Below are 103,472 nucleotides of genomic sequence, written 5' to 3'. Positions count from 1 at the left end.
ATCTTCTTCAATTTCGGAACATTATTAATCATCATTTTCTCAAGGAAGTTGAAGGCAATAAAGCTCACATTTTGTGGAAGGACACGTAGCACTACAACAGGGTTCAGTTTAAATGATGCCTTTAACTTCAGAATTAAATTTAAGACTATCATAGTGGTTGAGCTGAAACTTCGTGTGTGTGTAAGTTTCTGTTGGGAATCATCGTCTGTAATCCGCTTTGGGAATTAAATCTCATAACCTTAAATCTCATAAACTTGACCAAATTCTGAGACATTGTACTTGAATTATGTTACCGTAAAGATGATCCTGAAAGTTTACAGAATGTTGCATTGACATGATACTGTCGTCACCAGACACAATTACACCAAAACGTAACAACCTGACTCTCCTTACTTGATGGGAGACTTGTTTCCCCCGGGCCGTAATACTGCGGTTTGATGAGAAGAAAAATAGACAAAAGCCGAGGGTCTCAGCACAAATGAAATGCTATTCATTTTCTATTTGTTAGAGCGGGAAGTATCTAATCTAGCATCAGAATAGAGTTTACAAACTCAACAAAGACCGTTTATAAACTAAAATAGACAGTTGTGAACGACATGGTCCATACCCAAGCTTAACAAATTCTTATGCGAATGACATGATTGTCCTAATAAATATCTCTGTACATGGAAAAGCCCTGTTTGTATGCCGTGATTATATGGAAAAATATATGAAAATGTAAACTTGTGTGCACATGTAGACCGACATATAAATACAATTTGCACATGGGTAACCGTTACTTCGAATACAAATGTATATTTTCTCATGCATATATTTACATTGTCATTATGAGTTACGTATTACAACTAACAGTTTCGAAGTAGTTATCGCGAGTAGATGTCGGTTCTCAACAGAATTCTTCTAGATTGACAGCACAGGTCCATCTAAAGGGTTCACAACTTATAATATATATAATCGGGAGAGGTCTTCAAGACAGCGGCCAAATGACCAGTGTGACTTCTTGACAAAGAACATAGGTATGCCTTCCCCCTTCCCCAAACTGAGAGGGCATGGACTTTTGTCACTGAGCATGGTTTGTGTCATTGGGCATTGATGGTCTCATGGGACATGGTTGTTGAGAAGGTGCATGGTCGGTGTTAGGGGGCATGGGTTGTGTCCCGGTGTCGGATGTATGACATTTATTGTTTTCCTGTGTTTTTTACTTGTATGGATAAATCAAGACATCGGAAATGTGTCAATGATTTTACATACCTTTAGACAATGGGTAACAGATGTATAGTTTCAAAACTGTCAAACATGAATACGAGCGTTCTGAAAAGTTAGATTCGCTCTACTTTAACGCCGCTTGGAACAGTATTCCAGTTATGTCATGGCGTGTCAGCTCAATTTCGGAAGAAAGCTCGAAGTGAAGCAATCAGTAGGCTTCAGACGTTTACCACTTTGATGAAACCCAGGAGCACGGGTATGGTGCTTACAAACCAAGAAACATAATCAGGACGAACAGGGATTTGAAACCACGATCATAGGTTTCTGGCGTGCCCAAGGAACGCAACTCTCGAATTGCGGCGCCACAGACGACTGGGCCAACCGTGCCCCAATATAGCCTTCTATATGCTACAAATTCTGATGTCATGAAAACAATTGCCATTCATCTAAACCATGTGCTTGCGCTACGTTACTATAAATTCTTTATTTGACACTGTCATATGACACTTTAGAATTACAGTGAGTGAGTGAGTGAGTGAGTGAGTGAGTGAGTGAGTGAATGAGTGAGTGAGTGAGTGAGTGAGTATGGTTTTAAGCCGCAATATCACGTCGGGGGACACCAGAAATGGGTTTCACACATTGTACCCACGTCGGGAATCGAACCCGGGTCTTTGGCGTGACGAGCGAACGCTTTAATCACTAGGCTACCCGACCGCCCCTGTTCTATTACAATTGTACTGTGGACCATATGGCCTAAAATATTGAATAAATCCAGTTGTGTTCTGTTCTTCTCTGGTTGTGTCACAGGACCTTGGAGGTGCCATGGGATATGAGTTGTGTCACTGGGCATGGGTGGAGCACGGGGAATTGATGGTGCCACAGGAAGTGGGTGGAGTCTTGGGGCCTGGGTGGTGTCATGTGACACGGATGGTTTCTACAGAGAGACACCACAAACTCTAGTGTTGTACCTGTATTTTGTTCATGCTCTTTCCGTTATTACCAAAAACGACATCATAAATAAGAATCGTATGAACTTTATTGGACTGCAAAGATGAGGTAGAAAACATATTGTGTGAGAAGCATCGAGTTCCCAAACGTCTCTGGAAAGCAAAAAATACTCAAGTAAATATATGTACGACATAGAGTTTTTAATGAAATATGAGCGTTATTATTGAACGGTAATACTTCCAATGTATTGACCCTGAATTATTATTGATTTTAACCAAATTTAAAAAATATGGTTTAAAATCATATACATAAAAAATAAAAACAATTCAGAAATATGCACCATCTATTTTCCATGGTGGTGACCGTGGTGGTGGCCATGATGGTGGCCGTGATGGTGGCCGTGATGGTGGCCGTGATGATGATGATGATGGTGCCCAATAGCGCCTTGAAACATGGACACGGCAGCTGCAAGAAAAGAAATTAAGTATAAATTAACTGATTTTAATTAACTAAAACAGACATGACCCACGTATAGAGATTTGATAATTTACTTAATATAATTAATATCGGAAGCAAGCGGGATTTGTTTTCCCACGGGATGTCACTTTGCAGTTTAATATGTTCACAGGAGAATCATCCTAGAATGCATGTAAAAAAGAGAAAAATAATATTTTTTATTTGAAACCTATTACAGAAAAAGGAAAATACGAGTGTTTTAACGTTAAGTTTTTAGTGAGTTTCGAAATGAGGCAAACCAATCTAACCTATGCTTAGGTGTCCTCCATTACAGCGATGTAAGAATGACAAGTAATGACAACACAGTCTGGATGTACTCACCAAGCAGGAGAGAAGCAAGGACGGCTGTCAAATTCATTGTGGATATGTATAGTAATACAAGTAGATACTGAAAGGTTGGCGGATGTTTTGTAAATTGCTTGAGATGTCATATATTTATACATTCGTTACTATAGGAAATTAATATAGACCTACGTGACAGATACTCCGCCCCCTGGCGGGAGAGTTAAATGTTGCCTCAGACCAAGGTCGTGGTCCTGCTGAGAATGGGTGTAGGCACTGACCACAAACAGGGACAGATAATGTCGTGTTTTGTGCATTGTCTTCCTGTATAGTTATGTTCGCGTTCGATGAAGTCACTACCGGAAGTTAATATTGTCCAAGATGACAGGCACTTCGCCCCCTGGCGGGAGAGTGGGCCGACTAGAGAACTTTGCCCTACATCAAGGTTGCAGTTCTGCCGTGTTTGGGTGTAGTCACTGACCACAAACAGGGGCTGATAATGTTGTGTTTTTTCCTGAACAGGCGTGTTCGTTAAATTAATCAAAGGAAGCCGGCTGCGTCCAATTCACTACCCTTCACATCAGACCACACTTTCCTTATAAATTACTTGTGATGGCGAAATATTATATTTTATCATCCAAAACTGGCTCCCACAGGAGATATCGCTTGGATTAGATCAAGCGATATCTACACTGTAGATATTGCTGCAATGAAATTACATCACAATGCTTTGCAGATCATTGTGACGTCACTGGTTACCATGACGTCACAATCAAATGACATCACTAATGGCTCTGCTACTGAAGCTGTTAGCAGTACTTTTTACGCTGACGACGCTGCTAATTACTGTCTACAAATTGAAAAAGTTGGAAAAATGATGTTGGATGATAAATAAAATCTCACCCGAGTGTCTTTTGATATCAAATATATCAACACTCGTTGATAAAAGTGGCAAAAATCCTCGGCAAGCCTCGAAATTTTATCAATTTAATCGAAGGAAGCCGGCTGCGTCCAATTCACTACACTTCACATCAGACCACACTTTCCTTATAAATTACTTGTGATGGCGAAATATTATATTATATATACACCGTGTGTCCCTCCGTTATTTTCATTGATCCCGAACAGTGTATGGTTTTGAAACGTGTATGTATGCCATTAAATATGTCACTCGGTAAACAAAAACAAGCATGTTTCTTTTTCAAATTGAATAAAGGATACGATGTTTAAACGTTATATGGGAATATAAGATAGCTACGCGATAAATCGCAAAGAGCAATGAAGAACGAAGTGTGTTTCTTTCAAAATAAAGCATTGTTCTTTCATGACGTCATTTCTGGAGATTCGAATATTCGCTCGGAACTTGATGACGTCATATATTGGACGATGTTATTTTGGAGTGGGGAGGGGCTGGTGAGTTGTTCCCCATAGATGTTTCTGGGCTATGCAGATAAAAGCAGTGGCTGAACGATCGCATCCAAAGTGGGGGCAATATGACAATCGGTATTAGGAGAAAAGGTACAGATAACCGACGTGAGTTAATGTAGTAACACTTATACATTTGTTTATGTGTTTGGGAATGCCATCGGTGTTGATTTTGGAAAAGGTTTACGACTGAGCATATTTCCCAGAAGAATATATCTTTTTGTTTGTTTGATCAGAATATATCTTTTAGTTTGTCCGAGATTGCAGACGAACGGAAAATCAACCAACTTCCCCTTTACATTCTTGCTATATCAATTACATGATTACAATAATTAAGCTGGGGTAAGAGTATGCGGCGTCACGGCAGTCATCACTTGTTTGTGAACGATCAACGATCAGTCGGCTGCGAGTTCGACTCCATGCATGGTTGTGGCCATCCATCACAGAGGGGAGTTTTCACTGGTGGTAGCGATAATATAAAGAGCTCCGCGGGGAGTCATCTTTATTAAAATTATAAAAGTGGTCGTTTTTTATCGTACAATAAAACACTGCAGTGAGGATAAACCACTCGGGGCTGCGCCCAACATGGATTTTTCTCCCTCCAGAGTTTTGTTGTAAGATAGACAACTCCAACTCGTCTTGTATTTCTTAAATATAAAGTAAGTGATTCTTATTTGTTCTAGGTGTATATAACACTCAGCTCATTTTGAATTTTGACCACCAAGAAGAAGAAGAACAAAAAAGCCTCGACTCTGTGCACTAATGAAATGCTATTTAAGTTCTGTTTGTTGGAGCTGGAAGTACATCTTCTATCATCACAATATTGTTCACTGATAAATGTTTTAAGATGGTAAGATTTGATGATGACATAAACATATTAAATTTGTGGATTGCTAGATATTCATAAAATTGTACCAGTAATTGTATAAAGGAATGTATAACCATTGCAATAACTGATATTTGTGACAGTTGAGTAAGTAAGTAAGTAAGTAAGTAAGTAAGTAAGTAAGTAAGTAAGTAAGTAAGTAAGCAAGCAAGCAAGCAAGTAAGTAAGTAAGCAAGTAAGTAAGTCAGCAAATGATAGCCATCTTCTATTAATGGCAGTTTAAAGATATTACATAATCTCTCATTTCTAGCTCCTCCAATGTGCCTGACATTTTCTGTTCGTAGTTTATGAGAACCAGAATAAAGCTGAGCAAGAGCACGTCTATGTTTGAAATGGTTGACTACATGTATACGCAATTTATGGTTCATTTTCCATATGTACACGCATATTACATAATTGTCCTTGACATAACATATGCTATTTTCACTACTTTGCACCAATATGTAACATATATCTTCTACAATCGTCTCGTACAATCTGTACAAAGTACAATCTACATGTGTGTTACCGTTTCTTAGTGAGTGAGTATGGTTTTACGCCGCTTTTAGCAATATTACAGCAATATCACTGTGGGGAACACCAGACATGGGCTTCACAAATTGTACCCGTGTCAGGAATCGAACCCGAGTTTTCGGCGTGACGAGCGAACGCTTTAACCACTAGGCTACACGACCTCCCCCTAAGAGTGTTAGCACATTCGAAACAGTTATCCCGAGAAGATGTTGGTACTCTGCCCGATACTGCTAGATTGGCAACAAAAGTGTATCTCTGGGTTCACAACGTTTCTATTCAAAGCTGTCTTCAAATCAAGACAAATGCCAAATGGCCAGACGGGCAATGTCACAGGGCATGCGTGTAGTTACTGGACATGGGTTGTGTCACGAGACAAGACAGGTCATTTTTGTTTTCTGTAGAGAGTTACTTAAACTCTAGTCGTTGCAACTGTATCGTAATTGCATCTTGTTCATATTTTTTTCCGTTATGACCAATGACAACATCAAAAATAAGAATCATGTAAACTTTATTCGATAGTACAGCTGAGATGGAAAACATATTGTGTTGGATGATGCATCAACATATTTCGGTGTGTTCCCAAACGTCTCTGGAAAGCAAACAATACTCACGTAAATATGACAAAGTATTACTTAGTGAATAATTAGAGTTCTTATTGAAGGTAAAAACATAAATTTATAACCTTAAATATACAAAAAAAATAATTTCAAAATGAAAATATTGTTTTAATAATTAAAAAAATATACACCATCTATTTTCCGTGATGGTGCCCGTGATGGTGCCCGTGGTGGTGCCCATGGTGGTGTCCATGATGATGATGATGATGATGCCCATTAGCGCCTTGAAACATGGCGACGGCAGCTGCCAAAAACAATTTGGTCACTTATATTTTTCAATTATTGTGTTTAAGAAATCACACATTCCTACTTTAATGAGCTAAAAACAGACTTAACCTACGTATAGAGATACAAAGACATGATAAATATAGCATAAGGAGCGAAACTTGTTTCCCCGGGATGTCATTATGCCGTTTTAATATGGTCATAGGAGAATAAAGAATGACCGTGAAGAAAAAGATGAAAATGGTATTAGTTCTGACATAGGAAGAATCACGTGCATTTACATTAAGTTATTGGTTAGTTTGGAAATGACACAAACCAGCCTAACCTTACACACGGCTCATTTGAACAATGCATGTGTAACGCAAGGTGTCCGCCATTACAGTGATGTAAGAATGATAAGTTATGACCACGCAGTTGGGATGTACTCACCAAGCAGGAGAGGAGCAAGGGCGGCTGTCACATTCATTGTGAATATGTATAGTAATACAAGTAGATACTGAAAGATTGCAGTTGGTGGATGTTTTGTTAGTCGTATAAGATGTCATATATTTATAGGTAGGTCACCAGCGGAAGTTAAATTTGATCCACGTGATAGGTACTCTGCCCCCTTGCGGGAGACTTCGCCGACTAGACAACGTTGCCGTACATAAAGGTCGCTATCCTGCTGTGATTGGGTGTAAGCGCTGACCGCAAACAGAGACAGATAATGTTTTCTTTTTTCCTGTGCAGGTGTGTTCGTGTTCTGTGAATTAATCAAAGAGAGCTGGCTGCTGATAGTATCTGATCACTAGAAACTTTAGTGAGAAATTGTTTAAATAAAAACAGAAAGAGGGTGCACATGACAATGAGAAGATTAAGATATGACGTGTTTTCTTATGCCTGTCCGTCCGTTCATTAACTTAGGATTTCTACTCCGAAAAGCTTAATCTCACCATTCGTACAATCACCATTTCAGAGTGATTCATACGAGTCATTCGTATGCTTATGATAAAGTCGCAATCGTACAATCGACTCTCCTTTGTATATGGAAAGGGTTTTGTCACTTTGATTTAAGACACGTCATCTTGAGGGCATGTCTTGCATGATAATATGACTCCTCCTCCTTAAAATCAAATTGGACGATATTGTAATGATGAAAATTAAATTGTGAAGAATCTTAAGAAACAACGTATATATGCAGAGCTACAGATAAGCAGCTTATCTGCGTAAAATTACCCCCCCCCCCCCCCCCCCTCCAAATATTCAAAACCAAATTACTTTCAATTAACTTGCGTACAGAAACGCATGTATTAAACGGAAAACTCAAATTTATAACAACAGCTCGCCTAAATACCCAATGAGGCTTTTCCAGCATGCGTACAAAGGAGCTAATTTCAGAAACACAATTACGAGCTAATTTACCATCCGAGTCAAACATATATTTGGAACAGTTATATACATCGAGAACATTGTTTTATGTTTAATTAAATCTTAAAATGTTACCTAATTTTGGGAAAAACACAATGGAGTGATGAATAAATGAGTGAAGAAATATTGGTTACCCAATGAAACATGTAATAACACAATTAAAAACGAAACCCTAGAGTAAAAACTCAATTGCTGAAAAGTTATCTGGAGCTCTGTAGATGTAATATGATTTTGATTTCTTTATAGAATTGAAGGACCGTGTGATTTGACTATTATAATTTCATGGAATTCCGTGTTTAAAAATATTTCATTGCTTCTTTTCTTGGAAAGAAACATATTTTACAATTTAGGAAAATTATTAAGAACCATTTTCTGTTTATTAAAGGCAATAATGCTGACATTTGTTTGGAAGGACATGCATCACTGTAACATCGCTCAGTCAGAATCATGCATCTAACTTGCCATAGTCGTCGAGCTGTTACTCTGTGAACATTTGAAGAATCTTCTTCAAAGAGACTATACGACCAAGACAGATAAATCTCGATGAGATGTGTCGGACTTGATTTGTTCATAGAATGGAAGGACCATCATTTGACAGTTATCATTTCTTGGCGTCGAGCTTAAACATATGTTGAAAACACAAATCTTCTTCAATTTCGGAACATTATTAATCATCATTTTCTCAAGGAAGTTGAAGCTTCACATTTTGAGGAAGGACACGTAGCACCACAACAGAGTTCAGTTTAAATTATGCCTTTAACTTAAGAGTTAAATTTAAGACTATCATAGTAGTTGAGCTGAAACCTCGTGTGTGTGGAAGTTTCTGTTGGGAATCATCGTCTGTATTCCGCTTTGGGAATTGTTGGCCATGTTGGGAAAATACATTACCTTAAATCTCACTGCTTTACCAAATTCTGAGACATTGTACTTGAATATTTGTTACCGTAAAGATGATCCTGAAAGTTTACAGAATGTTGCATTGACATGATACTGTCGTCACCATCACACCAAAACGTAACAACCTCACTCTCCTTACTTGATGGGATACTTGTTTCCCCCGGGCCGTCATACTGTGGTTTAATAAGAAGAAAAAAACAGACAAAAGCCGCGAATCTGAGAACAAATGAAATGCTATTCATTTTCTCTTTGTTAGAGCGGGAAGTATCTAATCTAGCATCAGAATAGAGATTACACATGCAACAAAGACCGTTTATAAACTAAAATAGACTGTTGTGAACGACCTGGTCCATACCAAAGCTTAACAACGTCTTATGCGAATGAATAAATATCTCTATACATGAAAAAGGCCTGTTTGTATGCCCGTGATAATATGGAACAACATATGAAAATGTATACTTGTGTGCACATGTAGACCGACATATTAAGACAATTTGCACATGGATAACCGTTACTTCGAAAACAAATGTATATTTTCTCATGCATATATTTACATTGTCATTATGAGTTACGTATTAAAGCAGTTACGGCGAGTAGATGTCGATGCACAACAGGATTCTTCAAGGTTTACAGCACAGTTCACAACGTATTATATAATCTATTGGGAGATGTCTTCAAGACAGCGGCCAACTGACCAGTGACTTGTGACTTCTTGACAGGGAACACAGGTATGCCTTCCCCCTTCCCTAAACTAAGAGGACATCGACTTTTGTCACTGAGCATGGTTTGTGTCATGGGACATGGTTGTTGAGAAGGGGCATGGTTGGTGTTAGGGGGCATAGGTTGTGTGTCGGTGTCGGATGTATGACATTTATTGTTTTCCTGTGTTTTTTCACTTGTATGGCTAAGTCAAGACTTCGGAAATGTGTCAATGGTTTTACATACCTTTAGACAATGGGTAACAGATGTATAGTTTCAAAACTGTCAAGCATTAATACGAGCTTTCTGAAAAGTTAGATTCGCTCTACTTTAACGCCGTTTGGAACAGTATTCCAGTTATGTCATAGCGTGTCAGCTAAATTTCGGTAGAAAGCTCGAAGTGAAGCAGTCAGCAGGCCTCAGACGTTAACCACTTTGATGAAACCCAGGAGCACGTATTGGGCTTCACACATTGTACCCACGTCGGGAATCGAACCCTGGTCTTTGGCGTGACGAGCGAAGGCTTTAATCACTAGGCTACCCGACCGCCCCTGTTCTATTACAATTGTACTATGGACCATATGGCCCAAAATATTGAATAAATCCAGTTGTGTTCTGTTCTTCTCTGGTTGTGTCACAGGACAATGGAGGTGCCATGGGATATGAGTTGTGTCATTGGGTATGGTTGGAGTCACGGGGAATTGGTGGTGCCACAGGAAGTGGGTGTTTTTCTTGGAGCCTGGGTGTTGTCTTTGGGCCTGGAGGGTGTCACGGGACACGGATGGTTTCTACAGAGAGTCACTACAAACTCTAGTGTTGTACCTGTATTTTGTTCATGCTCTTTCCGTTTTTACCAAAAAACGACATCATAAATAACAATCGTATGAACTTTATTCGACTGCAAAGATGAGGTAGAAAACATATTGTGTGAGAAGCATCGAGTTCCCAAACGTCTCTGGAAAGCAAAACATATTCAAGTAAATATATGTACGACATAGAGTTTTTAATGAAATATGAGCGTTATTTTTGAACGGTAATAATTCGAATGTATTGACCCTGAATTATTATTGATTTTAACCAAATTAAAAAAATATGGTTTATAATCATTTACATAAAAAATAAAATCAATTCAAAAATATGCACCATCTATTTTCCATGGTGGTGACCGTGGTGGTGACCGTGATGGTGGCCGTGATGATGACCGTGATGATGATGATGATGGTGCCCAATAGCGCCTTGAAACATGGACACGGCAGCTGCAAGAAAAGAAATTAAGTATGAATTTACTGATTTTAATTAACTAAAACCGACATGACCCACGTATAGAGATTTGATAATTTACTTAATATAATTAATATCGGAAGCAAGCGGGATTTGTTTTCCCACGGGATGTCACTTTGCAGTTTAGTATGTTCATAGGAGAATCATCCTAGAATGCATGTGAAGAAAGATAAAAACAATTTTTTTTATTTGAAACCTATTACAGAAAAGGAAAATACGAGTGTTTTAACGTTAAGTTATTGGTGAGTTTCGAAATGAGGCAAACCAATCTAAACTATGCTTAGGTGTCCTCCATTACAGCGATGTAAGATTGACGAGTAATGACAACACAGTTTGGATGTACTCACCAAGCAGGAGAGAAGCAAGGATGGCTGTCACATTCATTGTGAATATGTATAGTAATACAAGTAGATACTGAAAGGTTGATGTTATTTGATGTTTTGTGAATGGCTTGAGATGTCATGTATTTATACATTCGTTACTACTGGAAATTAATATAGACCTACGTGACAGATACTCCGCCCCCTGGCGGGAGAGTTGAATGTTGCATAAGACCAAGGTCGTGGTCCTGCTGAGAATGGGTGCAGGCACTGACCACAAACAGGGGCAGATAATGTCGTGTCTTGTGCATTGTCTTCCTGTATAGTTATGTTCGCGTTCGATGAAGTCACTACCGGAAGTTAATATTGTCCCAGATGACAGGTACTTCGCCCCCTGGCGGGAGAGTGGGCCGACTAGAGAACATTGCCGTACATCAAGGTTGCAGTCCTGCTGTGTTTAGGTGTAGGCACTGACCACAAACAGGGGCAAATAAGGTTGTGTTTTTTCCTGAGCAGGCGTGTTCGTTAAATTAATCAAAGAACGCCGGGTGCTTCCAATTCACTACACTTCACATCAGACCACACTTTCCTTATAAATTACTTGTGATGGCGAAATATTATATTATATATACACCGTGTGTCCCTCCGTTATTTTCATTGATCCCGAAAAGTGTATGGTTTTGAAACGTGTATGTATGCCATTAAATATGTCACTCGGTAAACCAAAACAAACATGTTTCTTTTTCCAACTGAATACAGGATACAATGTTCAAACGTTTTATTGGACTATAAGATAGCTACGCGATAAATCGCAAAGAGCAATGAAGAACGAAGTGAGTTTCTTTCGAGATAAAGCATTGTTCTTTCATGACGTCATTTCTGGAGATTCGAATATTCGCTCGGAACTTGATGACGTCATATAATGAACGATGTTATTTTGGAGAGGGAGGAGTCTGGTGAGTTGTTCCCCATAGATGACTCTAGGCTACGCAGATAAACGCAGTGGCCGAACGATCGCATCCAAAGTGGGGGCAATATGACAATCGGTATTAGGAGAAAAGGTACCGATAACCGACGTGAGTTAATGTGGGAAATAGAAAACTTAACCCACCTACTCATAAAATGAACTTGTCCGACATTGCCGAGGTCCGATTCTCAAGCCCCTCCCCAGCGCGTGACACCTTCGTTACCTTCTCGGTAACATCGCTGCCTTCTCGGTAACATCGCTGCCACCAATGTGGGCGCGGGCCATTAAAATAACCTTGGAATCTGCCCTCTAAGCACAAATGTGGTTATAGTTATTCTTTTGTTTATGTGTTTGGGAATGCCATCGTTGTTGATTTTGGAAAAGGTTTACGACTGACCATATTTCCCAGAAGAATATATCTTTTTGTTTGATCAGTTTGGTTCGAGATCGCAGACGAACGAAAAATCAACCAACGTCTCCCTCACATTCTTACTGTACCAATGACATGATAGTCCTAATGATACAGAAAATCCAATTGCCAAACAAAGATAATAATTAAGCTGGGGTAAGAATATTCGGCGTCACGGCAGTCATCACTTAATTGTGATCATAACGATCAGTCGGCTGCGAGTTTAACTCCATGCATGGTTGTAGCCATCCATCACAATGGGGAGATTTGACTGGTGGCAGCGACAGTATAGAGAGCTCCGCGAACAGGATATTGCTGTCAAGAGCTGGTCTGATACTATTCAGGGAGTCATCATGATCAAAATTATAAAAATGGTCATTGTTTCTCGTACAATAAAACACTGGCGTGAGGATAAAAAACTCGGGGCTGCGCCCCACATGGATCTTTCTCCCTCCAGAGTTTTGTTGTAAGACAGACAACTCCCACTCGTCTTGTATTTCATAAATGTAAAGTAAGTGATTCCTGTTTGTTCCGGGTGTATGTAACACTCAGCTAAATTTGAATTTTGACCACCAAGAAGAAAAAGAATAACAAAAAAGCCTCGACTCCGTGCACTAATTAAATGCTATTTAAGTTCTGTTTGTTGGAGCGGGAAGTGTTTTCTATCACAATATTGTTACCCGAAAAATGTTTTAAGATTGTTACATTTGATGATAACATAAACATATTAAATTTGTGGATTGTTAGATATTCATAAATTTGTACCAGTAATTGTATAAAGGAATGTACAACAATTGCAATAACTGATATTTGTTACAGTTGAGTAAGTAAGTCAGCAAGTGATACCCATCTTCTATTAATGGTAGTTTAAAAATATTACATAATCTCTCATTTCCAGCTCCTCAAATGTACCTGACATTTTCTGTTCGTAGTTTATGAGAACCAGAATTAAGCTGAGCAAGAGCATGTCTATGTTTGAAATGTATACGCATGTTGAGGACATGTATACGCAATTTATGGTTCACTTTCCATATGTACACGCATATTATATATAATTTTTTGACATAACATATGCTATTTTCACTACTTTGCACCAATATGTAACAGATATCTTCTACATTCGTCTCGCACAACATGATATGTATGGAGAAACATATGTAAATGTGTATATGTGCACGTGTAGACTGACATACAAGTACAATCTGCAAGTGTGTAACCGTTACTTAGAGTGTTCACTTTTGTCCTGAGAAGATGTTGGTACTCTGCCCGATACTGCTAGATAGGCAACAAAAGTCCATCTCTGTGTTTTTATTCAAAGCCGTCTTCAAATCAAGACAAATACCAAATGGCCAGACGGCAGTGTCACAGGGCATGCGTGTTGTCACTGGACATGGGTTGTGTCACGAGACAAGACAGGGCATTGGTGTTTTCTGTAGATAGTTACTTAAACTCTAGTCGTTGCAACTGTATCGCAATTGCATCTTGTTCATTTTTGTTTCCGTTATGACCAACAACAACATCATAAATAAGAATCATGTAAATTTATTCGATAGCACAGCTGAGACGGAAAACACTTTGTGTTAGATGATGCATCAACATATTTCGGTGAGTCCCCAAACGTCTCTGGAAAGCAAACAATATTCACGTAAATATGACATAGTATTACTTAGTGAATAATTAGAGTTCTTATTGAAGGTAAAAATATAAATTTATTAACGTAAATATTTAAAATGAAAATATTGTTTTAATAATTCAAAAATATACACCATCTATTTTCCGTGATGGTGCCCGTGATGGTGCCCGTGGTGGTGCCCATGGTGGTGTCCATGATGATGATGATGATGATGATGCCCATTAGCGCCTTGAAACATGGCGACGGCAGCTGTGCAGAAAAAAACAATTTGGTCACGTTTATTTTTCAATTATTGTATTTAAGAAATCACACATTCCTACTTTAATGAGCTAAAAACAGACTTAACCTACGTAAAGAGATTTAAAGACAGGTAAATGTAACATCAGAAGCGAAACTTGTGTCCCCGGGATGTCATTGTGCATTTATAATATGGTCATAGGAGAATAAAGAATGACCGTGAAGAAAAAGATGAAAATGGTATTAGTTCTGACATAGGAAGAATCACGTGCATTTACATTAAGTTATTGGTTAGGTTGGAAATGACACAAACCAGTCTAACCTTACATATGGCTCACTTGAACAATGCATGTGTAACGCAAGGTGTCCGCCATTACAGCGATGTAAGAATGACAAGTAATGACAACACAGTCTGGATGTACTCACCAAGCAGGAGAGAAGCAAGGACGGCTGACACATTCATTGTGAATATGTAAAGTAATACCAGTAGATACTGAAAGGTTGCAGTTGGTGGATGTTTTGTTAGTCGTATAAGATGTCATGTATTTATAGGTAGGTCACCATCGGAAGTTAATTTGATCCACGTGATAGGTTCTCCGCCCCCTTGCGGGAGACTTCGCCGACTAGACAACGTTGCCGTACATCAAGGTTTCAGTCCTGCTGTGATTGGGTGTAGGCTCTGACCGCAAACAGAGACAGATAATGTCTTCTTTTTCCTGTACAGGTGTGTTCGTGTTCTGTGAATAAATCAAAGAGAGCTGGCTGCTGATAGTATGTGATCACTAGAAATTAATGAGAAATAGTTTAAAATAAAAACAGAAAGAGGGTGCATATGACAATGAGAAGATTAAGATATGACGTGTTTTCCTATGTCTGTCCGTCCGTTCATTAACTTAGGATTTCTACTCCGAAAAGCTTAATCTCACCATTCGTACAATCACCATTTCAGAGTGATTCATACGAGTCATTCGTATGCCTATGATAAAGTCGCAATCGTACAATCGACTCTCCTTTGTATATTGAAAGGGTTTTGTCACTTTGATTTAAGAAACGTCATCTTGAGGGCATGTCTTGCATGATAATATGACTCCTTCTCCTTAAAATCAAATTGGAAGATATTGTAATGATGAAAATTAAATTGTGAAGAATCTTAAGAAACTCCGTATATATGCAGAGCTACAGATAAGAAGCTTATCTACGTAAAATTTTGACTATTATAATTTCATGGAATTCCGTGTTTAAAAATATTTCATTGCTTCTTTTCTTGGAAAGAAACATTTTTTTCAATTTAGGAAAATTATTAAGAACCATTTTCTGTTTATTAAAGGCAATAATGCTGACATTTGTTTAGAAGAACATGCATCACTGTAACATCGCTCAGTCGGAATAATGCATCTTACATGTCATAGTCGTCGAGCTGTAACTTTGTGAACATTTGAAGAATCTTCTTCAAAGACACTATACGACAAAAACAGATATATCTTTATGAGATGTGTCGGACTTGATTTGTTCATAGAATGGAAGGACCATCATTTGACAGTTATCATTTCTTGGCGTCGAGCTTAAACATATGTTGAAAACACAAATCTTCTTCAATTTCGGAACATTATTAATCATCATTTTCTCAAGGAAGTTGAAGGCAATAAAGCTCACATTTTGTGGAAGGACACGTAGCACTACAACAGGGTTCAGTTTAAATGATGCCTCTAACTTCAGAATTAAATTTAAGACTATCATAGTGGTTGAGCTGAAACTTCGTGTGTGTGGTAGTTTCTGTTGGGAATCATCGTCTGTATTCCGCTTTGGGAATTGTTGGCCATGTTACGAAAATAAATTACCTTAAATCTCATAAACTGCTTTACCAAATTCTGAGACATTGTACTTGGATATTTGTTACCGTAAAGATGATCCTGAAAGTTTACAGAATGTTGCATTGACATGATACTGTCGTCACAAGACACCATCACACCAAAACGTAACAACCTCACTCTCCTTACTTAATGGGATACTTGTTTCCCCCCGGCCGTCATACTGTGGTTTAATAAGAAGAAAAACAGACAAAAGCCGCGAATCTGAGCACAAATGAAATGCTAATATTCATGGGGAGCGGGAAGTATCTTATCTAGCATCAGAATATAGTTTACACACGCAACAAAGACCGTTTATAAACTAAAATAGACAGTCGTGAACGACCTGGTCCATACCTAAGCTTAACAACGTCTTATGCGAATGAAATGATTGTCCTAATTAATATCTCTGTACATGAGAAAGGCCTGTTTGTTTGCCGTGATTATATGAAAAAACATGAAAATGTATACTTGTGTGCACATGTAGACCGACATATAAATACAATTTGCACATGGATAACCGTTACTTCGAATACAAATGTATATTTTCTCATACATATGTTTACATTGTCATTATGAGTTACGTATTAAAAGTAACAGTTTCGAAGTAGTTATCGCGAGTAGATGTCGGTTCTCAACAGGGTACTTCTAGATTGACAGCACAGTTCCATCTGAGGGTTCACAACGTATAATATGATGTATTGGGAGCGGCCAAATGACCAGTGAATTGTGACTTCTTGACAAAGAACATAGGTATGCCTTCCCCCTTCCCCAAACTGAGAGGGCATGGACTTTTGTCACTGAGCATGGTTTGTGTCATGGGCATTGATGGTCTCATGGGACATGGTTGTTGAGACGAGACATGGTTGGTGTTAGGGGTCATGGGTTGTGTCTCGGTGTCGGATGTATGACATTTATTGTTTTCCTGTGTTTTTTCACTTGTATGGCTAAGTCAAGACGTCGGAAATGTGTCAATGGTTTTACATACCTTTAGACAATGGGTAACAGATGTATAGTTTCAAAACTGTCAAACATTAATACGACCTTTCTGAAAAGTTAGATTCGTTCTACTTTAACGCCGTTTGGAAAAGTATTCGAATTATGTCATGGCATGTCAGCTCAATTTCGGAAGAAAGCTCGAAGTGAAGCAGACAGCAGGCCTCAAACGTTAACAACTTTGATGAAACCCAGGAGCACGGGTAATGGGCTTCACACAATGTACCCACGTCGGGAATCGAACCCTGGTCTTTGGCGTGACGAGCGAAGGCTTTAACCACTAGGCTACCCGGCCACCCCTGTTCTATTATGATTGTACTATGGGCCATGTGGCCCAAAATATTGAATAAATCCAGTTGTGTTCTGTTCTTCTCTGGTTGTGTCACAGGACAATGGAGGTGCCATGGGATATGAGTTGTGTCACTGGGCATGGGTTGAGTCACGGGGAATTGAGGGTGCCACAGGAAATGGGTGGTGTCTTGGGGCCTGGGTGGTGTAACGGGACACGGATGGTTTCTATAGAGAGTCACTACAAACTCTAGTGTTGTACCTGTATTTTGTTCATGCTCTTTCCGTTATTACCAAAAACGACATCATAAATAAGAATCGTATGAACTTTATTGGACTGCAAAGATGAGGTAGAAAACATATTGTGTGAGAAGCATCGAGTTCCCAAACGTCTCTGGAAAGCAAAAAATATTCAAGTAAATATATGTACGACTTAGAGTTTGTAATGAAATATGAGCGTTATTATTGAACGGTTATAATTCCAATGTATTGACCCTGAATTGTTGATTATAACCAAATTTTAAAAATATGGTTTATAATCATTTACATAAAAAAATAAAAACAATTCAGAAATATGCATCATCTATTTTCCGTGGTGGTGCCCATGGTGGTGACCGTGATGGTGGCCATGATGGTGGCCGTGATGGTGGCCGTGATGATGATGATGATGGTGCCCAAAAGCGCCTTGAAACATGGACACGGCAGCTGCAAGAAAAGAAATTAAGTATAAATTAACTGATTTTAATTAACTAAAACAGACTTGACCCATGGATAGAGATTTGATAATTTACTTAATATAATTAATATCGGAAGCAAGCGAGATTTGTTTTCCCACGGGATGTCACTTTGCAGTTTAATATGTTCACAGGAGAATCATCCTAGAATGCATGTGAAAAAAGAGAAAAATAATAATTTTTATTTGAAACCTATTACAGAAAAAGGAAAATACGAGTGTTTTAACGTTAAGTTGTTGGTGAGTTTCGAAATGAGACAAACCAATCTAAACTATGCTTAGGTGTCCTCCATTACAGCGATGTAAGATTGACGAGTAATGCCAACACAGTTTGGATGTACTCACCAAGCAGGAGAGAAGCAAGGACGGCTGTCACATTCATTGTGAATATGTATTACCAGTAGATACTGAAAGGTTGATGTTGGCGGATGTTTTGTAAATTGTTTGAGATGTCATGTATTTATACGTTCTTTACTACCGGAAATTAATATAGACCTACGTGACAGATACTCCGCCCCCTGGCGGGAGAGTCGAATGTTGCCTCAGACCAAGGTCGTGGTCCTGCTGAGAATGGGTGTAGGCACTGACCACAAACAGGGACAGATAATGTCGTGTTTTGTGCATTGTCTGCCTGTATTGGCGTGTTCCCGTTCGGCAAAGTACTCAAAGCAAGCAAGCAGGTCATATCGTGAATTTACATGCAGAAGCTGGAGGAACCCAGGTAGCCCATCTGTGTTGTAGTAATGCCGCTTTCAACACTATTCCAGTCATATCACCGCGTGTCATCTTTATGAGTCCTGCTGTGACCGCAAACAGGGTACTGATCAAGCCTAGAGGCCTAAGAAGTAGAAACAATATGTCCGTTACACCACGGCGAAGCAGCTTAATGTGGGAGGAAATCCCGAGGTGATACAGGTTGAATTTGGAATTCGAAGCCACCACCGTACATTTCTAGCACACCTAGGCGAGGAAACTCTGCATAGCGAATCAGGGCGCTGCGTCATGAATATAGACAAGTTCTATGTAAATGTAATGTGATAAACAAATATAGTCTGCTCCACCCCCATGGGACGTATAATATAGTATAGTTTTGCCCTGAACTATACTCTGCAAAGTAGGTAACGCTTAAGTAGTAACATCTATACAACACCATCCCAAGTGAGAGTCGGGCGCCGAAACACAACAACATAACACTGTAGCACCATGCACCATTACAAGACTGTAGAACAGTTACACGACATATGGGACAACAGGTGACCTTCCCAGACCCGTCCGACGTGTCAGTACTAGAGCTCAGGACAGCGTCATACGGCTACGTCACTTACGTGAAAGAACCAGCACGACCACGGCAATACCAGAATTGCGTAGGATATCAGCCCAGACAGTGAGGAACCGTATAGGCGCTGAATGTATCCGCTCTAGACGACCAGTTCGAGGTGTCATTTTGACGGACCTACAGCCATCTCCTACACTGGTAGAACAGACTTGGTGCAAGTTCTGGGGAATCTAAGGGCACAACGTTATAAGAATGAGATTCTTCAGCCACACGTCCTTCCCATTTTTTGCCAGGAATCACAAAATCCAGGATCCGCGAGCATGTCAGCAACAACAACAGAACCTCCGACAGTTGGTCAAGGGTGAGTGAACATTCCCCAAACCACAAATCTGACTCGGATTGCTTCCATGGGACGACGATGCCATTTTCAATATATTTTCAATATATTGTATGGTCACCATTAGAGTCTCTTCAGTCATGTCTGGAATGTGTATGGGAATTGCATTCCCTGAAGAAACGTGTTGTTTCCATAAGAACTTGAACATTATAGAGAAACACCTTTGTCAACACAATAATTGACAACAATATATATATACTGAACAACAAAAGTTCCTGTGACATTGAATAACATTCAATGCAAAGTTATGTTTTTTACCAAATCTGAAACAATTTCGGTTTGCAACAGATAAAATACTCCTGTAAGTGTTCAAATGGTTTAATTTGCCATACTGACTTCAGAAAATGCGTGATTTCATTAAAAACATGAACATGCCAAAATGTCAATTTGCAAATCAATAGCGTGTGTGTCCACCTCTGGTTGCAATACAAGCAACACATCTTCGTCTTATGGAATGGACCAGGCGTCGCAGAAAGTCCTGTGGGATATCTGTCCATATCTGCTGGAGCATGTTTCGAAGTTCCTGGAGTGTCTGTGGAACACGAGGTTGACGTCGGAGGCGCCGATCCGTCTCATCCCACATGTGGTCGATTGGTGAGAGATCAGGGGAGCGAGCCGGCCAGGGGATGACATTCACGTTGTTTTGTTGAAGAGAATCCTGAACAAGTCGAGCAATATTAGGCCGGGCGTTGTCATGTTGAAAGGTAATGCCTGGGCCATGACGACGCAAAAACGGTAGAACAACAGGGCCGATGATCTCGTCGCGGTAGCGCTGTCCATTGAGATTTCCCTCTACCAGTATCAAACGGGTCCTCTGTCTTGCTATAATCCCACCCCATACCATAACGCTGCCGCCCCCGAACCGATCTTCTTCCATGACACAATGATTGACGTAACGTTCACCTCGACGTCGATACACTCGAAACTAGAGTCGTCAGTGAATAGACTTGTCCCCACTGCATGGCCGTCCAGCGTAGACGCTGTCTCCACCACTGTAGACGTGCTTGACGGTAGTTTCCTGTCAAAATGGGACGTCTGGCGGGTCTTCTGGCGACAATCCCTGCACATCTGAGGCGACGACGTACGGTTTGTGAAGATATTCGTCGAAGGCAAGGGATGCTTCTTGCAGTCACTGTTGCTGGCTGGAATCGATTTCGTAGGTGTGTTGTTTGAATCCAGTTGTCTTGTCGATTAATGGTTACGCGTGGCCTGCCACTCCGAGGATGGTCTCTGACTGCATTCGTCTGTTGTCAACGTTCCCATAAACACCAAATGGTGTTTCTGTGGACGTTAAATTGTCTTGCAACATCACGTTGACTCGATCCTGCTTCAAGCATACCCATGGCTCGCAGACGCTCATTTTCGGACAGGCGTGGCATTTCGTAATGTTGAATAATTGCGTAATTTTGTTGTTTTTCTGAGTGGTTGTTGTCAGCACGATGCTAAACAATGCATATGAGCACATGTTTTATACGCATTCATGGGTAGTGAAATGCATGGGGCTTGCATAAAAGTCAACTTTTGCATGGAATGCATGCTTTTCTGTAGCAGTTGCGTGACTTGATTCCATACATGTAGTACAATATTGAAAACCAAACTTTACTTGTTTGAAAAATACACTAAAATACTGGTGTCACAGGAACTTTTGTTGTTGAATATAGTTCACCAAACCCAAAGCGAAGCCACATAAGGATGACCTCATCCTTTCGTTTGTACCTGATAGCTTACCGTGAAACTTAATTGATGGTTCACTAAATGCATGTGTAGTTCCATTATCCAACGCTTGCCAAAATTAGTTGCAGGAGGGAGAAAATGTCATCATTCAATTCCCTTGGACAAGAGTGTGATATCAATATTGGTTCTGCAAGAGAATACTCATCTTCAAAACTCATTACCATTCAAACCCACATTTCGGGCGTGGACATCAACACTGTCATATCTTTGATATTTTGAATTCATAAGAGGTGAAAAGAGGGTTTACGTCGCGTTCAAGATTGTTGCACTTATGCAGGACTTGCACGCACTTGTGTGTGTCTGCTTGTACAAGTCTGGACTGATGCCGGTTTTGTGCTGCTTGTGCACTGAGATACCAACCCGCAGATTATTTTTAACATTTATAGTGAGTGAGTTAGTTTGTATGGTTTTACGCCGCTTTTAGCAATATTCAAGCAATATCACGGCGGGGGACACCAGAAATGGGCTTCACACATTGTACCCATGTCGAGAATTGAACCCGGGTCTTCGGCGTGACGAGCGAACGCTTTAACAACTAGGCTACCCAACCTCCCCTTTTAACATTTATATTCCACTGAGGCCTAGTATACTGACTCCGAGCCGACCAGTTCTTCTATAATTCCGTTAATGCCGAGTGCCAGGCAGGGTAACATTATCCAACAAGGGAACATCTTTTAAATGTTTTTGTTATGATGCAGGTATGATGTTTGGGATCAAACACCGACCTTCGGTCAGACGGTGGTCTTACAGGAATCATATACACGTGCATGCATGTGTGTGTGTGACTGTTTGTACAAGTCCGGGCGTATACCGGTTATATAGCGCTAGACACCATGTCGCAGTTTAAAACGTATACCCGACACATTATACTGACACCGGCCGATCAAGCCTTGTTTTCTCCTCTTAATTCCGAGCGCTAGGCAGGGTAACAACAACTACCACCTTTTAACCGATTTGTCTTTGTGGTATGACGCGACCAGGGGTTCGAACCATCGATCTTCCTCTGTCCTGGCAGACGCTGTATCCACTAAATCACGAAGGCGAATTGATGAGATAATAGAATCAGTAAATACTAGCTCAAGCTAACGCATTACTAGGGGGGAGATTTTTATTCATAAGCAGACGCTCTAGCCATTAGACCATGAAGGTGGTCATGTCAATAACGAATTAGAATAACAACATAAGTAAGAATCATATGAACTTTAATCGATTGCAAAGGTGAGGTAAAAATGCATATTGTGTGAAATGCATCAAAATACTTCGTTGGGTCCCCAAAGTCTCTGAAGAGTGAGCGAGTGAGTATGGGTTTACGCCGCTTTTAGCAATATTCCAGCAATACGAGTATCACGGCGGGGGACACCAGAAATGGGCTTCACACATTGTACCCATGTCGGAAATCGAACCCGGGTCTTCGGCACGACGAGCGAACGCTTTAACCTCTCTGAAAAGGAAAATCAACTTATGACACACTATAAGATAATGTACCTTTTTAAAAATTGAGTTTGAATTGAGTAATAATTTCAATTGATGACCTGAAATTATTTTTATTTAAATATATAAATATATATTTTTTAAAGTTACATGTACACACCATCTATTTTCCGTGATGGTGCCCGTGATGATGATGCCCGTGATGGTGCCCATGGTGATGATGGTGATGGTGATGGTGCCCACTAGCACATTGAAACATGGCCACAGAAGCTTTAACAGCAAATCAAACATAATCAGACCACAAAAACAGTAACGTATTTCGTTTATGGTTTCGGGGTAGACGAGCTGGTGAGGATGTTAACATTTCTGTTTTGGCTGACTCTGTTTTAGCAGATTAGGGACATTTACTGTGTCTAATATACATTGAAACGACCATTCCCGCAAAGATAGATACGTGTAACACAGAGGAACGTAGAGATATTAGCTAGTTCCAAACTGACCTTTTAAATCTTGTACACATGCCAAACATTCTCGAGATCATTTTGTCATGACCATGGCCTGGCATTAACACAGGACCTTCAAATAGCCTAAAATGTAGAAACTTGAATGTACTCACCAAGTACAATGGAAGCAAATACGGCTGTCAGATTCATCGTAAATTTCGAACACCCGTCTGTACCGAAAGCTAAATGTTGTCAGATGGTCTGTAGATTGTATCACTTGTATTTATACGTAATTCTTTACGGAAGTTAGTACTGAACCACGTGACAGGTATATGTGCCGCCCCCTTGAGAGACAAGGGCGCCTCGAGTCCCACTGAGATTGGGTGTAGGCACTGACCACAAACAGGGCAGTAAATGTCGTATTTTGTACACTTTCTTCCTGTATAGGTGTGTTCTTGTTCGGTGAATTAATTACTCAGAGGAAGTTGACAGCTCCTGGCATGAACTTACACATGTACATGCAGAGGAACATAGGCAGTCAGTTGTCTTTGTAGCTGTATCGCCGCTTTCAACACTATGTCAGTTGTATCGCGGTGTGTCAGCTTGATTTGGGATGTTAAGTCCACAGTTATGCAGATGTCCGACGTTCATCACTTTTATGAAACATGGTGCTGACAAACCAAAAACATAATCAAAGCGAATATTGATTCGAACCGCCCATCGAAGACTGCACCAAACCATGCCGGCGCCATAAACGACTGAAGCACCCGTGCCCTCGAAAAGTAGCATTCAGGAATAATATGAGTGAGTGAGTTAGGTTTAACACCGCTTTTAACAGTATTCCAGTTTCACGGCGTGTCAGCTTAACGTGGGAGGAAAGCCCGAAGTGATGCAGGTATCAGACGTTTACCACTTCGGTGAAACCCACGAGCACGGGTATGGTGCTGACAAACCTAGAAACATAATCGAGGCGAACCGGGATTCGAACCCACAATCATAGGCAGCGTCTATATAAATGTAATATGAACTCGAGTTCAACATTTGCCAACATAGTCATACTTTTTAATTAATTTACTAGTATATCCTGTCATCAGCAAGCAAGCAAAATTATGGGTCAATGATGTGTTTATGAGAAAGCAAAAGATTGTTTCTCGCCTGAAATATTTTATCTCTAAAAACAAAATTGTATTTCTTCAGTCTTGTTTTGAATTTGTATGGGTAGTGCTTTCCAATAGCAAACGTGTTGTTTCCATTACAAAGACAACGTTTTAGGGGAACAACTTTATCAATAATTGACTGATATGTATGTTTTGTCCACAAAGACCAAATCGAAGGAAGACCCCACCCCTTTCCTTTACGCCTTATGGCTCACTGAAGGCATATGTTTTGTTTGTTGTATAACGCCGCAATCAGCAATTTTCCTCAGCAATATGTAGGCGATCTGTAAATAATCGAGTCTGGACCAGACAATCCAGTAATTGACTTTATGAGCATCGATCTACACAATTGGGATACGATGACAGGCATCAACCAAGTTAGATAGCCTGATCACCCGATACCGTTAGTCGCCTCTCATGACAAACATTGTCGTCTTTCCTGCAAGCCTGGGTTGCTGAAGACCTATTCTTATCCGGATCTTCACGGGTAGAATGCTTATGAGGATGAGAAAATGGCATTGTTCAATTCTCTTGGATAGGATAGTGATAACAATTCTAGGGAATACTTATCCAACCTACTATCCCAGCGGGGACGCAAACATTAACTTCCCTTATAGATGTTGAATTCTTAGCGGTGAAGTGAGGGCGAATATATACATACATCGTCGCGAGCGAGGTGTGTGTGTGTGTGTGTGTGTGTGTGTGTGTGTGTGTGTGTGTGTGTGTGGTAGTAGTAGTAGTAGTAGTAGTAGTAGTAGTAGTAGTAGTAGTAGTAGTAGTAGCCCACTGAGATACCATGCCACAATTTAACATGAATACCCACTCAGACACAGGCAGCAGGCTGATATATAGCCATTGATGTTATTTAGTTTTCAATTTACTTTCTTTTTGATAGTTCTTGACGGCGGGGGTGTACTTGTAATTCCTAACGTTCCACCAGTAGTTAACTCTTCAGAAAATTAATTTTGTATATAGCAACAGAAGTATGACTCATTTGCACAACATTCTGTTTTGAAAATGCATTCGAGCAATTTGTTTTTTTTCACTTTGTTATGATTCTGACGATATCTGAAGAAACATTAAGCCTTTCACCAAAGTATATATTGTAATAGAAAAATCAAATTCAGATTTGCTGAAAAATATGTTCTTTCAGCACCAAACTACATTTCTATTCCTGGAATATATTTCCTCCCTCCAAACATCATGACAATCTACTTCAAATGCGATGCTTTACAACGCCATGGCTAAAGTTCAGATTCCTTTGTACAGACTGATGAACAAAATAAAGATGACCAGGGCGTCTCCAAAAGTAACAATCATCAGCAAACGTGGAAGCACGAACGTTACAGGCAAATCACAAAATACCATGTAATGTTTAAAATAGGGCTAAAGTCACGACCTCGCGCAGTGCCATTTTCTAAGGCTCTCAAGTTAAGAAGAAAATGTTTCATTTAAACATTCTGCCTCGGATTTGTTAAGAGGCAGTACTTGCCTCAATACTATGCGATTGGCTTTATCTATTTCATAATATATGCATATCATGAATTCCTGATTAGCAACATTTGTTTCTATTATTTCACTAAATTGTATGGCATCTATGAAGGAACATTGATTAAATTTGACACTTTGGCTTGTTTTTGTAAGGACGACAATGGCCCTTCTTGGATCACACAATTGAGACTTATGTCATTTCCTTATAATGTAATATAAAAGATTGAAATTGTACACGTGAAAGCTTAAAAACGGTTTCTTCTGAAATCTTCAACCCCCTATCCTATTATGAGCGGGGCATATGTGAGGTGTTCATTACATCATACTTACACACGAGCTGTCAAGAATGGGTGTGACCTTTTAATGATGCCAGATACAAGATATGTCAAAATATGTTGTAACATGTTATAACAAACAACAACTAAAACAAACTGAGTGTTGAATGTTATCGCAATTTACAAATTTAAAATTGCTTTTGCACATATACCTCCACGTTCAGGGACATGGGAGAAACTGTCTGGTTCGCAATTCTTCAATTAATGAAGATAAATATCAGGGCGTTCTGATAAATAATTGATATCTGGCCCAACGTGAAAAGCATATTCCCCAAAAGTACAATTTACATCCTTAAAGACAAACAATGAATCTGCTAATGTGTTCTTGACGAGTCAGTGTAACACATGACCTGGTTATACATATCCCAAACAATACTGATCAGAAATACTTTCCCTTGAAAAACAGTTTACTGTGTCATGTTTCTCTTTCGCCATATACATGGTAAAATTACAATGTACATAGGCCAATGTCCGCAATACAAACGAACACACTTCTTCTTTTTTCACAAATAAGAGATGATAAGCTGAGTTTGAATTCGCGTTCAATGTCATTGATAATATAGCGACGTGCATGCATGTGTGGGTGTGGCTGCTTGTACTAGTCCGGACGTGAACCGATTTTATAGTGCCGAACACAATCTTGCAGTTTAATATGTATACCAAACACATTATACTGACTTTGGGCCGATCAATCCTTCTTTTATCCCCTTAATTCCGAGTGATGGGCATGGTTACAAGAACCATTTTTTGACGTTTTTTGGTGTCCCGCTCTCCGGGCAGACGGTCAATCCACCAGACCATGGAGATGGTCATGTTAACGAATAAGAATAACAACATAAGTAAGAATCATGTGAACTTTAATCGACTGCAAAGCTGAGGTAGAAAGTATATTGTGTGAAATGCATCCAAATACTTCATTGAGTCCCAAACGTCTCTGAAAAGGAAAAAAACAAACTATGGGACATAGTATTACATAATATATCTTTAATTGAGTTTTAACGGAGTAAAGATTTCAATTGATGACCTGATACATATAAATAAAACAAGATACAAATACACACCATCTATTTGCCATGATGGTGCCCGTGATGATGCCCGTGGTGGTGCCCGTGGTGGTGACCGTGGTGATGATGGTGCCCATGGTGATGATGCCCACTAGCACATTGAAACAAGGCCACAGCAGCTTAAACAGGCAAATCAAACATAATCAGACCACGGTAATTAGTTTTTTGTCGATGTTTTTTTGTGTAGAAGAGCTGTTGGGGCGTTTTTAAATTTCTGTTTTGGCTGAGTCTGTTTAAGAAGATATAAGGACATTTACTGTTTCTTTTCTACAGGGAAAGACTATCACAGCAATGGGTTAATACGTGGACCACATAATCATGTAGATATATTTCCTGGTTCCAAACGGAAAATGTTGGAATTTAAATATACTCACCAAGTACAAGGGAAGTAAAAACGACTGTCAGATTCATCGTAAATATAACACCCGTGTGTACCGAAAGCTAAGTGTTGTCAGATGGTTTGTAAGTTGTATTACTTGTATTTATACGTCAATCTTTACGGAAGTTTGTACTGAACCACGTGACAGGTACGTTAACATCGCCCCCTGGCGAGGACATTGCGGTAGATCGCCGCCGGAATCTTGCTTTGATTGGGTGCAGGCACTGACCACAAACAGGGGCAGATAATGTCGTCTTTTGTACATTGTCTTCCTGTATAGGTGTGTTCTTGTTCGGTGACTTTGTCAAAAGAATCTTCTGTCTGATAAACCAGAAAGATTGGTACATTTGTAGTAACAAAGATTCACGATCTTATTTGTGTAGGAAAAAGTATTATGCACTGAAGATAAAAACTGCCGGGCAAAAGGAAGTATACACCCATGTTTGATTGTGGCTAAAACAATCAAGAAATGTTAACATTCAATGGTGATATATTTGACACGGGTATCACAGCTGTGTTTTGGACTTTAAGTTTGCAGTGTTTCGGCGAGTGTTTTCAGCTCAGTAACGTTGAGGCGCAATATGAATATACTTGTGTCCTAACACCAGAGAGCTGAGATGGCGACTTATACAGGAGCCCACTAAAGTCGTCATGGTCCTATTCTGTAACGTCATGCCCATTGTTCCTGTCTATGCGTCATTAGAGGTGGGTTTTGGCTCCGTCTTTCTAAACATAATCACACTAGTTTTGGCCCTGTTTCTTGATTTCAGAAGCTGACGGCGCGCATAGTTACATATCACACATGGTGTCGCAGCACAAAGAGAGTACTGAGCCAGGCTCTAGATTTTCGAAATGATTGGTTAATAACTTCATATCTTACGTTTAAAGATACGATATCTTAAGTTTGATAAAATACACATTTTCGAACTATCCTTAATTTGACGCATATCGTACGAAGCTGCGATACCTGTCGTAACTCTGGCAGAAACCTCATTTGTGTCAGAGATTGAAAAGCGGATGCTTCTCAATGATGTCACTGGGATTTCCAAGCCGCAGACAAGAACAACAACGTGTAAGAGTAATCTAAGGCGTAACGCGGAATTCATTATCGGATGATGGTTATCCTAGGATTATTTTCAGTCACACTGTTTCACTCACATTGTTCTTATGATAAAAGATGTCATGACAACCTTAACACAATACAGAAAGACTTTGACGAGCGGGGGACGGGTGGCCCAGTCGTCTAAGGCGCCGCGATTCGGTGTGCAGAGTTGCGTCCCTTGGGCATGCCAGAAACCTAGGGTTACGGGTTCGAACCCCGGTTCGCCCCGATTATGTTTCTAGGTTTGTCAGCACCATACCCGTGCTCGTTTCACTGAAGCGGTAAACGTCCTGCATCACTTCGGGCTTTCCTCTCACATTAAGCTGACACGCCGCGATATAACTGGAATACTGTTAAAAGCGGCGTTAACACAACTCACTCACTCACTTTGACGAGAGTATTGTAGTCGTTATATAATGAGCCAGTGGATATGTCATACAACCGACTCACTACATGTAATCTCTCTCATGTCTCAAGGACAGATCGTACGCAACGTGTTATGCATCTGCGCAACGTTTTCACACATCTTAACTTCCGGTGTTTGAATACGTGTATAAAATAGAAAACGAGTTCACCACACCCTCACCCCCCACCCGCTCACCTCTCTGGATACGGGTATTCAAAGCGTTATCAGCAGTGTGGTCACATATCTTCTCTGAATCTTGAGTGAGTGAGTTGGGTTTAACGCCGCTTTGAACGGAATTCCAGTTATATCACTCAGTCGAATCAGAATTGACTGTCGTGAACCTGGACAAATGACTCGTAAAGAAAAGATAATAGTCTGAGATAGCACAAATCATTCTAAAACAAGAACGTAGCTAGTGTACGTTCCTTTGGATGATAAATATGTCCAGGGCTCGCTAAATCCAGTGTTTATTCCTATTTACCATAAGAAAACGACAAAACTCGCGTGATAAGAGTGGAGTTTAGCGGAAGATTACAGGAGTTATTCCCCTTGGTTTCACATGTGTTCAGTGGAAGATTACAAGAGTTATTCCCCTTGGGTTCCCCAAGAGTTTGCAGTGGAAGATAATATATAGGAGGTTGGACCTTTGATTTCAACTTTAACTATATTTATCTCCATCTTGAAGAGTAATCGGTATTTAACGAGCATCCGGTGAAACCAAGGGTAACGGGGAGGGTGCTGACAAACCTAGAACAATTGATGTTTGTGCATGCATGCTTGCGCGAGTGTTTGTGTAGACGTGTGCTTTTTAGATTGTGTACCAGTGTCAAACTGTATATTAAATGAATGCCTGTACGATAATAGAACATGTATTGTGAACGACTTTTGTCCAATGAAACATCTTTGCTTGATCACGTGGGATCTTTTTTTATTCAGATACATGTACCAAAGGACCTTGCGCTGCCAGTATACTTCATGCAATGGGGTCGTTAGTTGTACCATAGATATTACAAGATGGAAAACTATTCGTCTGTAGGCCCTTGATGTTCAGACAATGCACTGTTGCCAGTGAACTATCTCAGCTAAAAGTTATGAAGACAATTTAAAGAAACTTTGTTTTTTCGAACTCGTTAGGCTATAATTCACTTTATCATACCCCTATGTCAGAATGATGAGATCTGATTGGTCCACGTGATCTTGATAAAATACTGCGTTTCCCGCCTTGGAGGGGGTATAAATCTCTTATGCCCCGCCACGAGCAAGTCCGGCTGCACGTGGATTTCTGAGGCAGAATAAGTCCCTTATACACCGCTTCAAAACAAAAAGCCGCACGCTTTCTCCGAGTGAATGGAAGTTACCTCAGCTCAATCGAAAAGCTGTTTCCTGTCAGTATAGAATTTGTTTGAATTCTTTTACCCTCGTTAGGTTTTATACCCCCGCCTCCGGCCTCCAGCTAGTGATATAAAACCTAACGCGGGACGCATAAAACCCCATGTACCCCGAGTGATCCTGCTACAACTTATACTATAACCTGTCAGAACCCGTGTAGACAGTATTCTCTATTACCAGCACACCGCTTATGTCGAACAACGGATAACTCAACATGTCTTTGAGGGTCCTCATGACCTCGAGTTGCATGTTCCAGGAAGACTAGATCAGTTCAAAACCACTTCATTATGCGATGAAGATATGTGGAAATTTGAGACGATCGTGCCGGTTTCACAAGTGTCAAACCAATTCGACAGTAAAATATGTTTAATACAATGTTATTATGATCGCCGTCTTGCAACATATGTTTTGTTCTACAAACAGGGAACCCTTCGAGTGTACAGAAGACACAATGATAACGAAACGTTGATATATTGTCAGTATTTATTTCCTGTGAATTGTATTCATAAATATTTGAAAATATGCAAAACTGTCTGTCAGGTTCATTGGTGTGTATGAAAAACAAAATCTGAAAGAGAAAGAAAAAACAAGCAACGTATTAAAATGTAGATTATATTTGACAATTGACTCATCAGCCTCGAAACCCTATCAGCAACATCATCATCATCATCATCATCATCATCATCATCATCATAAAAAACACATGTATTCTAATAACATGAGCAGTCTTACGTGTTTTTAGTTAATCTTTTTACGTGCATGACATTCAAAATTTGTGTCCATGGATTTTATTCAAAAAGAGTCCTTATTTTTTAATGATAAGTGACTGATTGTAATGGTTGCAATATATCGTAGAATGGAATCTCAGGCTCGTCTTAATTCTGTTAATTTGACATAGTCCCAGAATTATACGTACCTATGATCGTTTCACCCGAGTAGTCAACTGCCTGAATCCACGGCTTTCCTCCAACATTGAACTTACTCGCCCTGATGTTCACTGAAACACTGTTCATAAGGGCGTTGAAACCAGTTCACTCACTCACTCAACTTATACATACCTGTTGTGAATTGGTTAAGTCTTGCTGTAAATCTAACAGATCGGTGGATGCTCGGTCTCTATTTGCCATGGTGACCATGATGTCCGTGGTGTCCATGGTGACCATGATGGCCATGGTGGCCATGGTGACCGTTGCTTCCCTTAACCATTGCTATGGCAACTGAAACAAAACAGCCAAATAGAAATATACTTAGTTTACATAATATAACATGTTGGTGAAAGAGTATTTCAATGCAATCGGTAACAAAAAACACTTAAAAGAAATGGATTTGAAAACAGCGGTTAATTTCAGCCTCGTAAAGTTGAGCGTTGTCAGGTTAGGGACCGACCATTTAATATCCTTGGGGTTGAGTTGGGTGTAGGTGTGTGGGGGTAAAATGGGTTGGGTTATATTCTGTTTGCGCCAGGAGATATTTTCGGTCATTGTGTCAAGATAAACGATTTTTTTTCACAGCAAAAAACAACAAGTGGGGCTTCCGTGGAAGAATATAGATACCAAGCCAAAGACGCCTGTCATAAGATGTGTGACTAAATGGATCGGGTGGTCAGTCTCGGTTTCTTGGTTGATTTCGTGTCATCGCACACCGACGTCGAGGATGGTTGTCCATAACATCAACCTGTGGATTGTCTGGTCCAGATTCGATTATATAATGACCGCGGTCATATAGCAGGAATATTGCTCTGTGCGCCTTTTAACAAAAGTCAACAGTACATAACACGACCGGTCCCTTATTGACACAGGGAGGTTGGAATCCACATACTGATGTTGACACCACTTAACAAATAGCAAGACTATCCTAAGGTCATCAATAAAATCACAAAATAACAAAAGACCTAGGGCTACTCACGTAGTAGAAGAGGTGCAAAAATGGCTGCAAGTTTCATGGCTTGATTTGTTGTGTGTGGACGATAAACGTTGTCCTGCTGTTTGGGTTATGCTGTGTCGTGGTATCCTTTTATTGTGTCATTTACCGGATACGGTGCTTTCAGACGTGATCCCACGCCATTGGACACCTGGGGCTACTTCCCCTGGTTCAAGGTAGGTTACCTTGCGTCGTGCTGGGATGTGTGGGCGGTTGCACATTCATCACAAAGACATTAAACACAAAAAAGGTTGCCTTGTTGTCGTCAGTTTTGAAACCGCGAACCAACAGATCAACACAAATACTGTCACACTTCAATACCTCTTCTCAGCTGGAGGCGTATTTTGTCTCCACAGTATAGCGGAACAACAAACATCTATCTTATGTATATAACGCCTTGTGTTTTTGAATCCAGCTTGTTCAGACTAGACTGTATCTAATGCATAAATGCTATCGGCTATTTTGCCTGCTTGTGCTGGACGTTGAACGTTGGTGCTGAATTCGCAAACGGGGTTCTTAACACTCCTTGAACTGGTTCCACGATTGGCCCTTTTAGCCAACAGGCGCTGACCAAAATGTGGAACAAAGCTGTATGATATCCAGTTATAATAGCGCATGTGTTGCGTTTAAATACGAATGTAAATATGCAGGGAGACGTTTCGAAAATCGAAAAATTGTTTGAGCGATGAAAAGTAATAACCAACTGCTAAGCTGATGTAATATTTTTCGAAAGCAATTTTCTATCTCAAACAAACTTCACGTAGTCCGGTTTCTTTTATGTAGCGATATTGACGACCAATCGCAGATGCGAGAAACCGGCAATCGTTAAGGTAGACAAAGCTTTCTTCCGACTTAATGTCCTGAACATGTTATATCAAACAAAAACAAGGATCGAATGATAACTTGATGTTTTATTTGACAAATCACAGAATTGAACTCTTCTGAACGTGTCCACTCCATTAACTGGCTGACATCTAAGAAACAAACAATAATTGATTAAATGTAAGATGAGCTTTTAATGATATTTAATTTTAATGATATGCAACAAAGCAAACATATCGTAATAAATTAAATTCGACACCGCGTGAGCAAGACATAGTATGCTTCTCTCAAAAAAATTACCCAAAAAGTAAAAATCTATTTCTTCAAATTTATCAAAGTGAAAGTATTGGAGATTTACTCCATCTAACCGAAGCCTTCATTCAGCTTTCCCGGAATAACACGGGAGGTCACGAATTCAGTCGCCGGGATGACACGAGTATTCACAAAACTCACAGCTTTAGCGGCTAATTGTATCCAGTCATAAAAAAACAACAATGGTGTGTATGCAATGAATGAAGAATCTACCTATTTGCCATGATGATGATGATGATGTCCATGGTGTCCATGATGGTGACCGTGGTGATGGTGGCCGTGGTGATGGTGTCCGTGGTGATGATGGCCATGGTGATGATGATGATGGTGATGATGACGACGGTAACTTGAGCTTGAACGACGCCTGTGTCGTCGACAACGGTGAGCCACAGCTCCCTCAAACATCACCATGGAAACTAAAACAAACATGAAAATTGATATCAAATTTTGGTAAGTGCTGTGTACGGCATCTGCAGGCAATGTGTTTGAGTCTTTCTCCTGCCACATGCCACTGTTGAATCTATACATTTCCTTACCTGACTCCAATTTCAGATTCCGCAAGGTAAAAGAACGATTTTCACACGAGACTAAATATCACAACATTAAGTCAGTATAAATAACAATACACTAATATTACACTGGGTACACGTTTTTATGTTTCTGATGATGGCATGCAGAAGCGTACCAAATACGTTTCTTCTGGAGAGTAACCATTTGTATGATCTGTATAATGATAACAACAGTATTTGAGTTCTTTCGCGGTTGTCAGCTTTCTGTGGGAGGGACGCCCAAAGTAATGCCGGTCTCAGACGTTTACCACTTTCGTAAAACTTAACTGCACGGATTCTGAAACACAGCTGTCAAAACAAGGGACAAACTTCTGCACATAGAGCTGAATAAAGTTAACTAATGTCAGAGTTGTTTCCCCTTGAGGATGTACATCGAGATGAAATAAACATAAAAATGGTTAGAATATACTTACCAAGCAAAACTGCAACAACAATGATTGAAAGCTTCATTGGGGGGTCTAGATATATCTTTTGGTCTCAAGATGGTAAATGTAAAATAGGTTTAATAAGACTTGAGTTTCAGGAGGGCTGATGGAGGTCGTTGTGTGATATTCAAATCTCGTTGTCTTATATTTATACCTAGTAAGGAGGAAGTCACGATTGTCGCCGATCTGTCGTTGGGATAAATAATCCCTGAATATTAAACCTCACACTGGGCATGCTGGGAAAAACTCCTACACATTTCTTAAAACTTATTGTAGTTTATTGAGATCAAAACACCATCTAAATAGACATGTTCAGAGATGTGGATGGTTTTTATTCATATTGTCACACCAGATCGTGTCTCCATATTAAACAATCGCAGCAGACGGCTCAGAACGTGTTTCCCGCCAAATTATTGAAGAAGCAGACGACTCAGCGGGGACAGGATTAGCCCAGCTGGGGTCACTTTGACACATCACTGTAGTTTGGGACAGTCTTCCTTGAACATTGCCTGTCGGCGAAATACAAGAACTCAAATGTTTCGGTCAGTGCTGCTTCATGCTAAATCCTGTCACGTGACGCCTCCAAGTTTCATAAATAACCCGTCAAGTCACTGTCTGTCACATTTCCTTCCATCAGCTCCTGGTTAATCGTCAAGGATGAAACTCGCAGTCGTCTTCCTTTTGGGTTTACTCAGTAAGTATGAATGTTCGGTCAGGTCACAATTACTCATACCTGTCTTAAGAATCTGTTCCAAACAATGATCTTAGCGCTGCGATTGTCACAAGTTGCAGTGTGGGAGTTAAGATCGTCTTAGTGCTAAGGTTGATTTGTGGAACGGGGCCTTGGTGGTGGGGAACTTTACCCAACCAATCAACCACTAAGTCCCTGTTTGGACTAGATTATTTAAAGGCCGCCTTGATATACTTGCGTCATAACACAACATTCAGTCAATAGTTTAATATCAAACGGAGGGTGTCGAGTGTTCACTATAACACTGTATACAATAATTTAAAATAAAAACCTATGTCCTCCAATTTTATTGCCACTTATTCTTTTAGTTTCCGTGGTGATGTTTGAGGGAGCCATGTCCCACCGCCGCTGTCGTCGACACAGACGTCACCGTCATTCCAGCAGCTCAAGCTACAGTCATCACCATCATCACCATGGTCACCATCACCATGGACACCACGGTCATCATCACCATGGACACCACGGTCATCATCACCATGGACACCACGGTCATCATCATGGTCACCATGGACATCATCATCATCATCATGGAAAATAGCAATGGGTATACAACATGCAATGGGGCATTCTCCATTTTCCTATTTGTCATATTTTCATTTCTTTTAGGATAAATAGTCCGGATCCGTTCACTCAAAAGCTTCATTTTGAGCCCGAATCGAATGGCTTGACGCTAAAAATAGACGTCGAATCTAATAATTATCCTGAACGAGAGACATTCTGTGCTACGTTGGTGATCAGAGATTGTTGGTGACATCACTTCCGAAACCAATGTTTCACGCGAATTTATATCAAATCCGAGATATTTTTTTCATTGGTTGTTCTAATGTATTAAAATTATCTATTTAATTACTTTGAGGGCACACAGTTCATTTAATTTGTTTTTTAAAGGTTGACTACTCTGAGTGATTATTTATATTTCGAACTCAGCGTGGGTAACATGTATTGATAGAACATTTTTCGTGTCCTGTATACTATATTTCATTTCCTTTTCAGGTGGTTCTGACATCTTGCCAAGTGTACAGTGTACCTTGACTGTCTACAGCCAATAAATATATTAAAACATGTTTTCTCGAAAATTTTTATATGCTTATCAAGGAGTGTGAGTGAGTGAGTTTGGTTTTACGCCGCTTTTAGCAATATTCCAGCAATATCACGGCGGAGGACACCAGAAATGGGCTTCACACATTGTACCCATGTCGGGATTCGAACCCGGGTCTTCGGCGTGACGAGCGAACGCTTTAACCACTAGGCTACCCGACCGCCCCGCTTATCAAGGAAGAAGCGGATGGTCGGGGGTTCGATCCCCGGCCGCGTCATACCAAAAGACGTTGTAAGATGGTACTTGTTGCCCTGCCTAATGTTCGACATTATGGGGCTAAAACAAGGACTGGTCGGCTCGGAATCGGTATATACTGTGTCTGAGTTGGGTATTCATGTTAAACTGCGGCATGTTATCTCAGTGGGCTAGCACAATGAAATCGGCATTAGTCCGGACTAGAACAAGCTTTAAGCAGCCATACACGCATGCACGCACGCATGCGCGTCGGTATATAAGTGCCATAATCTTGAACGCGCTGTTAAACCCCATTTCACCTCACCTCACCCAATGGTCTTAAAAGCTACAATTCGCTATGAAGAGTCCACCGGCTATCAGGATTCGCTGGTTCGAATCCCAGAGTACCTGGCCTATCTGCATCTTGCCTCCATTTTGGATTTTCTTCCTGTTAGATTATACACACCCGGATAGTTGTCCCCTTTCAAAATCAGATCTGGACTTAAATGGCCCCCTCTCAAAACGCACACCCCCTCCCCCCACCATCCATCAATACTTCGACTTTGACTATTAACACTCGCTACATTTCCTGTGGCCGTTCAGTACTAAATATTATAACGTCAAAGATGTCCTCTATGTCATTCATTTCGTAGTCTGTTATAAAACTCATACAAAATATGTTAATTATGCTTCAGCATGCACACTGTCCATGTTACAAGGCAGACATTGTTTTTTATATCACGATTATAAGCTGCTGATATAATCCGCCTCCGTGGTGTAGTGGATAGAGGGTCTGCTCGGAAAGTGAATGGTTCGATTCCCCGGCCGCATCATACCAAGAGACCTTAAAACATGTACTTTTACCCTGCCTGGCACTCTCCATTAAGACGATAAAACAAGGACCGGTCGGCACGAAGGCAGTACATTGAGAGGGGTACCCGTGTTAAACTGCCGCATGGTATCTCAGTGGGCTTTTAAGCCAGCATTAGTCCGGAAGAGTATAAGCAGCTATAAGAGTGCAATAAACGTGAACGCGACGTTAAACACCACCTATGGTTGGGTATGAACCCATGAGTAATAACTGTGCTTTCACTCCAGTCCATGTTAAAGGATATATTTCCACTTTCCAGGTGTGATCCAAATGCAGCTGTAGAGCGGCGTGCAGTAAATAACTGTCTGTGACCACTACTACTACTACTACTACTAGTAGTAGTAGTAGTAGTAGTAGTAGTAAACGGAGAAGAGACGGAACTCAGTTTCCCCGCCGGTCTGTACGCATGGGCCGAAACTTGGTGGACGATGTGAAGCAACTTGACAAGGGCGTTGCCAACTGTGTTCCAATTAGGTCCCAACAAATATTACCCACACGCGCGTTTTGTTGTTTTATCGATCATTTATTCAGCCTTGTCGCTTGAACAACAAGCATGTTCTATTTCGTACAAATTACGTCCAACAAGTTGTATACGTCAAAATTTGACCGTCCACACGATGTAATGTATACAACTAGTTGTACCGTGTGAATGCACCTTTACAGGATATTTTGCAATTCCTAAACAAACAAGCGTTAACGTCTTTATCGTATGATATTCTTAATCTATCGTCACAAACGGTTTTAAAGCTTTACGGGTTTTCCTCGAACTTGCGATATAACTTTAAAATATTCCAACTGAAACTTGTATTTTTTTCTGTGACATAAGGCCCAGATTGGCAAAAGACACTTGCTCTACATAATTTTTCAAGGTCAGACAAAGTCTTTTCGCGGCAATCCATCGGTTAGCCCGCTTGAGTTATTGCCCTTTATCAAAGGGAAGCCACTCTAATCTGATTCGAGAAGCTGTTTTCGAGTCTGCCTGCACACTCAGGCGCAGTGGTAACTTAGCAAGTAACTCTGGGTAGGAGAGTGGTGTGCCTGGTCATTACATTGTCATAACGTTACAAACTTCAGTCAGATGTCCCACACGGGGACCATATGAAACAAAGTAAGGTATGTATGCAGACATAGTTTGTTTTTTTACAGACGCCATGTTGAGCCACCTCGATCAACACAGTAAACTGTTTTACATTCGCCCTGATTCGGGAAAGGGTCTTAAGCTGCTGAGGTCTACAAGCACAGATTTTAATACGACATAGAAACTTATCCCCCAGCGTCCTCGCTAAACTGCTTCGCAAATCTTAATCTCTCGTCCAATTCGCAGATAACCCTAGTGTGTTTTGAAATGTGATGTTGTCCCACTGTAGAGTAGATACCGAGCGCGTTAGCGTATTAGAGACCCAGCGTGCAAGTGAGGAAATATCGATACGTTTCTGCATAGATACTTCTTTTCAACATACACAATGTAATGAAGTTTGTTTTTATAGTGGCAATTTAGACGTTACGTGCTCTATTTTGGTAATCATCATAACTGAAATCTAAATCCTGCAGAATTTGAAGTAATCGACCAGTAGCTTTAATTATTTATTAATGTTGAATTGCCACACAGATGACTTTTTAACGGGGAAGAACGGCTGACACAACGTCAGCTTCTCCTTCCCACTCTTGAAGAGCCAGAATCCTTTTCGTATTGTACAAGAATGCCAGAACAACAGAGAGATTTAGTCTGTAGGTACAAGTATATTGCAGGAATTCCCAGCTAAAGTCTGAAAAAGCACATCATGACCCCCCAATCCTCACACGTTGTATCCTGGGACAAGCATGTGGTACTGGGGATTACATCTGCCCCGACATTTCCACGGAGTCTTTCATAAAGAAACTCACTGTGTATTGATGTAACATGTTCGGTGTGTTGAGGGGTATTGCTGTTTTAGCATCTAAACAATTCTGCCCAGGAAGTTCCCAAGGGTTATTCAGAGAGAGATTCAGTGTATTGGGAACATACCCATGTAGCATCTGTACCAGTGTGTTTTAGGGACATTGCTATGTTGTGGTGGTTGTGGTGGATAAAAGAGTTGATCTTCAGCAACCCATTCTTGTCGTAAAAGGCGACAAACGGGATCGAGTGGTGAAGGTCGCTGACTTGGTTGATGCTTCAAAAATGGCACAAACGCACATGAATAATCTTTCACTGGGCATATTAAGAACATACCATCCAGTTGCACCTGGCACCTTTGATTGGTGAAAGGTAGACCATGTAGGCCTTTGTTTAATGAAGAAAGCATATACAACTTTGTGTGTTATTGGATAATTATTTAATTACGACAGAAATAGTGAAATTATCAGGGCAAACCGGTTTTCTAAGTTGAGTTGTGTCCCTTAGGAGTTGCGTCCATCGTTAAGGTAGACAGGAACCCAGTCAAAACGCTCATACAGTTTCCAGCAACGATCTCTCGTAATAATAAGCCTTTATCTGTTTAAATGACGGGGTGTTCAAGCATTTCAAAGCTTTCTTCCGACTTAATGTCCTAAACATGTTATATCAAACAAAAACAAGGATCGAATGATAACTTGATGTTTTATTTGACAAATCACAGAATTGAACTCTTCTGAACGTGTCCACTCCATTAACTGGCTGACATCTAAGAAACAAACGAAAATTGATTAAATGCAAGATGAGCTTTTTTAACTTTAATAATATGCAACAAAGCAAACATATCGTAATAAAATATATTCGACACCGCCATCTCAAAAAGAGTACCCTAAAAATAAAAATCTATTTCTTCGAATTTATCAAAGTGAAAATATTGAAGATTTACTCCATCTGACCGAAGCCTTCATTCAGCTTTCCCGGAATAACACGGGAGGTCACGAATTCAGTCGCCGGGATGACACGAGTATTCACAAAACTCACAGCTTTAGCGGCTAATTGTATCCAGTCATAAAAAACAACAATGGTGTGTATGCAATGAATGAAGAATCTACCTATTTGCCATGATGATGATGATGATGTCCATGGTGTCCATGATGGTGACCGTGGTGGTGGTGGCCGTGGTGATGGTGTCCGTGGTGATGATGGCCATGGTGATGATGATGATGGTGATGATGACGACGGTAACTTGAGCTTGAACGACGCCTGTGTCGTCGACAACGGTGAGCCACAGCTCCCTCAAACATCACCATGGAAACTAAAACAAACATGAAATTGATATGAAACTTTGGTAAGTGCTGTGTACGGCATCTGCAGGCAATGTGTTTGAGTCTTTCTCCTGCCACATGCCACTGTTGAATCTATACATTTCCTTACCTGACTCCAATTTCAGATTCCGCAAGGTAAAAGAACGATTTTCACACGAGACTAAATATCACAACATTAAGTCAGTATAAATAACAATACACTAATATTACACTGGGAACATGTTTTTATGTTTCTGATGATGGCATGCATCAGCGTACCAAATACGTTTCTTCTGGAGAGTAACCATTTGCATAAGCTGTATAATGATAACAACAGTATTTGAGTTCTTTCGCGGTTGTCAGCTTTCTGTGGGAGGGACGCCCAAAGTAATGCCGGTCTCAGACGTTTACCACTTTCGTAAAACTTAACTGCACGGATTCTGAAACACAGCTGTCAAAACAAGGGACAAACTTCTGCACATAGAGCCGAATAAAGTTAACTAATGTCAGAGTTATTTCCCCTTGAGGATGTACATCGAGTTGAAATAAACATAAAAATTGTTAGAATATACTTACCAAGCAAAACTGCAACAACAATGATTGAAAGCTTCATTGTGGGTTCTAGATATATCTTTTGGCCTCAAGATGGTAAATGTAAAATAGGTTTAATAAGACTTGAGTTTCAGAAGGGCTGTTGGAGGTCGTTGTGTGATATTCAAATCTCGTTGTCTTATATTTATACCTAGTCTTTGGGATAAATAATCCCTGAATATTAAACCTCACACTGGGCATGCTGGGAAAAACTCCTACACATTTCTTAAAACTTATTGTAGTTTATTGAGATCAAAACACCATCTAAATAGACATGTTCAGAGATGTGGATGGTTTTTATTCATATTGTCACACCAGATCGTGTCTCCATATTAAACAATCACAGCAGACGGCTCAGAACGTGATTCCCGCCAAAATATTGAAGAAGCAGACGACTCAGCGGGAACAGGATAAGCCCAGCTGGGGTCACTTTGACACATCACTGTAGTTTGGGACAGTCTTCCTTGAACATTGCCTGTCGGCGAAATACAAGAACTCAAATGTTTCGGTCAGTGCTGCTTCATGCTAAATCCTGTCACGTGACGCCTCCAAGTTTCATAAATATACCCGTCAAGTCACTGTCTGTCACATTTCCTTCCATCAGCTCCTGGTTACTCGTCAAGGATGAAACTCGCAGTCGTCTTCCTTTTGGGTTTACTCAGTAAGTATGAATGTTCGGTCAGGTCACAATTACTCATACCTGTCTTAAGAATCTGTTCCAAACAATGATCAAAGCGCTGCGATTGTCACAAGTTGCAGTGTGGGAGTAAAGATCGTCTTAGTGCTAAGGTTGATTTGTGGAACGGGGTCTTGGTGGTGGGGAACTTTACCCAACCAATCAACCACTAATTCTCTGTTTGGACTAGATTATTTACAGGCCGCCTTGATATACTTTCGTCATAACACAACATTCAGTCAATAGTTTAATATCAAACGGAGGGTGTCGAGTGTTCACTATAACACTGTTTACAATAATTTAAAATAAAAAAGTATGTCCTCCAATTTTATTGCCACTTATTCTTTTAGTTTCCATGGTGATGTTTGAGGGAGCCATGTCCCACCGCCGCTGTCGTCGACACAGACGTCACCGTCATTCCAGCAGCCCAAGTTACAGTCATCACCATCATCGCCATGGTCACCATCACCATGGACACCACGGTCATCATCATGGTCACCATGGACATCATCATCATCATCATGGAAAATAGCAATGGGTATACAACATGCAATGGGGCATTCTCCATTTTCCTATTTGTCATATTTTCCTTTCTTTTAGGATAAATACTCCGGATCCGTTCACTCAAAAGCTTCATTTGGAGCCCGAATCGAATGGCTTGACGCTAAAAATAGACGTCGAATCTAATAATTATCCTGAACGAGAGACATTCTGTGCTACGTTGGTGATCAGAGATTGTTGGTGACGTCACTTCCGAAACCAAGGTTTCACGCGAAAGGCGTTTCGCGGAGATTGCAATCATTGAATATAATTAACATTAATTATATCAAATCCGAGATATATTTTTCATTGGTGGTTCTAATGTATTAAGATTATCTATTTAATTACTTTGAGAGCACACCGTTCATTTAATTTGTTTTTTAAAGGTTCACTACTCTGAGTGATTAATTATATTTCGAACTCAGCCTGGGTAACATGTATTGATGAAACATTTTTCGTGTCATGTAAACTATATTTCATTTCCTTTTCAGGTGGTTCTGACATCTTGCCAAGTGTACAGTGTACCTTGACTGTCTACAGCCAATAAATATATTAAAACATGTTTTCTCGGAATTTTTTATATGCTTATCAAGGAGTGTGAGTGAGTGAGTTTGGTTTTACGCCGCTTTTAGCAATATTCCAGCAATATCACGGCGGAGGACACCAGAAATGGGCTTCACACATTGTACCCATATCAGGATTCTAACCCGGGTGTACGGCGTGACGAGCGAACGCTTTAACCACTAGGATACCCGACCGCCCCGCTTATCAAGGAAGAAGCGGATGGTCGGGGGTTCGATCCCCGGCCGCGTCATACCAAAAGACGTTGTAAGATGGTACTTGTTGCCCTCCCTAATGCTCGACATTATGGGGCTAAAACAAGGACTGGTCGGCTCGGAATCGGTATATACTGTGTCTGAGTTGGGTATTCATGTTAAACTGCGGCATGTTATCTCGATGGGCTAGCACATTGAAATCGGCATAAGTCCAGACTAGAACAAGCTTTAAGCAGCCACACACGCATCCACGCATGCGCATTCACGATTATAAGCTGCTGATATAATCCGCCTCCGTCGTGTAGAGGATAGAGGGTCTGCTCGGAAAGTGAATGGTTCGATTCCCCGGCCGCATCATACCAAGAGACCTTAAAACATGTACTTTTACCCTGCCTGGCACTCTCCATTAAGACGATAAAACAAGGACCGGTCGGCACGAAAGCAGTACATTGAGAGGGGTACCCGTGTTAAACTGCCGCTTGGTATCTCAGTGTTTTTTTAAGCCAGCATTAGTCCGGAAGAGTATAAGCAGCAATATGAGTGCAATAAACGTGAACGTGACAGAATGTCACAATAACCACCTATGGTTGGGTATGAACCCATGAGTATTAACTGTGCTTTCACTCCAGTCCATGTTAAAGGATATATTTCAACTTTCCAGGTGTGATCCAAATGCAGCTGTAGAGCGGCGTGCAGTAAATAACTGTCTGTGACCACTACTACTACTACTACTACTAGTAGTAGTAGTAGTAGTAGTAGTAAACGGAGAAGAGAAGGAACTCAGTTTCCCCGCCAGTCTGTACGCATGGTCCCAAACTTGGTGGACGATGTGAAGCAACTTGACAAGGGCTTTGCCATCTGGGTTCCAATTAGGTCCCAACAAATATTACCCACACGCGCGTTTTGTTGTTTAATCGATCATTTATCGAGCCTTGTTGCTTGAACATAAAGCATGTTCTATTTCGTACAAATTACGTCCAACAAGTTGTGTACGTCAAAACTTGACTGTCCACACGATGCAATGTATACAACTAGTTGTACCGTGTGAATGCACCTTTACAGGATATTTTGCAATTCCTTAACACACAAGCGTTAACGTCTTTATCGTATGATATTCTTAATCTATCGTCACAAACGGTTTCAAGGCCTTACAAGTTTCCTCGAACTTGCGATATAACTTTAAAATATTCCAACTGAAACTTGTATTTTAGACTGTGACATAAGGCCCAGGTTGGCAGAGGACACTTGCTCTACATATTTTACAAGGTCAGACAAAGTCTTTTCGCGGCAATCCATCGGTTAGCCCGCTTGAGTTATAGCCCTTTATCAAAGGGAAGCCACTCTAATCACACTCCGTCGCAGTGGTGACTCAGCATAACACCACTGCCACAGGCTAATTTGCATATCACGTGACCGGACTTTTCTCTTGTTTGTAAACAAACGCGCTTTTTCAGAAATCAGTATAGAACGGACTAATGCAAGTATTTGGGGGCGCTTTACATACTGTTTTGCATAAATATATAGATATGCTACTACAACTGCGACAGTGAGTTGCATGACAATATATATTTATGCATCAAAGTGACCGTGTCGCTAGCTCTCCGTTGGGCTTCGATGACAGCACGTGGAGCCGTACAACCAATGTAAACATAGGATAACTACGCAAAAACAAGTAGATTTTTACGTATTTGCATACTTTCTCAATAAAAATTAGCCATTCTTTGACATTTGTTTATGAAAATGTGTAGACTTGTCAAACATGAAACGGATGAAAAGCATATGCAATATGTTGAATGGACTGTGAAAGATGTGACGAATCGTCACATGGCGCTGGCCTGTGGCAGAGGTACTATGCTAGCTGGCTGCCGGCCGCATGGAACTCTGGGTAGGAGAGTGCACTCTAATCTGATTCGAGAAGCTGTTTTCGAGTCTGCCTGCACACTCAGGCGCAGTGGTAACTTAGCAAGTAACTCTGGGTAGGAGAGTGGTGTGCCTGGTCATTACATTGTCATTACGTTACAAACATCAGTCAGATGTCCCACACGGGGACTAAATGAAACAAAGTAAGGTATGTATGGAGACATATTATTGTTGTTGTTTTTGTTGTTTTTTTACAGACGCCATGTTGAGCCACCTCGATCAACACAGTAAACTGTTACATTCGCCCTGATTCGGGAAAGGGTCTCAGGCTGCTGAGGTCTACAAGCACAGATTTTAATACGATATAGAAACTTATCCCCCAGCGTCCTCGCTAAACTGCTTCGCAAATCTCAATCTCTCGTCCAATTCGCAGATAACCCTACTGTGTTTTGAAATTTGATGTTGTCCCACTGTAGAGTAGATACCGAGCGCGTTAGCGTATTAGAGACCCAACGTGCAAGTGAGGAAATATCGATACGTTTCTGCATAGATATTTCTTTTCAACATACACAATGTAATGAAGTTTGTTTTTATAGTGGCAATTTAGACGTTACGTGCTCTATTTTGGTAATCGTCATAACTGAAATCTAAATCCTGCAGAATTTGAAGCAATCGACCAGTAGCTTTAATTATTTGTTAATGTTCAACTGCCACACAGATGACTTTTTACGGGGAAGAACGGCTGACACAACGTCAACTTCTCCTTCCCACTCTTGAAGAGCCAGAATCCTTTTCGTATTGTACAAGAATGCCAGAACAACAGAGAGATTTACTCTGTAGGTACAAGTATATTGCAGGAATTCCCAGCTAAAGTCTGAAAAAGCACATCATGACCCTCCAATCCTCACACGTTGTATCCTGGGACAAGCATGTGGTACTGGGGATTACATCTGCCCCGACATTTCCACGGAGTCTTTCATAAAGAAACTCACTGTGTATTGATGTAACATGTTCGGTGTGTTGAGGGGTATTGCTGTGTTAGCTTCAGTTTCAGTTTCAGCTTTTATTTCTCTGAAAAACCACCAACGGTGCCCAGGAAGTTCCCAAGAGTGATTCAGAAAGAGATTTAGTGTATTGGGAATATACCCATGTAGCATCTGTACCAGTGTGTTTTAGGGACATTGCTATGTTGTGGTGGTTGTGGTGGATAAAAGAATTGATCTTCAGCAACCCATTCTTGTCGTAAAAGGCGACAAACGGGATCGAGTGGTGAAGGTCGCTGACTTGGTTGATGCTTCAAAAATGGCACAAACGCACATGAATAATCTTTCACTGGGCATATTAAGAACATACCATCCAGTTGCACCTGGCACCTTTGATTGGTGAAAGGTAGACCATGTAGGCCTTTGTTTAATGAAGAAAGCATATATAATTTTGTGTGTTATTGGATAATTATTTATTTACGACAGAAATAGTGAAATTATCAGGGCAAACCGGTTTTCTAAGTTGAGTTGTGTCCCTTAAGAGTTGCGTCCATGAAAACCTAAAAATTAAGTACTAATCCCAAATTCGCCCTTCTCATGTTTGTTGCTTTGTCCGCCAAGTCTTGGGTTTCATCACAGTTGTAAATGTACACTACGTCTAAGACCTGCACATCCTTCTACATCAAACTGACATGTTGCGATGTAATTGTTCACTCACTCATTTGATAGGTCAAATGTTGATGAAGTGTTTTCATAGTCAATACAAAAATACATCTGATTAGGTTTGAATCATATTGCAAGGTATTAATATAGTTTAAGTATTCCTTGCGCAAAGAATGCGATATCAGAGTGATTAACGATGATGGGATTGTGTCCCAAACTGAAATATCAAAGGAACAATAGAACCCTTCTATTTAAGTGCAGGACTTAATATTCGCTCACATAAACGACACATCCAGCACATAGTCTTGCGTGCAGCTGGAGAGCGGAACATAATGAATACATTTTTTCTTTAATATAGAAATCTTGAACATGTTTTGTGTATGGATATTGATTTAAATACGAAACGGAATTGTAATGTTATTAAAAAAAAACACTAAAATAATTATATTTCTTTAATAAGTCCTTATTGTTTTATTTATGTGACGAGTGAGTGAACATCGCAATATGTCAGCTTGATGTGGGTGGAAATCCCGAGGTGATGAAGGCCTTAGACGTTGAGTGTTAAAATACACCTCTGGTGAAGCCCACTAACATTCTTACGGCACAGGGGCCTGAAACCTATGATCGTTGGTTCGAATGCCGGTTAGCCCTGATTATGTTTCTAGGTTTGTCAGCGTCATACCCGTGCTCGTTGGGTGTTTTTTCATCAAAGTGTTAAACGTCTGAGACCTGCATGATTTCGGTCTTTCCTCCCACAGTGAGCTGGCAAGCCGTGACATAACTGGAATATTGTTCAAAGCGGCGGGAAACCCAACTCACTCACTCTCTCTTACGGGACAATCCGTTGCCCCAAGTAGTGACATATAGAAATACTGATATTAAACGAGGAAGAGATAAGGGGAAACCGCAAGAAGATTAATGATTATGGGTCGCTATATGGCCTGAAATAATGCCGATGCGACTTTAAATTTTAACTCACTCACTTAATGATGATGATTGGGAAAATAAACACAATCAAAGAAAAACACACACGGAGTCTTCCTTGTTCCACTGTCAAGCTGGATAATGTATCCTTTAGGCACAACCATAGCTGTTCGTGATTCAAAACTAAATCAGTCATGACTCTCACACAGCATCGTGTTTCCCGCCAAAACATGGCCCAGCGGACGACAGCGTCAACCAGTTGAGTCGCTGATTAATCCCAACTATCACGGCCAGAACACCATGGGACGACTGACGCCGGAACACTCGTGAGTTTTTTGTTTGATTTGGAGGATTATATTACAAATATATTTCTTTTGAAGTGTGATAATGTAGGCTGCATCACGTGTTGGTTGGCAATAAAACTATATAAGACCATCCTTACCTACACTTGACATTACAAACTTAGCGCCACTATTCATCAATCGACACTTTGCTCTCGAAGTCACTGAAAATGAAGACTGTCGCTTTCTTTGTGCTTCTTTTGTTGGGTATGTTTTACTAATGATTTCACTCCACAAAATAATCGTCTACATATTTTAATCCGCCAAATCTATACTCTAAAACAGGCTTAAAGCTCCACGTTAGGTGAAATTGGGTTGAACTCGTGTTGAAGGTTATTTTATATATTGTATTGTCTTGTGATACGCCAGGGGATGATACACCGACCTTCCGCTCTCTGGGTAAACGTTCTTTCCACTACACCACGGAGTGATTTCTGAAAGTGTGTTGCATAATTAGGTGGCTGTATTAATGTTGTTGTTTTTTCAGTTTCAATGATGATGTTTGATGGAACCATGGCTCACCGTTGTCGACGACACAGACGTCGGTCCAGCCATCATCATCACCATCATCATCATGGTCACCATCACCATGGCCACCATCACCACGGTCACCATCACCACGGTCACCATCACCATGGTCACCATCACCACGGTCACCATCACCATGGCCACCATCACGGACACCATGGACATCACCATCACGGAAAATAGGTAGATTCTCGAGTATTGTCATCACAAGCAATAACAAGTTGATACATATCTTATATTCATATATACATAAGTTGCGCACTTTGCATCCAGTGATCTAGGGTTCACACAGACAAAAACGATTGGGGGGATTTTAGTTTTAAGCTAGCATTCAAAATTGCACTTACGTTTCAGTTGAAAATTACACATGTTTATATATATTCCTGGTGTCTCCATGTTCATCTACTGTTTGTGTTTACAGATAGCAGAAAGTATGCCGGCAAGTACAGAGTACCTTCATTATCTTGCACAGAGGGAGTGGAGGGCACATCTATTGACACCTCACCAACAGTGTTTCAGCCTGGCTATACTGTAAACCCTGCATACCTCTACTTGAAAAGAGAGATTCAATGTAAACCTGCACAATAAATCTAAATTATCGTAAAATATGTTTGTTGTTGCTGTCGTTCAAAACACACACGCACGCACGTACGTACATCCTCAAAGGTAGGCATGGTCAAATCGCCTTCCGTTGGAAAGTGACCGCCTCCGTGTTCTCGTGGTAGAGCGTCCGCCCGGAGAGCGGAAGGTTCGGGGTTCGATCCCCGGCCGCGTCATACCAAAAGACGTTAATAGATGGTACTTGTTGTTACCCTGTCTGGCGCTCGGCATTAAGGGGCTAAAGCAAGGACTGGTCGGCTCGGAGTCAGTATACTGTGTCTGAGTGGGGTATTCATGTTATACTGCGGCATGGTATCTCAGTGAGCTAGCACTATAAATCGGCATCAGTCCGGACTAGTACAAGCAGCCACACAAACACACACACGTACATGCACTTCGCTATATAAGTACAATAATCTTGGACGCGACGTTAAACCCCATTTCACCTCCCTTGGAAAGTGCATTATCGCCAGAGAAGGATCGTGTTTCCGCGGAGAAATAGACCATGGCGATTTGTACCAATCTGAGAGCATTCTATATTGGCATTTCAAAATATTTATATGTACAATAATTACAGGTTTCAATATGCGGAGTTGTGTCTTACTCACTCACTCACTGCCATGTTTCTTCTTTGTCCGTGTACCCAATACCCGGATGGTAACATATTTAACATTCATAAGCTCAAGACGGCTCGTTCGGTCCCAAATTTAATCTTTTAACGCCATTAATACTATACACATCTTTCTAATGCAAACACCATAATGTAGCTTTAAATCAAATAAATAGAATAGAATTAATAAACCTGGTGGTGTCCGCTACAGCGAGTTTCTTGGAATCTCTTCAAATCCGAGCTTTATTACACGGACACCTAGAACAACAGGTTTTAACCCTGGTATGCGCACTAACAATCTGTCCTCTAAAATCTGGTTTCCCTCTCCAAGATCGACACTCTATCTCTCCTCCTCCTCCTCAGGCAAAACAACTTCTGTTTCAGCGCGTCCCGGAAGTCCCGCCAAGCCAGACTGAACACCACCACGTTCAGACAAGCGTTCAGATAGGATACGTGTTCCGCCAGGGCGAACGTCGGTGAACGGGGAACATCCTCGTGAAACAAGGGAACAAATCCTCCAGGGTTGGTAAACAGTAGAATATTCAGCGGTAAATGCGTCAGTGTGAATAACACCAGCTTTCCAACAGTCGCTGAGTTTGTCCCCGGAGATGGCTTCCGTGTGTGATTCGGATAATTCTTGATGTTTGAATAGATCAGACCGGCTATAAAACACATCGCGGTGACTGAAGGGATGATGTAATAAAATACACCTTGGAACACAAGCCAGTCCGATTTGAAAAATGGATGATCTGGCGAAGGTAGACATTCTGCAATTCTGTCAGTTTTGTTGGATTCAATGGAATCAAAGACGAACACGATCGGAAAATTTAGAGCAAGAACCAGCACCCCACAAAGGAGAAGAGTAAACTTGGCTGATATTTCATTAACTATTTTCACCGACACTGATTGATGGTGGGCATACAGGTATCTGTCAACAGACAGGATGATCAACAAACACGCTCCGAAATCATTAACTGTGAAGTGAACAAACAGATACACGCTGCAATCTATCTCCGTCACAATGTTCACGTTGACGGCGTGACGTAGCAAGTCACGTGATGAGGATAGCAGTAACGAAGCCGTGTCGGACACCGCTAGACAGGAGAAGTACAATTGAACCATTGTTCCGGGTTCGGTGAAATATATCCCCGGGTAGAGCAACAGTAGTGACGTCATGTTGCCAAAAACTCCAAACAGCATGAAAAGTGGCGTAAGACAAAGGGACACAACTCTTACTATTCCGTACATAATGGCGAAGGGTTGAACACATTTCTTGTTTTTCACGAACCGCCTGCCCGGGAATTTTATTTTTATTTTCAAACGATTGTTTGAATTCAAATTTCGTCTTTGCACTGGATTCAGACTCTTTGCACATTCCATGTATCAAGAAATGTTTTGTAACTTGCGAAAATCAAGAAACGTCGGATGTGAAAATTTAAGACATCTCTGCACAATTGTAAAACCATGTTGCGTTTTATAGTCTACAACGATGCTTGTTCACATAACCAAGGTATTTTTTCTGACTTTTTCGGGATTGGCCCCAAACACGGGGTTTTGTATCTTGTTGGTCGAAGACTATCCTGCTCCGTTCAGTGCAGGTTTAGAAAGATTCCAGTGAAGTTTTCCACGGTGAACAATCAAGGATATGTTTATGGGTCCATGAAAACTTTCTTAAACAGATAAGATGAGAGTAGAAATCCGGTGTGAGTCCATATTGTTATTACTGATTCGAGACGTGTTAACCTTTGTGAATTCCGATAGACGTCAAACACTTCTCTTCACCAGCGATATAATAGTCCTGCCATTCTCGCTCATCAGACACCAGAGTAGCCTTGTGGAGAAAGGGTTGACACGTCTGGATGGAGACCAGATTTCGATTTCCAACAAGTGTAAATTTATTAATCCAATTCTTGGTGCCCCCGTTATATGGCAGAAACATTGGCTCGTCTCACGACGTGACTTATCTTTCCGAAGGGTTTCTGAGGAATTCCGAAAAGTCAATGAATCACAAAACAAATTCTGTCCATGGAAATGTCACGAAAATCACCAAAACAAGCCATGTACATGACTGTAAAGGGTTTCAGAAAAATAGGTGAATTCGGTTTGTCCCCAACCGCACCTGGTCTGGTCTCCCAGATGCGCTGTTCAATGTTGTTATAATGCAGCGATATGTGTGTGCCCACTCATGTGTTGCACGACAACAGTTTGCAAACATCGTTTATCAAATTAATGACTACAACCCTCTCCCAATATCAATACCGCTTGCAAATGCTTCACTTTCATGCAAGTGTGTAATTTATCATGGCCATACGACCATAACAATGCGGTAATATGTAATACGTGTCTTGCCATTTTTGGTATTTTAGGTTGTTGGTTCCGACAGGGTCAGTGTGATTGTAATTCTAATGTAATGCATTTGGAACGCGTACCAGACATGGAGATTATTAGACGAGTGCGTTTCCATATCGTACATGTATTATTACGAATAGAAATTGTATTATGCAAACCTTTGCTCTGTGACACCACCAATACCACGTGACACCACCCGTGCCATGTGAACCTGTTTCGTGACACCACCCGTCCCAAAAACACCACCCATGTCCTGTAACACCTCCCATCCCTGTAGCACCTCCCATGTCCTGTAACACCTCCTATCCCTGTAACACCTCCCATCCCTGTAACACCCCCCCCCCCCCCCATGTCCTGTAAAACCTCCCATCCCTGTAACACCCCCCCCCCCCCCCCCCCCCCCATGTCATGTAACATCTCCCATCCCTGTAACACCTCCCATGTCCTGTAACACAACCCATGTTTTGTAACACGTCCAAGGTTCTGTAACACCACCCATCCCTGTAACACCTACCATCCCTGTAACCTTTCCATGTCTCGTAACACCACCCATCCCTGTAGCACCACCCATGTCCTGTAACACAACCCATCCCTGTAACACCACCCATGTCCTGTAACACCTACCATCCCTGTAATACTTTCCATGTCTCGTAACACCACCCATCCCTGTAGCACCTCCCATGTCCTGTAACACCTCCTATCCCTGTAACACCTCCCATCCCTGTAACACCAGCCATGTTCCGTAACACCTCCCATCCCTGTAACACCTCCCATCCCTGTTACACCTACCATGTCCTGTAACACATCCCATCCCTGTAACACCACCCATGTCCTGTAACACCTCCTATCCCTGTAACACCTCCCATGTTCTGTAACACCTCCCATCCCTGTTACACCTACCATCCCTGTAATACTTTCCATGTCTCGTAACACCTCCCATCCCTGTAACACCTCCCATGTCCTGTAACACCTCCCATCCCTGTAACACCTACCATCCCTGTAATACTTTCCATGTCTCGTAACTGCACCCATCCCTGTAACACCACCCATGTCCTGTAACACCTCCCATACCTGTAACACCACCCATGTCCTGTAACACCTCCCATACCTGTAACACCTCCCATGTTCTGTAACACCTCCCATGTCCTGTAACACCTCCCATCCCTGTAACACCTACCATCCCTGTAATACTTTCCATGTCTCGTAACTGCACCCATCCCTGTAACACCACCCATGTCCTGTAACACCTCCCATACCTGTAACACCACCCATGTCCTGTAACACCTCCCATACCTGTAACACCTCCCATGTTCTGTAACACCACCCATGTCCTGTAACACCTCCCATCCCTGTAACACCTCCCATGTTCTGTAACACCTCCCATCCCTGTTACACCTACCATCCCTGTAATACTTTCCATGTCTCGTAACACCTCCCATACCTGTAACACCTCCCATGTTCTGTAACATCTCCCATGTTCTGTAACACCTCCTATCCCTGTAACACCTCCCATGTCCTGTAACACCTCCCATCCCTGTAACACCTACCAACCCTGTAATACTTTCCATGTCTCGTAACTGCACCCATCCCTGTAACACCACCCATGTCCTGTAACACCTCCCATACCTGTAACACCACCCATGTCCTGTAACACCTCCCATACCTGTAACACCTCCCATGTTCTGTAACATCTCCCATGTCCTGTTACACCTCCCATCCCTGTAACACCTCCCATCCCTGTAACACCTCCCATGTTCTGTAACACCTCCCATCCCTGTAACACCTCCCATGTTCTGTAACACCTCCCATCCCTGTAACACCTCCCATGTTCTGTAACACCTCCCATCCCTGTAACACCTCCCATCCCTGTAACACCTCCCATGTTCTGTAACACCTCCCATCCCTGTAACACCTCCCATCCCTGTTACACCACCCATGTCCTGTAACACCTCCCATGCCTGTAACACCTCCCATGTTCTGTAACATCTCCCATGTTCTGTAACACCTCCCATCCCTGTAACACCTCCCATCCCTGTAACACCACCCATGTCCTGTAACACCTCCCATACCTGTAACACCTCCCATGTTCTGTAACATCTCCCATGTCCTGTAACACCTCCCATCCCTGTAACACCTACCATCCCTGTAATACTTTCCATGTCTCGTAACTGCACCCATCCCTGTAACACCACCCATGTCCTGTAACACCTCCCATACCTGTGACACCTCCCATCCCTGTAACACCTCCCATGTCACGTAACACCTCCCATCCCTGTAACACCTCCCATCCCTGTAACACCTCCCATGTCACGTAACACCTCCCATCCCTGTAACACCTCCCATGTCCTGTAACACAACCCATCCTTGTGACACCAGCCATGTTTTGTAACACCTCCCAGGTTCTGTAACACCACCCATCCCTGTAACACCACCCATGTCCTGTAACACCACCCATCCCTGTAATACTTTCCATGTCTCGTAACACCACCCATCCCTGTAACACCACACATGTCCTGTAACACCACCCATGTCCTGTAACACCTCCCATCCCTGTAACACCTCCCATGTCCTGTAACACCTCCCATCCCTGTTACACCTACCATCCCTGTAATACTTTCCATGTCCTGTAACACCACCCATCCCTGTAACATCACCCATGTCCTGTAACACCTCCCATCCCTGTAACACCTCCCATGTTATGTAACATCTCCCATGTTCTGTAACACCTCCCATCCCTGTAACACCTCCCATCCCTGTAACACCTCCCATCCCTGTAATACTTTCCATGTCTCGTAACACCTCCCATCCCTGTAACACCTCCCATGTCCTGTAACACCTCCCATCCCTGTAACACCTACCATCCCTGTAATGTCTCGTAACACGACCCATCCCTGTAACACCACACATGTCCTGTAACACCTCCCATCCCTGTAACACCAACCATCCCTGTAGCACCTCCCATTTTCTTTTACACCTCCCTTCCCTGTAACACCTCCCATCCCTGTAACACCTCCCATGTCCTGTAACACCACCCATGTTCTGTAACACCTCCCATCCCTGTAACACCTCCCATCCCTGTAACACCTCTAATGTCCTGTAACACCGCCCATCCCTGTAACACCACCCATGTCCTGTAACACCTCCCATCCCTGTAACACCTCCCATGTTCTGTAACACCTCCCATCCCTGTAGCACCTCCCATGTTCTGTAACACCTCCCATCCCTGTAACACTTCCCATCCCTGTAACACCACCCATGTCCTGTAACACCTCCCATCCCTGTAACACCTCCCATGTCCTGTAACACCTCCCATCCCTTTAACACCTCCTATCCCTGTAACACCTCCTATGTTCTGTAACATCTCCCATCCCTGTAACACCACCCAGGTTCTGTAACACCACCCATCCCTGTAATACTTTCCATGTCCTGTAACACCTCCCATCCCTGTAACACCTCCCATATTCTGTAACACCTCCCATCCGTGTAACAGCTCCCATGTTCTGTAACACCTCCTATCCCTGTAACACCTCCCATCCCTGTAACACCAGCCATGTTCCGTAACACCTCCCATCCCTGTAACACCAGCCATGTTCCGTAACACCTCCCATCCCTGTAACACCAGCCATGTTCTGTAACACCTCCTATCCCTGTAACACCTCCCATACCTGTAACACCAGCCATGTTCCGTAACACCTCCCATCCCTGTAACACCTCCCATCCCTGTAACACCTCCCATGTTCTGTAACACCTCCCATCCCTGTAGCACCTCCCATGTTCTGTAACACCTCCCATCCCTGTAACACTTCCCATCCCTGTAACACCACCCATGTCCTGTAACACCTCCCATCCCTGTAACACCTCCCATGTCCTGTAACACCTCCCATCCCTTTAACACCTCCTATCCCTGTAACACCTCCTATGTTCTGTAACATCTCCCATCCCTGTAACACCACCCAGGTTCTGTAACACCACCCATCCCTGTAATACTTTCCATGTCCTGTAACACCTCCCATCCCTGTAACACCTCCCATATTCTGTAACACCTCCCATCCGTGTAACAGCTCCCATGTTCTGTAACACCTCCTATCCCTGTAACACCTCCCATCCCTGTAACACCAGCCATGTTCCGTAACACCTCCCATCCCTGTAACACCAGCCATGTTCCGTAACACCTCCCATCCCTGTAACACCAGCCATGTTCTGTAACACCTCCTATCCCTGTAACACCTCCCATACCTGTAACACCAGCCATGTTCCGTAACACCTCCCATCCCTGTAACACAAGCCATGTTCTGTAACATCTCCCATGTTCTGTAACACCTCCCATCCCTGTAACACCAGCCATGTTCTGTAACACCTCCTATCCCTGTAACACCTCCAATCCCTGTAACACCAGCCATGTTCCGTAACACCTCCCATGTTCTGTAACACCTCCCATCCCTGTAACACCTCCCATGTTCTGTAACATTTCCCATCCCTGTAACACCACCCAGGTTCTGTAACACCACCCATCCCTGTAACACCTCCCATCCCTGTAACACCGCCCATGTTCCGTAACACCTCCCATCCCTGTAACACCGCCCATGTTCCGTAACACCTCCCATCCCTGTAACACCGCCCATGTTCCGTAACACCTCCCATCCCTGTTACACCTACCATCCCTGTAATACTTTCTATGTCTCGTAACACCACCCATCCCTGTAACACCACCCATGTTCCGTAACACCTCCCATCCCTGTAACACCAGCCATGTTCCGTAACACCTCCCATCCCTGTAACACCAGCCATGTTCCGTAACACCTCCAATCCCTGTAACACCAGCCATGTTCCGTAACACTTCCCATCCCTGTAACACCAGCCATGTTCCGTAACACCTCCAATCCCTGTAACACCTCCCATCCCTGTAACACCTCCCATCCCTGTAACACCGCCCATCCCTGTAACACCAGCCATGTTCCGTAACACCTCCAATCCCTGTAACACCAGCCATGTTCCGTAACACCTCCCATCCCTGTAACACCTCCCATCCCTGTAACACCAGCCATGTTCCGTAACACCTCCCATCCCTGTAACACCAGCCATGTTCCGTAACACCTCCAATCCCTGTAATACCAGCCATGTTCCGTAACACCTCCCATCCCTGTAACACCAGCCATGTTCCGTAACACCTCCAATCCCTGTAACACCGCCCATGTTCCGTAACACCTCCAATCCCTGTAACACCAGCCATGTTCCGTAACACCTCCAATCCCTGTAACACCTCCCATCCCTGTAACACCTCCCATCCCTGTAACACCGCCCATCCCTGTAACACCAGCCATGTTCCGTAACAACTTCCATCCCTGTAACACCTCCCATCCCTGTAACACCTCCCATGTTCTGTAACACCTCCCATCCCTGTAACACCTCCCATCCCTGTAACACCAGCCATGTTCCGTAACACCTCCCATCCCTGTAACACCGCCCATGTTCCGTAACACCTCCCATCCCTGTATGTCGTGTGTCCATTGGTTATCACTCTGCAGATTGAAGTTCAAACCTTGTTGAAACATGAAATAAAGTTTCTTTAATTCTACTACTCATGTTTGGTATGGTGTAACAACATAAATCTGAAATTGACTTGTAAACAACAAAACAAGCTAACCTGGCTGGTTTTGCTGTTGAAAACTTATTTCACACACTGGACATCAGGGCGAATCTGGGCTTGGAACCCACGACCAACAGAACCTGTCACGTAGAATGGCGACATCAGAGACTACTGGGTTTATATCATTGTCTGGCTCAATAGTCAGTTGTGTCTTTGGAAGACATATATGAGCTTTAAATACCCCTAAGGATCCTGCCACAACTACAATAACATTCATCAAAACGGTCTCTTCCACAACGAGGTCGATCGCGATGCCACCTCTCGATCAAGTTGGTTGAAGTAAAGTAAAATCCTTGTTATTAACATTTTGGTCAAATAAATATTTGTATTGGATATGGTATAATATATATATCCATGTAAACACTATGTCAGAGATAGGTGATTGTGAGAAGTTCAATTGTTATTGATCATTGCCTGCGAAATACATTTCAATTTGTCATCGCAGACACTTGTTCTGACCTTTATTTCTCATGAACAAAATGGTATTGGCAATGGATCAGTAATACTGTTAATTGATCTGTCTGGCTGACCATGCCTCGCTTTCTCGAATGTCTGGATATCAGATATCTCTAAGTTACAACACGGTACCGCTTGGTTCGAAATACCGGTGTCCTACTGTTTTCAGTATTTCTGTTTCATTTAATGTGGTCTCTTCGTAGAATGTGATTATAAAAATATATTAGTTTCGTTGCGAGTGTTCTGCAGTTTAATGGGTACTATTAAAACGAACAGAGAACACTAGCCGCCGATATCGCAAGCAAATGCATTGAACACTCAGTTTTCGTTTTTTCAACATTATGATTCTATCTGTTTCCAAGGCTGCAGAAACAAGGGTCCATTGGACCCTCTACCACACCCGAGGAGTCGATCTACGCTCATAAAACGCCACCTCTAGCATTGTTAATCTAGTATGGAGCTGGAGAGCGAGACCAAAGTGGGAGAACTTTCTAAATATATACGGTATGTCGTAATTTACTTGCATATGCTGTATAATTTAAATACATAATATAAACAGAATTGTTTTAAACAATCTATTGAATCACTTAAATTTGTATAATCATATTCTCCCCAGTATTATTGTTGTTTTTATGTGGTTATTATTTCCAATTTATACAATAAAAGCCATTTAGATGTTGTTTAAAAAACTGCATAAACCGTTACAAGTTTTGTGGGGAAATGTTAACTCATAAAATGTGCATTTTGCCTGAAGGACTACATCAGCAAAACATACATCGCTCACAATATGATAATGGCAATATGTTAAATTGTCTCTTGAAAATAGGGACCAGGGTAATGATGGCCCTTGTAATTTGCGATATTAGAGCATTTATGAAAGTGAAACTGACAATAATACAGGGGACACAACTCTGTATAGAGCCATGGCATGTGAAGTTTTGTAAAATGACCATAGTTGGTTATAAATCCGTGCAGGTGTGAAGGGCACTTCCTTGGGCATGAAGAGGAGGCTTCATGTCAGGCTCGGTGACCTGGTCGTAGCCCGACTCGACGGCGTGGAGAGTTGTTCATTAAATCAATCACTGGATTGTTTGGTCCAGGACCCCGTCATATAGCTGGAATGTGTGACAATTAACAAACAAATTTAAACGTGTCAGACACATAAATGCAAAGCAAAGATCACATGATCAAAAATGTAACAATGCATCTAAAAATTGTTTCCTTTCAATTATATAATTTTTTTTTTACGAGTTTAACCATGTGGTTGACATAATGAGCATGAGTAACAATACCAGCGACCCGTGAAGATCCGGGTTAGAATTGGTCTTCAACTCATGCTTGTCGTAAGAGGCGACTACCGGGATCGGGTGGTCAGGCTCGCTGACTTGGTTGATGCATGTCATCGTGTCCCAATTGCTCATTATATCATTCACTGGATTGTCTGGTCTAGACTCGATTATTTACAGACCGCCGTCATAAAGCGTGTGCCGTAAAACAACAACCAACCAAACAAAACCAACACCAGCCTAAACTCCCACCCCACCCACCCTACACCAACCCCCAGACAAAATTGATATGATATATCTGTACAAATATTGTTGCGGTCAATGATATAGCGTTCGGTCTAACTACAATAGCCACGTGTCATAATGGAGAAATGAGGAGAATCAGTTGATTTTACTTCTGGAATGAACAGTTTAGTGTAGATTGGTCCGTGGTGTGATGTCTCCAACTTACTCCATGTTATGGTATATACTAGTATATAATTTATGTGTAATTTTGCCCAATGACCTATATTTTGTTCGGAATGGCCAGTGAATTCCTGGCTCAGAACCAACTGAAACAACAAAAGCGTGACGTCATCATTATGGTTCAATGTATGATACACACCACCACCCACCCACACCTCTTTACTGTAACGACAAACATGGACACGTCCATTTATTACCGAGGACTCCACATGCAGTTTAATTTACTTTTTGTAACAGAAGATAAATCATAAACTGTCAACAAAAGCACTAGAAGCATTGTCTACTCCTCAGTGTGAATGTCATATACCTGATGTTTCATCGGTATCACTTTTGAAAACAACGTCGGTGTGGGTAGTTTATGCACATGTATTACAAATGTATATACCTGCCTTGTGTCACTCCGACTGCAAAAAAAAAACGTATAACAAAATACAACGAACACCTGGTGCAAATTGATCACGCTTTGGCGTACACCTTGCCACTGAATCGTTCCGGGGATATAGCTGCAACGCCGCTGTAAATATTTGCATATATTGTATATTGGACGCGTGAAATCAACCACGACTAATGACACAGCCCACGTGTTGCAAGACAGTTGGTGTAGGTTACGGTAATTATGAATGTTTACATATTACTGCTTTCTATATTTGCTTGACATTAACAGGATATGGCTGGCGATAGTTATGCACGTTAAATGTGAGTTGGTCCGCGTGATAGTATTCATGAAACTGCATAATTGTTCATATCAGCGTGAGACACATAATAGTGTCAGGTGTGTTTGTGTTGTTTAGACACAGGTTATTGACGGCTTTGTTGACGTGTTGGTAGTCTGTCTTACAGACCCTGATACATTTATATCAACTACAGCCCATGCAAGTCTATAATGTTTGGCAAGTCTAGATTACTGCAGTATGAAAATGAAGAGAATCACTGGGCTCCCTTTTTATTAGATTTTTATTAAGATAACTGAACAACCGTTTTTTTCTGTACGATATGTTCATTTCAGAGACTATATGTTAGTCTAACGTGTTGGTTGCATATGGAAGAGACCTCAGACCCAAGAGAATAAATTAAACACTGAATCCAACTCAAGTCGAGAATGATTTGGCAGGTCTAGATTGACCCACTTCCTGAAATTAAGAATTTAACTGGGCTCCATTTGGATTTTATTTTTTATTTGTAGAGATGTGTTTTTAAATAAGATAACTTTATTTCTCGGACTATATGGTAGTTGAGGACACCAGTGTGCTCGCGTTCGATTTAAAAATTCTGAACGCCCCTGGTGGACGCCGTTGACCAAAGAATGGCCAACTGAACCCTTGAGTCCCGTCCAACAAAGGGACCTGAGCGCTACGATTGCCGTACGTCTATGTTAAAGTATGGGAGTGTCGATCGTCTTATCGCTAGGATCGCTTAATGGAACGCGGCCCTGGGGTGCGGGACTCTTGTTAGCAGCCTCTATGTGACGTCATCATTAAAGCTTATTAGTGTCTTTGATTTAATCGTGAATAAACGCATTATAATGAATAAAAAGTATAATGAACTAGCCATTTGTAGTATATATGCATTCAGATATGTGTCTTTACTTTGATTGTTGATGGTAATACATTAGAATCAATAATGAAACTGATGATGAAGGGTCATCTCGAATTGGTATTCTACGGAATATTTTGAACTGCCTTGTTGTACATCCATTATGAAAGGATGCATTGTGGCAAAGGTACAGTGGCAGCTTTGTCCGGCATTAAAACACTTGCTAACCACTCGTGACTTTGTTTTATCATACACTCCCCAAAAGATTTGGAAAAAAACCACACGATTCCTTCAAATTACTATAGTTAATCTGTCATGCCCGATTAAAATAGTCTTATGATAGTATTTCTTTGTGTCATTTAAGTGTTCTATTTTAGGTTCTGCAAACTTATCCTTGGTTGACATTGACTGGTTGAATCTTGTCAACCCTGGCTGCCAGACATGTGGTAGCTTCAGTTGACTCCGTTCACTCCCAACGGAGTTGTGGGATGCGGGGTAGAATAGGTCCTCAGCAACCCATGCTTGCTGTAAAAGGCGACTACGATTGTCCAAAGAGGCGTATAACGGGATCGGGTGGTCAGGCGCGCTGACTTGGTTGATGCATGTTATCGTAACCCAATTGCGTGGATCGATACTCATGATGTCAATCACTGAATTGTCTAGTCCAGACTCGATTATTTACAGACCGCCGCCATACAGTTGGAATAGTGCTGAGTGCGTCGTTACACAGCTAACACCAAACGCACGTGGTGTTGATTGTAAAGGGAGATAACTCTATTAGCCTTAGGTGATAATGAATACAGTGAGAAAGGGATGCACTTGTTTTATTTGGTCCATGCTTAGATTGAGTTGTGCAGTGTTCGACTGACAATGTATGAATATGAAATCATTTTAATTTTCTTAGCAGGAATTAATTTTGGGATTGCGCTGGAACCTGGAAAACGACAAACAATATATTTTCACAGATATATTTTTTCAAAATACGGTTGAAGCCCTGCAAGGGTCACCAAAAGGAAGTTGAAATGTTGGTGTGTCTTTTTTACAAACAAACTGGATCAAATGATATGTTTGAAACGCCCGTCCCATTTACAGACATTTACAGCTACGGCCCTCTATTACAATATTCATTTTTAGACTGGGTGTCGAACGTAACGCAACCCGGGATTCATTTTGGAAATGAATACTGAACCAAAATGTTTGTATCTGAACAAAAATCTACAGTATTAATTAATGTACATAACTGATAAAAATTGAAATTCACAAATAAAAAGTACTGATGCATTTCTTTTATGTAGCGCATCAAATGAATTATAGGGATGCAAGTCTGATGACAATGTTGAACAAGTTATTAAAGCGATGCTGACCACTTTTTCACCGAATTTTAAGTTGTCATTTAAATTGAAAAATTAAAGCCGAGAAATTAAATGTTATAATTGATATTGGCGTCGTTAAGGCTACATTTATCAATTAATAACTTTACACACATAAAATACGACACTACCTGCGTTAGTAGTTACAGAACATGTTATCCTTATTATGTACACAAATGTTATTTTAAAATAAAAAATGTGTATTTTAAAATTATGAACATTTCTTTACTGGGAGTTTTACAATATGTGTTGTAAGAGTGTTTTGGTGTGTGGTTTTTTTTTAAATTACATACAAATCAATCCTTACGTTCTTTAAAATACATGATTTTGTCAACTTAGAGTGCAATGACTTTATTGGTTTATATCATATTTACATCATCAATGTATGTTTAATGGAGACTCAAGAAGTGATCAGGACATTATGGTTGCACAACTTATTATGACAGTCAGTACATAGTCGCTATACTGTGGTCTATGTTTAATATTACATATTCTGCTTGGTTTATCATTTTCTGTTTATATTTACGAAACCATATAGCCTAGTGGTTAAAACGTTCGCCTTTATATCTGTTTTATGTTGGTATTAAAAGTAATGTTCATTAGGAGGTGTGCATTAAGCTTGAAATAATTTTAGAGGGAATCAGACAAGAATACCATATGTCTCTCACAGTAGTTAGTTACTCATGTTTATGTCCCCCTGTTAAATTTGCATTGTGTTAATCTTACCTGTGCATGTAATCTTATCTGTAAAACAAACATTAAACATATACATTTTACGAGATTGTGTCCAAGTGTCAGTTCACTTGCATATGCTATCATGGCGGGGAATAGTAAGAGGAAAGCTATCAGTTTAGACACGAAACTTAGAATTATTAATGCTGTTGATGCTGGCATAAAAATAAAGAAAGACCAAAGCTGACGAACTTGCAGTGAAATTAGGCCATGAAGATTTCACGTGTAACACTGCAATTACGTGTATTGTGTTTTGTCTTATCCAAGATGGCGGACGTTTCCAAACGAAAACGTGTATAACGAACTACGGATATAACGAACTGATTTCTGTGGTCCCTTGTAGTTCGTTATATCCGTGTTTTACTGTATGCTCATGGCGTCAATCACTGGATTGTCCGGTTCAGACTTGATTATTTACAGACCGCCGTCATATAGCTGGCACATTGCCGAGTGCGGCGTTAAACAACACACACACACACACACACACACACACACACACCTTACGTTGATGCCAGTTACCCACCGGAACTGGTTGACTTCTGAACTACATGGTCCTTCGTAAATCTTGCACGCCACGGGCTTGCGGGCTTGAATTACGCCCACGTTAGATGAAGAGCTATTCATTTCATACAGGATTTGTTCTCTTTGGCAGACTGATTAAAGCATTATTTTAACTCAATTAATCAGTGTATGAAGAATATTTCAAAACCTCACGGAAAACAGAAACAATGAAGTAGAGAAGATGTTAAAACGATTGCTTGGGGGTTTACAGTCGGAACCAACCTGACACTTGTATGTGTACCTCGTTTTGGTGTCGAAAATCGGACTGTATACGGTCTATCAGATTAGCTCATCTTGAGAATTGCAAGGAAACACCCATTGCCTCAGGCTATAGTCGTCGCCTTACATACTGAAGCACTTATACGTCCCCATTGCATGTAAAATGGTAAAAAAATATTTGAAATGTCTGTTAGACCACGTAAATATAATCTGATATCTCGTCGTGAAATTGGCCCCCATGCTGTATTATTTTTCACAATTGTGTTCTAAATTCGGTTCCGATTCCGCATTTTAAGACTTATTTTTCATTCCGACGTTACACTTTTTGATGTTATCCGTCCTGGCCACCAGTCGTGTTGTTCGTGATTTTGCGAACAGGGAAAGCTGTGAGGTTTTGGAGACGTGGGTAGGTCTATAAACTTGCATTCAGTTGTGAAGTCGGCTTGATGTGTTTAGGAAATCGAAATAAAAAAATATATTTAAACTCGACTCTCCTACCCCTTGATAAACATCTTGATATACACAGAGAGGACGTTTCAGTAAAACTTACTTTCCTTGCTGGGGTTTTGTGTGTGTGTTTCCAGACTTTCATGAAAGTTATGTAACAAAACTGCCTTGTTTTATACCCAAATCTGTTTTGTTCACAGAAAAAAACATTATGATATTGAGCTAACCTTTGCTCTCTTAAATTACGTTCTGGACAATAAAATATGGAAACATATTAACTGGTGTAATTTCAAAAAGCGAACTTAATCGAGTTTTGAAAAGCAATTTTCATAGAGACTGATTCCATCTATACACGGCCAGTGCCCGACGTCTGGTCGGAACGCTTGGGTTGGTTGAGTTGCATTAAATGCTGATATTCTTTCAAATGACCAGTTTACACCCTAGTTTTGGTCTACGTGTATTTAAATGGCTGATGCAAAATCTGAAGCTTTGTGAACCAAATTATTATAAAAAAACGCTATAGCATTGGTTTTGTGGTCTACTAAAGTGAGCTTTTTTACACATTTGAGTCAATCAGAACGCACGTTTGGCAAGTGCATCGATTTATGTCTGTATAAGAGAGTGAATATTGTTTAAGGCACCTTCAGCACTTTGGCAATTGGTCAGAGAGACATTGATAGATTATCATTAAGTCTCTGAAATGAAAATATACTTTGAAGGTGTTTTGATTAAACTCTTCTGAGGATCTCTTCATTTTCATAAAATAAAGAAATCTAGACTTGCCAAAGTGTTGTAGACTTGATTGAGAATTTCTGATATTTTTGTTTCAGTGTCTGTGTGAGATACGACAGTAAACACGTGCTCTTTAGAGGCCGATATGAAATAAGCGATCGCTCGTTCATCACTTGGGTCACACTTATATTATGATGCAATATTGTGATGACAATTGAACAAGTAGATCGGCATAATGTGTGAAGTCGATAGAGTGCATGTGCATCGATTTGTCATGGCGCTTTGACTAACACGTGAGGACCCAGTATATATATATATATATATATATATATATATATATATATATATATATGTGTGTGTGTGTGTGTGTGTGTGTGTGTATATATATATATATATAAAGAAATTCATTACGTTCAAGATAAATGATGCCAATTCATTACGTTAAAGTCAAATGTCAAAAAATGTGTTTCACTTATCTCTCGTCAATTTCTGTAACTTTCCGTTGTTCAAGGACGTCAGTTGACACATACATTACGTTATGTGTAACAGATTGCGACTCAATATTTTACAGGTCAAATGTTATTTACCTACAAAATATATATGATTGGTTGTAACTTGTGTAAACGAAACAGAAAGTCTAAAATATATTTATGACGTGGAAAAACTGAAACCACTGTTCTCAGAACACAGGTTTAAGAAATGTGAAAACGTGGGCACGTGTGGCGTGTACCTTAACAGAAGGATACTTGTGACAATCGAATGATATTATTGGCAGATTGTTTAACGCCGCACTCAGCTATATTCCAGCTATATGACGGCTGTCTGTAAATAATCGGGGCGGTCGGGTTGCCTGGTGGTTAAAGCGTTAGCTCGTCACGCCGAAGACCCGGGTTCGATTCCCGACATGGGTACAATGTGTGAAGCCGATTTCTGGTGTCCCCCGCCGTGATATTTTTGGAATATTGCTAAAAGCGGCGTAAAACCATACTCACTCACTGTAAATAATCAGGACCAGACAATCCAGTGATTGGGATACGATGATATGCATCAACCAAGTCAGCGAGTCTGGCCACCAGATCCCGTCAGTCGTTGTGTATTGATGTTATGAAGTTTGTGATAACGTCCGTGTGTGGAGCGGGTCCCGTGTGCGCTTAGGGATACGTAATATGCTTTAACGTGTATGTATGGACCAACCGTGAGCCAAAAACCCAACACTGTTCGTTTCATTGAACTGTGGCCCTGCACCGGAGAACGACAGGGTGAGGAGTACTTGATTACCCAGGGAATGAATCCATCTGGAACGATCGGCTTGTCAGTGTGTGGGAATACAATTAATACGAAATTCAGAAATTAAAAGCAGGTCAGCCGGCACTGACATGATTGGCAGATGTCACGTGGTGTTGCATTAACGTTTTCACAGAAACATGGCCATGTTAGTGTACACAGAGACCATATACCGGTATACGGTCTCTGGTGTACATCATTACAAGTTATATTTACAGGGTGTATTCTTAGGATAACGTTTCAAGATTTCTTGCACAGTCTCCTGGTTTAAAATTACGAACACAGCGGTGTTGTCTGGGTTATAAAATCGAACAGAGAGCCGTTATACGTTCGAGTGACTGCGTTTCTTATCAGCGGAACATTATTCTCTGGCCCGACCTCAATTTTCCTCGGTCGGTTTGTCGAGACGGTTTGTGAGCAGCGCCACAAGGCGTAGCAGAACTTGCGGGATCGCATTACGGCCGGCCGTGTTGAACGGCACGTATCGCTAGCGCTCGCGTGCAGTGACATCACCAAGCACGATCTCACTTCTCCGAGGGAGCTTTTGTTTGGAGGGCCCAGGACGGGGGGCCGCACCGCGCGGGTGTATTTGCGTCAGCTGTCGAGGCCGGGGCAGGATGGGTGGTTGGAGAGGGTTGTAATTTTATTTGGTTTAGCGATGTAATTTATTGTTAGAGTATTGTTATCATTTTGTGTTTTGACACGAGTTGATGTTACACTTAGACGAACAGCCTGACTTGAAGTAATAAATTAGTACGTTTTAACTCCACACGCCATATTTCAGCTCCGTGTCCCTTTCTCTCGGGGACATATGTAATTTTCTTGTGGGTCCAAATTTTAAAACCGGCGTATGGAGATCAACAAGCGCACTAGACTAACACATCGTCTATGAATTATTTTATTACACAATACATTTCTCTCCTCTTAAAATAAAACAAATAATTTTCCTGATGCTGGTTCCATGTGGCATAGAGCTGGCTAGACTTGCTTTAAAATGGTTTTGTTTTCATTAAATAAATATATTCCAAAGTCATGGTGCAGGACTACAAGCTCACCTTCTGTTTGTAAAAATGAGTAACAATTCATTTGTATATTATAAACTTAATGCTGTTGTCTGTATGATATGGGAAGTATTGATATATTGGTAGCAGTTTGGTTGCCCTAGCAATGCGTTGATTAGGTGCTATATAGGAATACACTGCATACAAGAATAGGTATATGACCCACGGGCATGCCTCTATGTCCATAACTAAATTCAACAAAGCTTTTACGTCCAGTATAAACAAGCATGATATGAATCGGTTTATTTTCCACATCACAGCAATATTTTGGCGCTTCTGGCAACTCTCTGGTTAAACAAACTGAGTCTGACAAATATCATATTTTTGCAAATATATATATTTTGGGTTCATTTTCATCACATTAAAGGTGTGGTGGGGTAGCCTAGTGGTTACAACGTTCGCCCTTCACGCCGAAATCATGGATTTGATTCCCTACATGAGTACAAGCCCATTCTGGTGTCCCCCGCCGTGATATTGCTGGTCATATGATGCCAAACACGGTGTAAAACAATACTCACTTAACTTTCGCGTTGAATTTTTCCCCGGCCGCGCCTTAACAGAATAAATCTATATATATTAAATCTTTCTCTATACATTAAGCATGCATCAGCCATATCCCAATGTGTAACATTAATGATTGTATCTACATGCGTAACTCATTCTTGTGTATGGGCCGGAGGCCTTTTGTCCAATGAACTTCTTTTGACTTTGACTTTTTGACATACCAAAAGACGCCAAAAGATGGTACTTGTTGTGACCGTCTGGCGTTCGACATTAAAAGGCTAAAACAAGGACTGGTAGGCTCGGAGTCAGTATCCTGTGTCTGAGTGGGGTATTTATGTTTAGTTGCGGCATGGTATCTCAGTGTGCTGGCACTATAAAATCGGCATTAGTCCGGACCAGTACAAGCAGCCACACACACACACACACACACACGTGCATGCGCGTCGCTGTATGAGTGCAATAATCTTGGACTCGACATTTCACCTCACCTCGCGTTGAATGGTACAGCGAACTACAAGACGTAATCATTTTAAGGGAAGTAACTTTTGGTATTTGGTTGTCGAGCATATGGTGTTGAAGAACTAAGGGTCTTAATCGGGGCAAATATGAGATTCGAACACATGATTAGCGGATCCTGGTACTGCGAAGGGACCCGCCGCTCGCACCCTTTGAAAACATGCTACAAAGTAAGAAACAACAAATACGTAATAGTTACTTTCCTGGGATTAAATGCCTCTGTCCATTGGATCTTATCAGTTTAATGGTGTAGCTCAGGGACTCGGAACACTTGGCTCCGTGACTAAATTTACACAGCAAATGCTGCGGTCTATTGTCGTTACTAGAATGAAGGGAGCACGGGCGGAGGCACACATGGTTAACGTCTGAGACCTGCCTCACTTCGGGCTTTCCTCCCACATTCAGCTGACACGCCGTGATATCATTGAAAAACTGTTCAAAGAGGGGTTATACCACTCTCATTCACTCACAATTCACTTCTAGAATCAAGCTATACGAATAGAAATGATTGATGGTAAACTGATTTTTTTTGCCAGTCTAGGTAATAATGATTTAATAATCAGCCGAAGGGATGAGGGCAGACAGAAGACTAACATCTACTACTTGGCTCTGAAATGAACATATTTTACAGGAAAAAAACAGCTGTTAAATTATCTTACGTACATATAATAAAAAAGAACCCAGAGACTTCATTTTCAGAAAATGCAGTAATCTAGACTTGACCATAAATATAAACTTGCACGGGCTGCATTGGATATATTTGTTTCAGGGCCTGTATGTGAGACAACGTATTGTCCTACTTCGCTTAGACCCTGAACCCAATGTATCCAATACAGCCTATGTAAGTCTTATATAGTCGGTAAATCTAGATTACCAATGAAAATGAAGAACGTCTCTGGGCTCCTTTTTGTTATATTTTATTGAGATCATAACTCTCTTTTTTTCAGTATGTAAGACCTGTGAAATCACCACGGTTACGTAACAATTTCGTCTCACGCAAAAGGGGTGGGCAATTGTGCTGACTGTGCTAAGTACTCCAGTCAAAGATGACACGACACAAAAAGACAGTAATAATAGTATATTGAAGTATCAAAGAGTTACAGGGTGCAAGTCCTGGCTGCGCAGTCTGGAAGACACCTAAAACAAAATGAACAGATCTAGCTGGCGATGTTGGTGTCCAGGCAGTGCAGGCAGAAAGAGCGTATAAAATATATTTTAAAAGAATTAACAATAATCCAAGTGATATTCGGTATGTGATGATAATACCCAATAAAATCATCGCATCCTTTCTACCACAGGATACATATTAGATCCCACCTGACGTGAGGTGAAAGTCACTTTAACAGCAGTCAGTGGGGATTTTGGAAACATACATTTAAATCAGGGAATATGTATCCCAGCGCATTAGGAGTATGATATGCATGTATATAAAACCGGTTTAAACACGCATTACTGATAACCACGACAGGAGACCTGGTCGGTGCTAGAAAGATGGCTAAGAGGAGGGGGGTATGACTGCCTGTTGGATGATCGTACCAGTCCATATGGGGCTAGCTCTAACAGTAGATCAATACACCCAGTAGGTAAGCCACTTGAGGCTACCCAGAATTTATTGCCTATATCCAGCCTTTACAAATAAAATATTTTAATTTCAGAGACCAGATGTTTGTCTCTATTCCACCCTACAGACTCCTAATACAGGCTCACCATCCCTATTGATAATCGGGGATGGGGCTGCTGTTAACACAGAGCATACATGGATGCAGAGTCGGGATGGGGGAAGTACAAGACAATAATACCAAAATAATTTCAATAATGTTTTAGAGGGAGCATCCATTTATTTCTCTTTTAGAACATTCTTTTTTTATTCCCCGCTGTATCCAACAATCTTTTCATTTCCACTGTTTGAAAAAAAGGACGATTGGGTATTTTCAAACTGAACAAACTATTCTCTACTATATTTTCATTTCAGAGTCTCAATGTCAGTCTGAACACGAACCCCGAAGGAAAAGAGGATCAAGGAACAGAAGCGTAATTGGTCGATTTTGAGATTTATATGAAACTCGGTAATCGGTTTTCCCAACACGATATAGTACGGACGTAATACATACTATAGGAGCTGGTTGATTGGTGTGTGTGTGTGTGTGTGTGTGTGTGTGTGTGTGAGGGTGCGTGAGTTTTGGCTTAACGCCGCATGATAGATATATTAATGGCATGAGAAATAGTGCGTTGCATTTGAATGTTATTCGTGTTAATCTTGTTTGTTTAATTTATCATACCTATACAAATATGTATACAACTGTTATTAAGATGGTGAAATTCAACACCCTCCCAGCGATCAGAGGTCCGTACAAACCTTCTGTTACGATCAGCTGTCGCTTTTTGTTGCCAATGGCCTATCCAGTTGTGGATGAATGATGAAATGAAATTAATTTAATATTGCGTTTAATATATCATCGAGGGAAAAAAATCAAAATAAATGCATTTCCAGCTAAATAATTTCGAAATTTCACAATTAATAATCTACCCTTGGTCAGAAAATCGAGAACGGTACGACAGTGTTCTGGCAAGGAACATTTTTTTAAATGTTTGTTTACTTCACGACCATGTTCGATCATTCGGTGCACGTTAAGTCCGTGCAAGGCAAAAACTCCGGTTACGTGCGTGTGTTGTGCCTGAAGCGATGGAGTTACATAACCGTATATAGCGAGGTAGCCTGGCCTAAATACCGTTACCCAGTTTGACTTGCTGAACATTGATCAAATCACAAAGATGTAGATTAGGGATGTGAAATATGAATTATTGTTCTAAAAAACAACAAAACTCGTCGACTTAAACCACTTAGATGCACGTGAAACAGACACTTATCAGATGTTATTGTTTTTAAAAGAAATATTGTTCACGAAAATAATTTCATTATCGACTGACCGTAAAAAAACCTGACCCCTACTTATTTATTTAGGGTGAGAATCGGCAGCTAGATCAGACACGCGATGAGAATAGACTGTTATTGTTGAAAGAGGGTGAAAATTGGAAACTAACTAGCAGGTGTGATGAGAATAGTCAGCTAGATCTGAACGATGGTGGAAAAGACTGTCAGAGCTGAAAGAAGGTGAAAATTGGATACTAGATATGCATGTGTGATGATAACAGACAGCTAGATCTGAACGATGGTGGAATAGACTGTCAGAGCAGAAAGAGGGTGAAAATTGGAAACTAAATATGCAAGTGTGATGGGAATAGACAGCTAGATCTGAAAGATGGTGGAATAGACTGTCAGAGCTGAAAGAATGTAAAAATTGGAAACTAAATATGCATGTGTGATGAGAATAGACAGCTAGATCTGAAAGATGGTGGAATAGACTGTCAGAGTTGAAAGAGGGGTGAGAATAGACAGCTAGACTTGAAAGATGGTGGAATAGACAGCTAGAGTAGAAAGAGGGTTGAGAATAGACAGCTAGACTTGAAAGATGGTGGAATAGACAGCTTGAGTTGAAAGAGGGTTGAGAATAGACAGCTAGACTTGAAAGATGGTGGAATAGACAGCTAGAGTTGAAAGAGGGTTGAGAATAGACAGCTAGAGTTGAAAGATGGTGGAATAGACAGCTAGAGCTGAAAGATGGTGGAATAGACAGCTAGAGCTGAAAGATGGTGGAATAGACAGCTAGAGTTGAAAGATGGTGGAAAAGACAGATAGAGCTGAAAGATTGTGGAATAGACAGCTAGAGCTGAAAGATGGTGGAATAGACAGCTAGAGTTGAAAGATAGTGGAATAGACAACTAGAGCTGAATGATGGTGGAATAGACAGCTAGAGCTGAAAGATGGTGGAATAGACAGCTAGAGTTGAAAGATGGTCGAATAGACAGCTCGAGCTGAAAGATGGTGGAATAGACAGCTAGAGCTGAAAGATGGTGGAATAGACAGCTAGATCTGAAAGATAGTGGAACAGACAGCTAGAGCTGAAAGATGGTGGAATAGACAGCTTGAGCTGAAAGATGGATGAGAATAGACAGCTAGAGCTGAAAGATGGTGGAAAAGACAGCTAGAGCTGAAAGATGGTTGAATAGACAGCTAGAGCTGAAAGATGGATGAGAATAGACAGCTAGAGCTGAAAGATGGTGGAATAGACAGCTTGAGCTGAAAAATGGTGGAATAGACAGCTTGAGCTGAAAGAGGGATGAGAATAGACAGCTAGAGCTGAAAGATGGTGGAACAGACAGCTAGAGCTGGAAGATAGTGGAATAGACAGCTAGAGCTGAAAGATGGATGAGAATAGACAGCTAGAGCTGAAAGATGGATGAGAATAGACAGCTAGAGCTGAAAGATGGTGGAATAGACAGCTAGATCTGAAAGATGGTGGAATAGACTGTCAGAGCTGAAAGATGGTGGAATAGACAGCTAGAGCTGAAAGAGGGATGAGAATAGACAGCTAGAGCTGAAAGATGGATGAGAATAGACAGCTAGAGCTGGAAGATAGTGGAATAGACAGCTAGATCTGAAAGATGGTGGAATAGACAGCTAGAGCTGAAAGAGGGATGAGAATAGACAGCTAGAGCTGAAAGAGGGATGAGAATAGACAGCTAGAGCTGAAAGATGGTGGAATAGACAGCTTGAGCTGAAAGAGGGATGAGAATAGACAGCTAGAGCTGAAAGATAGTGGAATAGACAGCTAGATCTGAAAGATGGTGGAATAGACAGCTTGAGCTGAAAGAGGGATGAGAATAGACAGCTAGAGCTGAAAGATGGTGGAATAAACAGCTATATCTGAAAGATGTTGGAATAGACAGCTGGAGCTGAAAGATGGTGGAATAGACAGCTGGAGCTGAAAGATGGTGGAATAGACAGCTAGAGCTGAAAGATTGTGGAATAGACAGCTAGAGCTGAAAGATGGTGGAATAGACAGCTAGAGCTGAAAGATGGTGGAATAGACAGCTAGAGCTGAAGGATGGTGGAATAGACAGCTAGAGCTATAAGATGGTGGAATAGACAGCTAGAGCTGAAAGATGGTGGAATAGACTGTCAGAGCTGAAAGATGGTGGAATAGACAGCTAGAGCTGAAAGATGGTGGAATAAACAGCTAGATCTGAAAGATGGTGGAATAGACAGCTAGAGCTATAAGATGGTGGAATAGACAGCTAGAGCTATAAGATGGTGGAATAGACAGCTAGAGCTGAAAGATGGTGGAATAGACTGTCAGAGCTGAAAGATGGTGGAATAGACTGTCAGAGCTGAAAGATGGTGGAATAGACAGCTAGAGCTGAAAGATGGTGGAATAAACAGCTAGATCTGAAAGATGGTGGAATAGACAGCTAGAGCTGAAAGATGGTGGAATAGACAGCTGGAGCTGAAAGATGGTGGAATAGACAGCTAGATCTATAAGATGGTGGAATAGACAGCTAGAGCTGAAAGATGGATGAGAATAGACAGCTTGAGCTGAAAGAGGGATGAGAATAGACAGCTAGAGCTGAAAGATGGTGGAATAAACAGCTAGATCTGAAAGATAGTGGAATAGACAGCTGGAGCTGAAAGATAGTGGAATAGACAGCTAGATCTATAAGATGGTGGAATAGACAGCTAGAGCTGAAAGATGGATGAGAATAGACAGCTTGAGCTGAAAGAGGGATGAGAATAGACAGCTAGAGCTGAAAGATGGTGGAATAAACAGCTAGATCTGAAAGATAGTGGAATAGACAGCTAGAGCTGAAAGATGGTGGAATAGACAGCTAGAGCTGAAAGATGGTGGAATAGACAGCTCGAGCTGAAAGATGGATGAGAATAGACAGCTAGAGCTGAAAGATGGTGGAATAGACAGCTAGAGCTGAAAGATGGTGGAATAAACAGCTATATCTGAAAGATGGTGGAATAGACAGCTAGATCTGAAAGATCGTGGAATAGACAGCTGGAGCTGAAAGAGGGATGAGAATAGACAGCTAGAGCTAAAAAAAGATGTCGGAATAGACAGCTAGATCTGAAAGATGGTGGAATAGACAGCTAGAGCTGAAAGAGGGATGAGAATAGACAGCTAGAGCTGAAAGATGGATGAGAATAGACAGCTAGAGCTGAAAGATGGTGGAATAGACAGCTAGATCTGAAAGATGGTGGAATAGACAGCTAGAGCTGAAAGAGGGATGAGAATAGACAGCTAGAGCTGAAAGATGGATGAGAATAGACAGCTAGAGCTGAAAGAGGGATGAGAATAGACAGCTAGAGCTGAAAGATGGTGGAATAGACAGCTAGAGCTGAAAGATGGATGAGAATAGACAGCTAGAGCTGAAAGATGGTGGAATAGACAGCTAGAGCTGAAAGATGGTGGAATAGTCAGCTTGAGTTGAAAGATGGTGGAATAGACAGATAGAGCTAAAAAAAGGGTTGAGAATAGACAGCTATATCTGAAAGATGGTGGAATAGACAGCTTGTGTTGAAAGATGGTGGAATAGACAGCTGGAGCTGAAAGATGGTGGAATAGACAGCTAGAGCTGAAAGATTGTGGAATAGACAGCTAGAGCTGAAAGATGGTGGAATAGACAGCTAGAGCTGAAAGATGGTGGAATAGACAGCTAGAGCTGAAGGATGGTGGAATAGACAGCTAGAGCTATAAGATGGTGGAATAGACAGCTAGAGCTGAAAGATGGTGGAATAGACTGTCAGAGCTGAAAGATGGTGGAATAGACAGCTAGAGCTGAAAGATGGTGGAATAAACAGCTAGATCTGAAAGATGGTGGAATAGACAGCTAGAGCTATAAGATGGTGGAATAGACAGCTAGAGCTATAAGATGGTGGAATAGACAGCTAGAGCTGAAAGATGGTGGAATAGACTGTCAGAGCTGAAAGATGGTGGAATAGACTGTCAGAGCTGAAAGATGGTGGAATAGACAGCTAGAGCTGAAAGATGGTGGAATAAACAGCTAGATCTGAAAGATGGTGGAATAGACAGCTAGAGCTGAAAGATGGTGGAATAGACAGCTGGAGCTGAAAGATGGTGGAATAGACAGCTAGATCTATAAGATGGTGGAATAGACAGCTAGAGCTGAAAGATGGATGAGAATAGACAGCTTGAGCTGAAAGAGGGATGAGAATAGACAGCTAGAGCTGAAAGATGGTGGAATAAACAGCTAGATCTGAAAGATAGTGGAATAGACAGCTGGAGCTGAAAGATAGTGGAATAGACAGCTAGATCTATAAGATGGTGGAATAGACAGCTAGAGCTGAAAGATGGATGAGAATAGACAGCTTGAGCTGAAAGAGGGATGAGAATAGACAGCTAGAGCTGAAAGATGGTGGAATAAACAGCTAGATCTGAAAGATAGTGGAATAGACAGCTAGAGCTGAAAGATGGTGGAATAGACAGCTAGAGCTGAAAGATGGTGGAATAGACAGCTAGAGCTGAAAGATGGATGAGAATAGACAGCTAGAGCTGAAAGATGGTGGAATAGACAGCTAGAGCTGAAAGATGGTGGAATAAACAGCTATATCTGAAAGATGGTGGAATAGACAGCTAGATCTGAAAGATCGTGGAATAGACAGCTGGAGCTGAAAGAGGGATGAGAATAGACAGCTAGAGCTAAAAAAAGATGTCGGAATAGACAGCTAGATCTGAAAGATGGTGGAATAGACAGCTAGAGCTGAAAGAGGGATGAGAATAGACAGCTAGAGCTGAAAGATGGATGAGAATAGACAGCTAGAGCTGAAAGATGGTGGAATAGACAGCTAGATCTGAAAGATGGTGGAATAGACAGCTAGAGCTGAAAGAGGGATGAGAATAGACAGCTAGAGCTGAAAGATGGATGAGAATAGACAGCTAGAGCTGAAAGAGGGATGAGAATAGACAGCTAGAGCTGACAGATGGTGGAATAGACAGCTAGAGCTGAAAGATGGATGAGAATAGACAGCTAGAGCTGAAAGATGGTGGAAAAGACAGCTAGAGCTGAAAGATGGTGGAATAGTCAGCTTGAGTTGAAAGATGGTGGAATAGACAGCTAGAGTTGAAAGATGGTGGAATAGACAGATAGAGCTAAAAAAGGGTTGAGAATAGACAGCTAGAGCTGAAAGATGGTGGAATAGACAGCTTGTGTTGAAAGATGGTGGAATAGACAGCTCGAGCTGAAAGAGGGATGAGAATAGACAGCTAGATCTGAAAGATGGTGGAATAGACAGCTAGAGCTGGAAAAGGGATGAGAATAGGATGATAGGTCTGACAGGGCTGAGACCTAACAGTCTGTAAGAGCTGAAAAGCGACGAGAATAGGGGTCTGTATCTCATTATTATTCTTGAAAACTCATTCACAACTTTACTCTGAGACCAGGGGCCTAAATGTGTTAGTCTTTTCCATCTCAGCATGAAATGAACCTGATACCTGGCAACAAGAGTTATGTCCCTTTGTAAACCGACATAACTCTTGCAGCTTTTCTTGCATAACACTAATAAAATATTAACCTCACAACAGAATATATCCCATCATCTCGAGGAACAAACCAATGACACAACCCGTCCTGACCTTATTGTAAACGGGAGAAGTGTTTATATTTTCTTGAATCCCCATATAAAGGTGTACACAAGTTGGAAAGAAATTAAACATTCCCAAGCCGTTACATCTTACAAGCTTTGTGCAGCGAAATCTGCAGGTAAATCGGCTACAGTACAGCGTACCCGGATGTGATACAGTCAACTAATGTAATATCTACATTCAGTTCTGCCCAAAGATGTTATGAAGGTAGCGGAATTAGCCGAGGGGATCCGATGTCCAACTGCATGTACGGATACAGCCGACATGGGGATCTGCAGATGTGATGCGCGTGTGCGTATACGCTAAATAACTATTCGCACAGATTGTCTGTTTCATTTTTTTGTGATAAAATTACTAACATGATAATAAGGCTTTAAAAAGTGTGTATATTTACATAACTTCTATTTTTTGACATTTGAAACAAGCTCTATGAAAAGACATCTTGTGATTTTGTGTCTAGACATGTCCATTTGAACCTCCTGTCGTATTCAGAGCCAAAATATGTTCCGAAACAAGAATAACTTCGACTCGAACGAAGAGATTATCAATTTGTTGTGACCACAACTTTCACAAAATATCATCGCAAATCAGATAGTTATAGGTAAATTTTAATTCACAGTGTCTCAACTTTTATGACGTCGAACTTCACACAGCACGCCCGTGGGTGTCATTGTCTTGTCTTAATGACGTCATCAAATTGTGTGCAGCTCTCCGGGGAGAACTCCATCGCAGGGCCACCATGCTGAGGGAATTAGACGATTGTGCCGGCAGCTGCCAGGAGCTTGGTTCATAGAAGGTGGAAACCGTTTCTTCAGCTCTTTATGACTCTCTGTTAATAAAAATCCTGTTACACGGACGATAAAGCTGTGAATACGATTTGCTCTAAATCGCTGCGACAGGGACACGGTCATAAAATGTATCTAAATTGACTCGACCGTTCGGGAACCTGCTGTGCAGTACAAAAGATCGGGCTAATGACATGCTACCTCCGAGTATCTACCGTGTCCATGTTTGTCCAGGAAGCTGTACACACCAGTAAATCATTGTGTGGGCATTTGGTGGACGGCTGGTCACTCGATAGGTATTCCCAGGCAAAGGGTATGAACACTGCAACGTTAACGCTTGGCCGGTTAAACTGACACGAACCAACAACGACTGTGTGCTGATAAATTCAGACTTACATGTGGCCATTACGCTGACATTAAGTGTATATATACCCCGTTGTGTCGAACTTAGGTGTGTCGAATTCCTTGTCTCGAACTCACCTTCTGGTCACTTTGAATTCCATCTATATTTATTAACACATATATTCGTATCTGTCGAACCGGATGTGCCGAAATCTCGGTTGTCTAGAACTCACCTTTAGGTCACTGTGAATTCCTTCTATGTTTATCATCATTTATACTCTGATCTGTCTACCCGGATGTGTCGAATTCTTGGTTATCCCGAACTCATTTGGGAGTCCCAAGTATCCAAATTAAGCATGAAATGACCCTGATGACTCGAATGCAGATATAAAAAGTAATTGTGTTGGAAATAATAGTGTGTGAACTCGAGATGTCCAATTAGGTTTACTGAAGTAGATCAGTGTTGTTTTGGTAAAAGGCTTGTGTATAAATTACAGTTTTGCAAGAAAATTGGGGTTATACATAAGGTTTTTTTCAAACAAGTAAGGTTATGTCAATAAATTAATGAACTAGAATAACATATTTAGGTGAAGGATCGTCGTTAAAGGCCCTTAAATAAATACGCTAAGAGTTAAAATACAAATATTGAAAGCATGAGACGTCTGAATATTATGGCTTAAATATCGACCTCGTTGTGAGACACACTTCACGCTGTATCTCGCTAGGTGGCGTTTCTCACGCGTGTCGTAAAACAGGTGCGCGGGAACGAGAGCGCAGAGGCCGCGTTTGGTCGCAGCCATAACGAGGGCTCCCCTGCTTTTCACTGATAAGACAGAATAACGAGCAAGGATATAGGACAAAAACCCAGCAACTGGCAATATTAGCAATAGATTTATTATCCCCTTATCTCTACTGTGTCATTTTCACTTTAACGGAATACATTTAAACAAACCAGAGCGACACGGTTAGGATTTGGGATGAATACCCTCGCTTGGTTACTGAGGGTCCGTTCTGTGGTAGATATGGACTTCAATGACAGAAGAGGTAGCACTTTAACCTGCTGTAGACAGAAGGTCAGCGGAACAATGGATGGGTGGGTCGACTCGGTACCTTCCTTCATTGTCCCAGATATATATCACGTAGTCGTGCGGAGAAAATCGATAAGAGGATCCCGTAGAACCGTTATGGACGGAGAAAATATTTTCAGCTTCTTGTTAACTGAAGTTAACGTAACATTATGTTGAGTTACACACCATGCGTAAATATTGCAGGTGGGAGTGATAGTAATAGCAGCAGCAACAGCAACAGTAATATTGTGGCGATGGTAGTAGCATCAGCAACAAAAGGAGTAGCAGTAATAGTAGCAGTAGCATCAGCAACAAACGTAGAAGTAGCAGTAGCAAAAGTAACATCAGCACCAACAAAAGTAGTCAAAGCAGTAGTAGCATCAGCAACACACGTTGTAGCAGCAGTAGCATCAGCAACACACGTTGTAGCAGCAGTAGCATCAGCAACATACGTATTAGCAGCAATAGAAGTCGAAGCAGCAGTAGCATCAGCAACACACGTTGTAGCAGCAGTAGCATCAGCAACACACGTATTAGCAGCAATAGAAGTAGTAGTAGCAGCAGTAGCATAAGCAACACACGTATTATCAACAATAGAAGTCGAAGCAGCAGTAGCATCAGCAACACACGTTGTAGCAGCAGTAGCATCAGCAACACACGTTGTAGCAGCAGTAGCATCAGCAGCACACGTATTAGCAGCAATAGAAGTGGAAGCAGCAGTAGCATCAGCAACATACGTTGTAGCAGCAGTAGCATCAGCAACATACGTATTATCAACAATAGAAGTGGAAGCAGCAGTAGCATCAGCAACACACGTTGTAGCAGCAGTAGCATTAGCAACACACGTATTATCAACAATAGAAGTGGAAGCAGCAGTAGCATCAGCAACACACGTTGTAGCAGCAGTAGCATTAGCAACACACGTATTATCAACAATAGAAGTGGAAGCAGCAGTAGCATCAGCAACACAAGTTGTAGCAGCAGTAGCATCAGCAACACACGTATTAGCAGCAATAGAAGTGGAAGCAGCAGTAGCATCAGCAACACACGTTGTAGCAGCAGTAGCATCAGCAACACACGTTGTAGCAGCAGTAGCATCAGCAGCACACGTATTAGCAGCAATAGAAGTGGAAGCAGCAGTAGCATCAGCAACACGTAGTAGCAGCAACAAAAGTAGTAGTAGCATCAGCAACAAAGGTAGTAGTAGCATCAGCAACAGAAGTAGTCGAAGCAGCAGTAGCATCGGCAACACACGTTATAAACGCAACAGAAGTAGTAGTAGCAGCAGTAGCATTAGAAACAAAAATAGTAGTAGTAGAAGCAACGGCAAACATGTAGTAGAAGTAGCAGCATCAACAACAAAAGTAGTGGAAGTAGTAGAGGCATCAGCGACTGTAGACGTAGTAGTAGAAGTGGTAGGAGTATCGGGAATAAAAGGAGTAGAAGTAATACTAGCAGAAGCATCAGCAACAAAAGTAGTCGAACCAACAACAGAAGTAGTAGCAGCAACAGAAATAGTCGAAACAGCAGTAGCGTCAGCAACAAAAGTGGAAGTATCAGTAACATCAGCAACAGAAGTAGTAGTAGTAGTAGCAGCAGCAGCAACAAAAGTGGAAGTATCAGTGGCATCAGCAACAAAAGTAGTAGTAGTAGCATCAGCAACAAAAGTAGTAGCAGTAACATCAGCAAAAAAGTACCAGTAGCAGTAACATCAGAAACAAAAGTAGTAATAGCAGTAACATCAGCAACAGAAGTAGTAGTAGTAGCAGCAGTAGCAGCAGCAACAAAAGTAGTAGTAGCAGTAACATCAGCAACAGAAGTAGAAGTGGCATCAGCAACAAACAATAATAGATATATTATTATATGAATGATCAGTTTAATATTCAAGACCGGTGCTGTCATTTAAGCTGATACATATACAACAAGGTGAGCTCCAGTACCGTGCCGTTGTGCAAACATAAACCTATTTAAATTAGTCCTGATAATAAAAGATCATCCAAGAGTATGATACGTATCCTGTATCAATTACTCACCATAGCTTCGTTTAGGAAATGACGTCACATCTGCATTTGTCTAATCAGTAACTTCGCAAAGATTTTCTCTCGCTGATTGTGTTATTTGATTGGAGTGTTATTTTCAACGCTGCGTTTTTCAAGTCGGACTCAGAACAAAACCATGCTGGCGAATGGTTCCCGGTTTGTTTTTTGCATTCATTATACATTGGATTATCGATGATGATAAAAGTTAAGGTAATATTCTTTAGGAAAAGCGGATTTATTGAGAATGGACGTCAATATTTTTGCGCACTATGGAGATATAAATGGAACAACCGGAGAACACTCTGTTTAAAGCGGATTTACGCAAGGAGTGCACGTCGGTAGACCTCCATAATGTAAACACATAGTGCCCCGCCCATCCTATTATCAGTTAGTCAGAAAACAGTGGTCCGCAAAGGGAACTGAACCGCAAAAATAGGGCTTGTGAGCCAATCAAATGCCATGAAATCTCTTGGGTTTCATTTATTCCAGTATGAAGATACAGCGAGGTAAACGGACCACCTTTAACAATTTTTCAGTTATGCGATACAGAACACGTACAAAGAGAGACTGAAAGAATAACGTGAATATGACACTCCACCACGTGTCATACATTGACTGCCATTGGACAGCGGCATGACACGGGTAAAGGAACTCATCAGCGAAAGCGCAAACATGGTCGCACGCTAAATACTATTAGACATTTGCATGATATAAGATCATTTCTTTATCACGTCATTTATTTCAATTGAATCATATAACACATTGATGAAAGGTGGGATAACCTAGTGGTTAAAGCGTTTGCTCGTCACGCCGAAGTCCTGGGTTCGTTTCTCCAAGATAGCATATCCTGTGGTGGAATATTGGGATATGTCTTGTAGTCATATGGGTACTATATGTGGAACCCACTTCTGGTGTGCCCACATATTGCTAAAAGTGGCGCTGAGCAATACTCACTCACCCACTCCCTGGGCGAGGGCTAGAAGGATGATGTTTTGCCTCATCGGTTGTCACATCATCTGGGCGGCTGCTCCTTTTGACAAGAGCCACATCATCAGATGCCGATCTTTGGTGGTATATTTGGTTTCGTCCAGTCCTAGTTCCCATTTATCGGGTTTGGAATAATTGGCAATGAACTACTTCTGGTTTCTTTCTGGTTTGCCTTTCATTACTTTAGTGTATTCTTGCTAGCTTCTATGTAGCCAGCCATGGCGGAAGGGCCAAGCGCCTGGCCGTAGACCTTGATCCGGCTTCGATTGACCACAAGGTTTCATATAGTGTGAAGTCCATTCTTGTGATACTATTAACAGCGGCGTAAAAACTGACCTCACAGTTTTGGTTGACGTTGGTCTGACTGAGTTGCGTCCTTTAGTTGTTCCATGATGTTATGCCATTTCACATTGTCATGGTGATAAGTTGTCAGCACCCGTTCTAGTGCAATATTTACATTACCTGCATCACATCAGGCTTTCCTTCTTCATGAACCTGACACGTATCGATATAACTGACCGACCCCGTGGTTGAGTGGATAGAGCGCCTGCCTGAACAGCGAAATGCCCGTGGTCGGATCCTCGGTCGCGTCATACCAAAAGACAAAAGATGGTACTTTTAAAAACAACGACTGGTTAATTGGCTTGGAGTCAGTATACTGTGTCTGGGATATCAATGTTAAACTGGAGCATGGTATCCAGTGGGCTAGCACAATACAATCGACATTCGTACGGACATGCCAAGCATGTACGTCGCTCCTGTGCAATAATCTTGAAGTCGACGTTAAACCCAATTTCACGTTACTTCGAAATATTTAAATTCTGTTACTGGTGACCGCATCCGTGGATAGGTGGTTCGATCCTCTGGCGTCATACTAAAAGGCGTTAAGAAACGCGTTCGGCATCAAGGGGCTTAATGAGTGGTCGGCCCCGAGTCAGTATACAGTGTCTGAGTGGTTTACACACAATGTCCCAATGTGAAAATCCACTGATTCTGCTTAACAAACGAACGCTTTGACCACAAGACAACCAATCCTTCAGGCTAACTTATAGACTAACATATTGCCTAAGAAATCCTTTATAACAAAATGCATTTCTCTCCTCTACAATTGAAACAAATAATTTTCCTGATGTTGTTTGGGGAATAGAACTGGCTAGACTTGCTTTTATATATGGTTTTGTTTTCATAAAATACATTATTCCACAGTCATGGTTATAGTCCCCCCAAAAGGCGATGAAGCTCAGCTGAAAAGGGGGTAATATGGGCTACTGGAGCTGAGAAGGTAACGAAAATGGAATTGGTTGAGTGTTTTATTAAAAAAAATCCTCTTGGGTCTGTTAGTAAGACAATTCATTCGTAACGTGCCCGTGAAAATCCGGGGTAGGTCTTCATGCTTGCCGTAAGAGGCGACTAACGGGATCGGGTGGTCAGGCTCGCTGACTTTGTTGATGCATGTCATCGATCCCAATTGCGTGGATCGATGCTCATGATATATCAATCACTGGATTGTCTGGTCCAGGCTCGATTATTTACAGACCGCGTCATATAGCTGGAATATTGCTGAAAGCGGTGTCAAACAACAAACAAACCAAACCACAAGTAACGCTTGTACTCGGCATGTATTCGCTATTCACGGCTGAGTAGTTTGTCGGTGAAGATTTCGTGACTGATAGACACCAGCGTTGTGACTTCCTGGTTAGTCCGTCTTACAGACCCTGACACAAATATATATCAAATACAGCCCATGCCAGTCTATAATGTTTGGCAAGTCTAGATCACTGCAGTATCTGAAAATGAAGAGAGTCACTGGGCTCCTTTTCATTATATTTTTATTAAGATAACTGAACAACTGTTTTTTTCTGTACGATATGTTCATTTCAGAGACTAGATGTTAGTCTACTTCCTGGTCAGCCAGGGCTCTGTCACACAAAGCAATCTTAGGGACTATCAAAGCTCCAAAAGCTGACTTATCAGTGACTTATGATAATCGTGCTGCTAGGTCGATTTCAGGGACAATTGTTTGTTTGTTAGTTTTTTGTGTAACGTCGCACTCAGCAGTATTCCATTTCCGTGGATCGATGCCCATGATGACAGTCACTGGATTGTCTGGTGCAGACTCGAGTATTTGCAGACTGTTTTTATGAAGCTGGAATATTGCTGAGTACGGCGTTACATAACAACAGCAACAAACGCGCGTCGTTTATCATGTGGGATAATTAGTTCACATGGTCCAGTCAAGTTTAGAAACTGTTCTTATAGTCGTTTGTCAAATCAGAAACAGGCAGTGAAAATGTTTCAACTCAACAAAGCTAATCCCTTTACATTAGTACTGCATTTCCTGCACGATAAATTTGAATCCCCGCACATATACTTTATACACTAAAATTATAGACACCTAGCCATAAAGCGAAAAAAACACATTCTCGACAATAAAATGACCAGTCTCAAAGTTGGGTATGGACACCAGCGCTGAAATACTTTTGGATGGAGAACCCTTTTCTCGAGGTTGCTCAATCTTTTCAAACGTATTTATGTCAAAACCTTTCCTGATTCAATTCTTCAAAAACAAAAAAGAAACAAGAAATGTATAGTTTTGAAATGTTCGATACGTTGGCTCCCAGTGTGGATACTGGGACACTGAGAAGGTAGGGAATATTGACAGCGCCAGCAGACGAGAAGCGTTCTGCCATCAGCCAGTGGAGCTTGAAGAGGCTAAATGAAGCTGAACGTGGGCACAATGAGAAAATTAATGACATCCATTGTGGAAGTTGAAAAGGTTCAGAGCAAACCCACACATCTACGGCAGAGCATCGGATTACCAAACTGCCAGAACCTTACCGATCCAATCACCACTCCTGAAATCCCGCCATTTTTCACTTCAATCCGACCATGACGGTTCCGTTTGAGGTCCTTCCGACTGATAGCAAGTTGTCACGAATACCGGATTCATTACGCTCTGTTGTACGAAGGCTCAAAGTAAAACTATTCTTGAGCAAACCCGAGCTTGACTGTGCATGACTGGTCAGATTCGGCATGGCTGACGTCAATTGTCAATTGTTGTCCTCGCAGCGACAGACATGGTAGACTTTTCGAATTTCAGTGACACATGAGACAAATATTTGTAATAAAAAAACGGTACGCTTCAATACCGACAGAGCTGAGACGTGAACGCGGATGGCCATGCGATGCAGAAATTACCACAGAGCCCACCTCGTTGGCACAGAGCGTGGAAACCATCCATCCGTCCCGAGCCCCTGTTGAGATGTGGTAGCACATGCTGGTAAAGGGAGAGCGGGGGCCATACATTTGAACAAACTGTAGTATGTGAAGATCAAATGATCTCTTTGAAATAACATCTGAAAATGTTGGGTAAACTTGAGAGAAGAACCCGTTAGGGACAAACCATTTTATTATCGTGGGCAGGTGCGGGAGATTTGTTAGAGACACGAGACACTGGCTCAAGACATTTTTATTGAATGTTTGAGTCCAACAACGAAAAAGTAAGATTCGAACCCCCCAAAAATAAATACTTTTTTATCAGGACACTCATGCATGTGCAAGTTTTGAAAGTTTTGTTGAACTTGAGGCCGACGTATGATTTCCAGTTGTTTCTTGAAAAGATCTTCCAGCCTTCCCCAAAATATCAAATGATCAATCCCCCCGTTCACAGTCACTACGAATACGTTCCCAGATTTTTAAGTTTAAAAACCTCCAAACAATTGCGTATTACTTGTGAAGTTATTTTTCTGATTTGAAGTGAATCTACAAGACTGACTTTGAGTCTTTGAGTCTTTGAAACGACGTTACCTCACACTCATCAATAGTTGTACAAAAATCTTCCATGTACACCCGTGGTCTAGTGGTAGAGCTTCTCCCCGGATAATTTGTTTGTTTGTTGTTTAACGCCGCACTCAGCAATATGGCGACGGTCTGTAAATAATCGAGCCTGGAACAGACAATCCAGTGATTGATATCATGAGCATCTACCCATGCAAATGGGATACGATGACATGCATCGACCAAGTCAGCGAGCCTGACCACCAAAACAAGGACTGGTGGAGTCAGTATACTATGTCTGAGGGGAGTTATATATATATAGTTATAACACCACACACACACACACACACACACACACACACACACACTTCCGGATTAACAAATGTCTGGATAAATGAATCCTGAGTGGTGACATATGGTATACATGTTAGGTCTTCCAGTTGTCGTATTTAACGGACAAAGAGTGCGTTGTCGCAGAGATCGCACAAACAAGGTTTCACTGTATAAGAAGATATATATTTCTAGATAGTAGAACAAGTTCCTTTTGACCAATGCTTGTCATAGAAGCTGGCAAAAATGGTCATATGGTTATTACAATCTGTGACCTGGCTGCCAACGTGATATCGTACGGTTGGTAGTAAAAAATTACTTCATATTTCTAACATAAGTTTATTTCTCACTTCGATTGTAATCCGATGTCTGGGCCGTGACATTAAGCGATCTTTTGACAATCGTAACTTACTGCATACTTTAACATACGCTTACGACATTCGTAGCGATGAGATCGCATTATGGAACAGGGTGGTGGGTCTTAGCGCTATGCGATCTTAGCGATCTTAGCGCTAAGATGATCGTAACTACCATGCTTTAACAGGGACATACGTCATTCGTAGCTCCGAGATCCTTTTGAAACACGGGGCCCAGGGTCAACTTGTACAAAGTGAACTTAGTTCTGAGACCATCGTAAATCCCTTACTTTAACAGACTCAGATTATTTGTGGAAGAGGGTTCTGACCTAAAACAAGCAATAAAGTCGTAATATTGTTGACTTAGTTGCAGAAAGCAGCAATCGCTCACCTCCCCGAAACGAAGTCATCATTCAAGTTACTTCATACTTTTGCTGTTGGTGATATGGTCCCAGGTAGTGGTGTAACCTCGCCACATCAAACTCCGGGGTCGTTCCACACCCACACCCACTTGAATGACTAACACTGGATGACCTCCAGCGTAAATTCATTCACTCATAGCTGACCTCTATCAAACAATAGCACTTGAAGGTTGTTATTTTTAGCTAACAAGGCAAGAAACACAAACAAGACGCCACAATTGAGTGGACGCTCGTGTTTAAGGCTATAAATTTAAGGGTTCAAGCTTCCAGAAAACGGGGATCACAATATATATATACATATATATATATATATATATATATATATATATATATATAAGCAGAACATTGTAAATCATTGACGATTGTGGAAACTCGGTTAGGAAGACTTAAAATAACAAACTTGCGTGATTTGACCATGAACTGTGACACGACTGTGATAGGATGCAATGGCCCATGATACCATTTGACATGCCGTGGTTCATTGCACCATTGGACATAATGGCAGCAATGGGTGATCCATGACACCATTGGACCTTCAGAAGGGGTGTGTCATAGTGGTAGAAATGGGTGATCCATGACACCATTGAACCTTCAGAAGGGATATGTCATAGTGGTAGAAAATCGGTGATCCATGACACCATTGGACCTTCAGAAGGGATATGTCATAGTGGTCGAAATGGGTGACCCATGACACCATTGGACCTTCAGAAGGGAAATGTCAAAGTGGTAGAAAATCGGTGATCCATGACACCATTGGACCTCTTCAGAAGGGATATGTCATAGTGGTAGATATGGGTGATCCATGACACCATTGGACCTTCAGAAGGGGTGTGTCATAGTGGTAGAAATGGGTGATTCATGACACCATTGGACCTTCAGAAGGGATATGTCATAGTGGAAGAAAATCGGTGATCCATGACACCATTGGACCTTCAGAAGGGATATGTCATAGTGGTCGAAATGGGTGATCCATGACACCATTGCACCTTCAGAAGGGATTTGTCATAGTGGTAGAAAATCGGTGATCCATGACACCATTGGACCTCTTTAGAAGGGATATGCCATAGTAGTAGAAATCGGTGATCCATGACACCATTGGACCTTCAGAAGGGATGTGTCATAGTGGCAGTGGTCCATGACACCATTGGACCTCTTTAGAAGGGATATGTCATAGTGGCAGACATGGTTGACCCATGACACCATTGGACCTTCAGAAGGGGTGTGTCATAGTGGCAGTGGTCCATGATATCATTGGACCTTCAGAAGGGATGTGTCATAGTGGCAGTGGTCCATGATATAATTGGACCTTCATAAGGGATGTGTCATAGTGTCAGTGGTCCATGACACCATTGGACCTTTTTAGGGATGTGTCATAGTTGCAGTGGCCCATGACACCATTGGACCTTCAGAAGGGATGTGTCATAGTGGCAGTAGTCCATGACACCTTTGGACCTTCAGAAAGGATATGTCATAGTGGCAGTGGTCCATAACACCGTTGGACCTTCAGAAGGGATGTGTCATAGTTGCAGACATGGTTGACCCATAACACCATTGGACCTTCAGAAGGGATGTGTCATAGTGGCAGTGGCCCATGATACCATTGGACCTTCATAAGGGATGTGTCATAGTGGCAGTGGTCCATAACACCATTGGACCTTCATAAGTGATATGTCATAGTGGCAGTGGCCCATGATACCATTGGACCTTCATAAGGGGTGTGTCATAGTGGCAGTGGCCCATGATACCATTGGACCTTCATAAGGGATGTGTCATAGTGGCAGTGGTCCATAACACCATTGGACCTTCATAAGGGATGTGTCATAGTGGCAGGGGTCCATGACACCATTGGACCTTCATAAGGGGTGTGTCATAGTTGCAGTGGTCCATGAAACCATTGGACCTTCATAAGGGATTTGTCATAGTTGCAGTGGTCCATAACACCATTCGACCTTCATAAGGGATGTGTCATAGTGGCAGTGGCCCATGATACCATTGGACCTCCATAAGGGATGTGTCATAGTGGCAGTGGTCCATGACACCATTGGACCTTCATAAGGGGTGTGTCATAGTTGCTGTGGTCCATGAAACCATTGGACCTTCATAAGGGATGTGTCATAGTGACAGTGGTCCATGAAACCATTGGACCTTCATAAGGGATGTGTCATAGTGGCAGTGGTCCATGATAACATTGGACCTTCAAAAGGGATGTGTCATAGTGGCAGTGGTCCATGACACCATTGGACCTTCATAAGGGATGTGTCATAGTGGCAGTGGTCCATGACACCATTGGACCTTCATAAGTGATATGTCATAGTGTCAGTGGCCCATGACACCATTGGACCTTCAACATGGATGTGTCATAGTGGCAGTGGTCCATAACACCATTGGACCTTCATAAGGGATGTGTCATAGTGACAGTGGTCCATGAAACCATTAGACCTTCATAAGGGATGTGTCATAGTGGCAGTGGTCCATGACACCATTGGACCTTCATAAGTGATATGTCATAGTGGCAGTGGTCCATGACACCATTGGACCTTCAACAGGGATGTGTCATAGTGGCAGTGGTCCATAACACCATTCGATCTTCATAAGGGATGTGTCATAGTGGCAGTGGTCCATAACACCATTGGACCTTGATAAGGGGTGTGTCATAGTGGCAGTGGTCCATGAAACCATTGGACCTTCATAAGGGATGTGTCATAGTGGCAGTGGTCCATGACACCATTGGGCCTTCATAAGTGATATGTCATAGTGGCAGTGGTCCATGACACCATTGGACCTTCAACAGGGATGTGTCATAGTGACAGTGGTCCATGAAACCGTTGGACCTTCATAAGGGATGTGTCATAGTGACAGTGGTCCATGAAACCATTGGACCTTCATAAGGGATGTGTCATAGTGGCAGTGGTCCATGACACCATTGGACCTTCATAAGGGATGTGTCATAGTGGCAGTGGTCCATGACACCATTGGACCTTCATCAGAGATGTGTCATAGTGGCAGTTGTCTATAACACCATTGGACCTTCATAAGGGATGTGTCATAGTTGCAGTGGTCCATGAAACCATTGGACCTTCAACAGGGATTTGTCATAGTGGCAGTGGTCCATGACACCATTGGACCTTCATAAGGGATGTGTCATAGTGACAGTGGTCCATGACACCATTGGACCTTCATAAGGGATGTGTCATAGTGACAGTGGTCCATGAAACCATTGGACCTTCATAAGGGATGTGTCATAGTGGCAGTGGTCCATGACACCATTGGACCTTCATAAGGGGTGTGTCATAGTTGCAGTGGTCCATAACACCGTTGGACCTTCATAAGGGATGTGTCATAATGACAGTGGTCCATGAAACCATTGGACCTTCATAAGGGATGTGTCATAGTGGCAGTGGTCCATGACACCATTGGACCTTCAACAGGGATGTGTCATAGTGGCAGTGGTCCATAACACCATTCGATCTTCATCAGGGATGTGTCATAGTGGCAGTGGTCCATGACACCATTGGACCTTCAACAGGGATGTGTCATAGTGGCAGTGGTCCATAACACCATTCGATCTTCATAAGGGATGTGTCATAGTGGCAGTGGTCCATAACACCATTAGACCTTGATAAGGGGTGTGTCATAGTGGCAGTGGTCCATGACACCATTGGACCTTCATAAGGGATGTGTCATAGTGGCAGTGGTCCATGACACCATTGGACCTTCATAAGTGATATGTCATAGTGGCAGTGGTCCATGACACCATTGGACCTTCAACAGGGATGTGTCATAGTGACAGTGGTCCATGAAACCATTGGACCTTCATAAGGGATGTGTCATAGTGACAGTGGTCCATGAAACCATTGGACCTTCATAAGGGATGTGTCATAGTGGCAGTGGTCCATGACACCATTGGACCTTCATCAGAGATGTGTCATAGTGGCAGTTGTCTATAACACCATTGGACCTTCATAAGGGATGTGTCATAGTTGCAGTGGTCCATGAAACCATTGGACCTTCATAAGGGATGTGTCATAGTGGCAGTGGTCCATGACACCATTGGACCTTCATAAGGGATGTGTCATGGTGACAGTGGTCCATGACACCATTGGACCTTCATAAGGGATGTGTCATAGTGACAGTGGTCCATGAAACCATTGGACCTTCATAAGGGATGTGTCATAGTGGCAGTGGTCCATGACACCATTGGACCTTCATAAGGGGTGTGTCATAGTTGCAGTGGCCCATGACACCATTGGACCTTCATAAGGGGTGTGTCATAGTTGCAGTGGCCCATGACACCATTGGACCTTCAGAAGGGATATGTCATAGTGGCAGTGGTCCATAACACCGTTGGACCTTCATAAGGGATGTGTCATAGTGACAGTGGTCCATGAAACCATTTGACCTTCATAAGGGATGTGCCATAGTGGCAGTGGTCCATGATACCATTAGACCTTCATAAGGGATGTGTCATAGTGGCAGTGGTCCATGACACCATTGGACCTTCATAAGGGATGTGTCATAGTGGCAGTGGTCCATGAAACCATTGGACCTTCATAAGGGATGTGTCATAGTGGCAGTGCTCCATGACACCATTGGACCTTCATAAGTGATATGTCATAGTGTCAGTGGCCCATGACACCATTGGACCTTCAACAGGGATGTGTCATAGTGGCAGTGGTCCATAACACCATTGGACCTTCATAAGGGGTGTGTCATAGTTGCAGACATGGTTGACCCATGACACCATTGGACCTTCAACAGGGATGTGTCATAGTGGCAGTGGTCCATGACACCATTGGACCTTCATAAGGGATGTGTCATAGTGACAGTGGTCCATGAAACCATTGGACCTTCATAAGGGATGTGTCATAGTGGCAGTGGTCCATGACACCATTGGACCTTCATAAGTGATATGTCATAGTGGCAGTGGTCCATGACACCATTGGACCTTCAACAGGGATGTGTCATAGTGGCAGTGGTCCATAACACCATTCGATCTTCATAAGGGATGTGTCATAGTGGCAGTGGTCCATATCACCATTGGACCTTGATAAGGGGTGTGTCATAGTGGCAGTGGTCCATGATACCATTTGACCTTCATCAGAGATGTGTCATAGTGGCAGTTGTCCATGACACCATTGGACCTTCATAAGGGATGTGTCATAGTGGCAGTGGTCAATGACACCATTGGACCTTCAACATGGATGTGTCATAGTGGCAGTGGTCCATGACACCATTGGACCTTCATAAGGGATGTGTCATAGTGGCAGTGGTCCATGACACCATTGGACCTTCAGAAGGGATGTGTCATAGTGGCAGTGGTCCATGACACCATTGGACCTTCATAAGGGATGTGTCATAGTGACAGTGGTCCATGAAACCATTGGACCTTCATAAGGGATTTGTCATAGTGGCAGTGGTCCATAACACCATTGGACCTTCATAAGGGGTGTGTCATAGTGGCAGTGGTCCATGATACCATTTGACCTTCATCAGAGATGTGTCATAGTGGCAGTTGTCCATGACACCATTGGACCTTCATAAGGGATGTGTCATAGTGGCAGTGGTCAATGACACCATTGGACCTTCAACATGGATGTGTCATAGTGGCAGTGGTCCATGACACCATTGGACCTTCATAAGGGATGTGTCATAGTGGCAGTGGTCCATGACACCATTGGACCTTCAGAAGGGATGTGTCATAGTGGCAGTGGTCCATGACACCATTGGACCTTCATAAGGGATGTGTCATAGTGGCAGTGGTCCATGACACCATTGGACCTTCAACAGGGATGTGTCATAGTGGCAGTTGTCTATAACACCATTCGATCTTCATAAGGGATGTGTCATAGTGGCAATGGTCCATAACACCGTTGGACCTTCATAAGGGATGTGTCATAATGACAGTGGTCCATGAAACCATTGGACCTTCAACAGGGATGTGTCATAGTGGCAGTGGTCCATGACACCATTGGACCTTCATAAGTGATATGTCATAGTGGCAGTGGTCCATGACACCATTGGACCTTCATAAGGGATGTGTCATAGTGACAGTGGTCCATGAAACCATTGGACCTTCATAAGGGATGTGTCATAGTGGCAGTGGTCCATGACACCATTGGACCTTCATAAGGGGTGTGTCATAGTTGCAGTGGCCCATGATACCATTGGACCTTCATAAGGGGTGTGTCATAGTTGCAGTGGCCCATGACACCATTGGACCTTCAGAAGGGATATGTCATAGTGGCAGTGGTCCATAACACCGTTGGACCTTCATAAGGGATGTGTCATAGTGACAGTGGTCCATGAAACCATTGGACCTTCATAAGGGATGTGTCATAGTGGCAGTGGTCCATGACACCATTGGACCTTCATAAGGGATGTGTCATAGTGGCAGTGGTCCATGAAACCATTGGACCTTCATAAGGGATGTGTCATAGTGGCAGTGCTCCATGACACCATTGGACCTTCATAAGTGATATGTCATAGTGTCAGTGGCCCATGACACCATTGGACCTTCAACAGGGATGTGTCATAGTGGCAGTGGTCCATAACACCATTGGACCTTCATAAGGGGTGTGTCATAGTTGCAGACATGGTTGACCCATGACACCATTGGACCTTCATAAGGGATGTGTCATAGTGGCAGTGGTCCATGACACCATTGGACCTTCATAAGGGATGTGTCATAGTGACAGTGGTCCATGAAACCATTGGACCTTCATAAGGGATGTGTCATAGTGGCAGTGGTCCATGACACCATTGGACCTTCATAAGTGATATGTCATAGTGGCAGTGGTCCATGACACCATTGGACCTTCAACAGGGATGTGTCATAGTGGCAGTGGTCCATAACACCATTCGATCTTCATAAGGGATTTGTCATAGTGGCAGTGGTCCATAACACCATTGGACCTTGATAAGGGGTGTGTCATAGTGGCAGTGGTCCATGATACCATTTGACCTTCATCAGAGATGTGTCATAGTGGCAGTTGTCCATGACACCATTGGACCTTCATAAGGGATGTGTCATAGTGGCAGTGGTCAATGACACCATTGGACCTTCAACATGGATGTGTCATAGTGGCAGTGGTCCATGACACCATTGGACCTTCATAAGGGATGTGTCATAGTGGCAGTGGTCCATGACACCATTGGACCTTCAGAAGGGATGTGTCATAGTGGCAGTGGTCCATGACACCATTGGACCTTCATAAGGGATGTGTCATAGTGACAGTGGTCCATGAAACCATTGGACCTTCATAAGGGATGTGTCATAGTGGCAGTGGTCCATGACACCATTGGACCTTCATAAGTGATATGTCATAGTGGCAGTGGTCCATGACACCATTGGACCTTCAACAGGGATGTGTCATAGTGGCAGTGGTCCATAACACCATTCGATCTTCATAAGGGATGTGTCATAGTGGCAATGGTCCATAACACCATTGGACCTTGATAAGGGGTGTGTCATAGTGGCAGTGGTCCATGATACCATTGGACCTTCATCAGAGATGTGTCATAGTGGCAGTTGTCCATGACACCATTGGACCTTCATAAGGGGTGTGTCATAGTGGTAGTGGTCCATGATACCATTGGACCTTCACAAGGGATGTGTCATAGTGGCAGTGGTCCATGACACCATTGGACCTTCATAAGTGATATGTCATAGTGTCAGTGGTCCATGACATCATTGGACCTTCAACAGGGATGTGTCATAGTGGCAGTGGTCCATAACACCATTGGACCTTCATAAGGGGTGTGTCATAGTGGCAGTGGCCCATGATACCATTCGATCTTCATAAGAGATGTGTCATAGTGGCAGTGGTCCATGACACCATTGGACCTTCATAAGGGATGTGTCGTAGTGGCAGTGGTCAATGACACCATTGGACCTTCATAAGTGATATGTCATAGTGGCAGTGGCCCATGATACCATTGGACCTTCATAAGGGATGTGTCATAGTGGCAGTGGCCCATGATACCATTCGATCTTCATAAGGGATGTGTCATAGTGACAGTGGCCCATGACACCATTGGACCTTCATAAGGGGTGTGTCATAGTGGCAGTGGCCCATGATACCATTCGATCTTCATAAGAGATGTGTCATAGTGGCAGTGGTCCATGACACCATTGGACCTTCATAAGAGATGTGTCATAGTGGCAGTGGTCCATGACACCATTGGACCTTCATAAGGGATGTGTCATAGTTGCAGACATGGTTGACCCATGACACCATTGGACCTTCAGAAGGGATGTGTCATAGTGGCAGTGGTCTATGACACCATTGGACCTTCATAAGGGATGTGTCATAGTGAAAGTGGTCCATCAAACCATTGGACCTTCATAAGGGATGTGTCATAGTGGCAGTGGTCCATGACACCATTGGACCTTCATAAGTGATATGTCATAGTGGCAGTGGTCCATGACACCATTGGACCTTCAACAGGGATGTGTCATAGTGGCAGTGGTCCATAACACCATTCGATCTTCATAAGGGATGTGTCATAGTGGCAGTGGTCCATAACACCATTGGACCTTCATAAGGGGTGTGTCATTGTGGCAGTGGTCCATGATACCATTGGACCTTCATCAGAGATGTGTCATAGTGGCAGTTGTTCATGACACCATTGGACCTTCAGATGGGATATGTCATAGTTGCAGTGGTCCATGGCACCGTGGCATTGTGAACAGTGAAACTTCAGAGCAGAAACAATAATGCGATCATCATGTCATTTTAATGAGGGAAGAAAGTCTAAATGATTCAGGTCATTGACGTTTACCCCTTCCGTGAAACCCACGAGCACGGGTTTGGTCGTGACAAACCTAGAATGATAATCCAAATGAACTTTTTGCAAATCAGAAACACACTTGTGCCTCTAATATAAATTAAATTCACCCCCTTCCACATATTAATTTTAGCAAGGTGGTACTGGTGGCCCATTCGCCTGAGGCGCCACAATTCGCTGTGCAGAGTTGTGTCCCTTAAGCGTGCCAGAAATCTAGGACTGTGGGTTCGAATCCTAGTTTGCCCCGGCTATGTCTAGGTTTGTCAGTGTAGCGGCCATAAAAGTTCCGAGTCCCGTGATGGGATTCGAACCACGGACCTTCTAATCAGAGGTCGGACGCCTTGTTCACATGACCAAAGAGGTTAACCCCGTCAGCAAGCTGACAAGGTAAGGATGTCATCTGTGGGACGACTCCACGCACTGCTACATACTCCCCCGTCAACAGAAGGCACGTCCCTGGCCGCATAGTAGGGAACTGAGGCTTAATTTGCTCATATTTAATATGAACGTGCTCAGCCTCACGTTGGGCGCCAATGTAGCGGCCATAAAATTTCCGAGTCTCTTGATGGGATTCGAACCACGGACCTTCTGATCAGAGGTCAAACGCCTTGTCCACATGACCAAAGAGGTTAACCCCGTCAGCAAGCTGACAAGGTCTGTGGGATGACTCCACGCCCTGCTACATCAGCAACATGGGTTTCACCAAAGTGGTAAACGTTATACCTGCATAACATTGGTCTTTCCTCCCACATAAGGCTCACTCGCCTTGATATAACTAGAATACTGTTAAAAGCGGCGTTACAAAAATCACTCACTCACTTGTTAATTCCAGGGTTGGTTGGCTGGTTGGTTGGTTGTTTAACGCCAAAAACAGCAATATTCCAGCTCTATGACGGCGGTCTGTAAATAATCGAGTCAGGACCAGACAATCCAGTGATTGACATCATGAGTATCGATCAACGATATTGGGACCGAAAACATGCATCAACCAAATCAGCGAGCCTGACCACCCGATCCCGTTAATTCTAGGGAACGGCAGGCCAAGTCGCCTAAGGCGCCGCAAGTAACTATGCATCCATTAAGTTGCATCCATTAAGCATGTCAAAAACCTATGATTGTTTGTTCGCCCTTATTATATTTATTTGTTTGTCAGCACCATACCTAGACTCATGTGTTTCAAAGTGGTAAACATCTGAGACCTGCATCACATGTCTTTCCTCCAACATTAAGTTGACATACCGTGGTGTCACTGTAAGACTGTTTAAAGTTTTCACATCCGCATACCAAGACTAAAATTGCTATCATGATTTTTTATCTACGTCATGCTTCTCAATGTCACATATGAACACCGTATTCCATTGTAAAAAATAGGTGTATAATAATAATAACGTAGGTTTTCCAGAAAATGAATTATATACATATACTTCCATTTCAAAACACACACCAGTGACACAAAAACACAAACTAATAATAGTAAGTAATACAACCCATGCCACGCAAGACAGGCATGTGTTTGTGAGGTTGAGTCGGTGTACAGGGACGTACAATCAGACAGGCCACACATCGTGAACACCCAATCCTCATACCAGTCTACGCTTCTGAAAGGCTTGAGATTTGCTGAGGGCGATTATGGATCTAATTCCCAAAGGACTTCATGGTACGACGGCAATTAAAGGGGGTCCATCGGGTGCCCATTGTCAGTCTAGTTCTAGATTAACTAGTTAATACCTCATCGGTGAAGATCCGGGTCAGAATTGGTCTTCAACAACCCATGACTGTCGTGAGAGACAAATAACGGGATCGGGTGGTCTGGCTCGCTGACTCGCATGCGTAGATCGATGCTCATGATGTCAATCACTGGAGTGTCTGATCCAGACTCGGTTATTTAAAGACCGCCGTCATATCAATGGTATATTGTTGAGTGCGGCGTAAAACAAACAAAGTTAATACCTGGTGAAACTGAGACATTATCTTTCTGTAATTTCGGTTATCATAAACAGCTCATTTTATTTCCATCGCAGACACTAGCCGAGGTGTTTGAGGTAATTGTCCACACTACCAATTCGCCCGAGTAAAGTCTCGTTTTGATTAAATGCGATTTAGTTACGAGAGTGCGTTATTGATATTAATGTATTTACATATTTCATAAGTTCATGGACACAGAGGGTGTCTTTCAGTGCCTATTCTAAAAATCGATGCCACAAATAGTACATGGTAAATGCGCCCAACCTTTGCATGAGACTGACTCACACGCCAAATGCACATTCATCAACTGTGTGACGTCCTCGTGGTGTCCGTCTATCAGCTGACGGAGCTTCTGTTTGATGTACGGAGTGAGTGTTGACACACTTCCTTTAATTATATAGGCACAACCAATACCTGCTTTAAGCTTTTCGAAAACAGCTCAACCTGAACACATTAGCAACAAAACAGCATCGAAAGTCGTTGTAGGATTATTCATCAATTTGATATAAAATCCTTAACAAGTTCACGTGTCTTTGCATGTGATTGGTTGGCCTGGTAGTTAAGTCGTTCGCTCGTCACGCTGAAGACCGTGGTTCGATTTCCCACATGATTGTTTGATTGTTTGATTGACATTCTAGAAGTTGCCGAGTAGATAAGAAAACGTACAGCTTTTTGGCATTCTGATTTATGGCATATGGCGACGTTTCAATGTTTCGATGTGTCGAAACGCCGCTGTTTGCAATAAACCAGAAGTTGTTATCCATAAAGTCTGACGTTTCCTTATGTGAAGCATCGGTGTCAACATACATCGAACATCCGGTCTGTCTCCCACAATGAACACCCACAATGAACATGCAGTGTGTCTCCCACAATGAACACCCACAACGAAGATGCAGTCTGTCTCCCACAAAGAACACCCACAATGAAGATGCAGTCTGTCTCCTACAAAGAACACCCACAATGAACCCCGGTCTGTCTCCCACAATGAACCCTGGTCTGTCTCCCACAATGAACCCCGGTCTGTCTCCCACAATGAACACCGGTCTGTCTCCCACAGTGAACATGCAGTCTGTTTCCCACAATGAACACCCAAAATGAACCCTGGTCTGTCTCCCACAATGGACCCCGGCCTGTCTCCCACAATGAACACCGTCTGTCTCCCACAGTGAACATGCAGTCTGTTTCCTACAATGAACACCCAAAATGAACCCTGGTCTGTCTCCCACAATGGACCCCGGCCTGTCTCCCACAATGAACGCCGGTCTGTCTCCCACAATGGACACCCACAATGAACCCTGGTCTGTCTCCCACAATGAACGCCGGTCTGTCTCCCACAGTGAACATGCAGTCTGTTTCCCACAATGAACACCCAAAATGAACCCCGGTCTGTCTCCCACAATGAACACCCACAACGAATATGCAGTCTGTCTCCAACAATGAACAGCCACAATGAACATGCAGTCTGTCCCCCACAATGAACACCCACAATGAACCCCGGTCTGTCTCCCACAATGGACACCAACAATGAACCCCGGTCTATCTCCAACAGTGAACACCCACAATGAACATGCGCTCTGTCTCCCACAATAAACAAACATAATGAACATGCGCTCTGTCTCCCACAATGAACACCCAAAATGAACATGCGCTCTGTCTCCCACAATGAATACACACAATGAACCCCGGTCTGTCTCCCACAATGAACCCCGGTCTGTCTACCACAATGAACACCCAAAATGAACCACGGTCTGTCTCCCACAATGAACACACACAATGAACCCTGGTCTGTCTCCCACAATGAACACCCAAAATGAACATGCGTTCTGTCTCCCACAATGAATACACACAATGAACCCCGGTCTGTCTCCCACAATGAACACCCACAATGAACATGCGCTCTGTCTCCCACAATGAACACCCACAATGAACATGCGCTCTGTCTCCCACAATGAACACCCACAATGAACATGCGCTCTGTCTCCCACAATGAATACACACAATGAACCCTGGACTGTCTCCCACAATGAACACCCACAATGAACATGCGCTCTGTCTCCCACAATGAACACCCAAAATGAACATGCGCTCTGTCTCCCACAATGAACACCCAAAATGAACCCCGGTCTGTCTTCCACAATGAACACACACAATGAACCCTGGTCTGTCTCCCACAATGAACACCCAAAATGAACATGCGTTCTGTCTCCCACAATGAATACACACAATGAACCCCGGCCTGTCTCCCACAATGAATACACACAATGAACCCTGGTCTGTCTCCCACAATGAACATGCGCTCTGTCTCCCACAATGAACACCCAAAATGAACATGCGCTCTGTCTCCCACAATGAACACCCAAAATGAACCCCGGTCTGTCTTCCACAATGAACACACACAATGAACCCTGGTCTGTCTCCAACAATGAACACCCAAAATGAACATGCGTTCTGTCTCCCACAATGAATACACACAATGAACCCCGGCCTCTCTCCCACAATGAATACACACAATGAACCCTGGTCTGTCTCCCACAATGAACACCCAAAATGAACATGCGCTCTGTCTCCCACAATGAACACCCAAAATGAACCCCGGTCTGTCTCCCACAATGGACACCCACAATGAACCCCGGTCTGTCTCCCACAATGAACACCCAAAATGAACATGCGCTCTGTCTCCCACAATAAACACCCGCAATGAACCCCGGTCTGTCTCCCACAATGAACATGCGCTCTGTCTCCCACAATGAACACCCAAAATGAACCCCGGTCTGTCTTCCACAATGAACACACACAATGAACCACTGTCTGTCTCCCACAATGAACACCCAAAATGAACACCCACAATGAACCCCGGTCTGTCTCCCACAATGGACACCCGCAATGAACCCCGGTCTGTCTCCCACAATGAACATGCGCTCTGTCTCCCACAATGAACACCCACAATGAACATGCAGCCTGTCTTCCACAATGAACACCCAAAATGAACCCCGGTCTGTCTCCCACAATGGACACCCACAATGAACCCCGGTCTGTCTCCCACAATGAACACCCAAAATGAACATGCGCTCTGTCTCCCACAATAAACACCCGCAATGAACCCTGGTCTGTCTCCCACAATGAACATGCGCTCTGTCTCCCACAATGAACACCCAAAATGAACCCCGGTCTGTCTTCCACAATGAACACACACAATGAACCACTGTCTGTCTCCCACAATGAACACCCAAAATGAACACCCACAATGAACCCCGGTCTGTCTCCCACAATGAACACCCACAATGTACCCCGGTCTGTCTCCAACAATGAACACCCACAATGAACATGCGCTCTGTCTCCCAAAATGAACACCCACAATGAACCCTGGACTGTCTACCACAATGAACACACACAATGAACCCCGGTCTGTCTCCCACAATGGACACCCACAATGAACACCGGTCTGTCTCCCACAATAAACACACACAATGAACCCTGGTCTGTCTCCCACAATGAACACCCAAAATGAACATGTGCTCTGTCTTCCACAATGAACACACACAATGAACCACTGTCTGTCTCCCACAATGAACACCCAAAATGAACACACACAATGAACCCCGGTCTGTCTCCCACAATGGACACCCACAATGAACCCCGGTCTGTCTCCCACAATGAACACCCACAGTGAACATGCGCTCTGTCTCCCACAATGGACACCCACAATGAACCCCGGTCTGTCTCCCACAATGAACCACTGTCTGTCTCCCACAATGAACACCCACAGTGAACCCCGGTCTGTCTCCCACAATGAACCCCGGTCTGTCTACCACAATGAAAACCCACAATGAACCCTGGACTGTCTACCACAATGAACACACACAATGAACCCCGGTCTGTCTCCCACAATGAACACCCACAATGAACATGCGCTCTGTCTCCCACAATGAACACCCACAATGAACCCTGGCCTGTCTACCACAATGAACACCCACAATGAACCCCGGTCTGTCTCCCACAATGAACCCCGGCCTGTCTCCCACAATGAAAACCCACAATGAACCCTGGACTGTCTACCACAATGAACACACACATTGAACCCCGGTCTCTCTCCCACAATGAACACCCACAATGAACATGCAGTGTGTCTCCCAAAATGAACACCCACAATGAACATGCAGCCTGTCTTCCACAATGAACACCCACAATGAACCCTGGTCTGTCCCCCACAATGGACACCCACAATAAACCCCGAATGTCTCCCACAATGAACATGCGCTCTGCCTCCAACAATGGACACCCACAATGAATCCCGGTCTGTGTTCAACAATGAAAACCCACAATGAACATGCGCTCTGTCTCCCACAATGAACACCCAAAATGAACCCCGGTCTGTCTCCCACAATGAACCCCGGTCTGTCTTCAACAATGAACACCCACAGTGAACATGCGCTCTGTCTCCCACAATGAACACCCACAATGAACCCCGGTCTGTCTCCAATAATGAACCCCGGTCTGTCTTCCACAATGAACACCCACAATGAACCACTGTCTGTCTCCCACAATGAACACCCACAATGAACACCCACAATGAACCCCGGTCTGTCTCCCACAATGAACACACACAATGAACATGCGCTCTGTCTCCCACAATGAACACCCACAATGAACCCTGGACTGTCTACCACAATGAACACCCACAATGAACCCCGGTCTGTCTCCCACAATGAACCCCGGTCTGTCTCCCACAATGAAAACCCACAATGAACCCTGGACTGTCTACCACAATGAACACACACATTGAACCCCGGTCTCTCTCCCA

The 103,472-nt window shown here is 42.1% G+C and overlaps 6 long non-coding RNA genes across 6 annotated transcripts; 4 read left to right on the top strand and 2 right to left on the bottom strand.

Annotated features, from left to right (window-relative positions):
* Window positions 1–23,141: 23,141 nt before the first annotated feature.
* LOC124152322 lies at window positions 23,142–23,877 on the bottom strand. The gene is made up of 3 exons (XR_006863510.2): window positions 23,787–23,877; window positions 23,331–23,440; window positions 23,142–23,180 (listed from the first exon to the last, which is right to left on the bottom strand). It is a non-coding gene; the product is annotated as an uncharacterized LOC124152322 (long non-coding RNA).
* A 7,509-nt stretch (window positions 23,878–31,386) lies between these two features.
* On the bottom strand, window positions 31,387–32,951 carry LOC124152314. The gene is made up of 3 exons (XR_006863507.2): window positions 32,842–32,951; window positions 31,995–32,153; window positions 31,387–31,504 (listed from the first exon to the last, which is right to left on the bottom strand). It is a non-coding gene; the product is annotated as an uncharacterized LOC124152314 (long non-coding RNA).
* A 2,610-nt stretch (window positions 32,952–35,561) lies between these two features.
* Window positions 35,562–36,801, top strand: LOC124152313. The gene is made up of 3 exons (XR_007220487.1): window positions 35,562–35,678; window positions 36,044–36,279; window positions 36,729–36,801. It is a non-coding gene; the product is annotated as an uncharacterized LOC124152313 (long non-coding RNA).
* A 2,022-nt stretch (window positions 36,802–38,823) lies between these two features.
* Window positions 38,824–43,427, top strand: LOC124152312. The gene is made up of 4 exons (XR_006863505.2): window positions 38,824–38,992; window positions 42,252–42,308; window positions 42,674–42,861; window positions 43,355–43,427. It is a non-coding gene; the product is annotated as an uncharacterized LOC124152312 (long non-coding RNA).
* Window positions 43,428–45,541: 2,114 nt separating this feature from the next.
* LOC124152311 lies at window positions 45,542–49,544 on the top strand. The gene is made up of 4 exons (XR_006863504.2): window positions 45,542–45,707; window positions 48,279–48,395; window positions 48,898–49,121; window positions 49,360–49,544. It is a non-coding gene; the product is annotated as an uncharacterized LOC124152311 (long non-coding RNA).
* Window positions 49,545–65,087: 15,543 nt separating this feature from the next.
* LOC124152345 lies at window positions 65,088–78,671 on the top strand. Its single transcript, XR_006863513.2, has 4 exons — window positions 65,088–65,172; window positions 71,283–71,376; window positions 77,999–78,105; window positions 78,434–78,671. It is a non-coding gene; the product is annotated as an uncharacterized LOC124152345 (long non-coding RNA).
* The last annotated feature ends 24,801 nt before the right edge of the window (window positions 78,672–103,472 follow it).

This window comes from Haliotis rufescens, unplaced genomic scaffold (genome assembly GCF_023055435.1).
Source record: "Haliotis rufescens isolate VD_foot unplaced genomic scaffold, xgHalRufe1.0.p SCAF_13, whole genome shotgun sequence".
In the NCBI taxonomy this organism is placed as follows: domain Eukaryota; kingdom Metazoa; phylum Mollusca; class Gastropoda; order Lepetellida; family Haliotidae; genus Haliotis; species Haliotis rufescens.
The sequence above is the reverse complement of the archived record's forward strand: the minus strand, read 5'-3'. Positions and strand labels throughout refer to the sequence as shown.